Source organism: Carassius gibelio, chromosome B17 (genome assembly GCF_023724105.1).
Source record: "Carassius gibelio isolate Cgi1373 ecotype wild population from Czech Republic chromosome B17, carGib1.2-hapl.c, whole genome shotgun sequence".
NCBI lineage: Eukaryota > Metazoa > Chordata > Actinopteri > Cypriniformes > Cyprinidae > Carassius > Carassius gibelio.
In genome coordinates this window covers 17,932,945-18,077,123 of record NC_068412.1, presented here as the reverse complement: position 1 = coordinate 18,077,123, position 144,179 = coordinate 17,932,945, and the positions used below count along the sequence as shown (strand labels likewise).

General features: G+C 36.2%; 4 protein-coding genes, 3 long non-coding RNA genes and 1 other non-coding gene across 13 annotated transcripts; 7 read left to right on the top strand and 1 right to left on the bottom strand.

Annotated features, from left to right (window-relative positions):
- The first annotated feature begins 73,994 nt into the window (after nucleotides 1-73,994).
- Nucleotides 73,995-74,104, top strand: trnal-caa (transfer RNA leucine (anticodon CAA)). Its single transcript has 2 exons — nucleotides 73,995-74,032; nucleotides 74,059-74,104. It is a non-coding gene; the product is annotated as a tRNA-Leu (tRNA).
- A 367-nt stretch (nucleotides 74,105-74,471) lies between these two features.
- Nucleotides 74,472-77,979, top strand: LOC127976750 (peroxisomal membrane protein PEX13). The gene is made up of 4 exons (XM_052581376.1): nucleotides 74,472-74,646; nucleotides 75,052-75,773; nucleotides 76,512-76,634; nucleotides 76,845-77,979. The coding sequence occupies exons 1-4, from the start codon at nucleotides 74,576-74,578 to the stop codon at nucleotides 77,201-77,203; spliced, it is 1,275 nt and encodes a 424-aa protein (XP_052437336.1). The 5' UTR covers nucleotides 74,472-74,575; the 3' UTR covers nucleotides 77,204-77,979.
- A 783-nt stretch (nucleotides 77,980-78,762) lies between these two features.
- Nucleotides 78,763-88,726, top strand: sanbr (SANT and BTB domain regulator of CSR). Of its 2 annotated transcripts, none has more exons than XM_052579916.1 (21): nucleotides 78,763-79,252; nucleotides 79,607-79,758; nucleotides 80,477-80,666; nucleotides 80,760-80,853; nucleotides 80,932-81,179; nucleotides 81,412-81,470; nucleotides 81,829-81,989; nucleotides 82,100-82,186; nucleotides 82,323-82,433; nucleotides 82,600-82,723; nucleotides 84,098-84,250; nucleotides 84,345-84,478; nucleotides 84,623-84,728; nucleotides 85,546-85,578; nucleotides 85,664-85,763; nucleotides 85,917-86,005; nucleotides 86,171-86,199; nucleotides 86,711-86,784; nucleotides 87,160-87,248; nucleotides 87,369-87,457; nucleotides 88,005-88,726. In XM_052579916.1, the coding sequence occupies exons 1-21, from the start codon at nucleotides 79,201-79,203 to the stop codon at nucleotides 88,039-88,041; spliced, it is 2,211 nt and encodes a 736-aa protein (XP_052435876.1). In that variant the 5' UTR covers nucleotides 78,763-79,200; the 3' UTR covers nucleotides 88,042-88,726. The 2 variants fall into 2 exon arrangements, with proteins under 2 accessions (XP_052435876.1, XP_052435877.1); XM_052579917.1 differs by lacking the exon at nucleotides 78,763-79,252 and adding an exon at nucleotides 79,368-79,533.
- A 2,617-nt stretch (nucleotides 88,727-91,343) lies between these two features.
- On the bottom strand, nucleotides 91,344-92,746 carry LOC127976237 (uncharacterized). The gene is made up of 2 exons (XR_008157754.1): nucleotides 92,607-92,746; nucleotides 91,344-91,885 (listed from the first exon to the last, which is right to left on the bottom strand). It is a non-coding gene; the product is annotated as an uncharacterized LOC127976237 (long non-coding RNA).
- xpo1b (exportin 1 (CRM1 homolog, yeast) b) lies at nucleotides 92,609-108,109 on the top strand. Of its 2 annotated transcripts, none has more exons than XM_052580521.1 (25): nucleotides 92,609-93,570; nucleotides 95,212-95,343; nucleotides 95,699-95,800; nucleotides 98,104-98,176; nucleotides 99,283-99,344; nucleotides 99,434-99,478; nucleotides 99,637-99,818; nucleotides 99,935-99,983; nucleotides 100,238-100,357; nucleotides 100,717-100,845; nucleotides 100,942-101,100; nucleotides 101,197-101,394; nucleotides 101,488-101,626; nucleotides 101,708-101,889; nucleotides 101,972-102,128; nucleotides 102,365-102,528; nucleotides 102,650-102,784; nucleotides 102,868-103,051; nucleotides 103,494-103,600; nucleotides 104,325-104,519; nucleotides 104,723-104,891; nucleotides 104,987-105,121; nucleotides 105,399-105,558; nucleotides 106,126-106,222; nucleotides 106,561-108,109. In XM_052580521.1, exons 2-25 carry the CDS (start codon nucleotides 95,218-95,220, stop codon nucleotides 106,705-106,707), a joined length of 3,216 nt encoding a protein of 1,071 aa, XP_052436481.1. In that variant the 5' UTR covers nucleotides 92,609-93,570; nucleotides 95,212-95,217; the 3' UTR covers nucleotides 106,708-108,109. The 2 variants fall into 2 exon arrangements, with proteins under 2 accessions (XP_052436481.1, XP_052436479.1); XM_052580519.1 differs by lacking the exon at nucleotides 92,609-93,570 and adding an exon at nucleotides 94,009-94,938.
- On the top strand, nucleotides 96,524-97,454 carry LOC127976238 (uncharacterized). The gene is made up of 3 exons (XR_008157755.1): nucleotides 96,524-96,598; nucleotides 96,781-96,847; nucleotides 97,388-97,454. It is a non-coding gene; the product is annotated as an uncharacterized LOC127976238 (long non-coding RNA).
- Nucleotides 108,110-111,373: 3,264 nt separating the features above from the next.
- si:ch211-63b16.4 (uncharacterized) lies at nucleotides 111,374-126,065 on the top strand. 4 transcript variants are annotated; one of them, XM_052580034.1, is made up of 22 exons: nucleotides 111,374-111,610; nucleotides 112,525-112,628; nucleotides 112,753-112,844; nucleotides 112,999-113,082; nucleotides 113,177-113,327; nucleotides 113,534-113,607; nucleotides 115,846-115,984; nucleotides 116,113-116,193; nucleotides 116,621-116,652; nucleotides 116,806-116,829; nucleotides 119,559-119,660; nucleotides 120,161-120,240; nucleotides 120,353-120,509; nucleotides 121,247-121,306; nucleotides 122,223-122,400; nucleotides 122,475-122,875; nucleotides 123,281-123,472; nucleotides 123,562-123,657; nucleotides 123,892-123,939; nucleotides 124,367-124,556; nucleotides 124,661-124,793; nucleotides 124,881-126,065. In XM_052580034.1, exons 2-22 carry the CDS (start codon nucleotides 112,532-112,534, stop codon nucleotides 125,011-125,013), a joined length of 2,544 nt encoding a protein of 847 aa, XP_052435994.1. In that variant the 5' UTR covers nucleotides 111,374-111,610; nucleotides 112,525-112,531; the 3' UTR covers nucleotides 125,014-126,065. The 4 variants fall into 4 exon arrangements, with proteins under 4 accessions (XP_052435994.1, XP_052435995.1, XP_052435993.1 ...); XM_052580035.1 differs by having other exon boundaries at nucleotides 112,522-112,628; nucleotides 121,250-121,306; XM_052580033.1 differs by having other exon boundaries at nucleotides 112,522-112,628.
- Nucleotides 126,066-132,687: 6,622 nt separating this feature from the next.
- LOC127975980 (uncharacterized) lies at nucleotides 132,688-137,600 on the top strand. Its single transcript, XR_008157709.1, has 4 exons — nucleotides 132,688-133,442; nucleotides 133,874-133,990; nucleotides 134,767-134,818; nucleotides 135,026-137,600. It is a non-coding gene; the product is annotated as an uncharacterized LOC127975980 (long non-coding RNA).
- The last annotated feature ends 6,579 nt before the right edge of the window (nucleotides 137,601-144,179 follow it).

Sequence of the window (144,179 nt, the reverse complement as noted above, 5' to 3'; positions counted from 1 at the left end):
CTGGGTATAGGACATCAGCAATCCGGCACAGAGAAAAGAAAACTAAAGAAAGAAAAAAAAAAAACAGGCATAAAGCTGTCTTGACATTGGACATTCGAGAGTCTCAAATTTAGGGACGGTCTCTAAAGTTACATGTGATATTGTTATACACTTTTCTAACGTCAGTAGCATTTGAAGAGAATGACTTTCAAAAACAACTGTAATTGTTCATCTAGGTGACAGCTATAATGCACAATTAATTTGAATGTTTGATATTTATTACAACAAACTGTAAGTCATATGTAAATTATGCTACTATTTCACATGGGCTCAAATGCAAATTTGAAGCTCAATAGCATTTGAGAAGAAAGACTTGCAGTCACAAAACAATTGTAATGTGTTCATATAGGTGATTGCTATAATGCACACCTTATAAATTTTTTATAAATATAAAAATAAAGTGTTACTAAAGTTATATATATATTGTTCTGTGTATGTGATTTCAAAGTCTAGATTGGTCGGATTAACACTTTAACTGCCGCATCCCTTAAAACTTGATTGTCAGAGGGTTACTGTAAATTCTTATGCCCGCTGGGCACAGTTTTCCCGATGCCACCGGGGGTAGCGTTGCATTGATGGCTTGAGCCCGACATCGCTGCTTGCAGCTATATTTAGGGCCCGAGCCAATGGGCACAGGGCCCTATTGTTCCCCTAAGGATTATTCTTCTTATTATTATTTTTATTTTTTATGAACCTTCCGGGGGTTTTTGGGTGCCTTAACATACTCAAAAACTCTTGAAAATTGGCACACACATTGGAACCTGCGGCCATCAGGACGCCACAGAGGCTGGGACCCGGGCGTGGCACAGGGGCTCTACAGCGCCCCCTGGAACACAGTCAGAAACCTTGAACCATAGCTCACACACACTTGCATGTATTTATATGAAACTCAGTACACTTATAGATCTCATTGAGCTGATCAACTTTTGCGCTCTATGTCATAGGCTCCGCCCAACAGGAAGTCAGCTATTCAGGGCTGTTTAAAAAAAGCATGCTCTGGAATTTGAAATACTCCTCTGAGGACTTTCAACCGTTTGCATCGAAACTTGGTGAACATGATCTCAAGACATTGGGGATGAAAAATTGCGAGGGGATTTTTGATATCTCCAACGGTTTGCCCGTGGCGTGGCGTTGAATTTAGGGCAAAAAATTAGAAACAGGAAATGCCTAATAACATCCACATACATTACCTGAGTTTGATCAAACTTCATCGGTTTGTTCGAAGTATGATACCGATCGTATATATGTGACTATTAAGAGTCAACGTTATAGCGCCACCAACTGGCAGCATGAAATTGAGTCATTTTCAAAATGTGTTGAATTCAGCATCTTATTTTTACTCGATTTGCTTCAAACTTCATCAGAATAATGACAAAACATGGCCGATGTAAACCTGTTGTGGGAATATTGATATCTTATATATTGTTGCCATGGCATAGTGTCAAACGTGAATATTCTGTTATGGTCATTTTGAGGCAGATAACAACCTCAGATTTACATGAAACTCAAAACACATATCAGTATTATTGATAGCTAGACAATGGAAAAAGCTTTTACAAGGGCGTGGAAGAGGCACTCTATAGCGCCACCTTTTGTCAAAAGTGGGGGGGTTAGTTTTAGCTACAGACACCAAACTCAGTACATATATTGTTCTTATCAAGACGGACAACTTTCTAGTTCACAGTTATCAGCTACGACCAACAGGAAGTCGGCTATTTTGATTTGAATATGGATTTTTGAAAAAAAATTGAGCTGTGATTTAATCCATACTCCTCAGAGGAAAAGTTCACTATACTCACCAAACTTTATCTAAATGTTGCAAAAACATTGAGGAACTTAAATTGCAAACGGATTTTGGTTAGCTTGAACAGTTTTTTCGTGGTGATCTTTTGAAATGACAGTCAAAAAAGGAATCATTAACTGTCTTGTATTTTTAAATTGCAGCTTCCAAACACTTAAAAGCATTTTCTCATACAGAGATCAAATAATTCTGAGGAAATATGCATAGTTTCAAGACTTTACGACACTGTATGATTAAAAGAAAATAAAAAAACTGTCAGACATCTCATCTCACTCTGTCCCTCTGTTTGAGGAATGTATGTGTGCTGACTGAGTGTGTGTGTGTGAGTGTGAGTGGGGGATGGGCATGAGCTGAGTGGCAGACAGACAGGGAGAGAGAGAGGGACTTAAACATCTCTTTAATCACCAGAAAAAAATATATTATTTTAAATTGTTTTTTTTGTTGTTGTTGTTGTTGCTAATTGTGCTGTTTTCATTACAGCTTAATAAATCTCTTAGGCCTTATCCTTTTCTGACAGTTTCAGTGATTAAAAAATAATTCTAAAAATACTTATTTGTGCTGCAAATAATAATTTCGGTCCCACTTTATATTAGGTGGCCTTAACTACTATGTACTTACATAAAAAAATAATTGTGTTCATATTGTATTTTAAAACACTTTTGCTGCTATTGAGGTGGGATAGGGGTAAGGTTAGGGAGAGGGTTGGTAGTATGGGTAAGTTTAAGGGTGGGTTAAGGTGTAAAGTATGGGTCAACAGTGTATTTATAAATGTAATTACAGAAATTAAATACAGATGTAATTACATGTAGTTTTTTTTAAATATAAGTACAATGTAAAAACATGTATGTACACAATAAGTACATTGTACTAAATTATTAATCAAAATGTAAGTACATAGTAATTAAGGCCACTTAATATAAAGTGGGTCCATAATTTCAAACTCATTTGATACTGACCTCTGACACCCTGTGATTGACATTAATCTGAATTTATATAATCTCATGGATGTAACAGTAAAACTGTTCAGCTCACAGATGACGACCAAGCTGTGATGCAAGCAGAACTATTTCACAAATGCTTATAGGTCAATAAATTTATAACAAAACACTTTTAATTACTTAAGGATTTGGTAACAAATTAAAATAATGTCTCATTTTTTAACATTAGTAAATGCATTGGTAGATACCTACAAAATACCTACCACAAAGTCTCTTGGTAGGAAATCCGAATGCCAACAGGAAGTCGGTTATTTAAAATTTTCTCTGCAAAATTGGCGTTGTTTTTGCCATTTTCAGGGGTTGTACTTTAACGAACTCCTTAACGAACCAAATTTTATGACATCAATGTGTTTTTTGTGGTCAGTCTAATCTAAAGGCCTGTGCAATGTTCAGTTGTGAAGATCTTGAGTTTTCGTTAAAAGGCTTGTTCATGGCGCCGCGACGAAGTTCGATGTCTCGCCATGGGAATAAAAGATGTTATAACTCAGGCATAAAATGTCCGATCTTCCCCAAACTTCACATGTGTGATAAGAGTCCTGGCCTGAACAGATCTGCAGGCCAATATTCCACCGGGTGTGGCAGAATGGCTCTATAGCGCCACCTATACACTTTCAACGGAGTGCGCCTCAAGCTATGTTTCACGTACATGTACAAAAATTGGTACACACATGTAACACTCCAATACCTACAAAAAAGTATTTAGGTACGAAATCCGGATCCCAACAGGAAGTCGGTTATTTTGAATTTTCCCTTCAAAATTGGTGTTGTTTTTGCCATTTTCAGGGGTTGTACTTTAACGAACTCCTCCTAGAGATTTATTCAGATCAACACCAAACTTGGTCAGTGTAATCTAAAGCCCTTTGCGATAATAAATTGCGAAAGACTTGACGTTTCCTTAAAGGGCGGGTCCATGGCGGCCTGACAAATTTCGATGTTTCGCCATGAAAAAGGAAGTTGCTGTAACTCAGACATACAATGTCCAATCTGCCCCAAACTTCACATGTTGATTAAGACTCTAGACCTGAACAGATCTACATGCCAATATTCAGTTATAGTCATAGCGCCACCTATTGGCAACAGGAAGTTACATATTTTACACTGCGACAAAGTACTCCTAGAAATTTTATGACATCAATGTCTTTTTTGTGGTCAGTCTAATCTAAAGACCTGTGTGATGTTGAGTTTTTGTTAAAAGGTGTGTCCATGGCGCCGTGACGAAGTTCGATGTCTCGCCATGGGAATAAAAGATGTTATAAGTCAGGCATAAAATGTCCGATCTTGCCCAAACTTCACTTGTGTGATAAGGGTCCTGGCCTAAACAGATCTAAAGGCCAATATTCCATCGAGTTTGGCAAAATGGCTCGATAGCGCCACCTATACACTTTTAACGGAGTGCGTATTCACTTTAAACGGAGTGCGCCTCGAGCTATGTTTCATGTACATGTACAAAAATCGGTACACACATGTAACACACCAATATCTACGAAAAAGTCTCTTGGTACGAAATCCGAATCCCAACAGGAAGTCAGTTATTTAGAATTTTCTCTGCAAAATTAGTGTTGTTTTGGCCATTTTCAGGGGTTGGACTTTAACAAACTCCTCCTAGAGATTTATTCAGATCAACACCAAACTTGGTCAGTTAAATCTAAAGGTGATTGCGATGTTAAATTGCGAAGATTTTGAGGTTTCGTTAAAGGGCGTGTCCATGGCGGCCTGACAAAATTCGATGATTCGCCATGAAAAAGGAAGTTGCTGTTACTCAGACTCACAATGTCCAATCTGCCCCAAACTTCACATGTTAGATAAGACTTCTGCCCTTAACAGATCTACATGCCCATATTCAGTTATAGTCATAGCGCCACCTGCTGGCAACAGGAAGTGACATGTTGTATGCTGTGACAAACTACTCCAAGAATTTTTTTGAGATTAATGTATTTTTTGTGGTCAGTCTAATCTAAAGGCCTGTGCAATGTTAACTTGTGGAAATCTTGAGTTTTTGTTAAAGGGCATGTCCATGGCGTCATGACAAATTTTGATGTCTCGCCACAGCAAAAGAAGTTGTTGTAACTCAGGCATAATTTGTTCGATCTTCCCCAAACTTCACATGTTCGATAAGAGTCCTGCCCTGAACACATCTGAAGGCCAATAGTCCATTATAATGAGAGCACCACCTGCTGGCAACACAAAGATTGGCACAAATATGGAGTAAACTTTGATATATTCCACTTATATTTATGAGTTTAAATGCATGTTTCTCACCGTTCACCTATTTACTAAAGCCACTCTCTGCCGGTGAGCCCGTGTGCGAGGGCCCGTTCATCGCTGCTTGCAGCTTTAATTAGGGCTCAAGCCCGAAGGGGCGAAGAGCCCTATTGTTCCCCTAAGGATTATTAGGGCTCAAGCCCGAAGGGGCGAAGAGCCCTATTGTTCCCCTAAGGATTATTCTTATTATTATTATTATTATTTTTTTTATTTTTTTTTAAACCTTCCGGGCATTTTTGGGGGCCTTAACATGCTCAAAAACTCTTGAAAATTGGCACACACATTGGAATCTGCGGCCATCAGGACGCCACAGAGACTGGGACCCGGGCGTGGCACATGGACTCTACAGCGCCCCCTGGAACACCTTCAGAAATCTTGAACCATAGCTCACACACACTTGCATGTATTTATATGAAACTCAGTACACTTCTAGATCTCATTGAGCCGAACAACTTTCGCGCTCTATGTCATAGGCTCCGCCCAACAGGAAGTTAGCTATTCAGGGCTGTTTAAAAAAAGCATGCTCTGGAATTTAATATACTTGTCATAGGTTTTTTACTTGATTGCCACGAAACTCGGTCAACATGATCTCAAGACATTGGGGATGAAAAATTGCGAGGGGATTTTTGATATCTCGAACGGTTTGCTCGTGGCGAGGCGTTGAAATTAGAGCAATAAATGAGAAACAGGAAATGCCTAATAACATCCACATACATTGCCTGAGTTTGATCAAACTTCATCGGTTTGTTCGCTGTATGATACCAATCGTATATATGTGACTATTAAGAGTCAACGTTATAGCGCCACCAACTGGCAACAGGAAGTGTGTCATTTTCCAAATGCTTTGAATTCAGCATCTTATTTTTACTCGATTTGCTGCAAACTTCATCAGAATAATGACAAAACACGGCCGATGAAAATCTGTTGTGGGGATATTGATATCTAATATAGTGTTGCCATAGCAACATGTCAAACTTGAATATTCTGTTATGGTGAGTTTGAGGCAGACAACAAGCTCAGATTTACATGAAACTCAAAACACATATCAGTATTAGTGATAGCTAGACAATGGCAAAAGCTTTTAAAAGGGCGTGAAGGAGGCACTCTATAGCGCCACCTTTTGTCAAAAGTGGGGGGGTTAGTTTTAGCTACAGACGCCAAACTTGGTACATAAATTGTTCTTTTCAAGACGGACAACTTTCTAATTCACAGTCATCAGCTACGACCAACAGGAAGTCGGCTATTTTGATTTGAATATTGAAATTGAGCTCTGATTTAATGCATACTCCTCACAGGAAATGTTCACTATACTCACCAAACTTTGTCTACATGTTGAAAAAACATTGAGGAACTTAAATTGCGAACGGATTTTGGTTAGCTTGAACGGTTTTGTCGTGGTGATTTTTTTAAATGACAGTAAAAAGGGAATCATTAATTGTCTTGTATTTTTAAATTGCAGCTTCCAAACACTTAAAAAAAAAAAAATTCATACAGAGATCAGATCATTCTGAGGACATATGCATAGTTTCATGACTTTACAACACTGTATGATTAAAAGAAAATTAAAAAACTGTCAGACATCTCAACTCACTCTGTCCCTCTGTTTGAGGAATGTATGTGTGCTGAATGAGTGTGTGTGTGTGTGTGTGTGTGTGTCTGTGAATGGGGGATGGGCATGAGCTGAGTGGCAGACACAATGAGAGAGAGAAAGCGATAGAGAGAGAGACTTAATCATCTCTTTAATCACCAGAAAAAAAAAAAGTATTTTAAATTATTTTTTGTTGCTGTTGCTAACATTGCTGTTTTCATTACAGCTTAAGAAATCTCTTAGGCCTTATCCTTTTCTGACAGTTTCAGGAATTAAAAACAAAATTCTAAAAATACTTATTTGTGCTGCAAATAATAATTTCAATCTCATTTGATACTGACCTATTCCATCCTGTGACATGACATTTATCTTAATTTACATAATCTCATGGATGTAACAGTAAAACTGTTCAGCTCGCAGATGAAGACTAAGCTGTAATGCAAGCAGAACTTTCACAAATGCTTGTTAATCATTTAAGGGATTTGATAACACTGTAAAATAATGTCTAATTTGTTAACATTAGTAAATGCATTGGTAACACTTTATAATAACTGCACTCATTAGTAAATAGTCAGTTCATGCTTTATAAAGTCTTGTCCCAACTTAAATGGTCATTAATAAGCAGCTTATAAATACAGCTATAAATAGCTTGATCTTGGTTTATAAGCACATTTATTAAAAAGGAGAGTAAAGGGTCAGTTATCTTCCTATGAAAAATAAAAAAATGAAAATAAACAAACAACAACACAGATTGATACAGAACTCAGAAATGTTATTGTGGATTTATGATCAAATCAGCCTGTAAATGAATCATACTCCTCCAAGAAGACACAAGTAGTTCACACCAAACTTTTTCAACATGATGCCAATATACTGAAGATGTTAAATTGCGAATGGGTTTAAGATACCTTAAATGGTGTGGCCATACCGATTTATTAAAGTAACATAAAAAAATACAATAGTTATTTTACTATATCTTTAACATTATTCATTCCAACTCTTCATAATTTTTTATATACGTAGAAGTCATCATTTGAAAGAAGCACAGTAAGTTTCATAGCTTTATCATGTCCAGGAGCCAGCATAAAATTAAAACTATCATAACATATAAATCAAGCTTGCAATTCTTAGTACCAATAATGGCCACCAGATGGAGCTATAGGATTACTTTTAAATAATTATTGTAGAAACGAATATGATTTAAATCATTTATAGAAATCTTTCAAAGAAAAATATGTATTTTACTGATAAAATTACCCTCACTTAATTAGAATAATATGCTGAAGTATTGTGAAATACTGTGTATTAAGAATAATTCTTTATAGGCTTTATGGACAGATAAGTTTCGAGTGACTCTTGAAGGATCAGTACCACATCCTCTTTTACCACTGTTTAAAGAATTTATCTTACAGAACAGGTGCGAATGAATTTTGGATGGTGATTTTTTGAAATAACAGTAAAAAAGGAACCAGTAAATGTCTTTTATTTTTTTAAGTGCAGCTTCTAAACACTTCAACAAAATGTACACATAGAAGACAAGTCATGCTGAGGAAATATGCATAGTTTCATGACTATACAAAACTATATGGATGAGAGAAAATTAAAAAACTACCATACATCTGATGTCACTCTGTCCCTCTGTCACTGTAATGTGTGTGTGTGTGTGTTTGTGTGTTAAGTGTTTGTGTGTTAAGTGTGTGTGTCTTAAGTGTGTGTGCTGAGTTTGTGTGAATGTGTGGGAGAGGGGATGGGCTTGGTGTCAGAGAGAGAGAGAGAGAGAGAGAGAGAGAGAGGGAGGGAGACTTAATCATCTCTTTAATCACCAGCAGAAAAAAAATAAGCAATTTTGTGTTGTTGTTGTTGTTGTTGTTTTTTCATCATTACAGCTTAAGAAATATCTTAGGCCTCAACATCAACTGTTGCTGCTTTATATAGCCTTCTCCCAAAATTAATAGTCATTAGTAAGCATTTTATAAATACAGCTATAATTAAATTGTTCATGGTTTATATGCACATTTATTTTGAGGAGATTAAAGGCTGTAATCTAACTAAAAAAATAATAATAAAATAAATAAATAAATAAACACAGAACTCAGAAACATTTATTTCAAGATGCAATAAAAGAAAACTGTACACTATATATATATATATATATATATATATATATATATATATATATATATATATATATACAATTGCATAAGTTTATATTAATTTTTTTATCAAGTGTACAGCTAATAATAATAATAATAATAATAATAATTATAATAATAATAATAATGCATTTTATTTAAGGAGCCTTTCAAACCACTCAGGGTCACCGTACAGTACAACAAGTAACAACAGTAACAATATTAAAACAAAAAATAACAGCAAATAAAAATGTCAATAAAAAAACGCAATAATATTAGAATAGCACAACATATTGTGGAATACTATATTAAGACTTTATATATAGGCTTTATGAACAGATAGGTTTTGAGAGATTCTTGAAGTACTAGCATCACCTCCTCTTGTACGACGGTTTGAGGAAAATATCTTCCAGATAGTACCGCCGCTCCCTATATGCAGAATACGCAGTCTTCATAGGGCACCAACTCCCAGAGGGGGCACCATCCCAGTAGCTCAAAAAAAAATAAAACATGCGCCATTCTCCCATCCGCGCTCCCGACCGCTCGGACATTTGCGGATGAATGTTTGTAATTGATGGATGGACATCTATGCCCGGGTAAAAGACATCAGCAATCCGGCACAGAGAAAAGAAAAATAAAGTAAAAAACAAAACAAAAACAGGCATAAATTTGGCTTGACATTGGACATTCGAGAGTCTCAATTTTAGGGACCTTCTCTAAAGTTACATGTGATATTGTTATACACTTTTCTAACGTCAGTAGCATTTGAAGAGAATTACTTACAGTCATAAAAACAACTGTAATTGTTCATCTACGTGACAGCTATAATGCACAATTAAATTGAATGTTTGATATTTATTAAACTGTAAGTCATATATAAATTATGCTACTTTTTCACATGGACTCAATAGCATTTGAGGAGAAAGACTTGCAGTCATAAAACAATTTTAATGTGTTAATTTAGGTGTCAGCTACAATGCACACCTTATACATTTATATATATATTAAAATAAAGTGTTACTAAAGTTATATATATTGTTCTGTGTATGTGATTTCAAAGTCTAGATGGGTCGGATTAACCCTTTAACTGCCGTATCCCTTAAAACTTGATTGCCAGAGGGTTACTGTAAATGCTTATGCCCGCTGGGCACAGTTTTCCCGATGCCACCGGGGTGGCGTTGCACTGACGGCTTGAGCCCGCCATCGCTGCTTGCAGCTATATTTATTATTATTATTATTAGGGCCCGAGCACCGATGGTGTGAGGACCCTCTTGGAATTGCTCCGTTTATTATTATTATTATTATTATTATTATTATTATTATTATTATTATTCTTCTTCTCCAAAATGAATCGCATTTTTGAGGGCCTAAACATGCTCGAAAAGTCATGAAACTTTGCACACACCTCAGAACTGGCGAAAATTTACGTCTGATATGGGTTTCAGAAGTGGGTGTGGCAAAATGGCTCAACAGCGCCACCTATACATTTTCAACGGTGTGCGCCTCGAGCTACGTTTCATGTACATGTATGAAAATTGGTATACATATGTAACTCTCCAATACCTACAAAAAAGTCTCTTGGAGCAAAATCCGAAACCCAACACGAAGTCAGTTATTACTAATATTATGAGCAAATTTTGTGTAATTTTTGTCATTTCCATGCGTTGTATTTTAACGAACTCCTCCTAGAGATTCATTCTGATCAACACCAAATTTGGTATGCCTAATCTGAAGGCCTTTGCGATGTTAAATTGCGAAGCTTTTGAGTTTTCGTTAATGGGCGTGTCCGTGGCGGCCTGGCGAATTTCGGTGATTCGCCATGAAACAGGAAGTTGCTATAACTCAGACATACAATGACCAATCTGCCCCAAACTTCACATGTTTGATGAGACTCCTGACCTGAACAGATTGACATGCCCATATTCAGTAATAGTCATAGCGCCACCTACTGGCAACAGGAAGTGACATATTTTACACTGCGATGAACTACTCCTAGAAATTTTATGACATCAATGTATTTTTTGTGGTCAGTCTAATCTAAAGGCCTGTGCGATGTTAAGTTGTGAAGATCTTGAGTTTTCGTTAAAAGGCGTGTCCATGGCGCCGTCACGAAGTTCGATGTCTCGCCATGGGAATAAAAGATGTTATAACTCAGGCATAAAATGTCCGATCTTCCCCAAACTGCATATGTGTGATAAGAGTCCTGGCCTGAACACGTCTGAAGGCCAAAATTCCATCAGGTGTGGCAAAATGGCTCGATAGCGCCACCTATACACTTTCAATAGAGTGCGCCTCGAGCTATGTTTCACGTACATGTACAAAAATCGGTATACACATGTAACACACCAATACCTACAAAAAAGTCTCTTGGTACGAAATCCGAATCCCAACAGGAAGTCGGTTATTTAGAATTTTCTCTGCAAAATTGGCGTTTTTTTTGCCATTTTCAGGGGTTGTACTTTAACGAACTCCTCCTAGAGATTTATTCAGATCAACACCAAACCTGGTCAGTTTAATCTTAAGCCCTTTGCGATGTTAAATTGCGAAGATCTTTAGATTTCGTTAAAGGGCGTGTCCATGGCGGCCTGACAAATTTTGATGTTTCGCCATGAAAAAGGAAGTTGCTGTAACTCAGACATACAATGTCCAATCTGCCCCAAACTTCACATGTTAGATAAAACTTCTGCCCTTAACAGATCTACATGCCCACATTCAGTTATAGTCATAGCGCCACCTATTGGCAACAGGAAGTGACATGTTTTACGCTGCGACAAACTACTCCTATAACTTTTTTGAGATTAACATATATTTTGTGGTCGGTCTAATCTAAAGGCCTGTGCAATGTTAACTTTTGGAGATCTTGAGTTTTTGTTAAAGGGCGTTTCCATGGCGCCATGACAAAGTTTGATGTCTTGCCACAGCAAGAGAAGTTGTTGTAACTCAAGCATAAAATGTTCAATCTTCCCCAAACTTCACATGTTTGATAAGAGTCCTGGCCTGAACACATCTGAAGGCCAATATTCCATTATAATGATAGCGCCACCTGCTGGCAACGGTAAGATTGGCACATATATGGGATATACTTCGATATATTCCACTTATATTTAGGACATTAAATGCATATTTCTCAACGTTCACCTTTTTACTAAAGCCACACGATGGCGGTGAGCCCGGGTGCGAGGGCCCGTTCATCGCTGCTTGCAGCTTTAATTATTATTATTATTCTTCTTCTCTAAGATGAATCGCATTTTTGAGGGCCTAAACATGCTCGAAAAGTCATGAAACTTTGCACACACCTCAGAACTGGCGAAAATTTACGTCTGATATGGGTTTCAGAAGTGGGTGTGGCAAAATGGCTCAACAGCGCCACCTATACACGTTCAACGGTGTGCGCCTCGAGCTACGTTTCATGTACATGTATGAAAATCGGTATACACATGTAACTCTCCAATACCTACAAAAAAGTCTCTTGGAGCAAAATCCGAAACCAGACAGGAAGTCGGTTATTTCTAATATTATGAGCAAATTTTGTGTCATTTTTGTCATTTCCATGCGTTGTATTTTAACGAACTCCTCCTAGAGATTAATTCAGATCAACACCAAATTTGGTATGCCTAATCTAAAGGCCTTTGCGATGTTAAATTGCGAAGCTTTTGAGTTTTCGTTGAAGGGCCTGTGTGTGGCGGCCTGGCGAATTTCGATGATTCGCCATGAAACAGGAAGTTGCTATAACTCAGACATACAATGACCAATCTGCCCCAAACTTCACATGTTTGATGAGACTCCTGTCCTGAACAGTTTGACATGACCATATTCAGTTATAGTCATAGCGCCACCTATTGGCAACAGGAAGTGACATATTTTACGCTGCGACAAACTACTCCTAGAAATTTTTGACATCAATGTCTTTTTTGTCGTCAGTCTAATCTAAAGGCCTGTAAGATGTTAAATTGAGAAGATCTTGAGTTTTCGTTAAAGGGCGTGTCCATGGCGCCATGTCAAAGTTCGATGTCTCGCCATGGGAGTAGAAGTTGTTGTAACTCAGTCATAAAATATCAGATCTTGCCCAAACTTCAAATGTTTGATAAGAGTCCTGACCTGAACACATCTGGAGGCTAATATTCCATTGGGTGTGGCAAAATGGCTCGATAGCGCCACCTATACATTTTCAATGGAGTGCGCCTCGAGCTACATGTCATGTACATGTACGAAAATCGGTTAACATATGTAACACACCAATAGCTACAAAAAAGTCTCCTGGTACGAAATCCGAATCCCAACAGGAAGTCGGTTATTTTTAATTTTCCCTGCAAAATTGGTGTTGTTTTTGTCATTTTCAGGGGTTGTATTTTAACGAACTCCTCCTAGAGATTTATTCAGATCAACACCAAACTTGGTCAGTGTAATCTAAAGCCCTTTGCGATGTTAAATTGCGAAGGAATTGAGGTTTCGTTAAAGGGCGTGTCCATGGCGGCCTGACAAATTTCGATGATTCGCCATGAAAAATGATGGTGCTATAACTCACACATACAATGTCCAATCTGCCCCAAACTTCACATTTTTGATAAGACTCTTCACCTGAACAGATCTACATGCCAATATTCAGTTATAGTCATAGCGCCACCTATTGGCAACTGGAAGTGACATATTTTACACTGAGACAAACTACTCCTAGAAATTTTATGACATCAATGTCTTTTTTGTGGTCAGTCTAATCTAAAGACCTGTGTGATGTTTAGTTGTGAAGATCTTGAGTTTTTGTTAAAAGGCATGTCCATGTCGCCATGACGAAGTTCGATGTCTCGCCATGGGAATAAAAGATGTTATAACTCAGGCATAAAATGTCCGATCTTGCCCAAACTTCACATGTGTGATAAGAGTCCTGGCTTGAACACATCTGAAGGCCAATATTCCATTATAACGATAGCGCCACCTGCTGGCAACAGGAAGATTGGCACACATATGGAATAAACTTTGATATATTGCACTTATATTTATGAGTTTAAATGCATATTTCTCAACGTTCACCTTTTTACTAAAGCCACACGATGGCAGTGAGCCCGGGTGCGAGGGCCCGTTCATCGCTGCTTGCAGCTTTAATTTATTATTATTAGGGCTCAAGCCTGGAGGGCGAGAGCCCTATTGTTTTCCTTAGGATTATTTGTTATTATTATTATTATTATTAGGGCTCAAGCCTGGAGGGCGAGAGCCCTATTGTTTTCCTTAGGATTATTTTTTTTTTTTTTTTTTTTTTTCTTTATTCTTCTAATTTTTTTCCAAGGTTTCGGGGGCTTTTGGGGTCCTTAACATACTCAAAAACTCTTGAAAATTGGCACACACCTTGGAACCTGCGGCCATTAGGGCCGGGCAGAGTATGATACACGGGCGTGGCACAGGGGCTCTACAGCGCCCCCTGTAGTACTGAGGGCCATATATCATGCATACTTGCACGTATACATATGAAACTTGGTACATATATATAACTCATCAAACCAAACAACTTTCACACTGCATGTCATAAGCTCCGCCCAACAGGAAGTTGGCTATTTAGGGTTTCATGAAAAACACATGCTCTGGAATTTGATATACTCCTCTGAGGAACTCCACCCGTTCACCACAAAACTCGGTGAACACAATCTCAAGACATTGGGGATGCTAAATTGCGAAGAGATTTTTGATATCTCGAACGGTTTGCCCGTGGCGAGGCGTTGAAATTATGGCGAGAAATGAGAAACAGGAAATGTCTAATAACATTCACATACATTTCCTGAATTTGATCAAACTTAATTTGTTTGTTCGTTGTATGATACCGATCGTATATATGTGACTATTAGGAGTCAAAGTTATAGCGCCACCAACTGGCAGCAGGAAGTGAATCATTTTCAAAACGCTTTGAATTCAGCATCTTATTTTTACTTGATTTGCTTCAAACTTCATCAGAATAATGACAAAACACGGCCGAAGAAAATCTGTTGTGGGGATATTGATATCTAATATAGTGTTGCCATGGCAACGTGTCAAACTTGAATGTTCTGTTCTGGTGATTTTTAGGCAGACAACAAGCTCAGATTTACATGAAACTCGAAACAGATATCAGTATTAAAGATAGCTAAACCATGGCAAAAGCTTTGAAAAGGGCGTGGAAGAGGCACTCTATAGCGCCACCTTTTGTCAAAAGTGGGGGGGTTCGTTTTAGCTACAGACACCAAACTTGGTACATAAATTGTTCTTATCAAGACGGACAACTTTCTAATTCACAGTCATAAGCTACGATCAACAGGAAGTCGGCTATTTTGATTTGAATGTGTATTTTTGAGATTTTACAGTTGTAAAATTAATGAATACTCCTCACAGGGGAAGTACACTATACACACAAAACTTTGTCTACATGAAGAAAAAACATCGAGGAACTTAAATTGCGAACAGATTTTGGTTAGCTTGAACGGTTTTGTCGTGGTGATTTTTTGAAATGACAGTAAAAAGTGAAACATTAATCGTCTTCTATTTTTAAATTGCAGCTTCCAAACCTTTAAAAAACATTTTTCATTTAGAAAACCAGTGATTCTGAGGAAATATGCATAGTTTCATGACTTTACAGCACTGTATGATTAAAAGAAAATTAAAAAACTGTCAGACATCTGATCTCACTCTGTCACTCTGTTTGAGGAATGTATGAGTGCAGACTGTGTGTGTGTGTGAGTGTGAGTGGGGGAGGGGTGTGAGCTGAGTGGCAGACAGACAGAGAGAGAGAGAGAGAGAGAGAGACTTAAACATCTCTTTAATCACCAGAAAAAAAACTGTATTTTAAATAGTTATTTTTTTGTTGTTGTTGCTAATTGTGCTGTTATCATTACATCTTAAGAAATATCTTAGGCCTTATCCTTTTCTGACAGTTTCAGGGATTAAAAAAAATCCTAAAAAACCTTATTTGTGCTGCAAATAATAATTTCAAACTCATTTGATACTGACCTCTGTCACCCTGTGACATGACATTTATTTGAATTTACATAATCTCAAGGATGTAACAGTAAAACTGTTCAGCTCACAGATGAAGACTAAGCTTTAATGCAAGCAGAACTATTTCACAAATGCTTATAGGTTAATGAAATCATAACAAAACACTTTTAAATTATTTAAGGATTTGGTAACACTTTAAAATAATGTCTCAATTGTTAACATTAGTAAATGCATTGGTAACACTTCATAATAGCTGCAATTCTTAGCTAAGCATTAGTAAATAGTCAGTTCATGCTTTATATAGCCTTCTCCCAAAATTAATATTTTAGTAAGCATTTTATAAATACAGCTATAATTAAATTGTTCATGGTTTATATGCACATTTATTTTGAGGAGATTAAAGGCTGTAATCTCCCTAAATAAAATGTAAAATAAAAAATAAAATAAATAAAATAAACAAACACAGAACTCATAAATATTTATTTCAAGATGCAATAAAAGAAAACTGTACACTTGAATTTATATATATATATATAAATATATTATATATATATATATATATATATATATATATATATATATATTATTTATAAATATAAATAATATATAAATTAGGGCTCAAGCCTGGAGGGCGAGAGCCCTATTGTTTTCTTTAGGATTATTTTTTTTATTAGGGCTCAAGCCCAAAGGGCGAGAGGCCTATTGTTTTCCTTAGGATTATTTTTTATTATTAGGGCTCAAGCCCAAAGGGCGAGAGGCCTATTGTTTTCCTTAGGATTATTTTTTATTATTATTATTATTATTATTATTATTTTTTTCCAACGTCTCGGGGGCTTTTGGGGCCCTTAACGTGCTTAAAAAGTCTTGAAAATTGGCACACAGATTGGAACCTGCGGCCATTAGGGCCGGGCAGAGACTGATACACGGGCGTGGCACAGGGGCTCTACAGCGCCCCCTGGAATATGGAGGGCCATATATCATACATTCTTGCTCGTAGACGTATGAAACTCGGTACACATATAAATCTCATCAATCCAAACAACTTTTGTATTGCATATCATAGGCTCCGCCCAACAGGAAGTTGGCTATTTAGCGTTTAGTATTCAAATTTTTCGTCAAAGTTGTGGGGGCTTTGGGGGTCCTTAACATACTCAAAAACTCTTGAAAATTTGCGCACACTTTGGAATCTGTGGCCTTTAGGAGCCTGCAGAGGCTGGGACCCGGGCGTGGCACAGGGGCTCTACGGCGCCCCCTGGAACACAGTCAGAAATGTTGATGTATAGCTCACACATACTTGCACATATTCATATGAAACTCAGTACACATATAGATCTCATCGTGCCGAACAACTTTCGTATTGCATGTCATAGGCTCCACCCAACAGGAAGTCAGCTATTTAGAGTTATGTAAAAAGCGCATGCTCTGGAATTTGAAATACTTGTCATAGGTTTTTTTCTCGATTGCCGCCAAACTCGGTCAACATGATCTCAAGACACTGGGGATGAAAAATTGCCAGGGGATTTTTGACATCTCGAACGGTTTGCTCGTGGCGAGGCGTTGAAATTATGGCGAGAAATTAGAAACAGGAAGTGTCTAATACCATCCACATACATTTCCTGATTTTAATCAAACTTCATCAGATTATTCGTTGTATGATGTCGATCGCATATATGTGACTATTAGGAGTCAAAGTTATAGCGCCACCAACTGGCAGAAGGAAGTGTGTCATTTTCAAAATGATTTGAATTCAGCATCTTATTATTACTCGATTTGCTTCAAACTTCATCAGAATAATGTTAAAACACAGCTGATATAAATCTGCAAGGGGGATATTGATATCTAAAAAATTGTTGCCGTGGCAACATGTCAAACTGGAATACTTCTCAGGTGATTTTGAGGCATATAACATGCTTAGAATTTCATCAAACTCAGAACACATATCAGTATTAGTGACAGCTAGACACTGGCAAAAGTTCATAAGAGGGCGTGGAATAGGCACTCTATAGCGCCACCTTTTGTCAAAAGTGGGGGGGTTAGTTTTAGCTACAGACACCAAACTCAGTACAAAAATTGTTCTTATCAAGACGGACAACTTTCTAATTCACAGTCATCAGCTACGACCAACAGGAAGTCGGCTATTTTGATTTGAATGTGGATTATTTTTTACATTTAGCCGTGAATTAATGCATACTGCTCAGAGGAGAGTAACACTATACACACCAAACTTGGTCTACATGTTGAAAAAACATTGAGGAACTTAAATTGTGAATGGGTTTTGGATAGCTTGGATGGTTTTGTCGTGGTGATTTTTTTAAATGACAATAAAGATGGAATTATTAATTTTCCTGCATTTTTAAATTCCAAACACTTCAAAACCTTTTTTCATACAGAAAAAAAAGTTATTCTGAGTAAATATGCATAGTTTCATGACTTTACAACACTGTATGGATAACAGAAAATTAAAAAACTGTCAGACATTTCATCTCACTCTGTCCCTCTGTTTGAGTGTGTGTGCTTAGACTTCCATTGTCTGAGAGAAATAGCGCCCCTACAGGTTCAGTTACCGGACTAAAAAAGGGAGGAGACTGTCTTTTGGTTTCGATTTTAAATCGGTTAAAATACAAATAAATACTTGGATTTAATTCACAGTGACAAGCTAAACCAACATATATGATTATTATCAGGTCAGGGCTCATTAATAATTGATGTGTGGTCAGTGATACGTGAGAAACACGAGAGATGAATCACCGCTCTGAGCAGGAGCGTGTGGAATGATGAGCTCAGAAAAAACGAGTTTATTCTTGTTTTATAGCTATTAAAAATAAAGTATTGCAGCGATATCACACAATTCACCAATTAGAGCACACCAAGAGCTAAATTAAGATGTTTTTGAACTGTTTGTGTGAAAATGAAATATTTGCGGCTGCCTATCTGAAATCACTGCCTCCGATCAGCGCGCACAGTGTCTCAGAGCTCAAAACAAACGAATTTATTCTTGTTTAAGAGCTTTTTAAAATAAATTATTGCCATAAATGCACACAATACATCCATTATAACACAACACGAGCTAAATGCAGGTGTTTGTGACCCGTTTAAGTGTGCAAGACTATTTGAAAGCGCGACTGGCAGAATAACATATATCTCTCGAGCTGCAGGATTCTGCCTTTCGTCGTAAGAACGAACACATCACGGACAAGATTATTTCAAAATACATAATAGCTTGGCTAATATAAACGAAAACAGCCACGTGAACATAAACTGTTGAGAATTAAATCTGAAGTGGATCTACTGGATTTGAATATTAAGTGACCGCATATACCAGCTGCTTCTGTCTTCAATTTTAATCTATATAAAAAAATTAAACTCATTCATCTTGGCTGCTTTTTTAATGTGTGTACGTATTTATTTATTATTTTGCTCTAACAAGACTTAATCTATATTTAATTAAATCAATTACATTTTATTTTACATTTGATTTGTCCATTTCTGCATCTAAACGCCTAAAAACCTAAAACATGCTCTATTATACTATTGTTAGCAATTTCTTTATCGTCCAAGTTATCTGGTGTACACGCTTTTATTTTCATAATAAACTCGTTTGTTAGATTATACACAGTTATAGTGGTCTATAATAAATATTGACAGGTTTTATTCAAGATGTTTAGAATGATCGCCGTAGGCTAATTTTTTAAAATGTAAATCCAAAAAAAAAAAAAAAAAAAAAAAAAAAAAAAAAAATTAAATAAATTAAAAACATTTGAAAAGAATAACTTGTACTTTTTTATACATTTTGTATAGTTTCATAGTTTATGCATTATAGTTATAAAAACAAACAAATTTAGCCACTCACATAGAAATCTTAGGCCTTATCCTTTTCTGACAGTTTTAGGGATTTTTAAAAATCCTAAAAAACCTTATTTGTGCTGCAAATAATAATTTCAAAATAATTTGATACTGACCTCTGACATCCTGTGACATGATATTTATTTGAATTTACATAATCTCATGGATGTAACAGTAAATCTGTTCAGCTCACAGATCAAGACTAAGCTCTAATGCAAGCAGAACTTTCACAAATGCTTTTAGGTCAATAAAATCATTACAAAACACTTACAAATCATTTAAGGGATTTGATAACACTGTAAAATAATGTCTAATTTGTTAAGATTAGCAAATGCATTGATAACACTTTATAATAACTGCACTCATTAGTAAATAGTCAGTTCATGCTTCATAAAGCCTTGTCCCAATATTAATAGTCAGTAGTAAGCAGTTTATAAATACAGCTATAAATAGCTTGTTCTTGGTTTATAAGCACATTTATTAAAAAGGAGAGTAAAGGGTCAGTTATCTTCCTATGAAAAAAATAAATAAAAAATAAACAAACAACAACACTGATTGATACAGAACTCATAAATGTTATTGTGGATTTATGATAAACTCAGCCTGTAAATGAATTCATTCTCCTCCAAGAAGACACAAGTAGTTCACACCAAACTGTTTTAACATGAAGCCATATACTGAAGATGTTAAATTGCGAATGGGTTTAGGATACCTTAAATGGTGTGGCCATAGCGATTTATTAAAGTAACATAAAAAAAATACAATAGTAATTTTACTATATCTTTAAAAATTTTAATTCCAACTCTTCATAATTTTTTATATACGTAGAAGTCATCATTTGAAGGAAGCACAGTAAGTTTCATAGCTTTATCATTTTCAAGAGCCAGCATAAATTTAAAACTATCATAACATATAAATCAAGCTTGCAATTCTTAGTACCAATAATGGCCACCAGATGGAGCTATAGGATTACTTTTAAATAATTATTGTAGAAACAAGTATGATTTAAATCATTTATAGAAATCTTTCAAAGAAAAATAATATGAATTTTAGGAATTTTACTGATAAAATGACATTCACTTAATTAGAATAACAAGCTGAAGTATTGTGAACTGTATATTAAGAATAATTCTTTATAGGCTTTATGGACAGATACGTTTCGAGTGACTTGAAGGATCAGCACCACATCCTCTTTTACCAGTTTAAAGAATGTATCTTACAGTACAGGTGCGGATGAATTTTGAATGGCTTGAATGGTTTTGTCGTGGTGATTTTTTAAAATATTAGTAAAAAAGTAACCAGTAAATGTCTTATTTTTTTAAGTGCAGCTTCTAAACACTTTAAAAAAATTTACACATAGAAGACAAGTCATTCTGAGGAAATATGCATAGTTTCATGACTATACAACACTATATGGATGATAGAAAATTAAAAAACTATCATACATCTGATGTCACTCTGTCCCTCTGTCACTGTGGGTAATGTGTGTGTGTGTGTGTGTGTGTGTGTGTGTGTGTGTGTGTGTGTGTGTGTGTGTGTGTGTGTTAAGTGAATTAGTTGTGAAACTATCAGGGAGCATTTAGTCTCCAGTGCCAACATTTTACAGAACCTCCACTTTCCTGGAGTCTCAGAATTACAATGTGTCAGGTTCTGAGAAATCAAAGATTCCAAAAAATGATTTAATTAGAATACCATGAAGTATTGTGAAATACTACATATTAAGACTTTATATATAGGCTTTATGAACAGATTAGAGTGACTCGTGAAGGACCAGCACCACCTCCTCTTGTCCGATGGTTTGAGGAATATATTTTCCTGAATCCGGGGTTAAGATTTAGGAGCTCATTTTTATTCCACCTCCTTTCCTGAAAGTCTGTCTTGCAGAATTTACTAAAAATTAATCTTCACATTAATTCCTAATTATTTTGCAATTATTTTTGTCAGTTCTTCTTGACCTGTTTTTTTTTTCTTCTTCTTCTTTTCTGACCTCATGACCCAGTCAGCATTTTTGTACAATGGTCAAATCTTAACTTATCCATTTCTGTATTGCATTTGTGTTTGATATTTCTCATGGGTATTTCATAATTTTCGACTTTGAGTTAAAAACGTTTGAGTTAAAACTCTTTTTTAGCGCATTTCATCTGTAAAAGAAAACATGCCTAATGATTCTGCACATGAATATAAGGAGTTTTTCTCTTCCAGCTTTCCTGGAATATTGTATAGCACTCATAAATGATTAAATAAAAAATAATGGTAGTTATTAAGATTGATATGGCTTGGAATTGGTAAAATGTGCTTGGAAAAAAAATCACAATAAAACAATGTTTTAATGTTTAAGTTTGGAATATTAAATGACATGAATGAATGCTATATAAATATTGTTCATGTTAACATAATGTTTATAAATGAAATCTTATTGTAAAGTGTTACTAAATATATATATATATATATATATATATATATATATATATATATATATATATATATATATATATATATATATTGTTCTGTGAATGTGATTTTAAAGTCTAGATGATTCGGATTAACCCTTTAACCGCCATACCCTTTAAAACCTCACTGCCAGAGGGATATTGTGAATGCATGTGCCCGCTGGGCACAGTTTACCTGATGCCACCGGGGTGGCGATGGCATTGGTGGCTTGAGCCCGCCATCGCTGCTTGCAGCTATATTTATTATTATTATTAGGGCTCAAGCCCAAAGGGCGAGAGGCCTATTGTTTTCCTTAGGATTATTTTTTATTATTATTATTATTATTATTAGGGCTCAAGCCCAAAGGGCGAGAGGCCTATTGTTTTCCTTAGGATTATTTTTTATTATTATTATTATTATTATTATTATTATTATTATTATTATTTTTTTTTTCCAACGTCTCGGGGGCTTTTGGGGCCCTTAACGTGCTTAAAAAGTCTTGAAAATTGGCACACAGATTGGAACCTGCGGCCATTAGGGCCGGGCAGAGACTGATACACGGGCGTGGCACAGGGGCTCTACAGCGCCCCCTGGAATATGGAGGGCCATATATCATACATTCTTGCTCGTAGACGTATGAAACTCGGTACACATATAAATCTCATCAATCCAAACAACTTTTGTATTGCATATCATAGGCTCCGCCCAACAGGAAGTTGGCTATTTAGGGTTTAGTATTCAAATTTTTCGTCAAAGTTGTGGGGGCTTTTGGGGTCCTTAACATACTCAAAAACTCTTGAAAATTTGCGCACACTTTGGAATCTGTGGCCTTTAGGAGCCTGTAGAGGCTGGGACCCGGGCGTGGCACAGGGGCTCTACGGCGCCCCCTGGAACACAGTCAAAAATTTTGATGTATAGCTCACACATACTTGCACATATTCATATGAAACTCAGTACACATATAGATCTCATCGTGCCGAACAACTTTCGTATTGCATGTCATAGGCTCCACCCAACAGGAAGTCAGCTATTTAGAGTTATGTAAAAAGCGCATGCTCTGGAATTTGAAATACTTGTCATAGGATTTTTTCTCGATTGCCGCCAAACTCGGTCAACATGATCTCAAGACACTGGGGATGAAAAATTGCCAGGGGATTTTTGATATCTCGAAAGGTTTGCTCGTGGCGAGGCGTTGAAATTATGGCGAGAAATTAGAAACAGGAAGTGTCTAATACCATCCACATACATTTCCTGATTTTAATCAAACTTCATCAGATTATTCGTTGTATGATGTCGATCGCATATATGTGACTATTAGGAGTCAAAGTTATAGCGCCACCAACTGGCAGAAGGAAGTGTGTCATTTTCAAAATGATTTGAATTCAGCATCTTATTATTACTCGATTTGCTTCAAACTTCATCAGAATAATGTTAAAACACAGCCGATATAAATCTGCAAGGGGGATATTGATATCTAAAAAATTGTTGCCGTGGCAACATGTCAAACTGGAATACTTCTCAGGTGATTTTGAGGCAAATAACATACTTAGAATTTCACAAAACTCTGAACACACATCAGTATTTCTGATAGGAACTTAAATTGTGAATGGATTTTGGATAGCTTGAATGGTTTTGCCGTGGTGATTTTTTTAAATGACCTTACAAAGGGAATCATTATTGCATTTTTAAATTGCAGCTTCCAAACACGTCAAATAATTTTTTCATACAGATGAAAAAGTCATTCTGAGGAAATATGCATAGTTTCACGACTTTACAACACTGTATGGATAACAGAAAATTAAAAAAAAAACTGTCAGACATCTCATCTCACTCTGTCCCTCTGTTTGAGTGTGTGTGCTTAGACTTCCATTGTCTGAGAGAAATAGCGCCCCTACAGGTTCAATTCCCGGACTTTTACTTTCACTTTTAAATCGGTTAAAAATACAAACAAATACTTAGATTTAATTCACACTGACAAGCTAAACCAACATATATGATTATTACCGGTTCAGGTTCAGGGCTCATGGATAAATTATTTCTGGCCAGAGATACGTGAGAAATAGGAGAGATGAATCACCGCTGTGATCACGAGCGTCTGGAGTAAAGAGCTCAGAGAAAACGAATTTATTCCTGTTTTATAGCTTTTAAAAATAAATTATTACAGCGATATCACACAATCAACCAATTAGAACACACCAAGAGCTAAATTCAGATGTTTTTGAACTGTTTGTGTGAAAATGAAATATTTACAGCTGCCTATCTGAAATCACGCCTCCGATCAGCGCGTACAGTGTCCAGCTCAAAACAAACGAATTTATTCTTGTTTAAGAGCTTTTTTAAATAAAATATTACCACAAATGCACACAATAAACCCATTGTAACACTACAAGAGCTAAATGCAGGTGTTTGTGACCCGTTTAAGTGTGCAAGACTATTTGAAAGCGCGACTGGCAGAATAACATATCTCTCGAGCTGCAGGATTCTGGCTTTCGTCGTACGAACGAACACATAACGGACAAGATTATTTCAAAATACATAATAGCTTGGCGAATATAAACGAAAACAGCCACGTGAACATAAACTGGATCTACTGGATTTGAATATTAAAGTGACCACATTTACCACTTGCTTCTGTCTTCAATTTTAATCTATATAAAAAAGGAAACTCATTCGACTTGGCTGCTTTTTTAATGTGTGCGTATTTATTTATTTATCTTTTTATACATTTTGTATAATTTCATAGTTTGTGTATTACAATTATAAAAACAAAAATAAAATTAGCCACTCACATAGAAATAGCTTAGGCCTTAACCTTTTTCTGACAGTTTTAGGGATTTTTAAAAATCCTAAAAAAACCTTATTTGTGCTGCAAATAATAATTTCAAACTCATTTGATACTGACCTATGACATCCTGTGACATTATATTTATTTTAATTTACATAATCTCATGGATGTAACAGTAAATCTGTTCAGCTCACAGATCAATACTAAGCTGTAATACAAGCAGAACTTTCACAAATGCTTATGAGTCATTTAAGGATTTGATAACACTGTAAAATAATGTCTAATTTGTTAACATTAGCAAATTCATTGATAACACTTTATAATAACTGCACTCATTATTAAATAGTCAGTTCATGCTTTATAAAGCCTTGTCCCAATATTAATAGTCAGTAGTAAGCAGTTTATAAATACAGCTATAAATAGCTTGTCCTTGGTTTATAAGCACATTTATTAAAAAGGAGAGTAAAGGGTCAGTTATCTTCCTATGAAAAATAAAAGATAAAAATAAACAAACAACAACACAGATTGATACAGAACTCAGAAATTTTATTGTGGATTTATGATAAAGCCTGCAAATGAATTCATACTCCTACTCATACTACTCCATACTCCTTTTTCAACATTATGCCTATATACTGAGATGTTAAATTGTGAATGGGTTTAGGATAGCTTAAATGGTGTTGCCATAGAGATTTATTAAAGTAACATAAAAAAATACAATAGTTATTTTACTATATCTTTACAATTTTTCATTCTAAATCTTCATAATTTTTTATATAAGTAGAAGTCCTCATTTGAAGGAAGCACAGTAAGTTTCATAGCTTTATCACTTTCAAGAGCCAGCATAAAATTTAAACTATCATAACTTATAAATCAAGCTTGCAATTCTTAGTACCTATAATGGCCACCAGAGGGAGCTATAGGATTACTTTTAAATAATTATTGTAGAAACGAGTATGATTTAAATCATTTATAGAAATCTTTCAAAAAAAAATGAATTGTATATATTTTACTGATAAAAGGACCCTCACTTAATTAGAATAACAAGCTGAAGTATTTTGAACTGTATATTAAGAATAATTCTTTATAGGCTTTATGGACAGATACGTTTTGAGTGACTCTTGAAGGATCAGCACCACATCCTCTTTTACCACTGTTTAAAGAATTAATCTTACAGAATAGGTGTGAATGAATTTTGGATAGCTTGAATGGTTTTGCCGTGATGTTTTTTGAAATAATAGTAAAAAAGGAACCAGTAAATGTCTTTTTATTTTTTTAAAGTGCAGCTTCAAAACACTTTAAAAAAAAAAAATGTACACATAGAAGATAGTTTCATGACTATACAACACTATATGGATGATAGAAAATTAAAAAAAAACTATCATACATCTGATGTCACTCAGTCCCACTGTCACTGTGGGTAATGTGTGTGTGTGTGTGTGTTAAGTGAATTAGGTGTGAAACTATCAGGGTGCATTTAGTCTCCAGCGCCAACATTTTACAGAACTGCCACTTTCCTGGAGTCTCCAGAATTACTCGGTGTCGGACTCTGAGAGACTTAAGATTCCAAAAAATGATTTAATTAGAATACCATGAAGTATTGTGAAATACTATATATTAAGTCTTTATATATAGGCTTTATGCACAGATTAGAGTGACTCTTGAAGGACCAGCACCACCTCCTCTTGTTCGATGGTTTGAGGAATATATCTTCCAGAATCCAGGATTAAGATTTAGGAGCTCATTTTTATTCCACCTCCTTTCCTGAAAAGTCTGTCTTGCAGAATTGACTAAAAATTAATCTTCACATTAATTACTAATTATTTTGCAATTCTTTTTGTCAGTTCTTCTTGACCTGCTTTTTTCTTCTTCTTTTCTGACCTCATGACCCAGTCAGTATTTTTTGTACAATGGTCAAGTCTTAACTTATCCATTTCTGTATTGCATTTGTGTTTGATATTTCTCATTGGTATTTCATAATTTTTGACCTTACAGTTTGAGTTAAAAGTCTATTTTAGCACATTTCATCTGTAAAAGAAAACATGCCTAATAATTCTGCACACATGAATATAAGGAGTTTTTCTCTTCCAGCTTTCCTGGACTATTGTATAGCACTCATAAATGATTAAATAAAAAATAATGGTAGTTATTAAGATTTATATGGTTTGGAATTGGTTAAATGTACTTGGAAAAAAATCACAATAAAACAATGTTTTCATGTTTAAGTTTGGAATATTAACTGACATGAATGAATGCTATATAAATATTGTTCATGTTAACATAATGTTTATAAATGAAATCTTTTTGTACAGTGTTACTAATATATATATTGTTCTGTGAATGTGATTTTAAAGTCTAGATGATTCGGATTAACCCTTTAACTGCTGTATCCTTTAAAACCTCACTGCCAGAGGGATATTGTGAATGCATGTGCCCGCTGGGCACAGTTTACCTGATGCCACCGGGGTGGCGATGGCATTCGTGGCTTGAGCCCGCCATCGCTGCTTGCAGCTATATTTATTATTATTATTATTATTATTATTATTTTTTTCCAACGTCTCGGGGGCTTTTGGGGCCCTTAACGTGCTTAAAAAGTCTTGAAAATTGGCACACAGATTGGAACCTGCGGCCATTAGGGCCGGGCAGAGACTGATACACGGGCGTGGCACAGGGGCTCTACAGCGCCCCCTGGAATATGGAGGGCCATATATCATACATTCTTGCTCGTAGACGTATGAAACTCGGTACACATATAAATCTCATCAATCCAAACAACTTTTGTATTGCATATCATAGGCTCCGCCCAACAGGAAGTTGGCTATTTAGGGTTTAGTATTCAAATTTTTCGTCAAAGTTGTGGGGGCTTTGGGGGTCCTTAACATACTCAAAAACTCTTGAAAATTTGCGCACACTTTGGAATCTGTGGCCTTTAGGAGCCTGCAGAGGCTGGGACCCGGGCGTGGCACAGGGGCTCTATGGCGCCCCCTGGAACACAGTCATAAATGTTGATGTATAGCTCACACATACTTGCACATATTCATATGAAACTCAGTACACATATAGATCTCATCGTGCCGAACAACTTTCATATTGCATGTCATAGGCTCCACCCAACAGGAAGTCAGCTATTTAGAGTTATGTAAAAAGCGCATGCTCTGGAATTTGAAATACTTGTCATAGGTTTTTTTCTCGATTGCCGCCAAACTCGGTCAACATGATCTCAAGACACTGGGGATGAAAAATTGCCAGGGGATTTTTGATATCTCGAACGGTTTGCTCGTGGCGAGGCGTTGAAATTATGGCGAGAAATGAGAAACAGGAAGTGTCTAATACCATCCACATACAGTTCCTGATTTTAATCAAACTTCATCAGATTATTCGTTGTATGATGTCGATCGCATATATGTGACTATTAGGAGTCAAAGTTATAGCGCCACCAACTGGCAGAAGGAAGTGTGTCATTTTCAAAATGATTTGAATTCAGCATCTTATTATTACTCGATTTGCTTCAAACTTCATCAGAATAATGTTAAAACACAGCCGATATAAATCTGCAAGGGGGATATTGATATCTAAAAAATTGTTGGCGTGGCAACATGTCAAACTGGAATACTTCTCAGGTGATTTTGAGGCAAATACCATACTTAGAATTTCACAAAACTCTGAACACACATCAGTATTTCTGATAGGAACTTAAATTGTGAATGGATTTTGGATAGCTTGAATGGTTTTGCCGTGGTGATTTTTTGAAATTACCTTACAAAGGGAATCATTATTGTATTTTTAAAATGCAGCTTCCAAACACGTCAAAGAATTTTTTCATACAGATGAAAAAGTCATTCTGAGGAAATATGCATAGTTTCAAGACTTTACAACACTGTATGGATAACAGAAAATTAAAAAACTCTCAGACATCTCATCTCACTTTGTCCCTCTGTTTGAGTATGTGTGCTTCAGACTTCCATTGTCTGAGAGAAATTGCGCCCCTACAGGTGCAATTACCGGACTTTTACTTTCACTTTTAAATCGGTTAAAAATACAAATAAATACTTAGATTTAATTCACACTGACAAGCTAAACCAACATATCTGATTATTACCGGTTCAGGGCTCATGGATAAATTATTTCTGGCCAGAGATACGTGAGAAATAGGAGAGATGAATCACCGCTGTGATCACGAGAGTCTGGAGTAAAGAGCTCAGAAAAAACTAATTTATTCCTGTTTTATAGCTTTTAAAAATAAATTATTACAGCGATATCACACAATCAACCAATTAGAACACACCAAGAGCTAAATTCAGATGTTTTTGAACTGTTTGTGTGAAAATGAAATATTTGTGGCTGCCTATCTGAAATCACGCCTCCGATCAGCGCTTACAGTGTCGAGCTCAAAACAAACGAATTTATTCTTGTTTAAGAGCTTTTTTAAATAAAACATTACCACAAATGCACACAATAAACCCATTGTAACACATCAAGAGGTAAATGCAGGTGTTTGTGACCCGTTTAAGTGCGCAAGACTATTTGAAAGCGAGACTGGCAGAATAACATATATCTCTCGAGCTGCAGGATTCTGGCTTTCGTCGTACGAACGAACACATCACGGACAAGATTATTTCAAAACACATAATAGCTTGGCGACTATAAACGAAAACAGCCACGTGAACATAAACTGTTGAGAAATATATCTGAAGTGGATCTACTGGATTTTAATATTAAGTGACCGCATATACCAGCTGCTTCTGTCTTCAATTTTAATCTATATAAAAAATGAAATTCATTCATCTTGGCTGCTTTTTTAATGTGTGTACGTATTTATTTATTTATTTATTATTTTGCTCTAACAAGAATTAATCTATATTTAATTAAATCAATTACATTTTATTTTACATTTGATTTGTCCATATCTGCATCTAAACGCCTAAAAACCTAAAACATGCTCTATTATACTATTGTTAGCAATTTCTTTATCGTCCAATTTATCTGGTGTACACACTTTTATTTTCATAATAAACTTGTTTGTTAGATTATACACAGTTACAGTGGTCTATAATAAATATTAACAGGTTTTATTCAAGCTGTTTAGAATGATTGCAGTAGGCTAATTTTTTTTAATGTAAATCCAAAAAAAGAAAAAAAAAAAAAAAAAAAAAAAAACATTGGAAAACAATGACTGTTGTACTTTTTTATACATTTTGTATAATTTCATAGTTTATGCATTATAGTTATAAAACAAATAAATGTAGCCACTCACATAGAAATCTTAGGCCTTATCCTTTTCTGACAGTTTTAGGGATTTTTAAAAATCCTAAAAAACCCTAATTTGTGCTGCAAATAATAATTTCAAACTCAAAAAGTAAATAGTCAGTTCATGCTTTATAAAGCCTTGTCCCAATATTAATAGTCAGTAGTAAGCAGTTTATAAATACAGCTATAAATAGCTTGTTTTTGGTTTATAAGAACATTTATTAAAAAGGAGAGTAAAGGATCAGTTATCTTCCTATGAAAAATAAAAGATAAAAATAAACAAACAACAACACAGATTGATACAGAACAGAAAAATAAATTTTATTGTGGATTTATGATAAAATCAGCCTGTAAATGAATTCATACTCCTCCTCATACTACTCCATACTCCTTTTTCAACATGATGCCAATATACTGAGATGTTAAATTGTGAATGGGTTTAGGATAGCTTAAATGGTGTTGCCATAGAGATTTATTAATGTAACATAAAAAAATACAATAGTTATTTTACTATATCTTTAAAATTTTTCATTCTAACTCTTCATAATTTTTTATATAAGTAGAAGTCCTCATTTGAAGGAAGCACAGTAAGTTTCATAGCTTTTTCATTTTCAAGAGCCAGCCTAAAATTAAAACTATCATAACTTATAAATCAAGCTTGCAATTCTTAGTACCAATAATGGTCACCAGAGGGAGCTATAGGATTACTTTTAAATAATTATTGTAGAAACGAGTATGATTTAAATAATTTATAGAAATCTTTCAAATAAAATAATATGTATTTTAGGAATTTTACTGATAAAAATGACCCTCACTTAATTAGAATAACAAGCTGAAGTATTGTGAACTGTATATTAAGAATAATTCTTTATAGGCTTTATGGACAGATACGTTTTGAGTGACTCTTGAAGGATCAGCACCACATCCTCTTTTACCACTGTTTAAAGAACTAATCTTACAGAACAGGTGTGAATGAATTTTGGATAGCTTGAATGGTTTTGTCGTGGTGATTTTTTGAAATAATAGTAAAAAAGGAACCAGTAAATGTCTTTTTATTTTTTTTAAAGTGCAGCTTCTAAACACTTAAAAAAAATGTACACATAAAAGACAAGTCATTCTGAGGCATATTTCCTCAGAATGACTGGTCTCATGACAATAGTTTCATGACTATACAACACTATATGGATGATAGAAAATAAAAAAAACTATCATACATCTAATGTCACTCAGTCCCACTGTCACTGTGGGTAGTGTGTGTGTGTGTGTGTGTTTGTGTGTGTGTTAAGTGAATTAGGTGTGAAACTATCAGGGAGCATTTAGTCTCCAGCGCCAACATTTTACAGAACTGCCACTTTCCTGGAGTCTCCAGAATTACTCGGTGTCCGGCTCTGAGAGACTTAAGATCTCAAAAAATGATTTAATTAGAATACCATGAAGTATTGTGAAATACTATATATTAAGGCTTTATATATAGGCTTTATGAACAGATTAGAGTGACTCGTGAAGGACCAGCACCACCTCCTCTTGTTCGATGGTTTGAGGAGTATATCTTCCAGAATCCAGGATTAAAATTTAAGAGCTCATTTTTATTCCACCTCCTTTCCTGAAAGTCTGTCTTGCAGAATTGACTAAAAATTAATCTTCACATTATTTCCTAATTATTTTGCAATTCTTTTTGTCAGTTCTTCTTGACCTGTTTTTCTCTTCCAGCTTTCCTGGACTATTGTATAGCACTCATAAATGATTAAATAAAAAATAATGGTAGTTATTAAGATTGATATGGTTTGGAATTGGTAAAAAATGCTTGGAAAAAAATCACAATAAAACAATGTTTTAATGTTTAAGTTTGGAATATTAACTGACGTGAATGAATGCTATATAAACATTGTTCATGTTAACATAATGTTTATGAATGGAATCTTATTGTAAAGTGTTACTAAAGTTATATATATATATATTGTTCTGTGAATGTGATTTTAAAGTCTAGATGATTCGGATTAACCCTTTAACTGCCATATCCTTTAAAACCTCACTGCCAGAGGGATATTGTGAATGCATGTGCCCGCTGGGCACAGTTTACCTGATGCCACCGGGGTGGCGATGGCACTGGTGGCTTGAGCCCGCCATCGCTGCTTGCAGCTATATTTATTATTATTATTATTTTTTTCCAACGTCTCGGGGGCTTTTGGGGCCCTTAACGTGCTTAAAAAGTCTTGAAAATTGGCACACAGATTGGAACCTGCGGCCATTAGGGCCGGGCAGAGACTGATACACGGGCGTGGCACAGGGGCTCTACAGCGCCCCCTGGAATATGGAGGGCCATATATCATACATTCTTGCTCGTAGACGTATGAAACTCGGTACACATATAAATCTCATCAATCCAAACAACTTTTGTATTGCATATCATAGGCTCCGCCCAACAGGAAGTTGGCTATTTAGGGTTTAGTATTCAAATTTTTCGTCAAAGTTGTGGGGTCTTTTGGGGTCCTTAACATACTCAAAAACTCTTGAAAATTTGCGCACACTTTGGAATCTGTGGCCTTTAGGAGCCTGCAGAGGCTGGGACCCGGGCGTGGCACAGGGGCTCTACGGCGCCCCCTGGAACACAGTCAAAAATTTTGATGTATAGCTCACACATACTTGCACATATTCATATGAAACTCAGTACACATATAGATCTCATCGTGCCGAACAACTTTCATATTGCATGTCATAGGCTCCACCCAACAGGAAGTCAGCTATTTAGAGTTATGTAAAAAGCGCATGCTCTGGAATTTGAAATACTTGTCATAGGATTTTTTCTCGATTGCCGCCAAACTCGGTCAACATGATCTCAAGACACTGGGGATGAAAAATTGCCAGGGGATTTTTGATATCTCGAACGGTTTGCTCGTGGCGAGGCGTTGAAATTATGGCGAGAAATGAGAAACAGGAAGTGTCTAATACCGTCCACATACATTTCCTGATTTTAATCAAACTTCATCAGATTATTCGTTGTATGATGTCGATCGCATATATGTGACTATTAGGAGTCAAAGTTATAGCGCCACCAACTGGCAGAAGGAAGTGTGTCATTTTCAAAATGATTTGAATTCAGCATCTTATTATTACTCGATTTGCTTCAAACTTCATCAGAATAATGTTAAAACACAGCCGATATAAATCTGCAAGGGGGATATTGATATCTAAAAAATTGTTGGCGTGGCAACATGTCAAACTGGAATACTTCTCAGGTGATTTTGAGGCAAATAACATACTTAGAATTTCACAAAACTCTGAACACACATCAGTATTTCTGATAGGAACTTAAATTGTGAATGGATTTTGGATAGCTTGAATGGTTTTGCCGTGGTGATTTTTTTAAATGACCTTACAAAGGGAATCATTATTGTATTTTTAAATTGCAGCTTCCAAACACGTCAAAGAATTTTTTCATACAGATGAAAAAGTCATTCTGAGGAAATATGCATAGTTTAACGACTTTACAACACTGTATGGATAACAGAAAATTAAAAAAAACTGTCAGACATCTCATCTCACTTTGTCCCTCTGTTTGAGTATATGTGCTTCAGACTTCCATTGTCTGAGAGAAATAGCGCCCCTACAGGTTCAATACCCGGACTTTTACTTTCACTTTTAAATCGGTTAAAAATACAAACAAATACTTAGATTTAATTCACACTGACAAGCTAAACCAACATATCTGATTATTACCGGTTCAGGGCTCATGGATAAATTATTTCTGGCCAGAGATACGTGAGAAATAGGAGAGATGAATCACCGCTGTGATCACGAGCGTCTGGAGTAAAGAGCTCAGAGAAAACGAATTTATTCCTGTTTTAAAGCTTTTAAAAATAAATTATTACAGCGATATCACACAATCAACCAATTAGAACACACCAAGAGCTAAATTAAGATGTTTTTGAACTGTTTGTGTGAAAATGAAATATTTGCAGCTGCCTATCTGAAATCACCGCCTCCGATCAGCGCGTACAGTGTCGAGCTCAAAACAAACGAATTTATTCTTGTTTAAGAGCTTTTTTAAATAAAATATTACCACAAATGCACACAATAAACCCACTGTAACACAACAAGAGGTAAATGCAGGTGTTTGTGACCTGTTTAAGTGTGCAAGACTATTTGAAAGCGCGACTGGCAGAATAACATATATCTCTCTAGCTGCAGGATTCTGGCTTTCGTCGTACGAACGAACACATCACGGACAAGATTATTTCAAAACACATAATAGCTTGGCGAATATAAACGAAAACAGCCACGTGAACATAAACTGGATCTACTGGATTTGAAAATTAAAGTGACCACATTTACCACTTGCTTCTGTCTTCAATTTTAATCCATATAAAAAAGGAAACGCATTCGACTTGGCTGCTTTTTTAATGTGTGCGTACTTATTTATTTACCTTTTTATACATTTTGTATAATTTCATAGTATGTGTATTACAATTATAAAAACAAAAATAAATTTAGCCACTCACATAGAAATAGCTTAGGCCTTAACCTTTTTCTGACAGTTTTAGGGATTTTTAAAAATCCTAAAAAAAACTTATTTGTGCTGCAAATAATAATTTCAAACTCATTTGATACTGACCTATGACATCCTGTGACATTATATTTATTTTAACTTACATAATCTCATGGATGTAACAGTAAAACTGTTCAGCTCACAGATCAATACTAAGCTGTAATGCAAGCAGAACTTTCACAAATGCTTATGAGTCATTTAAGGATTTGATAACACTGTAAAATAATGTCTAATTTGTTAACATTAGCAAATGCATTGATAACACTTTATAATAACTGCACTCATTATTAAATAGTCAGTTCATGCTTTATAAAGCCTTGTCCCAATATTAATAGTCAGTAGTAAGCAGTTTATAAATACAGCTATAAATAGCTTGTCCTTGGTTTATAAGCACATTTATTAAAAATGAGAGTAAGTTATCTTCCTATGAAAAATAAAAGATAAAAATAAACAAACAACAACACAGATTGATACAGAACTCAGAAATTTTATTGTGGATTTATGATAAAATCAGCCTGTAAATGAATTCATACTCCTCCTCATACTACTCCATACTCCTTTTTCAACATGATGCCAATATACTGAGATGTTAAATTGTGAATGGGTTTAGGATAGCTTAAATGGTGTTGCCATAGAGATTTATTAAAGTAACATAAAAAATACAATAGTTAATTTACTATATCTTTAAAATTTTTCATTCTAACTCTTCATAATTTTTTATATAAGTAGAAGTCCTCATTTGAAGGAAGCACAGTAAGTTTCATAGCTTTATCATTTTCAAGAGCCAGCATAAAATTAAAACTATCATAACTTATAAATCAAGCTTGCAATTCTTAGTACCTATAATGGCCACCAGAGGGAGCTATAGGATTACTTTTAAATAATTATTGGAGAAACGAGTATGATTTAAATAATTTATAGAAATCTTTCAAATAAAATAATATGTATTTTAGGAATTTTACTGATAAAATGACCCTCACTTAATTAGAATAACAAGCTGAAGTATTGTGAACTGTATATTAAGAATAATTCTTAATAGGCTTTATGGACAGATACGTTTTAAGTGACTCTTGAAGGTTCAGCACCACATCCTCTTTTACCACTGTTTAAAGAATTAATCTTACAGAACAGGTGTGAATGAATTTTGGATAGCTTGAATGGTTTTGTCGTGGTGATTTTTTGAAATAATAGTAAAAAAGGAACCAGTAAAAAAAAGTGCAGCTTCTAAACACTTCAAAAAAATGTACACATAGAAGACAAGTCATTCTGAGGAAATATGCATAGTTTCATGACTATACAACATTATATGGATGACAGAAAATTAAAAAACATACATCTGATGTCACTCTGTCCCTCTGTCACTGTGTGTGTGTGTTTGTGTGTGTTTTAAGTGAATTAGGTGTGAAACTATCAGTGAGCATTTAGTCTCCAGCGCCAACATTTTACAGAACTGCCACTTTCCTGGAGTCTCAGAATTACAATGTGTCAGGTTCTGAGAAATCTAAGATTCCAAAAAATTATTTAATTAGAATACCATGAAGTATTGTGAAATACTATATATTAAGACTTTATATATAGGCTTAATGAACAGATTAGAGTGACTCGTGAAGGACCAGCACCACCTCCTCTTGTTCGATGGTTTGAGGAATATATCTTCCAGAATCTGGGATTAAGATTTAGGAGCTCATTTTTATTCCACCTCCTTTCCTGAAAGTCTGTCTTGCAGAATTGACTAAAAATTAATCTTCACATTAATTCCTAATTCTTTTGCAATTCTTTTGTCAGTTCTTCTTGACCTGTTTTTCTCTTCCAGCTTTCCTGGACTATTGTATAGCACTCATAAATGATTAAATAAAAAATAATGGTAGTTATTAAGATTGATATGGTTTGGAATTGGTAAAATGTGCTTGGAAAAAAATCACAATAAAACAATGTTTTAATGTTTAAGTTTAGAATATTAACTGACATGAATGAATGCTATATAAATATTGTTCATGTTAACATAATGTTTATAAATGAAATCTTATTGTAAAGTGTTACTAAAGTTATATATATATATATATATATATATATATATATATATATATATATATATATATTGTTCTGTGAATGTGATTTTAAAGTCTAGATGATTCGGATTAACTGCCATATCAAGTTCAAGTTCTAGTTCAAGTTCAATTTATTTGTATAGCGCATTTACAACAGCCTCCTGGCTGACCAAAGTGCTTTAACATAAGAGCAAGAATATTACACATACATAAAAATAGACCAGACAAAAAATTTAAAACCACCCATTTCAAAATGTAGCATAACACAGTAGTCAGTACACTAAGGAAAATAAAAAAGTTTTTAGCAAAGATTTAAAAATAGACAAGGAAGGGGCCAGTCTGATCTCTAAAGGCAGGGTATTCCAGAGTCGTGGCCCAGCCACTGCAAATGCACGCTCCCCTCTACGCTCCCCTCTATCCTTTAAAACCTCACTGCCAGAGGGATATTGTGAATGCATGTGCCCGCTGGGCACAGTTTACCTGATGCCACCGGGGTGGTGATGGCATTGGTGGCTTGAGCCCGCCATCGCTGCTTGCAGCTATATTTATTATTATTAGGGCTCAAGCCTGGAGGGCGAGAGCCCTATTGTTTTCCTTAGGATTATTTGTTATTATTATTATTTTTCTTCAAGGTTTCGGGGGCTTTTGGGGCCCTTAACATGCTTAAAAAGTCTTGAAAATTGGCACACACATTGGAACCTGCGGCCATTAGGGCCGGGCAGAGACTGATACACGGGCGTGGCACAGGGGCTCTACAGCGCCCCCTGGAATACTGAGGGCCATATATCATACATACTTGCACGTAGACACACGAAACTCGGTACACATGTAGATCTCATCAAACCAAACAACTTTTGTACTGCATGTCATAGGCTCCGCCCAACAGGAAGTTGGATATTTAGGGTTTAGTATTCATATTTTTCGTCAAAGTTGTGGGGGCTTTTGGGGTCCTTAACATACTCAAAAACTCTTGAAAATTTGCGCACACTTTGGAATCTGTGGCCTTTAGGAGCCTGCAGAGGCTGGGACCCGGGCGTGGCACAGGGGCTCTATGGCGCCCCCTGGAACACAGTCATAAATGTTGATGTATAGCTCACACATACTTGCTCGTATTAATATGAAACTCAGTACACATATAGATCTCATCGTGCTGAACAACTTTCGTACTGCATGTCATTCGGCTCCGCCCAACAGGAAGTCAGCTATTTAGAGTTATGTAAAAAGCGCATGCTCTGGAATTTGAAATACTTGTCATAGGTTTTTTTGCCGATTGCCACCAAATTCTGTCAACATGATCTCAAGACATTGGGGATGAAAAATTGCCAGGGGATTTTTGATATCTCGAACGGTTTGCTCGTGGCGAGGTGTTGAAATTATGGCGAGAAATGAGAAACAGGAAGTGTCTAATACCATCCACATACATTTCCTGATTTTAATCAAACTGCATCAGATTATTCGTTGTATGATGTCGATCGCATATATGTGACTATTAGGAGTCAAAGTTATAGCGCCACCAACTGGCAGCAGGAAGTGTGTCATTTTCAAAATGATTTGAATTCAGCATCTTATTTTTACTCGATTTGCTTCAAACTTCATCAGAATAATGTTAAAACACAGCCGATATAAATCTGCTGGGGGGATATTGATATCTAAAAATATTGTTGCCGTGGCAACATGTTAAACTGGAATACTTCTCAGGTGATTTTGAGGCATATAACATGCTTAGAATTTCATCAAACTCAGAACACATATCAGTATTTATGATAACTAGACACTGGCAAAAGTTCATAAGAGGGCGTGGAAGAGGCACTCTATAGCGCCACCTTTTGTCAAAAGTGGTGGGGTTAGTTTTAGCTACAGACACCAAACTCGGTACAAAAATTTTTCTTATCAAGACGGACAACTTTCTAATTCACAGTCATCAGCTACGATCAACAGGAAGTCAGCTATTTTGATTTGAATGTGGATTTTTTTTTACATTTAGCTGTGAATTAATGCATACTGCTCAGAGGAGAGTAACACTATACACACCAAACTTTGTCTACATGATGCCAAAACATTTTAAACAACTTAAATTGCCAATGGATTTTGGATAGCTTAAACGGTTTTGTCGTGGTGATTTTTTTAAATGACAGTAAAAATGGAATTATTAATTTTCCTGCATTTTTAAATTCCAAACACTTCAAAACCTTTTTTCGTACAGAAAAAAAGTCATTCTGAGTAAATATGGATAGTTTCACGACTTTACAACACTGTATGGATAGCAGAAAATTAAAAAACTGTCAGACATCTCATCTCACTCTGTCCCTCTGTTTGAGTATATGTGCTTCAGACTTCCATTGTCTGAGAGAAATAGCGCCCCTACAGGTTCAATTCCCGGACTTTTACTTTCACTTTTAAATCGGTTAAAAATACAAATAAATACTAAGATTTAATTCACACTGACAAGCTAAACCAACATATCTGATTATTACCGGTTCAGGGCTCATGGATAAATAATTTCTGGCCAGAGATACGTGAGAAATAGGAGAGATGAATCACCGCTGTGATCACGAGCGTCTGGAGTAAAGAGCTCAGAAAAAACGAATTTATTCCTGTTTTAAAGCTTTTAAAAATAAATTATTACAGCGATATCACACAATCAACCAATTAGAACACACCAAGAGCTAAATTCAGATGTTTTTGAACTGTTTGTGTGAAAATGAATTATTTGCGGCTGCCTATCTGAAACCACCGCCTCCGATCAGCGCGTACAGTGTCGAGCTCAAAACAAACGAATTTATTCTTGTTTAAGAGCTTTTTTAAATAAAATATTACCACAAATGCACACAATAAACCCATTGTAACACTACAAGAGCTAAATGCAGGTGTTTGTGACCCGTTTAAGTGTGCAAGACTATTTGAAAGCGCGACTGGCAGAATAACATATATCTCTCGAGCTGCAGGATTCTGCCTTTCGTCGTAAGAACGAACACATCACGGACAAGATTATTTCAAAATACATAATAGCTTGGCTAATATAAACGAAAACAGCCACGTGAACATAAACTGTTGAGAAATAAATCTGAAATGGATCTACTGGATTTTAATATTAAGTGACCGCATATACCAGCTGCTTCTGTCTTCAATTTTGATCCATATAAAAAATGAAACTCATTCATCTTGGCTGCTTTTTTTAATGTGTGTACGTATTTATTTATTTATTTATTTATTTATTTATTTATTTATTTATTTATTTATTATTTTGCTCTAACAAGAATTAATCTATATTTAATTAAATCAATTACATTTTATTTTACATTTGATTTGTCCATTTCTGCATCTAAACGCCTAAAAACCTAAAACATGCTCTATTATACTATTGTTAGCAATTTCTTTATCGTCCAATTTATCTGGTGTACACTTTTATTTTCATAATAAACTTGTTTGTTAGATTATACACAGTTACAGTGGTCTATAATAAATATTGACAGGTTTTATTCAAGCTGTTTAGAATGATTGCAGTAGGCAAATGTTTTGAAATGTAAATAAAATAAAAAAAATTTAAATAAATAAATAAATAAAAAACATTGGAAAAGAATAACTGTTGTACATTTTTATACATTTTGTATAATTTCATAGTTTATGCATTATAGTTATAAAAACAAATAAATGTAGCCACTCACATAGAAATAGGCCTTATCCTTTTCTGACAGTTTTAGGGATTTTTAAAAATCCTAAAAAACCTTATTTGTGCTGCAAATAATAATTTCAAACTCAAACAGTAAATATTCAGTTCATGCTTTATAAAGCCTTGTCCCAATATTAATAGTCAGTAGTAAGCAGTTTATAAATACAGCTATAAAAAGCTTGTTCTTGGGTTATAAGCACATTTATTAAAAAGGAGAGTAAAGGGTCAGTTATCTTCCTATGAAAAATAAAAAAAACAAAAAAAAAACAAACAACAACACAGATTGATACAGAACTCAGAAATTTTATTGTGGATTTATGATAAAATCAGCCTGTAAATGAATTCATACTCCTCCAAGAAGACACAAGTTCACAGCAAACTTTTTAACATGAAGCTAATATACTGAAGATGTTAAATTGCGAATGGGTTTAGGATAGCTTAAATGGTGTGGCCATAGCGATTTATTAAAGTAACATAAAAAAATACAATCGTTATTTTACTATATCTTTAAAAATTTTCATTCCAACTCTTCATAATTTTTTATATACGTAGAAGTCATCTTTTGAAGGAAGCACAGTAAGTTTCATAGCTTTATCATTTTCAAGAGCCAGCATAAAATTAAAACTATCATAACTTATAAATCAAGCTTGCAATTCTTAGTTCCAATAATGACCACCAGATGGAGCTATAGGATTACTTTTAAATAATTATTGTAAAACAAGTATGATTTAAATCATTTATAGAAATCTTTCAAAGAAAAATAATATGTATTTTATGTATTTTACTGATAAAATGACCCTCACTTAATTAGAATAACAAGCTGAAGTATTGTGAACTGTATATTAAGAATAATTCTTTATAAGCTTTATGGACAGATACGTTTTGAGTGACTCTTGAAGGTTCAGCACCACATCCTCTTTTACCACTGTTTAAAGAATTTATCTTACAGAACAGGTGTGAATGAATTTTGGATAGCTTGAATGATTTTGCGTGGTGATTTTTTGAAATAACAGTAAAAAAGTAACCAGTAAATGTCTTTTATTTTTTTAAAGTGCAGCTTCTAAACACTTCAAAAAAATGTACACATAGAAGACAAGTCATTCTGAGGAAATATGCATAGTTCCATGACTATACAACATTATATGGATGATAGAAAATTAAAAAACTATCATACATCTGATGTCACTCTGTCCCTCTGTCACTGTGGGTAATGTGTGTGTGTGTGTGTGTGTGTGTGTGTGTGTTTGTGTGTGTGTTAAGTGAATTAGGTGTGAAACTATCAGGGAGCATTTAGTCTCCAGCGCCAACATTTTACAGAACTGCCACTTTCCTGGAGTCTCAGAATTACAATGTGCCAGGTTCTGAGAGATCTAAGATTCCAAAAAATTATTTAATTAGAATACTATGAAGTATTGTGAAATACTATATATTAAGACTTTATATATAGGCTTAATTAACAGATTAGAGTGACTCGTGAAGGACCAGCACCACCTCCTCTTGTCCGATGGTTTGAGGAATATATCTTCCAGAATCCGGGATTAAGATTTAGGAGCTCATTTTTATTCCACCTCCTTTCCTGAAAAGTCTGTCTTGCAGAATTGACTAAAAATTAATCTTCACATTAATTCCTAATTATTTTGCAATTCTTTTTGTCAGTTCTTCTTGACCTGTTTTTCTCTTCCAGCTTTCCTGGACTATTGTATAGCACTCATAAATGATTAAATAAAAAATAATGGTAGTTATTAAGATTGATATGGTTTGGAATTGGTAAAATGTGCTTGGAAAAAAATCACAATAAAACAATGTTTTAATGTTTAATTTGGAATATTAACTGACATGAATGAATGCTATATAAATATTGTTCATGTTAACATAATGTTTATAAATTAAATCTTATTGTAAAGTGTTACTAAAGTTATATATATATATATATATATATTGTTCTGTGAATGTGATTTTAAAGTCTAGATGATTCGGATTAACCCTTTAACTGCCATATCATTTAAAACCTCACTGCCAGAGGGATATTGTGAATGCATGTGCCCGCTGGGCACAGTTTACCTGATGCCACCGGGGTGGCGATGGCATTGGTGGCTTGAGCCCGCCATCGCTGCTTGCAGCTATATTTATTTATTATTATTATTTTTCTTCAAGGTTTCGGGGGCTTTTGGGGCCCTTAACATGCTTAAAAAGTCTTGAAATTTGGCACACACATTGGAACCTGCGGCCATTAGGGCCGGGCAGAGACTGATACACGGGCGTGGCACAGGGGCTCTACAGCGCCCCCTGGAATATGGAGGGCCATATATCATACATACTTGCACGTAGACGTACGAAACTCGGTACACATATAGAACTCATCAATACAAACAACTTTCGTATTGCATATCATAGGCTGCGCCCAACAGGAAGTTGGCTATTTGGGGTTTATTATTCATATTTGTCGTCAAAGTTGTGGGGGCTTTTGGGGTCCTTAACATACTCAAAAACTCTTGAAAGTTTGCGCACAATTTGGAATCTGTGGCCTTTAGGAGCCTGCAGAGGCTGGGACACGGGCGTGGCACAGGGGCTCTACAGCGCCCCCTGGAACACAGTCATTAATGTTGATGTATAGCTCACACATACTTGCACGTATTAATATGAAACTCAGTACACATATAGATCTCATCGTGCCGAACAACTTGCGTATTGCATGTCATAGGCTCCGCCCAACAGGAAGTCAGCTATTTAGAGTTATGTAAAAAGCGCATGCTCTGGAATTTGAAATACTTGTCATAGGTTTTTTACTCGATTGCCGCCAAACTCGGTCAACATGATCTCAAGACACTGGGGATGAAAAATTGCCAGGGGATTTTTGATATCTCAAACGGTTTGCTCGTGGCGAGGCGTTGAAATTATGGCGAGAAATGAGAAACAGGAAGTGTCTAATACCATCCACATACATTTCCTGATTTTAATCAAACTTCATCAGATTATTCTTTGTATGATGTCGATCGCATATATGTGACTATTAGGAGTCAAAGTTATAGCGCCACCAACTGGCAGCAGGAAGTGTGTCATTTTCAAAATGCTTTGTATTCAGCATCTTATTTTTACTCGATTTGCTTCAAACTTCATCAGAATAATGTTAAAACACAGCCTATATTAATCTGCTAGGGGGATATTGATATCTAAAAATATTGTTGCCGTGGCAACATGTCAAACTTGAATACTTCTCAGGTGATTTTAAGGCATATAACATACTTAGAATTTCATGAAATTCAGAACACATATCAGTATTTATGATAACTAGACACTGGCAAAAGTTCATAAGAGGGCGTGGAAGAGACACTCTATAGCGCCACCTTTTGTCAAAAGTGGGGGGGTTAGTTTTAGCTACAGACACCAAACTCGGTACAAAAATTGTTCTTATCAAGACGGACAACTTTCTAATTCACAGTCATCAGCTACGATCAACAGGAAGTCAGCTATTTTGATTTGAATGTGTATTTTTTTTTACATTTAGCTGTGAATTAATGCATACTGCTCAGAGGAGAGTAACACTATACACACCAAACTTTGTCTACATGATGCCAAAACATTTTAAACAACTTAAATTGCCAAAGGATTTTGGATAGCTTGAACGGTTTTGTCATGGTGATTTTTTTAAATGACAGTAAAAATGGAATTATTAATTGTCCTGCATTTTTAAATTCCAAACACTTCAAAACCTTTTTTCATACAGAAAAAAAGTCATTCTGAGTAAATATGGATAGTTTCACGACTTTACAACACTGTATGGATAACAGAAAATTAAAAAACTGTCAGACATCTCATCTCACTCTGTCCATCTGTTTGAGTATTATGTGCTGAGACTTACATTGTCTGAGAGAAAATGCGCCCCTACAGGTGCAGTTACCGGACTAAAAAAGGGAGGAGACTGTCTTTTGGTTTCGATTTTAAATCGGTTAAAATACAAATAAATACTTGGATTTAATTCACACTGACAAGCTAAACCAACATATATGATTATTATCAGGTCAGGGCTCATTAATAATTGATGTGTGGTCAGTGATACGTGAGAAACACGAGAGATGAATCACCGCTCTGAGCAGGAGCGTGTGGAATGATGAGCTCAGAAAAAACGAGTTTATTCTTGTTTTATAGCTATTAAAAATAAAGTATTGCAGCGATATCACACAATTCACCAATTAGAGCACACCAAGAGCTAAATTAAGATGTTTTTGAACTGTTTGTGTGAAAATGAAATATTTGCGGCTGCCTATCTGAAATCACTGCCTCCGATCAGCGCGCACAGTGTCACAAGTTCAAAACAAACGAATTTATTCTTGTTTAAGAGCTTTTTAAAATAAATTATTGCCATAAATGCACACAATACATCCATTATAACACAACACGAGCTAAATGCAGGTGTTTGTGACCCGTTTAAGTGTGCAAGACTATTTGAAAGCGCGACTGGCAGAATAACATGTATCTCTCGAGCTGCAGGATTCTGCCTTTCGTCGTAAGAACGAACACATCACGGACAAGATTATTTCAAAATACATAATAGCTTGGCTAATATAAACGAAAACAGCCACGTGAACATAAACTGTTGAGAATTAAATCTGAAGTGGATCTACTGGATTTTAATATTAAGTGACCGCATATACCAGCTGCTTCTGTCTTCAATTTTAATCTATATAAAAAATTAAACTCATTCATCTTGGCTGCTTTTTTAATGTGTGTACGTATTTATTTATTATTTTGCTCTAACAAGACTTAATCTATATTTAATTAAATCAATTACATTTTATTTTACATTTGATTTGTCCATTTCTGCATCTAAACGCCTAAAAACCTAAAACATGCTCTATTATACTATTGTTAGCAATTTCTTTATCGTCCAAGTTATATGGTGTACACGCTTTTATTTTCATAATAAACTCGTTTGTTAGATTATACACAGTTATAGTGGTCTATAATAAATATTAACAGGTTTTATTCAAGCTGTTTAGAATGATCGCCGTAGGCTAATTTTTTAAAATGTAAATCCAAAAAAAAAAAAAAAAAAAATGTAAATAAATAAAAAACATTGGAAAAGAATAACTTGTACTTTTTTATACATTTTGTATAGTTTCATAGTTTATGCATTATAGTTATAAAAACAAACAAATTTAGCCACTCACATAGAAATCTTAGGCCTTATCCTTTTCTGACAGTTTTAGGGATTTTTAAAAATCCTAAAAAACCTTATTTGTGCTGCAAATAATAATTTCAAACTAATTTGATACTGACCTCTGACATCCTGTGACATGATATTTATTTGAATTTACATAATCTCATGGATGTAACAGTAAATCTGTTCAGCTCACAGATCAAGACTAAGCTCTAATGCAAGCAGAACTTTCACAAATGCTTTTAGGTCAATAAAATCATTACAAAACACTTACAAATCATTTAAGGGATTTGATAACACTGTAAAATAATGTCTAATTTGTTAACATTAGCAAATGCATTGATAACACTTTATAATAACTGCACTCATTAGTAAATAGTCAGTTCATGCTTCATAAAGCCTTGTCCCAATATTAATAGTCAGTAGTAAGCAGTTTATAAATACAGCTATAAATAGCTCATTTATTAAAAAGGAGAGTAAAGGGTCAGTTATCTTCCTATGAAAAAAAATAAATAAATAAAAAATAAACAAACAACAACACAGATTGATACAGAACTCAGAAATGTTATTGTGGATTTATGATAAAATCAGCCTGTAAATGAATTCATTCTCCTCCAAGAAGACACAAGTAGTTCACACCTAACTGTTTTAACATGAAGCCAATATACTGAAGATGTTAAATTGCGAATGGGTTTAGGATACCTTAAATGGTGTGGCCATAGAGATTTATTAAAGTAACATAAAAAAATACAATAGTTATTTTACTATATCTTTAAAATTTTTAATTCCAACTCTTCATAATTTTTTATATACGTAGAAGTCATCATTTGAAGGAAGCACAGTAAGTTTCATAGCTTTATCATTTTCAAGAGCCAGCATAAAATTAAAACTATCATAACATATAAATCAAGCTTGCAATTCTTAGTACCAATAATGGCCACCAGATGGAGCTATAGGATCACTTTTAAATAATTATTGTAGAAACAAGTATGATTTAAATCATTTATAGAAATCTTTCAAAGAAAAATAATATGAATTTTATGTATTTTACTGATAAAATGACCCTCACTTTATTAGAATAACAAGCTGAAGTATTGTGAACTGTATATTAATAATAATTCTTTATAGGCTTTATGGACAGATACGTTTTGAGTGACTCTTGAAGGTTCAGCACCACATCCTCTTTTACCACTGTTTAAAGAATGTATCTTACAGTACAGGTGCGAATGAATTTTGAATGGCTTGAATGGTTTTGTCGTGGTGATTTTTTGAAATAACAGTAAAAAAGTAACCAGTAAATGTCTTTTATTTTTTTAAGTGCAGCTTCTAAACACTTCAAAAAAATGTACACATAGAAGACAAGTCATTCTGAGGAAATATGCATAGTTTCATGACTATACAACACTATATGGATGATAGAAAATTTAAAAACTATCATACATCTGATGTCACTCTGTCCCTCTGTCACTGTGGGTAATGTGTGTGTGTGTGTGTGTGTGTGTGTGTGTGTGTGTGTGTGTGTGTGTGTGTGTGTGTGTGTGTGTGTGTGTGTGTTAAGTGAATTAGGTGTGAAACTATCAGGGAGCATTTAGTCTCCAGTGCCAACATTTTACAGAACTGCCACTTTCCTGGAGTCTCAGAATTACAATGTGTCAGGTTCTGAGAAATCAAAGATTCCAAAAAATTATTTAATTAGAATACCATGAAGTATTGTGAAATACTATATATTAAGACTTTATATATAGGCTTTATGAACAGATTAGAGTGACTCGTGAAGGACCAGCACCACCTACTCTTGTCCGATGGTTTGAGGAGTATATCTTCCATAATCCGGGATTAAGATTTAGGAGCTCATTTTTATTCCACCTCCTTTCCTGAAAGTTTGTCTTGCAGAATTGACTAAAAATTAATCTTCACATTAATTCCTAATTATTTTGCAATTATTTTTGTCAGTTCTTCTTGACCTGTTTTTTTTTCTTCTTCTTTTCTGACCTCATGACCCAGTCAGCATTTTTGTACAATGGTCAAGTCTTAACTTATCCATTTCTGTATTGCATTTGTGTTTGATATTTCTCATGGGTATTTCATAATTTTCGACTTTGAGTTAAAACAGTTTGAGTTAAAACTCTTTTTTAGCGCATTTCATCTGTAAAAGAAAACATGCCTAATATTTCTGCACATGAATATAAGGAGTTTTTCTCTTCCAGCTTTCCTGGACTATTGTATAGCACTCATAAATGATAAAAAAAAAATAATGGTAGTTATTAAGATTGATATGGTTTGAAATTGGTAAAATGTGCTTGGAAAAAAATCACAATAAAACAATGTTTTAATGTTTAAGTTTGGAATATTAACTGACATGAATGAATGCTACATAAATATTGTTCATGTTAACATAATGTTTATAAATGAAATCTTATTGTAAAGTGTTACTATATATATATATATATATATATATATATATATATATATATATATATATATATATTGTTCTGTGAATGCGATTTTAAAGTCTAGATGATTCGGATTAACCCTTTAACTGCCATATCCTTTAAAACTTCACTGCCAGAGGGATATTGTGAATGCATGCACAGTTTACCTGATGCCACCGGGGTGGCGATGGCATTGGTGGCTTGAGCCCGCCATCGCTGCTTGCAGCTATATTTATTATTATTTTTATTTTTTATTAAACCTTCCGGGGTGTTTTGGGGGCCTTAACATGCTCAAAAACTCTTGAAAATTGGCACACACATTGGAATCTGCGGCCATCAGGACGCCGCAGAGGCTGGGACCCGGGCGTGGCACAGGGGCTCTACAGCGCCCCCTGGAAGACAGTCAGAATTCTTGAACCATAGCTCACACACACTTGCATGTATTTATATCAAACTCGGTACACTTATAGATCTCATTGAGCCGAACAACTTTCACACTTTATGTCATTGGCTCCGCCCAACAGGAAGTCAGCTGTTCAGGGCTGTTTAAAAAAAGCATGCTCTGGAATTTGAAATACTCCTCTGAGGTTTTCAACCCGTTCGCCACGAAACTCGGTGAACATGATCTCAAGACATTGAGGATGAAAAATTGCGAGGGGATTTTTGATATCTCGAACAGTTTGCCCGTGGCGAGGCATGGAACTTATGGCGAGAAATGAGAAACAGGAAATGTCTAATAACATCCACATACATTTCCTGAATTTGATCAAACTTCATGGGTTTGTTCGTTGTATGATACCGATTGTATATATGTGGCTATTAAGAGTCAACGTTATAGCGCCACCAACTGGCAGCAGGAAGTGTGTCATTTTCCAAATGCTTTGAATTCAGCATCTTATTTTTACTCGATTTACTTAAAACTTCATCAGAATAATGACAAAACACGGCCGATGTAAATCTGTTGTGGGGATATTGATATCTGATATAGTGTTGCCATGGCAACGTGTCAAACTTGAATGTTCTGTTATGGTGAGTTTGAGGCAGACAACAAGCTCAGATTTACATGAAACTCAAAACACATATCAGTATTAGTGATAGCTAGACAATGGCAAAAGCTTTTAAAAGGGCGTGAAGGAGGCACTCTATAGCGCCACCTTTTGTCAAAAGTGGGGGGGTTAGTTTTAGCTACAGACACCAAACTTGGTACATAAATTGTTCTTTTCAAGACGGACAACTTTCTAATTCACAGTCATCAGCTACGATCAACAGGAAGTCGGCTATTTTGATTTGAATGTGTATTTTTGAGATTTTACAGTTGTGAATTAATGAATACTCCTCACAGGGGAAGTACACTATACACACCAAACGTTGTCTACATGAAGAAAAAACATCGAGGAACTTAAATTGCGAACAGATTTTGGTTAGCTTGAACGGTTTTGTCGTGGTGATTTTTTGAAATGACAGTAAAAAGTGAAACATTAATCGTCTTGTATTTTTAAATTGCAGCTTCCAAACCTTTAAAAAACATTTTTAATTTAGAAAACCAGTGATTCTGAGGAAATATGCATAGTTTCATGACTTTACAGCACTGTATGATTAAAAGAAAATTAAAAAACTGTCAGACATCTGATCTCACTCTGTCACTCTGTGTGCTGACTCTGTGTGTGTGTGTGTGAGTGTGAGTGGGGGAGGGGTGTGAGCTGAGTGGCAGACAGACAGAGAGAGAGAGAGAGAGAGAGACTTAAACATCTCTTTAATCACCAGAAAAAAAACTGTATTTTAAATAGTTATTTTTTTGTTGTTGTTGCTAATTGTGCTGTTATCATTACATCTTAAGAAATATCTTAGGCCGTATCCTTTTCTGACAGTTTCAGGGATTAAAAAAAATCCTAAAAAACCTTATTTGTGCTGCAAATAATAATTTCAAACTCATTTGATACTGACCTCTGTCACCCTGTGACATGACATTTATTTGAATTTACATAATCTCAAGGATGTAACAGTAAAACTGTTCAGCTCACAGATGAAGACTAAGCTTTAATGCAAGCAGAACTATTTCACAAATGCTTATAGGTTAATGAAATCATAACAAAACACTTTTAAATTATTTAAGGATTTGGTAACACTTTAAAATAATGTCTCAATTGTTAACATTGGTAAATGCATTGGTAACACTTCATAATAGCTGCAATTCTTAGCTAAGCATTAGTAAATAGTCAGTTCATGCTTTATATAGCCTTCTCCCAAAATTAATATTTTAGTAAGCATTTTATAAATACAGCTATAATTAAATTGTTCATGGTTTATATGCACATTTATTTTGAGGAGATTAAAGGCTGTAATCTCCCTAAAAAAAAATGTAAAATAAAAAATAAAATAAATAAAATAAACAAACACAGAACTCATAAATATTTATTTCAAGATGCAATAAAAGAAAACTGTACACTTGAATTTATATATATATATATATATATATATATATATATATATATATATATATATATATATATATATATATATATATATATATATACACACACACAATTGCATAAGTTTATATTTAAAAATGTTTAGCAAGTGTACAGCTAATAATAATAATAATGCATTTTATTTAGTTTTAGCTACAGACACCAAACTCGGTACTTAAATTGTTCTTATCAAGACGGACAACTTTCTAATTCACAGTCATAAGCTACGATCAACAGGAAGTCAGCTATTTTGATTTGAATGTGTATTTTTGAGATTTTACAGTTGTGAATTAATGCATACTCCTCACATGGGAAGTACACTATACACACCAAACTTTGACTACATGAAGAAACAACATCGAGGAACTTAAATTGCGAACGGATTTTGGTTAGCTTGAACGGTTTTGACGTGGTGATTTTTTGAAATGACAGTAAGAAGGGAAACATTAATTGTATTGTATGTCTAAATTGCAGCTTCCAAACACTTCAAGGCATGTTTTCATACAGAGATCAAATCTTTATGAGGAAATATGCATAGTTTCATGACTTTACAACACTGTATGGATAAAAGAAAAGAAAAAACTGTCAGACTTCTCAACTGACATGATCTCACTCTGGCCACTCCGTCTGTGTGAGGAAAGGGAGGGGGAGAGGGAGGGGGAGTGTGGGTGTGAGGGGGTTGGTGACTGTGAATCTTTGGTGACTGACAGTGTGTGTGGATTGTAGGGAGGGGCTGTCTGGCAGAGAGAGAGAGAGAGAGAGAGAGAGAGAGAGAGACCTAATCATTCCTTTAATAATCAGGAAAAAAAAAAAATCTATATTTTAAATTGTTATTGTTTTTGTTGTTGCTAATGGTGGTGTTTTTTTCCTTTCATTACAGGTTAAGAAATCTCTTAGGCCTTATCCTTTTCTGACAGTTTTTGGGATTTAAAAACATCCTAAGAAGCCTTATTTGTGCTGCAAATTATAATTTCAAACTCATTTGATACTGACCTATGACAACCTGTGACGTGACATGACATTTATTAATCTCATGGATGTAACAGTAAAACTCTTCAACTGACAGATTAAGCTGCAATGCAAGCAAAACTATTTCACAAATGCTTATAGGTCATTAAAATCATTACAAAACACTAATAAATTATTAAAGGGTTTGGTAACACTGTATAATAATGTCTAATTTGTTAACATTAGTAAATGCATTGGTAACACTTTATAATAACTGCACTCATTAGCTAAGCATTAGTAAATAGTTCATGATTATAAAGCCTTTTCCCTTAATAATAGTCATTATTAAGCAGGAATACATCTCTAATTACATTGTTCTTGGTTTAAAAGCACATATATTACAAAGGAGATTAAAGTTTCAGTTGTCTTATAAAATAAATCAATAAACACAACCCAGTTTGATTCAGAATTCAAAAATATTTATTTCAAGATGCAATAAAAGGCAACTGTACACTTGAAAAGGTTTTGAGCGATTCTTGAAGGACTAGCATCACCTTCACTTGTACGATGGTTTGAGGAATATATCTTCCAGATAGTACCGCCGCTCCCTATATGCAGAGTATGCAGTCTTCGTAGAGCACCAACTCCCAGAGGGGGCACCAGTTGCTCAAAAAAAACAAAACAAATATGCGCCATTCTCCCATCCGCGTTCGCGACCACTCAATAGCATTTGAGAAGAAAGACTTGTAGTCACAAAACAATTGTAATGTGTTCATATAGGTGTCAGCTACAATGCACACCTTATACATTTTTTATACATTTTAAAATAAAGTGTTACTAAAGTTATATATATTGTTCTGTGTATGTGATTTCAAAGTCTAGATTGGTCGGATTAACCCTTTAACTGCCACATCCCTTAAAACTTGATTGTCAGAGGGTTACTGTAAATGCTTATGCCCGCTGGGCACAGTTTTCCCGATGCCACCAGGGTGGCGTTGCACTGATGGCTTGAGCCCGACATCGCTGCTTGCAGCTATATTTAGGGCTCAAGCCTGGAGGGCGAGAGCCCTATTGTTTTCCTTAGGATTATTTTTTATTATTATTATTATTATTATTATTATTTTTTTCCAACGTCTCGGGGGCTTTTGGGGCCCTTAACGTGCTTAAAAAGTCTTGAAAATTGGCACACAGATTGGAACCTGCGGCCATTAGGGCCGGGCAGAGACTGATACACGGGCGTGGCACAGGGGCTCTACAGCGCCCCCTGGAATATGGAGGGCCATATATCATACATTCTTGCTCGTAGACGAATGAAACTCGGTACACATATAAATCTCATCAATCCAAACAACTTTTGTATTGCATATCATAGGCTCCGCCCAACAGGAAGTTGGCTATTTAGGGTTTAGTATTCAAATTTTTCGTCAAAGTTGTGGGGGCTTTTGGGGTCCTTAACATACTCAAAAACTCTTGAAAATTTGCGCACACTTTGGAATCTGTGGCCTTTAGGAGCCTGCAGAGGCTGGGACCCGGGCGTGGCACAGGGGCTCTACGGCGCCCCCTGGAACACAGTCAGAAATGTTGATGTATAGCTCACACATACTTGCACATATTCATATGAAACTCAGTACACATATAGATCTCATCGTGCCGAACAACTTTCGTATTGCATGTCATAGGCTCCACCCAACAGGAAGTCAGCTATTTAGAGTTATGTAAAAAGCGCATGCTCTGGAATTTGAAATACTTGTCATAGGTTTTTTTCTCGATTGCCGCCAAACTTGGTCAACATGATCTCAAGACACTGGGGATGAAAAATTGCCAGGGGATTTTTGATATCTCGAACGGTTTGCTCGTGGCGAGGCGTTGAAATTATGGCGAGAAATGAGAAACAGGAAGTGTCTAATACCGTCCACATACATTTCCTGATTTTAATCAAACTTCATCAGATTATTCGTTGTATGATGTCGATCGCATATATGTGACTATTAGGAGTCAAAGTTATAGCGCCACCAACTGGCAGGAGGAAGTGTGTCATTTTCAAAATGATTTGAATTCAGCATCTTATTATTACTCGATTTGCTTCAAACTTCATCAGAATAATGTTAAAACACAGCCGATATAAATCTGCAAGGGGGATATTGATATCTAAAAAATTGTTGGCGTGGCAACATGTCAAACTGGAATACTTCTCAGGTGATTTTGAGGCAAATAACATACTTAGAATTTCACAAAACTCTGAACACACATCAGTATTTCTGATAGGAACTTAAATTGTGAATGGATTTTGGATAGCTTGAATGGTTTTGCCGTGGTGATTTTTTTAAATGACCTTACAAAGGGAATCATTATTGTATTTTTAAATTGCAGCTTCCAAACACGTCAAAGAATTTTTTCATACAGATGAAAAAGTCATTCTGAGGAAATATGCATAGTTTCACGACTTTACAACACTGTATGGATAACAGAAAATAAAAAAACTGTCAGACATCTCATCTCACGCTGTCCCTCTGTTTGAGTATATGTGCTTCAGACTTCCATTGTCTGAGAGAAATTGCGCCCCTACAGGTTCAATTCCCGAACTTTTACTTTCACTTTTAAATCGGTTAAAAATACAAATAAATACTTAGATTTAATTCACACTGACAAGCTAAACCAACATATCTGATTATTACCGGTTCAGGGCTCATGGATAAATTATTTCTGGCCTGAGATACGTGAGAAATAGGAGAGATGAATCACCGCTGTGATCACGAGTGTCTGGAGTAAAGAGCTCAGAAAAAACGAATTTATTCCTGTTTTAAAGCTTTTAAAAATAAATTATTACAGCGATATCACACAATCAACCAATTAGAACACACCAAGAGCTAAATTCAGATGTTTTTGAACTGTTTGTGTGAAAATGAATTATTTGCGGCTGCCTATCTGAAATCACCGCCTCCGATCAGCGCGTACAGTGTCGAGCTCAAAACAAACGAATTTATTCTTGTTTAAGAGCTTTTTTAAATAAAATATTACCACAAATGCACACAATAAACCCATTGTAACACTACAAGAGCTAAATGCAGGTGTTTGTGACCTGTTTAAGTGTGCAAGACTATTTGAAAGCGCGACTGGCAGAATAACATATATCTCTGGAGCTGCAGGATTCTGCCTTTCGTCGTACGAACGAACACATAACGGACAAGATTATTTCAAAACACATAATAGCTTGGCGAATATAAACGAAAACAGCCACGTGAACATAAACTGGATCTACTGGATTTGAATATTAAAGTGACCACATTTACCACTTGCTTCTGTCTTCAATTTTAATCTATATAAGAAAGGAAACTCATTCGACTTGGCTGCTTTTTTAATGTGTGCGTATTTATTTATTTACCTTTTTATACATTTTGTATAATTTCATAGTTTGTGTATTACAATTATGAAAACAAAAATAAATTTAGCCACTCACATAGAAATAGCTTAGGCCTTAACCTTTTTCTGTAAGTTTTAGGTATTTTTAAAAATCCTAAAAAAAACTTATTTGTGCTGCAAATAATAATTTCAAACTCATTTGATACTGACCTATGACATCCTGTGACATTATATTTATTTGAATTTACATAATCTCATAGATGCAACAGTAAATCTGTTCAGCTCACAGATCAATACTAAGCTGTAATGCAAGCAGAACTTTCACAAATGCTTATGAGTCATTTAAGGATTTGATAACACTGTAAAATAATGTCTAATTTGTTAACATTAGCAAATTCATTGATAACACTTTATAATAACTGCACTCATTAGTAAATAGTCAGTTCATGCTTTATAAAGCCTTGTCCCAATATTAATAGTCAGTAGTAAGCAGTTTATAAATACAGCTATAAATAGCTTGTCCTTGGTTTATAAGCACATTTATTAAAAAGGAGAGTAAAGGGTCAGTTATCTTCCTATGAAAAATAAAAGATAAAAATAAACAAACAACAACACAGATTGATACAGAACTCAGAAATTTTATTGTGGATTTATGATAAAATCAGCCTGTAAATGAATTCATACTCCTCCTCATACTACTCCATACTCCTTTTTCAACATGATGCCAATATACTGAGATGTTAAATTGTGAATGGGTTTAGGATAGCTTAAATGGTGTTGCCATAGAGATTTATTAAAGTAACATAAAAAATACAATAGTTATTTTACTATATCTTTAAAATTTTTCATCCTAACTCTTCATAATTTTTTATATAAGTAGAAGTCCTCATTTGAAGGAAGCACAGTAAGTTTCATAGCTTTATCCTTTTCAAGAGCCAGCATAAAATTAAAACTATCATAACTTATAAATCAAGCTTGCAATTCTTAGTACCTATAATGGCCACCAGAGGGAGCTATAGGATTACTTTTAAATAATTATTGTAGAAACGAGTATGATTTAAATAATTTATAGAAATCTTTCAAATAAAATAATATGTATTTTAGGAATTTTACTGATAAAATGATCCTCACTTAATTAGAATAACAAGCTGAAGTATTGTGAACTGTATATTAAGAATAATTCTTTATAGGCTTTATGGACAGATACGTTTTGAGTGACTCTTGAAGGTTCAGCACCACATCCTCTTTTACCACTGTTTAAAGAATTAATCTTACAGAACAGGTGTGAATGAATTTGGGATAGCTTGAATGGTTTTGTCGTGGTGATTTTTTGAAATAATAGTAAAAAAGGAACCAGTAAATGTCTTTTTATTTTTTTAAAGTGCAGCTTCTAAACACTTCAAAAAAAATGTACACATAGAAGACCAGTCATTCTGAGGCATATTTCCTCAGAATGACTGGTCTCATGACAATAGTTTCATGACTATACAACACTATATGGATGATAGAAAATTAAAAAAACTATCATACATCTGATGTCACTCTGTCCCTCTGTCACTGTAGGTAATGTGTGTGTGTGTGTTAAGTGAATTAGGTGTGAAACTATCAGGGAGCATTTAGTCTCCAGCGCCAACATTTTACAGAACTGCCACTTTCCTGGAGTCTCCAGAATTACTCGGTGTCAGGCTCTGAGAGACTTAAGATTCCAAAAAATGATTTAATTAGAATACCATGAAGTATTGTGAAATACTATATATTAAGGCTTTATATATAGGCTTTATGAACAGATTAAAGAGACTCGTGAAGGACCAGCACCACCTCCTCTTGTTCGATGGTTTGAGGATTAAGATTTAGGAGCTCATTTTTATTTCACCTCCTTTCCTGAAAGTCTGTCTTGCAGAATTGACTAAAAATTAATCTTCACATTATTTCCTAATTATTTTGCAATTCTTTTTGTTAGTTCTTCTTGACCTGTTTTTCTCTTCCAGCTTTCCTGGACTATTGTATAGCACTCATAAATGATTAAATAAAAAATAATGGTAGTTATTAAGATTGATATGGTTTGGAATTGGTAAAATGTGCTTGGAAAAAAATCACAATAAAACAATGTTTTAATGTTTAAGTTTGGAATATTAACTGACATGAATGAATGCTATATAAATATTGTTCATGTTAACATAATGTTTATGAATGGAATCTTATTGTAAAGTGTTACTAAAGTTATATATATATATATTGTTCTGTGAATGTGATTTTAAAGTCTAGATGATTCGGATTAACCCTTTAACTGCCATATCCTTTAAAACCTCACTGCCAGAGGGATATTGTGAATGCATGTGCCCGCTGGGCACAGTTTACCTGATCCCACCGGGGTGGCGATGGCACTGGTGGCTTGAGCCCGCCATCGCTGCTTGCAGCTATATTTAGGGCTCAAGCCCGAAGGGGCGAAGAGCCCTATTGTTCTTCTAAGGATTATTCTTCTTCTTATTAGGGCTCAAGCCTGGAGGGCGAGAGCCCTATTGTTTTCCTTAGGATTATTTTTTTTTTTTTTTTTCTTTATTCTTCTAATTTTTTTCCAAGGTTTCGGGGGCTTTTGGGGTCCTTAACATACTCAAAAACTCTTGAAAATTGGCACACACCTTGGAACCTGCGGCCATTAGGGCCGGGCAGAGACTGATACACGGGCGTGGCACAGGGGCTCTACAGCGCCCCCTGTAGTACTGAGGGCCATATATCATGCATACTTGCACGTATACATATGAAACTTGGTACATATATATAACTCATCAAACCAAACAACTTTCACACTGCATGTCATAAGCTCCGCCCAACAGGAAGTTGGCTATTTAGGGTTTTATGAAAAACACATGCTCTGGAATTTGATATACTCCTCTGAGGAACTCCACCCGTTCACCACAAAACTCGGTGAACACGATCTCAAGACATTGGGGATGCTAAATTGCGAAGAGATTTTTGATATCTCGAACGGTTTGCCCGTAGCGAGGTGTTGAAATTATGGCGAGAAATGAGAAACAGGAAATGTCTAATAACATCCACATACATTTCCTGAATTTGATCAAACTTAATTTGTTTGTTCGTTGTATAATACCGATCGTATATATGTGACTATTAGGAGTCAAAGTTATAGCGCCACCAACTGGCAGCAGGAAGTGAATCATTTTCAAAACTCTTTGAATTCAGCATCTTATTTTTACTCTATTTGCTTCAAACTTCATCAGAATAATGACAAAACACGGCCGAAGAAAATCTGTTGTGGGGATATTGATATCTAATATAGTGTTGCCATGGCAACCTGTCAAACTTGAATGTTCTGTTCTGATGATTTTTAGGCAGACAACAAGCTCAGATTTACATGAAACTCGAAACAGATATCAGTATTAAAGATAGCTAAACCATGGCAAAAGCTTTGAAAAGGGCGTGGAAGAGGCACTCTATAGCGCCACCTTTTGTCAAAAGTGGGGGGGTTAGTTTTAGCTACAGACACCAAACTTGGTACATAAATTGTTCTTATCAAGACGGACAACTTTCTAATTCACAGTCATAAGCTACGATCAACAGGAAATCGGCTATTTTGATTTGAATGTGTATTTTTGAGATTTTACAGTTGTAAAATTAATGAATACTCCTCACAGGGGAAGTACACTATACACACAAAACTTTGTCTACATGAAGAAAAAACATCGAGGAACTTAAATTGCGAACAGATTTTGGTTAGCTTGAACGGTTTTGTCGTGGTGATTTTTTGAAATGACAGTAAAAAGTGAAACATTAATCGTCTTCTATTTTTAAATTGCAGCTTCCAAACCTTTAAAAAACATTTTTCATTTAGAAAACCAGTGATTCTGAGGAAATATGCATAGTTTCATGACTTTACAGCGCTGTATGATTAAAAGAAAATTAAAAAACTGTCAGACATCTGATCTCACTCTGTCACTCTGTTTGAGGAATGTATGAGTGCTGACTGTGTGTGTGTGTGAGTGTGAGTGGGGGAGGGGTGTGAGCTGAGTGGCAGACAGACAGAGAGAGAGAGAGAGAGAGAGAGAGAGAGAGAGACTTAAACATCTCTTTAATCACCAGAAAAAAAAAACTGTTTTTTTAAATTGTTATTTTTTTGTTGTTGTTGCTAATTGTGCTGTTTTCATTACAGCTTAAGAAATATCTTAGGCCTTATCCTTTTCTGACAGTTTCAGGGATTAAAAAAAATCCTAAAAAACCTTATTTGTGCTGCAAATAATAATTTCAAACTCATTTGATACTGACCTCTGACACCCTGTGACATTACATTTATTTGAATTTACATAATCTCAAGGATGTAACAGTAAAACTGTTCAGCTCACAGATGAAGACTAAGCTTTAATGCAAGCAGAACTATTTCACAAATGCTTATAGGTTAATGAAATCATAACAAAACACTTTTAAATTATTTAAGGATTTGGTAACACTTTAAAATAATGTCTCAATTGTTAACATTAGTAAATGCATTGGTAACACTTCATAATAGCTGCAATTCTTAGCTAAGCATTAGTAAATAGTCAGTTCATGCTTTATATAGCCTTCTCCCAAAATTCATATTTTAGTAAGCATTTTATAACTACAGCTATAATTAAATTGTTCATGGTTTATATGCACATTTATTTTGAGGAGATTAAAGGCTGTAATCTCCCTAAAAAAAATGTAAAATAAAAAATAAAATAAATAAAATAAACAAACACAGAACTCATAAATATTTATTTCAAGATGCAATAAAAGAAAACTGTACACTTGAATTTATATATATATATATATATATATATATATATATATATATATATATATATATATATATATACACACACAATTGCATAAGTTTATATTTAAAAATGTTTAGCAAGTGTACAGCTAATAATAATAATAATGCATTTTATTTAGTTTTAGCTACAGACACCAAACTCGGTACTTAAATTGTTCTTATCAAGACGGACAACTTTCTAATTCACAGTCATAAGCTACGATCAACAGGAAGTCAGCTATTTTGATTTGAATGTGTATTTTTGAGATTTTACAGTTGTGAATTAATGCATACTCCTCACATGGGAAGTACACTATACACACCAAACTTTGACTACATGAAGAAACAACATCGAGGAACTTAAATTGCGAACGGATTTTGGTTAGCTTGAACGGTTTTGACGTGGTGATTTTTTGAAATGACAGTAAGAAGGGAAACATTAATTGTATTGTATGTCTAAATTGCAGCTTCCAAACACTTCAAGGCATGTTTTCATACAGAGATCAAATCATTATGAGGAAATATGCATAGTTTCATGACTTTACAACACTGTATGGATAAAAGAAAAGAAAAAACTGTCAGACTTCTCAACTGACATGATCTCACTCTGGCCACTCCGTCTGTGTGAGGAAAGGGAGGGGGAGAGGGAGGGGGAGTGTGAGTGTGAGGGGGTTGGTGACTGTGAATCTTTGGTGACTGACAGTGTGTGTGGATTGTAGGGAGGGGCTGTCTGGCAGAGAGAGAGAGAGAGAGAGAGAGAGACCTAATCATTCATTTAATAATCAGGAAAAAAAATCTATATTTTAAATTGTTATTGTTTTTGTTGTTGCTAATGGTGGTGTTTTTTTCCTTTCATTACAGGTTAAGAAATCTCTTAGGCCTTATCCTTTTCTGACAGTTTTTGGGATTTAAAAACATCCTAAGAAGCCTTATTTGTGCTGCAAATTATAATTTCAAACTCATTTGATACTGACCTATGACAACCTGTGACGTGACATGACATTTATTAATCTCATGGATGTAACAGTAAAACTCTTCAACTGACAGATTAAGCTGCAATGCAAGCAAAACTATTTCACAAATGCTTATAGGTCATTAAAATCATTACAAAACACTAATAAATGATTAAAGGGTTTGGTAACACTGTATAATAATGTCTAATTTGTTAACATTAGTAAATGCATTGGTAACACTTTATAATAACTGCACTCATTAGCTAAGCATTAGTAAATAGTTCATGATTATAAAGCCTTTTCCCTTAATAATAGTCATTATTAAGCAGGAATACATCTCTAATTACATTGTTCTTGGTTTAAAAGCACATATATTACAAAGGAGATTAAAGTTTCAGTTGTCTTATAAAATAAATCAATAAACACAACCCAGTTTGATTCAGAATTCAGAAATATTTATTTCAAGATGCAATAAAAGGAAACTGTACACTTGAAAAGGTTTTGAGCGATTCTTGAAGGACTAGCATCACCTTCACTTGTACGATGGTTTGAGGAATATATCTTCCAGATAGTACCGCCGCTCCCTATATGCAGAGTATGCAGTCTTCGTAGAGCACCAACTCCCAGAGGGGGCACCAGTTGCTCAAAAAAAACAAAACAAATATGCGCCATTCTCCCATCCGCGTTCGCGACCACTCAATAGCATTTGGGAAGAAAGACTTGTAGTCACAAAACAATTGTAATGTGTTCATATAGGTGTCAGCTACAATGCACACCTTATACATTTTTTATACATTTTAAAATAAAGTGTTACTAAAGTTATATATATTGTTCTGTGTATGTGATTTCAAAGTCTAGATTGGTCGGATTAACCCTTTAACTGCCACATCCCTTAAAACTTGATTGTCAGAGGGTTACTGTAAATGCTTATGCCCGCTGGGCACAGTTTTCCCGATGCCACCAGGGTGGCGTTGCACTGATGGCTTGAGCCCGACATCGCTGCTTGCAGCTATATTTATTATTATTTTTTTTATTTTTTATTAAACCTTCCGGGGGTTTTTGGAGGCCTTAACATGCTCAAAAACTCTTGAAAATTGGCACACACATTGGAATCTGCGGCCATCAGGACGCCACAGAGACTGGGCCCCGGGCGTGGCACAGGGACTCTACAGCGCCCCCTGGAACACAGTCAGAAATCTTGAACCATAGCTCACACACACTTTCATGTATTTATATGAAACTCAGTACACTTATAGATCTCATTGAGCCGAGCAACTTTCGCACTCTATGTCATAGGCTCCGCCCAACAGGAAGTCAGCTATTTAGGGCTGTTTATAAAAAGCATGCTCTGGAATTTGATATACTTGTCATAGGTCTTTTACTTGATTGCCACCAAACTCGGTCAACATGATCTCAAGACATTGGGGATGGAAAATTGCGAGGGGATTTTTGATATCTCGAACGGTTTGCCCGTGGCGAGGCGTTGAAATTATGGCGAGATATGAGAAACAGGAAATGTCTAATAACATCCACATACATTTCCTGAATTTGATCAAACTTCATTGGTTTGTTCGTTGTATGATACTGATCGTATATATGTGACTATTAAGAGTCAACATTATAGCGCCACCAACTGGCAGCAGGAAGTGTGCCATTTTCCAAATGCTTTGAATTCAGCATCTTATTTTTACTCTATTTACTTAAAACTTCATCAGAATAATGACAAAACACGGCCGATGTAAATCTGTTGTGGGGATATTGATATCTGATATAGTGTTGCCATGGCAACGTGTCAAACTTGAATGTTCTGTTATGGTGAGTTTGAGGCAGACAACAAGCTCAGATTTACATAAAACTCAAAACACATATCAGTATTAGTGATAGCTAGACAATGGCAAAAGCTTTTAAAAGGGCGTGAAGGAGGCACTCTATAGCGCCACCTTTTGTCAAAAGTGGGGGGGTTAGTTTTAGCTACAGACACCAAACTTGGTACATAAATTGTTCTTTTCAAGACGGACAACTTTCTAATTCACAGTCATCAGCTACGACCAACAGGAAGTCGGCTATTTTGATTTGAATATTTAAATTGAGCTCTGATTTAATGCATACTCCTCACAGGGGAAGTACACTATACACACCAAACTTTGTCTACATGAAGAAAAACCATTGAGGAACTTAAATTGCGAACGGATTTTGGTTAGCTTGAACGGTTTTGTCGTGGTGAATTTTTGAAATGACAGTAAAAAGGGAAACATTAATTGCCTTGTATGTTTAAATTGCAGCTTCCAAACACTTCAAAGCATTTTTTTATACAAAGATCAAATCATTTTGAGGAAATATGCATAGTTTCACGACTTTACAACACTGTATGGATAAAAGAAAATTAAAAAACTGTCAGACTTCTCAACTGACATGATCTCACTCTGGCCACCCTGTCTGTGTGAGGGAAGGGAGGGGGAGAGGGAGGGGGAGTGTGAGGGGGTTGGTGACTGTGACAGTGTGTGTGGACTGTAGGGAGGGGCTGTCTGGCAGAGAGAGAGACAGAGAGACCTAATCATCCCTTTAATAATCAGGAAAAAAAAAATCTGTATTTTAAATTGTTATTGTTTTTGTTGTTGCTAATGGTGGTGTTTTTTCCTTTCATTACAGGTTAAGAAATCTCTTAGGCCTTATCCTTTTCTGACAGTTTTAGGGATTTAAAAACATCCTAAGAACCCTAATTTGTGCTGCAAATAATAATTTCAAACTCATTTGATACTGACCTATGACAACCTGTGACGTGACATGACATTTATTAATCTCATGGATGTAACAGTAAAACTCTTCAACTGACAGATAAAGCTGTAATGCAAGCAAAACTATTTCACAAATGCTTATAGGTCATTAAAATCATTACAAAACACTAATACATTATTTAAGGATTTGGTAACACTGTAAAATAATGTCTAATTTGTTAACATTATGCAGTATAACATAGTATGCAGTCTTCGTAGGGCACCAACTCCCAGAGGGGGCACCATCCCAGTTGCTCAAAAAAAAAAAAAAAAAAAAAAAAACATGCGTCATTCTCCCATCCGCGCTCGCGACCGCTCACACCTCATGTTTGCGGCTGAATGTTCGTAATTGATGGATGGACATCTATGCCTGGGTATAGGACATCAGCAATCCGGCACAGAGAAAAGAAAACTAAAGAAAATAAAACAGGCATAAAGTTGTCTTGACATTGGACTTTCTAGAGTCTCAAATTTAGGGAAGGTCTCTAAAGTTACATGTGATATTGTTATACACTTTTCTAACGTCAGTAGCATTTGAAGAGAATGACTTACAGTCATAAAAACAACTGTAATTGTTCATCTAGGTGACAGCTATAATGCACAATTAAATTGAATGTTTGATATTTATTACAACAAACTGTAAGTCATATGTAAATTATGCAACTTTTTCACATGGGCTCAAATGCAAATTTGAAGCTCAATAGCATTTGAGAAGAAAGACTTGCAGTCACAAAGCAATTGTAATGTGTTCATATAGGTGTCAGCTACAATGCACACCTTATACATTTTTTATAAATATTAAAATAAAGTGTTACTAAAGTTATATATATTGTTCTGTGTATGTGATTTCAAAGTCTAGATTGGTCGGATTAACCCTTTAACTGCCGCATCCCTTAAAACTGATTGTCAGAGGGTTACTGTAAATGCTTATGCCCGCTGGGCACAGTTATCCTGATGCCACCGGGGTGGCGTTGCACTGATGGCTTGAGCCCGACATCGCTGCTTGCAGCTATATTTAGGGCTCAAGCCCAAAGGGCGAGAGGCCTATTGTTTTCCTTAGGATTATTTTTTATTATTATTATTATTATTATTATTATTATTATTATTATTATTATTATTTTTTTCCAACGTCTCGGGGGCTTTTGGGGCCCTTAACATGCTTAAAAAGTCTTGAAAATTGGCACACAGATTGGAACCTGCGGCCATTAGGGCCGGGCAGAGACTGATACACGGGCGTGGCACAGGGGCTCTACAGCGCCCCCTGGAATATGGAGGGCCATATATCATACATTCTTGCTCGTAGACGAATGAAACTCGGTACACATATAAATCTCATCAATCCAAACAACTTTTGTATTGCATATCATAGGCTCCGCCCAACAGGAAGTTGGCTATTTAGGGTTTAGTATTCAAATTTTTCGTCAAAGTTGTGGGGGCTTTTGGGGTCCTTAACATACTCAAAAACTCTTGAAAATTTGCGCACACTTTGGAATCTGTGGCCTTTAGGAGCCTGCAGAGGCTGGGACCCGGGCGTGGCACAGGGGCTCTACGGCGCCCCCTGGAACACAGTCATAAATGTTGATGTATAGCTCACACATACTTGCACATATTCATATGAAACTCAGTACACATATAGATCTCATCGTGCCGAACAACTTTCGTATTGCATGTCATAGGCTCCACCCAACAGGAAGTCAGCTATTTAGAGTTATGTAAAAAGCGCATGCTCTGGAATTTGAAATACTTGTCATAGGTTTTTTTCTCGATTGCCGCCAAACTTGGTCAACATGATCTCAAGACACTGGGGATGAAAAATTGCCAGGGGATTTTTGATATCTCGAACGGTTTGCTCGTGGCGAGGCGTTGAAATTATGGCGAGAAATGAGAAACAGGAAGTGTCTAATACCGTCCACATACATTTCCTGATTTTAATCAAACTTCATCAGATTATTCGTTGTATGATGTCGATCGCATATATGTGACTATTAGGAGTCAAAGTTATAGCGCCACCAACTGGCAGAAGGAAGTGTGTCATTTTCAAAATGATTTGAATTCAGCATCTTATTATTACTCGATTTGCTTCAAACTTCATCAGAATAATGTTATAACACAGCCGATATAAATCTGCAAGGGGGATATTGATATCTAAAAAATTGTTGGCGTGGCAACATGTCAAACTGGAATACTTCTCAGGTGATTTTGAGGCAAATAACATACTTAGAATTTCACAAAACTCTGAACACACATCAGTATTTCTGATAGGAACTTAAATTGTGAATGGATTTTGGATAGCTTGAATGGTTTTGCCGTGGTGATTTTTTTAAATGACCTTACAAAGGGAATCATTATTGTATTTTTAAATTGCAGCTTCCAAACACGTCAAAGAATTTTTTCATACAGATGAAAAAGTCATTCTGAGGAAATATGCATAGTTTAACGACTTTACAACACTGTATGGATAACAGAAAATTAAAAAACTGTCAGACATCTCATCTCACTCTGTCCCTCTGTTTGAGTATATGTGCTTCAGACTTCCATTGTCTGAGAGAAATAGCGCCCCTACAGGTTCAATTCCCGAACTTTTACTTTCACTTTTAAATCGGTTAAAAATACAAATAAATACTTAGATTTAATTCACACTGACAAGCTAAACCAACATATCTGATTATTACCGGTTCAGGGCTCATGGATAAATTATTTCTGGCCAGAGATACGTGAGAAATAGGAGAGATGAATCACCGCTGTGATCACGAGCGTCTGGAGTAAAGAGCTCAGAGAAAACGAATTTATTCCTGTTTTAAAGCTTTTAAAAATAAATTATTACAGCGATATCACACAATCAACCAATTAGAACACACCAAGAGCTAAATTCAGATGTTTTTGAACTGTTTGTGTGAAAATGAAATATTTGAGGCTGCCTATATGAAATCACGCCTCCGATCAGCGCGTACAGTGTCGAGCTCAAAACAAACGAATTTATTCTTGTTTAAGAGCTTTTTTAAATAAAATATTACCACAAATGCACACAATAAACCCACTGTAACACAACAAGAGCTAAATGCAGGTGTTTGTGACCCGTTTAAGTGTGCAAGACTATTTGAAAGCGCGACTGGCAGAATAACATATCTCTTGAGCTGCAGGTTTCTTTCTTTCGTCGTACGAACGAACACATCACGGACAAGATTATTTCAAAATACATAATAGCTTGGCGAATATAAACGAAAACAGCCACGTGAACATAAACTGGATCTACTGGATTTGAATATTAAAGTGACCACATTTACCACTTGCTTCTGTCTTCAATTTTAATCTATATAAAAAGGAAACTCATTCGACTTGGCTGCTTTTTTAATGTGTGCGTATTTATTTATTTACCTTTTTATACATTTTGTATAATTTCATAGTTTGTGTATTACAATTATAAAAACAAAAATAAATTTAGCCACTCACATAGAAATAGCTTAGGCCTTAACCTTTTTCTGTCAGTTTTAGGGATTTTTAAAAATCCTAAAAAAAACTTATTTGTGCTGCAAATAATAATTTCAAACTCATTTGATACTGACCTATGACATCCTGTGACATTATATTTATTTGAATTTACATAATCTCATAGATGTAACAGTAAATCTGTTCAGCTCACAGATCAAGACTAAGCTGTAATGCAAGCAGAACTTTCACAAATGCTTATGAGTCATTTAAGGATTTGATAACACTGTAAAATAATGTCTAATTTGTTAACATTAGCAAATTCATTGATAACACTTTATAATAACTGCACTCATTAGTAAATAGTCAGTTCATGCTTTATAAAGCCTTGTCCCAATATTAATAGTCAGTAGTAAGCAGTTTATAAATACAGCTATAAATAGCTTGTCCTTGGTTTATAAGCACATTTATTAAAAAGAAGAGTAAAGGGTCAGTTATCTTCCTATGAAAAATAAAAGATAAAAATAAACAAACAACAACACAGATTGATACAGAACTCAGAAATTTTATTGTGGATTTATGATAAAATCAGCCTGTAAATGAATTCATACTCCTCCTCATACTACTCCATACTCCTTTTTCAACATGATGCCAATATACTGAGATGTTAAATTGTGAATGGGTTTAGGATAGCTTAAATGGTGTTGCAATAGAGATTTATTAAAGTAACATAAAAAATACAATAGTTATTTTACTATATCTTTAAAATTTTTCATTCTAACTCTTCATAATTTTTTATATAAGTAGAAGTCCTCATTTGAAGGAAGCACAGTAAGTTTCATAGCTTTATCATTTTCAAGAGCCAGCATAAAATTAAAACTATCATAACTTATAAATCAAGCTTGCAATTCTTAGTACCAATAATGGCCACCAGAGGGAGCTATAGGATTACTTTTAAATAATTATTGGAGAAACGAGTATGATTTAAATAATTTATAGAAATCTTTCAAATAAAATAATATGTATTTTAGGAATTTTACTGATAAAATGACCCTCACTTAATTAGAATAACAAGCTGAAGTATTGTGAACTGTATATTAAGAATAATTCTTTATAGGCTTTATGGACAGATACGTTTTGAGTGACTCTTGAAGGTTCAGCCCCACATCCTCTTTTACCACTGTTTAAAGAATTAATCTTACAGAACAGGTGTGAATGAATTTTGGATAGCTTGAATGGTTTTGTCGTGGTGATTTTTTGAAATAATAGTAAAAAAGGAACCAGTAAAAAAAAGTGCAGCTTCTAAACACTTCAAAAAAATGTACACATAGAAGACAAGTCATTCTGAGGAAATATGCATAGTTTCATGACTATACAACATTATATGGATGACAGAAAATTAAAAAACATACATCTGATGTCACTCTGTCCCTCTGTCACTGTGTGTGTGTGTTTGTGTGTGTTTTAAGTGAATTAGGTGTGAAACTATCAGTGAGCATTTAGTCTCCAGCGCCAACATTTTACAGAACTGCCACTTTCCTGGAGTCTCAGAATTACAATGTGTCAGGTTCTGAGAGATCTAAGATTCCAAAAAAATATTTAATTAGAATACCATGAAGTATTGTGAAATACTATATATTAAGGCTTTATATATAGGCTTTATGAACAGATTAAAGAGACTCGTGAAGGACCAGCACCACCTTCTCTTGTCCGATGGTTTGAGGAATATATCTTCCAGAATCTGGGATTAAGATTTAGGAGCTCATTTTTATTCCACCTCCTTTCCTGAAAGTCTGTCTTGCAGAATTGACTAAAAATTAATCTTCACATTAATTCCTAATTCTTTTGCAATTCTTTTGTCAGTTCTTCTTGACCTGTTTTTCTCTTCCAGCTTTCCTGGACTATTGTATAGCACTCATAAATGATTAAATAAAAAATAATGGTAGTTATTAAGATTGATATGGTTTGGAATTGGTAAAATGTGCTTGGAAAAAAATCACAATAAAACAATGTTTTAATGTTTAAGTTTGGAATATTAACTGACATGAATGAATGCTATATAAATATTGTTCATGTTAACATAATGTTTATAAATGAAATCTTATTGTAAAGTGTTACTAAAGTTATATATATATATATATATATATATATATATATATATATATATATATATATATATATATATATATATATATATATATATATTGTTCTGTGAATGTGATTTTAAAGTCTAGATGATTCGGATTAACCCTTTAACTGCCATATCAAGTTCAAGTTCTAGTTCAAGTTCAATTTATTTGTATAGCGCATTTACAACAGCCTCCTGGCTGACCAAAGTGCTTTAACATAAGAGCAAGAATATTAGGCTACACATACATAAAAATAGACCAGACAAAAATTTAAAACCACCCATTTCAAAATGTAGCATAACACAGTAGTCAGTACACTAAGGAAAATAAAAAAGTTTTTAGCAAAGATTTAAAAATAGACAAGGAAGGGGCCAGTCTGATCTCTAAAGGCAGGGTATTCCAGAGTCGTGGCCCAGCCACTGCAAATGCACGCTCCCCTCTACGCTCCCCTCTATCCTTTAAAACCTCACTGCCAGAGGGATATTGTGAATGCATGTGCCCGCTGGGCACAGTTTACCTGATGCCACCGGGGTGGTGATGGCATTGGTGGCTTGAGCCCGCCATCGCTGCTTGCAGCTATATTTAGGGCCCGAGCACCGATGGTGTGAGGACCCTCTTGGAATTGCTCCGTTTATTATTATTATTATTATTATTATTATTATTATTATTCTTCTTCTCCAAAATGAATCGCATTTTTGAGGGCCTAAACATGCTCGAAAAGTCATGAAACTTTGCACACACCTCAGAACTGGCGAAAATTTACATCTGATATGGGTTTCAGAAGTGGGTGTGGCAAAATGGCTCAACAGCGCCACCTATACACGTTCAACGGTGTGCGCCTCGAGCTACGTTTCATGTACATGTATGAAAATCGGTATACACATGTAACTCTCCAATATCTACAAAAAAGTCTCTTGGAGCAAAATCCGAAACCCAACAGGAAGTCGGTTATTACTAATATTATGAACAAATTTTGTGTCATTTTTGTCATTTCCATGCGTTGTATTTTAACGAACTCCTCCTAGAGATTCATTCAGATCAACACCAAATTTGGTATGCCTAATCTGAAGGCCTTTGCGATGTTAAATTGCGAAGCTTTTGAGTTTTCGTTAATGGGCGTGTCCGTGGCGGCCTGGCGAATTTCGATGATTCGCCATGAAAAAGGAAGTTGCTATAACTCAGACATACAATGACCAATCTGCCCCAAACTTCACATGTTTGATGAGACTCCTGACCTGAACAGATTGACATGCCCATATTCAGTTATAGTCATAGCGCCACCTATTGGCAACAGGAAGTGACATATTTTACACTGCGATGAACTACTCCTAGAAATTTTATGACATCAATGTATTTTTTGTGGTCAGTCTAATCTAAAGCCCTGTGCGATGTTAAGTTGTGAAGATCTTGAGTTTTCGTTAAAAGGCGTGTCCATGGCGCCGTCACGAAGTTCGATGTCTCGCCATGGGAATAAAAGATGTTATAACTCAGGCATAAAATGTCCGATCTTCCCCAAACTTCACATGTGTGATAAGAGTCCTGGCCTGAACACATCTGAAGGCCAAAATTCCATCAGGTGTGGCAAAATGGCTCGATAGCGCCACCTATACACTTTCAACAGAGTGCACCTCGAGCTATGTTTCACGTACATGTACAAAAATCGGTATACACATGTAACACACCAATACCTACAAAAAAGTCTCTTGGTACGAAATCCGAATCCCAACAGGAAGTCGGTTATTTAGAATTTTCTCTGCAATATTGGCGTTGTTTTTGCCATTTTCAGGGGTTGTACTTTAACGAACTCCTCCTAGAGATTTATTCAGATCAACACCAAACCTGGTCAGTGTAATCTTAAGCCCTTTGCGATGTTAAATTGCGAAGATCTTTAGATTTCGTTAAAGGGCGTGTCCATGGTGGCCTGACAAATTTCGATGTTTCGCCATGAAAAAGGAAGTTGCTGTAACTCAGACATACAATGTCCAATCTGCCCCAAACTTCACATGTTAGATAAAACTTCTGCCCTTAACAGATCTACATGCCCACATTCAGTTATAGTCATAGCGCCACCTATTGGCAACAGGAAGTGACATGTTTTACGCTGCGACAAACTACTCCTATAATTTTTTTGAGATTAACATATATTTTGTGGTCAGTCTAATCTAAAGGCCTGTGCAATGTTAACTTTTGGAGATATTGAGTTTTTGTTAAAGGGCGTTTCCATGGCGCCATGACAAAATTTGATGTCTTGCCACAGCAAGAGAAGTTGTTGTAACTCAAGCATAAAATGTTCAATCTTCCCCAAACTTCACATGTTCGATAAGAGTCCTGGCCTGAACACATCTGAAGGCCAATATTCCATTATAATGATAGCGCCACCTGCTGGCAACGGTAAGATTGGCACATATATGGGATATACTTTGATATATTCCACTTATATTTAGGACATTAAATGCATATTTCTCAACGTTCACCTTTTTACTAAAGCAACACGATGGCGGTGAGCCCGGGTGCGAGGGCCCGTTCATCGCTGCTTGCAGCTTTAATTATTATTATTATTCTTCTTCTTCTTCTTCTCCCGAATGAATCGCATTTTTGAGGGCTTTAACATGCTCAAAAAGTCATGAAACTTTGCACACGCGTCAAACCTGGTGAAAATTTTCGTGTGATATAGGATTCAGAAGAGGGTGTGGCAAAATGGCTCGACAGCGCCACCTATACCAAGAAAATCAACAGCCTTCAAGCTATGTTTCACGTACATGCACGAAAATTGGCACACATATGTAACACACCAATACCTACAAAAAAGACTCTTGGAGCGAAATTCTAAACCCAACAGGAAGTCGGTTATTTTTAATATTATGAGCATTTTTTGTGTAATTTTGGTCATTTCCATGTGTTGTATTTTAACGAACTCCTCCTAGAGATTTCTTCAAATCAACACCAAATTTGGTATGCCTAATCTAAAGGCCTTAGCGATGTTAAATTGCGAAGATCTTGAGTTTTCGTTGAAGGGCGTGTCCGTGGCGGCCTGGCGAATTTCGATGATTCGCCATGAAAAATGAAGTTGCTATAACTCACACATACAATGTCCAATCTGCCCCAAACATCACATGTTTGATGAGACTCCGAACCTGAACAGATTGACATGCCCATATTCAGTTATAGTCATAGCGCCACCTATTGGCAACAGGAAGTGACATATTTTACGCTGCGACGAACTACTCCTACAAATTTTATGACATCAATGTCTTTTTTGTGGTCAGTCTAATCTAAAGGCCTGTGCCATGTTCAGTTGTGAAGATCTTGAATTTTCGTTAAAAGGCTTGTTCATGGCGCCGCAACGAAGTTCGATGTCTCGCCATGGGAATAAAAGATGTTATAACTCAGGCATAAAATGTCCGATATTCCCCAAACTTCACATGTGTGATAAGAGTCCTGGCCTGAACAGATCTGCAGGCCAATATTCCACTGGGTGTGGCAGAATGGCTCGATAGCGCCACCTATACACTTTAAACGGAGTGCGCCTCGAGCTATGTTTCACGTACATGTACAAAAATTGGTACACACATGTAACACTCCAATACCTACAAAAAAGTCTCTTGGTACGAAATCCGGATCCCAACAGGAAGTCGGTTATTTAGAATTTTCCCTTCAAAATTGGTGTTGTTTTTGCCATTTTCAGGAGTTGTACTTTAACGAACTCCTCCTAGAGATTTATTCAGATCAACACCAAACTTCTTCAATGTAATCTAAAGGCCTTTGTGATGTTAAATTGCGAAGATCTTGAGGTTTCGTTAAAGGGCGTGTCCATGGCGGCCTGCCAAATTTCGATGTTTCGCCATGAAAAAGGACGTTGCTGTAACTCAGACATACAATGTCCAATCTGCCCCAAACTTCACATGTTAGATAAGACTTCTTCCCTTAACAGATCTACATGCCCATTTTCAGTTATAGTCATAGCGCCACCTGCTGGCAACAGGAAGTGACATGTTTTACGCTGCAGCAAACTACTCCTAGAATTTTTTTGAGATTAAAGTATTTTTTTTATTCAGTCTAATCTAAAGGCCTGTGCAATGTTAACTTGTGGAGATCTTGAGTTTTTGTTAAAGGGCGTGTACATGGAGCCATGACAAATTTTGATGTCTCGCCACAGCAAGAGAAGTTGTTGTAACTCAGGCATAAAATGTCCAATCCTCCCCAAACCTCACATGTTCGATAAAAGTCCTGCCCTGAACACATCTGAAGGCCAATATTCCATTACAATGATAGCGCCACCTGCTGGCAACAGGAAGATTGGCACATATATGGAATAAACATTCATATATTCTACTTATATTTATGAGTTTAAACGCATATTTCTCACCGTTCACCTATTAACTAAAGCCACTCGCTGCCGGTGAGCCCGGGTGCGAGGGCCCGTTCATCGCTGCTTGCAGCTTTAATTTATTATTATTACTGCAAATATCTATTCATTAATATTGTCTTTGAAAAAATAAAAACCGTCTGCTGAGAAATGTAATCTTGCCCAGACATATTTCATATTTCATGCAATGCACATGCTGTATTTAGGCCTACATTTGCAAATATAATTTTGAACAGAAATCGACAGAGGCATTTACGTGAGCTAAACAGCTTTATCAAAACTTTGCCAAGCTCTGTTCAAAAAATCATTTTCTAATACTGAAACAGGGTTTCAGATGACTATACTTATCAGCCTATATCAATGAGTATGTCTAAAGTGCCCCTATTATGGGTAATGAAAGGTTCATATTTTGGTTTTGGGGTCCCCAAAAACCGGCTGATGTGCACGCAAGGTCAAAAAACACTTGCATTGTCTTAAAATATTCACTTATTTTTAATTTGCATGCTAAATTAAGTAAATATTGCAACAATATGTAAAAAAAAAAATTGTACTGCTGCTATACAGCAGGGTTAACAAAGGTAGGACTGCTGCGGTTCAAATCCCACCTCTGACTGTGGTCTTTTACAGTCACCAAACTAGAAATAAAAATACCTTTCAAGCTTATTTTTTTTATATTACTTAAGCAGTATATGTGTTGTCTAAAAAGAGACGTTGTCAGTTTTTAATATAGTATGCATACAAATTATTTCAAAATAAATATTTTAAAATTCCTACATAGTATTTAAATGAAACATTTTGGAGTCCCAAACTAAATCTATCAATATACGTTCATGTTTCAACGTACTGTCAGGATGGCCGAGCGGTCTAAGGCGCCAGACTCAAGGTTCCGACCTTCTCAGGGAATGAGGTTTCTGGTCTCCGAATGGAGGCGTGGGTTCAAATCCCACTTCTGACAAGTGTGTTTTATTGTGACAGAACGTGAAGTACAAATGAGTTTTATTCACACAGAACATCGTTTGCTAGAGCAATGTCAGTCCTACAACAGCTCAAAAGCAGTCACGTCTCACTGTCACGATTTTCAAGTGAAAAAAAGTCCGATTAGTGATTTGCTTTATGTGCAGACAAGTAGGAGTCCAGTTTCAATCGTTAGAGTGGCAGATCACCTTAAATACATATGGGATTTATTCACCTCGTACGTATTCGTGTAGTTATTTATTATTTGTTATAGATTACAACAACATGGCAAAACAGAAAGAAGAACATTTCAATCGATCAGTGATAGATTGCTTTAGTCTCGCGTCGCAAGGCAAGTCAGAAGAACGATGTGAAGGAGCGATTGCTTTGTCTGGCGAATGGGACAGTTTATGTTAGTTCTGGTTACGTTTGTTGCTCACTGCATCTAAACTTTGGTCTGAAATATAAAACAATGGCTCTGCCTCCACCAAAACCATGGGAAAGGCGAATCCCTGGAACCATGGCTGCACCACTAAACTATCGGTTCGTAAAAATCCGTCTTATTTTGGTCAGAAAGTAGGAACGCTAGCAAGCCTGTTAGCTGTCGAGTATTTGTATATGCAAAATATATTTTCTTCACAAATAGGTATGTGGTTATAAAATTAATAAGTATGTTCATAAGTTTGGTGTTATCGCGAAACTGATTTAAAAAAACACTGTCTAGTTATGTTGACACTTTTACTTGCTAACGAGTTAAGCAAACTTAATGCTTGGCTCGTGCTGGAGCACGTCAAATGTTTGTATGTGAGTGTCAAAGTTCACTCCAACAATCTTTTACTGTTAAATATACATTTATTTGAATTTTCAACTGTGTTTTTATTATTATTATTATTATTATTGATTTTATTTATTTACTGTTTCATTCCACTCTGTTTTATATATATCTAGCTCATTTGACTTTGGATCCGTGTCACAGAGTGGACCATCAGTGTCTAGTTCTCCCGTTCTAACACGTGTGGCACCACCCATCCCTCCAAGACCAGTTCAACAGGCATACCGCCCTACATACAGCTCATTTCCCTCCTCATACAGCCCTTTTGGGAGCTCCATTTATGGGGGCTACAGCCCCTACAGCTACAGTGGTTATGGAGTTGGAGGGGGCCTGGGTTATAACCGCTATAACCTAACAGACGACATCCCACCCAGCCGCTTTGTCCAGCAGGCAGAGGAGAGCAGCCGTGGAGCATTTCAGTCCATTGAAAGCATTGTCCACGCCTTTTCGTCGGTCAGCATGATGATGGATGCTACTTTCTCTGCCGTCTATAACAGCTTCCGTGCTGTTCTGGATGTGGCCAATCACTTCTCCCGCTTGCGCATACATTTCACAAAAGTGCTGTCTGCTTTCGCCTTGGTTAGGACCCTTAGGTACCTATATCGCAGGCTCCAGAGGCTGCTTGGGTTGCGTCAGGATTCAGAGGTGGATGACTTGTGGGCGGACAGCACGGCTTCCTCCATTGTGTCTTCTTCAGGAACCAGAGGAGCAGGGATAGATGACCCCAGAACAAATCCTGTCAAATCATGGCCCATTTTCTTGTTCCTTGCTGTAGTTTTTGGAGGGCCGTATTTGATCTGGAAGCTTTTGCGGTCTGCTGAGGGTACTGAGGACAATGGTGAGACATTCCCTGCCATATTCCCCTTCCTGTTCTGTCTGTTCTCATCTTAACTGCACAGACTCTTTTCACCATTTTTGGTCTGACATGAGACTAATTAAAGAAAACTAAGGATACCTTTGCTTTATTGTTCTCCATTTATTATTTAATTGTTTTTGGCTGTGGTGAAAGTTTTAGATGCCACTATTATGCCGAATATATGTTTGCTATTTATCTTTTTTATTAATGTGGGACTATAGGAACAGTTTTGAGAACACTACCATTCAAAAGATTGGTGTTCAGTAAGATTTTTAAAATATAAATTACAGCTTTTATTCAGCAAGGATGCATTTATCATGAAAGTTAAGACATTTATATTGTTACAAAAGATTTATCTTTTAAATCATTAGGATAAATAAATGAAATGAATTAGTTAAATAAAAATAGCTTTCTATTTATCAGAGAATACTTTAAAAAAATGTATAACAGTTTCCACAATTATATCAAATTAATCATTTTGCAGTATTACTGTATATTTTATTAAATACATGCAAAATATTATAATCAATTACAAAAACTAATTTTTACATTTTGTCATTCAGAAATGCACATCTTTAGCAGCAGCCTACAGAAAACATTGTGTGACCTAAATGTGTTTGTATGTAGTTTTTTTTTTTCATGTGCCTGAATATGTAGCTGCGTTTGTACGTTTGTGCTAGATGGAAGTTTTGAAGCATGTGTCTGTGTTGTATTTCATAGCCACCAACTGGGCAACTGGGGAGGATGACCATGTGGTAGCACGAGCCGAGTATGACTTCACAGCTGCATCCGAAGAAGAGATATCTCTGCAGGCTGGAGACATGCTTAATCTTGCCCCTAAAGGTAAAAGAACAAGAAAATTTCAGAACAAAAGTGTACTTAAACACTTTGACGTGCATAAAAACTCTAGCTAGTGTGGCGACCTCTCATATTAAACAATGTAATATTTTAAATTTGACTGATGTCAGGCATATTCATACCCATGTACCTTTTGTCCTAGGTATTATAAACACAGACTTACAGCTTGTACTTGTATTTCACTTTTATTTTCAGAACAACAGCCCAGGGTGCGTGGCTGGCTCTTAGCCAGCGTGGATGGGCAGATTACTGGCCTCGTACCTGCCAACTACGTCAAAGTGTTGGGCCGGAGGAGAGGCAGAAAGCATGCAGAATTAGAGAGGATGGCACAGGCCCAGCAGGCTGCACAAAACCTTCCTGCATCTCAAACTGCTGTGGCTACAGCTTCTGTTCCCAACTCCAGGCTGGCGGTCCCTGCCACATCAGTTCCAGATGAGCTGCTGGAGTCTGTTTATGATGAAACACATGGCCTTCATGCTGCCCTGGAGGTGCAGCCTTCCACAAACAACAACGGTGATACTACAGTGATAACCTCAGAAAAGATGGACTTATGAATAATTTTTATGTGCGGGAAGGTGTGTGTCTTGGTGGGACAAAAAAGTGCATCCTTCATTAGAATGTATCACCGTCTTTATAACTTAGTGCAACTTCTAAAAAAAGGCGAAAACGGAGGTGTTGTGGAGGGGAGGTCATTTTCCTTTGCAATGTATGAATTGCATAATTCCACAAATTTGAGTAGATTGTTAGGCTCAAAGCCATTACCGATATTTGTTCATATTTTCTTTCTTCAACAAAAATTTTGGGTATTTCAACATGATAGTTTGAATGATTGTTAATAAGAGCCATTCATTTATTTTGAATAATTATTAGGAAAAATTGATTCAATTTGATTTGATATGCTCGCATCAAGCATAAAATGATACAAATATGTTGTAATTCAAGCATACACAGTTAATGCATCTGAATAGTTTAAATTGTGTTCTCACATAGCAATCTAAATTTATAATGCGGTGTTTATTACAAATTTCTCTTAATGTAGGAGTTTTAGATTACTTTTCATCTTTCTGCAATGTGAATATTTAATATTTTAAGTTGTGTTGTATCAAGGATTAGTTTGTGCATGTTTTTTCATGCTTGTTTGTTTTTTCATACCAGTAACACAATGTGCAATTATGTAAATACGAGCAATTATTTTGCCAGTAAATGCTTAATTTATCTCCTGTCATTTATAAAGTTCCTGCATTTTCAGCATTACATAAAATCGCTGATTGACATTTAGCTCAGTAAGAAATTGGTGTATTTGTAAATAAAATAAAGAAATTACTCTTCAGTTTACATTTACTCATTTAGCAGAGGTTTTTATCCAAAGCGACTTACAAATGAGGACAATGGAAGCAATCAAAAACAACAAAAGAGCAATGATGTATGTGTTATAACAAGTCTCAGCTTAAATGCAGTACACTTAGCAAGGGCTTTTAAATAATATAATAAATAAAAAGAAAATGGATAGAATAGAAAAAGAATAGAGCAAGCTAGTGCTGGAGGTCTTTTTTTTTTTACAGTTTTTTGCAGTTCTACTAACAATTACTCAGTTGTCAAAAGCATGGGGTCAGTAAGATTTTTTTAAATATTTTTGAAAAATGTCTCATGCTCTTTAATAAGGCTGCATTTATTTATTTAAAATGTAGAACAAAAAAAATTAAGTCAGCAGTCATATCTGATGAAGAGAACTCAAAACCCTTTTTTAGAGTGTTTATATTTTTAGAGCCGTGGTGTGCCAAAGTTATCTTTTTTTTTTCTTTTTCAGGTTATTTTTTTCTGAGCACCCTCTTTGAGCTATTTGCAAGTGATGTGTGTGCTTTTGTTTTGTGTTTGAAAAAAAAAAAAAAAATCCTACTAACCTCAAACTTTTAAATGGCATATACACCAGTCTAAAAATAAGTGTTTAGTCTGTCAGCATGTCTACAGTGCTATTTGTCTTTCGGCAGTTTAATTGAATTGATTATAGGGACTAAATGCGTTTGGATTTGTCTGGGCCCCATATTAAAAACAGAACCCCATCAATCAAATGGAATGTTTAGGATGTCGCCTAGCAACGGGGACGCCGGCGCGCACCTGCTGCACTGCGGCACCGGAAATAGACAGCAGAGCACAGAGGCTGAGCAGAAGATGTGGAGGTAATCCTCTGCCACGCGTCGCCTTCAATCGTTTTTGTCAGTTTAATCATTCAGGCTCGGGTCGGCAAGCTTTGGCATCCCGTCACATCGCAGCAGACAGCGGAGAGAGGAGGGACACAGCAGCGCGAGTATTATCATGATGGCACACGCGCTCCGAGCTCCGTGCGTGTCATCTCTGGCGTTTTAAAACGAGGATAGAGACGGATGTGGGTAGTCATGCCCACCGAACCTGCGAATTTCACGCGTAGTATTAGTTTGTATTATTATTTGTATATGATGTGTGGATGTGAGCTTTGATTTAAAATCAAAGTAAGCCACAGCATCTCTGTTGATGTTACTCAAATCCAGCCCTTCATCAGCACCGCTCAGCTGGAATGAAAGAAGAGCATTGTTACCAGAGGAAACAGCGCATAAATCTGGAACAGGGTAAACTGATTGTGTGTGTATTAGCTTAGCATTTCACAGGGTGATTCGACACAAAATGTGGGGAGTGCCACGATCTGTTATTTATTATGCTAGCTAAGCATTTTTACAGCTGCGCATAACGACGGTATATCGTCTTGGCACTGTTAGTTTTTGTTGTATCTGAGCTCATATCATCACTTTACCAGATCAAATGCGACAGCTGTCATTCTCTATTTGTCCCTTGATTCGCTGAAATGCCGTAAAAAGGGACTGTGGAGAGCTAGTCGATGCTAATTGTCAAGGTTATTATTAAAATACAACCTGTTTATTTTTATTTTTTTTACAATAGATGATAGTTTTCTTCCTTTTTCTCAGAAATGAATCGTCTGTGCTCTGTTAATAATAACTTTCCATATGATAACAACCTCCTGGTGCTGGACATGGTCCTGAGCTCACTATGGGCTTCATCTCAGCCAATCAACTGGGAGAATGTTGCCAAGTTGGTCCCAGGGTTCACCCCTAAAGAGGTAAGAGAAATAAGGACCTTTAATATATAAACCAAATATATTTGCTGCTATAAAAAAATATATATATTATTGGTTTTAAAAAAGCAAATATTCATATTTTACTACAGACTATGATATAAACGAAGGATGAGAAAGAAAAACTATTTCTATTGTTGTGTGAAAATGTTTTATATAGATATTTGTAGATATTAGCCTATAGTGATAGATATAGACATTTCTATAGTCGTGTGGTCATTTCTATCACAGCCAATATTGTTTTATCTAAAGTTAGTATACTTGGTTACCAAATTAACAAAACCATCAGTAAATCAGTGAGCATGCTTGAAATGAAATGAAACATGAAATATTATTAATGTCCAGTCAAGGTTTTATTTATTTATTTATTAAATGCTAAAGTGTGAAAAAATATATAATTCTGTTTATGTAGAATGGCTGTGAATTTAACCTTAGTGAGAAAACATTGTAATTTGTGCTATTTTATTTTACAACTATTTAATACAAATATTTAATATAATAATCCAAAATATATTTAGAAATATAATAAATACACTGTAATAAAATATTTAATATTATAACAATAATATTGTACATCACATAATGCTGTCAAACGCGGTGCATACATTTGACATTTTAACACTCCCACTTTTTTCATACAAAGATCCAGAATTTTCTCAGCAAATGTTTAACTTGTTCAGCTTCTCCCCATATATTTTTATAGTGTGCGCAAAGGTTTGAAGAGTTAAAGACTACAGGCAGTTTCCCTCACGTTGATGACCAGTGTAACCCACTGACCGGTGCAGTGAGCTCTCCATCGGAACCCTTTTCCACCTACATCAAATCGAATTTATTGGACATTACAGTAGATAAAGAGGAACCACCGTCCAATCAGGCCACTCTCTCAGAGTCAGGTGAGTCAGTGGGTGGGGTCTGGATAAAAATGTCCAATCTCTCATTTAATGCTGGATTACACTTTGATATACTGAATCAGCGTATATATTTAGGCCTCACTGTGATCTCTACTGGTCATGGAGCCTCTGCAGAAATTGAGATTGCAGATCCTGCCAAGAAGATTGAGAAAACAGAAGGGAATAAAATGTGAGGCACATTCACACCAATCAGGCCAACAATGAATCATCTTCTGCTAATAATGACCGTCTATTTTTCATTACATAGCCCCAACATGGTAATCCACGTTTGTGATGAGGCAAAGAACCTGAAGCAGGACTTTGTGTGTCCAAGGAACCTTCTGGTAAAAGAGATGCGTTACTTTGAAGAGTATCTTTCTGTGGACCCACAGCGCTGGGACGAGGTGGACATTTCTGTCCACTGTGATGTCCAGATCTTCGACTGGCTCATGAACTACGTCAAGAGTCACAACACTGAACATTCACGTGGAAAACACATGGACAAACCCAAACTGGGTAACTGTCTTTTGGTAACCATTTAAGATGTTCTGTGTGCGTTTGCTGTTGTGTTTTTAATTTCTATGATCAAAGATACCATCAGAGGTGTTGTTTAATGTGTGTTCTCTGACCTGGCTGAATGGTGTTTGTAAGTGGTGGATGGTGTTTCATGTGTTTGTAAACGGTTATGCGTTGGCTGTTTTCGCTGTTTGTGATGTTGTCGGTTATGTTATGTGGTGTTTGGTTGCAGAGCACAGCAATGTCATCTCAATCCTGATCTCCTCCGAGTTCTTGAAGATGGAAACTTTAGTAAGTGTTGTGAGGGGTGACAATGTTTTGGGTAATGTAGTAAGTGTGCTCTGAGCTGGGTGAACTTTAGGTTATAGTGCATGATGCATGATGGCTGTTTCATCATTTGTGTTTGTCTATACACTGCCCAGACAAGCACTAATGCGACACACATTTCTAATTTTGAGTAAAGACCTCGTAAATTTGATGTCTTTTTGTGCTTGGAGAAAATGATCAATAATCAGATCGTTATTATTATCCAAAAACTTCCCTGAGCAGTGTGTAGAAAGCATGTTGGTTTATCTCATCAGAAGTTATTCATTCAGTTGTTAAATGGTCTTAAGGGGTTTGATTGTCATTGTGTTTTGTGGATCTGAAGGTTGAGGAGTGTATCCAATTTTGTCACCAACATATGAGTGCCATCATAGCAACACCATGCAATATGAACTGCATCAACAACATCCTGGCTGGACGCATCGCTGATCTGTTCAGCCACAACGAGGCAGATGAACTCAAGGACAAAAAAGACAAATTCAAAAGGTGAGAGCAGCACACACATGAAACTGAAACATAATTATGTAAAGGTGGGTGGTGGATATTTACTGGCTATTTCACTGTTTTATTTGTGATGACTTGTACTTTCTCACCAGTAAACTGTTTCAGAAGAAGATCGAACGATTATTTGATCATGGTTATCAGAATCGCGATTCCCCTGGGAACGCATCTACTCTGTACAGGTGAGAGACTTTTGCATTGCAGTGTAAGCTATAATACTATTTTAGCATGATGACAGTGGAAGTATTATAAATGATTCTTCTGATGCAATAAAGGGGATTTCAGTGTAGTAATTTAATGTTGTGGTTCTTTCTCCAGATGTGGACTTTGCCTTAAGCTTTTAACCAAAGAAACAGAGAGAAAAATCCCTTGTGTTCCAAACAAAATCAACGTAGATGTCCGAGGAAACATTGTATTCACTCACACCAGGTTATAGAAGACACTGTATTTTAATCACATACACATGAATCGTTTAAAACATCGTTGAAGATTTATGTTCTAAATAGCTACTATATATTCCAGCCTTATATACTCTCACACACACAAACACGTACACGTATGCCATGACATGTTGATAATTGTGGTGTGTCTGTAGACATAAGGCCTGGGAGGTTCATGGGTTTGTGAATGGGCTTTATGAAGAGTTGAAGTCCTGGGATCTGGTCTACTGGAGGATCTGGGGCACAGTCAATTTCCTTACCTGTTCACGCTGCAAGCAGGTAAACAAATGTGTACTTCACAAATCATAATTTAAGACTTTAGTAAAAGGCAGGAAGATTTCAAGGGATTATTTGCACAAAAATAAACATTTGCTGAAAATGTACTCGCCCTCAGACCATCCAAGATGCGGATGAGTTCATCTGGAACAGATTTGTAAAAATTTAGCATTGCATCACTTACTTAACACTTGATCCTCTAAAGTGAATGGGTAACGTCAGACCGTGTTCAAACTGGATAAAAACATCACAATAATCCGTCCAAATAATTCACAGTCATCTACATGACACCAAACCATTAATAAAATGTCTTGTGAAATGAAAATCTATCTGTTCATAGGAAACCAATACATTATTAATGCATTTTAAATTAAAACTGTCCGAAATTCCAGTCCATAGTCCATAACGTTTCCACCAGTGAAAAATCCACCGTCCATTCTCCATTGTCCTATCATATCAAAGTCCATCAACATGTGTTTGAAACTGTTTTGAGTTGTAAAAGGAGCTTGATTTGTGCATTTTTCTCTCCTGATTCAGATGAGACAACATTTTCACTGGAGAAAGCAATATTATGGAGAGGACTATCCATAATAGCTGGAATCAACAACCAAAAAAAAAATAGATGAATTCATTTGTTTCAAACACACAACCTTTTGCTTCATATGTTAATTGATGGATTGGAGTCATGTGGATTATTAAGATGTTTTCTCATTCTGACGGCACCCATTCACTGCCGAAGATACATTAGTGAGCAAGTGATGTAATTTCTCCAAATCTGTTCTAATAAAGAAGCAAACTCATATTTATATACCGTATTTTTCGGAATATAAGTCGCACCTGAGTATATGTCGCATCAGTCCAAAAATACGTCATGATGAGGAAAAAAAAAACATATATAAGTCGGACTGGACTATAAGTCGCATTTATTTAGACCCAAGAAAAAAAGAGAAAACATTACCGTCTACAGCCGCGAGAGGGCGCTCTTTGTCTTCAGTGTAGACTACAGGAGCACAGAGCAGCATAGAGCGCCCTCTCCCGGCTTAATGTTTTAATGTTAATGTAATGTTTTCTATTGGTTCATTTCTCTTTCTCTTGGTTCATTTCTCTCAGTTCATGTCAAATTAATTTTGATAAGTCGCACCTGACTATAAGTCACAGGACAAGCCAAACTATGAAAAAAGGTGTGACTTATAGTCCAGAAAATACGCCATATGTTAAATGGCATGAGGTTAGTACACTTCCAGCTAATTTTTACTTTGGGGTGAACTATTTCTTTGATTATGGACATCGAGTATGTAAAGATATTGACTGGTTGGCTGCCACCTTGAGTAATAATAAAAAAAAGGGAAATATGTGCATGTGTTATCGTCTTGGCAGGCATTCCTGTGTACAGATTTGGGCCAGTGTAAGTACCACCCAGAGGCGGTTGTGTATCCTGGAATTGGGGCAGATCATAGATGGCATGGCATTGGTCTTTACCCCTGCTGCAACCAGAAAGTCCTAAGATTCGATCCCTCCTCCATGTCCAAGGTTTGTGTTGGTGCTTTAGAATGTTCTCTTAAACTCAGATGACCTTTGAACCTGTCTGCCTTTTCACCATGAATGACTGCGTATGTGTGTGTAGGGCTGTAAAATAAGAGACCACATTGTGAGAGCAGCAGATGGTGGTGACTGCGGCGATCACAATGTAAACTCTGCCCAGACCAGAATACTCAATGACCTGCTGCTACACAGAGAGGCTGTGTGTGTGCCAGAGAGGTCAGACTATAGCAACTTCCTTTAGGAAAAATTATTGGTTCATGGTTGCATGCCATGTTTGAGTCATTTGATGCTTTGCCTAGTGTTGTGTTTGGGTCTTTTGACAACGTTTTGTGTTCTAATCTTTTTTTTTTTTTTTTTTAGCTGTAGCTCTGAGGACCCTTCTGCAGGCAGTGAACGTGTGCCAGGATGTGATGTAATGCTGGAGCCAGGGGTGCTTACAGCTCACAGACCCAAGGAAACCACAGCTGTGAGACATTTATTTTTATTTTATTTTATTATTTTTTGTGTGTGATTTTATATAGATGAACATTTTCCTTTTTTATGCAACCATCAACAAAATACATTACTGGTTTGCCACTTAAATGGGTAAACAGTGTTTGATTTTAATTTTTTTTTTTTTTTATTACTCCAGTCTTCAGTGTCATATGACCATATGTTGTTGTTTTTTTTTTTATTTGATTTGGATTTGATGCTGTATTTTTTCTTAAATAAATGCAGCCTTGGTAAGCATAAGAGACTTCTTTCAAACATTAAAAAAATCCTAATTCAAATCGGTAATGTACAATCACAAATTAAACCAAGACAATTAAAAAACAAAAACAAAAAACACAACATCTATTGTGTGCATAAAAAACAAATCATAAGCAAAATTATCTTTCCAAGATCTTTCCTGCTTTATTGTATGAAAACCAATTATTATCTCAGACTGAAAAATATTGTTAAAAAGTGACAATTGTGAGATAACATTTCAAAATTATTTCACATTGTGAGATATAAAGATGCAATTGCAAAAAATGCATTGATATTCACATTGTGAGATATTAAGTCTCAAATAATAAATTTTCCATTGTGAGATAAATCTGTATTATTATATTATAAAATCACATTCTAATATATTAAGTCATAATTGTGAGACATAAAGTGAGATTTTCTTTTTTTAAATATTTGTCCTCCGTGGTGGAATCCGGATTTAATTTATTTTGATGGATGCATCTGTATTTTTTTTAATCTAAACTTGTTTGTACATGCTCAAATTATAAGCACTTGTTTTTCTTTTGTTGCAGTTTTCACTGTTAAAAAACTGGAGTCTTCAGCTGGTAAGAAGCAAGTTCTTCAAATATTAAATTTCCTATTTACCTACACTGACAAACACCTCTGAAATTTTGCTTTGACCTTTTGCAGCGGCAGCAGTCTCTGCTGTCTGAAGATGAGGAGTACACTACCGGGTCAGAGGTCACAGAGGATGAGGTCGGGGATGAAGAAGATACATCGAAAAAACAAGGTGGTTTAATATTTTACACATTAGTGAAAAAGTAAAAATAAATCGCTAGATAATCTTTAATAGACAGTTCCTCATTATGTCAAAAGGTGGCAGTCATGTACCATTTCACGAGACTGACCTTAAAGCTTGGTTTGTGACTTTTTATGTGCATAGCTGCAAAGAAGGCAAGAAAATCTGGAAAACCTTTGAAAAAACAAGTGTCCTCCCCCAGTTTCCAGCGTAAGGAGAAAACTGGAGAAAAGGTGAGTGCAGCAAATTCATTTGGGCTTGATTTACGTTTAATTTTTTTCAAGCAAAGGGACTTTTACATTGGAAAACATGTTCTTTAGAAAACTCTGGTCTGGTTTAGTTGTTTTTGCTGTATCTTTCTTTTCCCTTTTCATTAATTCTGTTCTTTTGTTTTAAAGGCACCATCTCGAGACTCCACCCCATTCATGTAAGTGATTCCGAAGACATGCCGTTTTAAGTTAAATTAAATTAAATTAAATTAAATTTAAATTAAAAACTCTCATGTTGTTCTTTCTTTTTTGGAAAATAATTTGGTCCATATAGTGAAAGTCATTGTGGTCCAATGTTGATTTGGACCTCATTTACTTTAATTTAAGAAAAGAAAGAAAGTTATACAAATTTGGAATGACATTAGGGTGAGTAAATAATGAGAGAATTTAAATTTTGGTATGAACTATCACTTTAAAATGCAACAAATTTTAGTCCACTGTTAATGTACTGTAGTATTGCTTTATTATTATTTTTGTATTTAGTGTGCTTGTTTGCAGCTTTAATTTACTTATAAAGACATACTGTTTTCTGTATGTTATCTCAGTTTTATTTATTTTTTAAACACTGTATTGTAATGGTTTCTCATGCCATGTGATTGAGAAGGGATACGCTTCTGAATGAGACACTTGGCACATTTTTCTCTTTCTTTGTCCTTCTTTCGCTCTTAGCGTCAGCATCCAGAAGAATAAGTGGGATAGCAATCGCTCTATGAGGTACAATCAGGACCTACAAAGGGAGGAGGGTAGGTACCTTTTTCAGATCCTCTGACTGGAACAAAGATTCTTACATTTGCACAGCGGTAGAGCGATTCTTATAATAAAAAGAGGCGTGATTTAAAACCACTCGAAAACCTTAGAAAATCTCACCAGAGAAAGTTAAATCCAGCCGTCAGCAAGCACATCTGCCAACTCTTTAGAAGACTTTTTGTTTTATAAACACTTTTGTATTCAAAATAGGCTTAAAGCTATAGCTTCGCCGTTATTAAATGATTTGTGATGGTGATTAATCAATGTTATTAAATCATTTAGATGCATGTTTGGCTGTTTCTGACATGGAAGCTTTCATGTAGATTTGCAGTGATCTTGATAGATGTCTATATGTTCAAAACTCGCTCTAGATCAGAGGAGAATGGAGGAGATTATAGCAAATCTCACTAAAATGCGCTTTGGTGATCAAGAGCAGACGAAGTTTAAAGACACAAAAGAGGTACAAAACATCTTTACTCTTTTAGATAAACCTGCTAAAGCACCATTAAGACTACAGCTGTATTCCAACATTGTACTCTAGTATTTTGCACCCATGTGTGTTTGTGTGTATGTGTTCCAGCCTGCAGGGGGGCTCTACTCGAGGCTGGAGGCCCAGTTTAAGTCCTCCCCTCAGTCCAGCGGAAGACACAACAGCTCAGAGAAAACTCGGTAAGGTACCACAGTCACCTCCAGCACCGAGGACACTGCACAAATGAGTGGAAGTGTTTCAAATTATGATTCACGATTTTAATCATGAGATTTGGAAGGATTAGGAACATGTTTGTCTTAGCGCACTTACTAAAATGGCTTGTCTGCTCTTGTCAGGCTAATTTAAAGGGATAGTTCACCCATAAATCTTTCTTCTTTGTAAATGAAACGATATTTTAGTCCATTTAGTGAAAGTCATTGGGGTCTTGTGCTGTTTTGGACCTCAGTGACTTTTTATGTAAATTCTTCAAAATATTGTCTTATGTGTTTCAGAATTTAAAAAAAATAATAATAATAATTTAGGTGATAAATGATGACAGAATTAAAATTCTTAGGTGAACGATCCTTTTAAAATACAAGAACTTTTAATGGAAGACCCAAAACCCACTGCGTATATAATATTGCTTTACTTCTAATTGACTCGCAGCTTTAATTTGACCTTTTTACTTACTCTCTTTCTCCTATTCTCTCAGTTCCATTTTTAACCAGCACTTTTGTCTTTTTTTAGAGCGAAGACACGCTCGGGGCCGTCGAGACCGACTTAGAGAAAATGTGGAGATAAGTGAATGTTTTTTTTTTAAAGGAGGAGTAAAAGAGCTTGCTGCTGTTTGACGAGGCAGAATAAGCCATCGCTCTCTTCGTCCATCCTTTGCTCCACTCCTCACCTCCTCCTTCTCCCAAACTCCGTCCAGACACAACAGGAATGGCATTAGAGTATTTTCCATTACAGTCCCGGGAGAAGAATGGATTGCTGGTGTGGTCACTGATGTCATAACTGTAGCTATAGAACATAAACAATGGACCTAATAAAACCATTAGTTGCACTGTAAACAAACAAGCTTTTGGCGGCTAGTGAATTGGTTGCACCCACTAATCTGTGTTACACTAGTACGGTTTATTTTGCACCTTTTGCTTTATCTCATCTCATGTCTAGCTCAGGATTCATCCCAGCTGCAGTGTTTGTAACGTCCCTGTTTCATTCTAGCCGACTCAGGTGACCAGAGAAAGCTCATCTCCGTGGTACTGACCCTGCACTTTAAGCCGTCTTAATGCAATGACTAAATCCTGTATAATACGCAAAGAAGCCACTAGGTAAAGAGCGACATTGACGAATAATACCTGTGAGGTCCATGATTATGTTGCACTGAAACCATCACAACTGTGCCGTTTGGACCAATATGACATGAGGAAGAATACAGAAGCAGTAGAATAAAAATCATTTAAAATAAACCTGTGTCTTTTTTTTTTTACTGCTAAGTTCTCATGAAATTAGATATTGCCTAGCCTTTGAGTTGGACAAATTCTGCATGTAAATACACGGTCCTCTTACACTGTTGCTTCATGTGTTTGAAAAAGGAAGGTATTAGTGGTTTATCTCATGATCTGTCAGTCATATCATTGAAGAGGATTTTCAGCACAGCTGTCACCATGACAACAGGAAAGGGAAGTAGAATGTTCTGCTTGTGTGGGGGGAGGCGGGGAGCTTCCATGAGCTGCTCTGCCTTTTTTGGTGACAGTCGGTGTTTGATTGAGCTCAGGCAGGTTGGGTTACAGTGCTGGGCCACCTGCCAGCCAAGAACACAAATGATCATGTGTTAATTCCCTCTGCTGGTGGGAACCAGATCCAACACAACCCCCACCATTAAATGCGAAAGATATCTCTCTCTTTCCAAGAGTTGTCTCTCTCTTACTCTGAAAAGTTGACAGTTCTGAGGCAGCAGACCATTTGGTTCTAAATAGCACTCTGATTCAAAACAATTATTATTGGATTTCCTTTACTTACCATTTAATTATTAAATTACCAGTTAATTTCCATCTGTTTTTAACTCTATAAAAATTATAGTTATATTTACACTGCCATTCAAATGTTTGGGGCTTTTTTATGTTAAGGAGACTTTAATGCTTAAGTCTGCATTTATTTTAGCACAAATGCAGAAAAATTTGAATACTATGAAATATTACAATAAAAAAAAAAAAAAACAGTTTTCTATTTTAATGTATTTATTCAGCAGCCATTACTCCGGACTTCAGTGTTACATGATTTTTCATGCTGATTTGGTGCTCAAGAAAAAAAAAATTTAATCAGTGTTAAAGTTGTGCTGCCTACTAGTTTTGTGGAAACTGATTAGTTTTTATTATTGATGAATAGAAAGCTCAGAAGAATAGCAGGTTTTCAATGTGTCATGCAGATTCTTAATTAACGTGTAAAGATGTAAAATATCAAGCTGTAATAAAAAATTATACAGTAAGGTGACAAAAATCTGAGCCAATCAGATTCGTTATATAAGGAACAGAACGAGCAGCTAAAGGTGGATGGACACTAGCTGCCCTCATTCACTCAGTACTTGGTCAAAGGTCATATCCTCATCATTCAATGCTCTTTTGTCTATTGTTATTTGTAACAATGCTTTGTTAGCAGTACTGTTGTGTAGTTGTTTAGAATGGCACCAATTTGTTTTCTTTAGAGAATGAAAGTACGACGCTAACCATTTTGGATCAAGGTGTTATATAATCTTCCTGTTGCTAAAAAATACCATAAAATATTAATTTTTTTAAAGCTAAATATATCACTTTGTCACTATAAACTATTTGCTGAAATTATAAACATTGCTACACCGGTTAGCTATCAGTCACACGAATAGGGAGAATCCAAATGTCATTTCTAGATCAATATAGGCAATATAATTTATCACTTGTGTTTTGGTTTGTACTATCGTCGCTAGAGGGAGCTGTCTGTATCTAATCATTATCCTCTTGAAGCCAAACTTTCCTCCCTCATTGTCTGTGCTGTTGTCATGAAGTTCACCTCTATCAAAAAGGACAGAGCTATTTATAGTGACCGCCATTAGGAAGACAATCATGCGAATAGCCCAAGCTACAACAAATAGCTTGTAATTCTTTATTATACGATGCAGTTTAAATAACCAATCAGATAATTAAATATAATAGTCAAGTAAATAAGTTTTATATTTTAATGTGAATATGCAACGAATTACATCAGTGCTGCTTCATGATGGTATGCTTGTTGATTTTATAAAACAGTAATTGTTTGCGCTCAAAAAAAAAAAAAAAAAGGTTCTCAGGTGCATACATGGGACAAAAGGGAGAGTTTTAGTCCAACAAGTCGCTGAATTTGTCTGCACACTTAAATATTTGCTTTCTTCAGTGCTCATGAGGCAAAATTTGTTAACAATTTGGAATCGTGTTGCTGCTTTTTTAGCTTCATGAGCAGTGAAGAAAGCATGGACTGATACATTTGCGCTTTGGTCTGTTTTTTTGTACTTTGCACTTTTTCAAATGGAAAATAAAAACTACATTTTAGAGATAATAATAAAGGACTTAAATATAGCCTGGTCTTTATGTGACTACTTTACTTACAAAATCATTCACTATATAAATAAAAACAAAAAATGTAATATGGCAGAAATCCCAGGTTATGAGAAAGTACGTAACACACCCTAAACAAGACGACTGTCAAACTTGTTTGAGTGACTGAGAGGAGGAGGTGATAAAGGCAGGACCAGACAGAACGGGCTTAAGCCAGCCGAATCCTGAACAGAGCAGCCCACCTCATTTCACATGTGTGTGCCACAATGCACGTGCATGGCTTCTCTCCTCCACCCCTCCTACTGCTCACTTCAGTAAGATGACCTCTTTCGGTCATCCCCGTGACCCTGTTGATTTTCAGACACTCTGTACATGTTGATTAATGACATGCTTTAATATAGGAAACATGCAAGGTTTTTTACATCAGTGAAAAAAAAAAAAAAAAAAAAAAAAACGCATTCTGTCCTTTCATACATATGCATGTTCTGGAACCTGCAATAAGCAAAAACAGACGTCCGGAGAAGTTTCAATGGTTTATTGTATTTCTCAAAATAATTCAAAACAGCTGAGACAACAAAGAAAGGAAGCATGGCAAGTTTTCTGTTACACAGAGTGAAGTCATAGCCTGAGGAACATCAGTTCTAAAATAAGAGAACATTTGCTGATTGCTGTTTTAAAGCAGTTACCATGCTTAATTTGGGGATTTCAATTCGCACAAATATGTCTCTGAAATTATGATCTGTGCAAAAACATTTTAACAAAACAAAAGCAATGACATACAAATGGACAACATTATTCAGCTCATACTAGTCAGGTGACAATTTCTGAAGGATTATCTAAAAGAGTTTAAGATGCACCCACTCTTTGTTCATTTATTAAAAAAAAAAAAAAAAACCTGGAACATCAACCTTCTTGGGGTTCAGAGAATTTCACCTGTGATTCCTGGAAAGCAGGATGGCCTGTGTTGTGGCACTGACTTTACTCTCAGGCAGGTAGATATGACAACTACAATTCATTTACACCACATCTCACTTATCGCCAAAGATTACAGCAGCGTGGGACCTACACATAATAAAAGGATAAAAATTAGTAAATATGGATCTGATTCATACAACAACAGCTGATTATCAAATTATGCCTGGACCCACTAAATGCAGAAAAACACAGTGCTATGTCGGTTCAAGAATAAACCTGCTGCATTTGGATTAAAGGTTCACCGTCACTGGAAGTGAGATCAGTTTGTTGGTTAAGTCTGAGCATATCATTTACCAAATTACTAGTCCTAAACTGCTGTAACACTGCTTATTTAGTTAAACATTTTAAAAAGGTGTGCATGATGGGACACATGCTGATCTAAAGGGAAATACTGTATCAGATACTCAACATGTATAAAATGCACACCATGACCTTGTGAAATGTAAGTTTTATTTAAAAAAAAAATGCATGAGCATTAATGACTTCTTGACTGCAGGACAATGTATTCTTTTTCTCATTCTTTGTTCAGTACAGACACTAGCAGTTTGCACACACAAAATCCAGTATTTTTCCATCAACTGACGTTTAAGTGGCGTTGCGTCACGTGATTTGCAATGGGGGAGGGGGCATGCAAGCTTTTGACGTCTCTATGAAGTGCCACACGGACAGTTTATTAATGTTTTCGAGTTATTCGACGGGTTTATAATACATCACTGTCACACTGGAGTTAACTTCGCGGTAGTTAAGTTTATGAAGACTATCACAAGCCAATTGTATCAGGCTCTGACCCATGCCATGCGTATCATACCCTGACTCTGAACAACCACTCCCCTTCGTGGCTCGTGGAAAATTACCAGCTTACAATCAGAACAAGTACAAGCTCCAACATCCGTCTCACGGACTCGATGCCCTCGATCTCCTTCGGTCCACAGTGAACTTCATTTTTCCGAACCTGTATACAATTAAGCGTGTTACTAAGCGATCACTGTTGTTGACGATGAAAAAACGGTTAATATAAAGCTCACGAAATATATAAACGCGGCTGTTTTTCGAAAGAGTAGCGCAATATACGTAACTCAGAATTAGCATTTCCCTGTAAAACCAACAAATAAAGCACGACCATAATATTATAGCAAATTACAAATCCACTCGGCACGCATTTTGCCTTCTTTTTCTGTAGTCTAAACGGGCGGATCGGTCGCGTGGGCGCTCAAAAGAATTGAGATTGATTGACGTGTGCGTCGTCCAATGGATCGCCAGTAAGGACGTGCTTAGCAACGATGCGTCCAATGGCACGCCTCCATGGGCGTGACGTTAATCCAAACTTTTCGCGGCGCCATCGGCTGAAAACTAAACCGAGATGGAATCTCCCAGTCTGAACCGGTTTCAACCGGTTACGAGTTTGTTGCTTGTGAGAAGAAGAGGCACAGGCTCAGTCTCTAATACCGCCCTAGTGCAAAATATACTTCAGTACAGAGCACATTTCTTAATTAAGGTTAACTTTGTTTCGTAAAATGAATCGGAGTGAGAAAATACAGAACTCGCCGTGATTGTTGGTGCGGAATTCACATCCTAGTGGTCCTTATATCAAGCAACTAGCTCGTGTACGTTAGTCTTCACAGAGGAATAGTGTGGCTGGCCAGTCAACGGCTCATCCTAAAGCCAGAAAGCTTGTACAAACCAGGCACCAACGATACTGGATCAAATAAACATAATTTTAGCAACTCTGGCAGACAAGCCCACCTTCTTTCTCTCAAAGGCTTGGACTTTAGGTAGGTAAATATGGGATGAAAACTTGCAGCTTCAGTGCTTGGGTTGGTTTGTGCTCTGTAGATAATGATGATGCTGTGAGATTGTGTAGAAATGCCTAGAAATTGTACGTATGGAGGTTAAGGTCGAGAGAAAGTGAAATGGCTTTGCTGCTGAGGGTTTATGAGGGATGTTGCCTGATGATGGTTAACGTTAGTGTTCAGCACTGTACTAAATAATGTAACGTTATCTGGGTTTTGTCAGTTTGAACTATTGTTATATCTCACGTAACTGCAAAACAAAAACAAATACCGTTAGCTACTAATTGCTAACCGCCAGCGCAGTCCCAGAGTATTTTGTTTCAGCGAGCAAAATGCAATTGTAAAATGCATTTAAGACATTTGTAGTGCTGTAGCATTCATTTGAAGAATTAACGGCATATAAAAATACACGCACTCTATTTCTTACCTGGTTTACTGCTAGTAAAGCCTGCAGAGCTTTCAGGTGAAGGGTGCAGAGCACGCTGTTGGTGGGAGGGGTTGCTCCGGAGTCAGGGAGGGAGATTCTTGCAATGTCACCCCCTTAAAAGTCATCCGAGACGGGTGTAGACCGTCAGAAACATCGGTGTTTGTCATGGACGAGGTGCTCGCTGGACCGTTTTAAACGTCAGTTGCGCACTAAAGCATTTGCCTTGTTGTCCATTTAACCCCATTAGTAAGATAGGGTGGCAACAATTATGCATGCATGCTATGTAAAAAGCAATGCATTTTTACGCATAAACGTGGCTTAACAATCTACAGCGATCGCATCAGTAGTGTAAGTTGTTGCGTTCCTAGGCGTCCAATCCAGTTGTGTTTTGAAGACGTGTGCATGAAATCAGCTGATAAGTAGCCCTTGTGTACAGATCCTATTGTGGACATTTCTTATTGAAAGAAACAAGGTGTGGAAAAGGCGGGTAAATCAACAGGTTGCGCAGTACCGAGGACTAGTTATGGCACCAAAGCTTTATTTAGGCCTGAGAGACTCGTGGTCTCACAAAGCTCGACTGTGTCATGTCCAAGTAAATTCTTGAAATTTCCTCCAATGCCAAACTTTTTTTTTTCTGGGTTCTTGGCCGTAATGCTTACCTCGTTACGCAATAGTTTGGCTCCAGGGTGCAAATTGAATTAGCTTGAGCAGTGGCCTTTAAGTGTCCTTCAAACTGTATGTAAAAACATTATAGAAGTCCCTTGGTGTTATAAAAGCTCGATACGAGTAGATAAGGACTGTTTGTTAGTCGGAGAGCTCGTTACGTCTCTTGTGTTATATGTAAACAGAATGACGTCAGCGAAAGGGCTGCCTAGCACGTGGTCTCATTCAGAGAATAATGGCTCATGTGATCACAAGCTCATGTGAGTGGCCCTTGTTTCTCGCACATATAGGATATTCATTCTGCAAACATGTTACCTTTATCGAGCCACCCACCTATCCCATTGTTATTGAGGATTAAACCCTTTAGCAGGCATTGGTTTGGTGGCAGTCCATGTCATAGAAGGCTTTTTGGATGGACCTGGGTGGAGGGAGGGTGGTAATAGGGGGGATATCAGCTGTTTTGATTTGTTCAATCAAATGTGCATTTCGCTTGACTTTGCCCCTGCCGGATATCTCCTCCCTGTCCCCCACAGAGCTCTATGCCAGCAATTATGACAATGTTAGCCGACCATGCAGCCAGACAGCTGCTGGACTTTAACCAGAAACTGGATATCAACCTGCTGGATAATGTGGTCAACTGTCTGTACCATGGGGTTGGGCCACAGGTAAGTACGATTTTTCCACAAACAGGTGAAGTACATTACCATAAAAATAATAAAAAATAAATCTGTAAATCAGAAAGGTCCGATTACATTGATCAAAAGTGACAAAGACATTTGCAATTTGCAATGAAAAAGATTTCAACTTCATATAAATGCTGTTAAATTGAACTTCAAAAAATAATCCTAAAAAGAAATATCACTGTTTCTACAAAAATATTAAGCAGTAGAACACGCATATACAGTACATATGTATGTGTGTATTTATACACTAGTGTATGCATTTACATACTTAATATTTAGCCGCTTTTTTGTTGTTGTTATTATAGTGTAAGTTATGACAATTGTCTCTCTTTTTTAGCAAAGAATGGCCCAGGAGGTGCTGACTCATTTGAAGGAGCACCCAGATGCTTGGACACGTGTTGACACTATTCTCGAGTTCTCTCAGAATATGAATACCAAAGTAAGCTGAGTCCCAACTTACTCAGGTGGAGGGTCATGGTTTCTATACTTTGAGGAAGATCTGATCTCTTATTACATATTATACAGGAACAAAATTTTGTTTTCTTTCCTTCCAAATCTGCAATACCCATTTCTTAAGTATATTGGGGTTGCTAAGCATCATTCCAAAAACAGAAATTATGCTACAGAATGAATTTCTGTACACATGTGAGATCACATTTTCCTACACCTCTCTGCACAGCCTTGTGCTGGTCAAGCAAAGTCTAAGTTAAAATTGGTGTGTAAGGATCCTCTGTTGACAATGAAATATCTCACTACCTAGACCTGCACTGCAGCCAGAGGTGTATTAATGACTGACTGTTTAGGGTCATAAAACACCTGATCCATTTGATCCAAGTTCCTATCCATGGATTTTTCTCTCTTTTTTCTCTTTTTTCTGTTTTTTTTAATTCAACATGTAGAATTTCTAGTACCCTGAAACAGAATTTCTTAATTGGTGAACTACACACTGCCAGAGTTCATATCAACATAGTGTATTTGTTCACGACTGAATGTAAATCATTTAGTAGTTTGTGAACAGTGTAGTATTTGGGATGAATTGTCTTCCTCAGTGTGTTAATAGACTTCCTCAAAGTACATCTGACCCAGTTTGCCGTCTCCTTGCCTTTTAAGATTGCTCTTAACACTCTGGTCATTACTAATGTTTGAGTTGGTTTATCAACAGTATCTGTAATTTCAAAATGATAATGGCCCAAAAGTGAGGGCTCTAGAAGAACAGACAGGAAAATATACAGAGCAGGTAAATTCTTTGAATTTGTCTAAATTCATCAAGCAAAATACAGAAAGAGCGCATTAAAGTGCTGTTGAACATTTATTTACAGCCTTTTTTGTAGGTGCAAAAGCAAACAAAAGACAATTAATTGAAGTTGTTCATATTTGATATTAATCACAATGTTCCATTATGTTGATTGCTTGTAATAGGACGAAAAGGGGTGTGTCTTCCTGTGCATCTTGACACAGCTAGGCTTTGGCGGCAGGCCTCCACAAGGTCTACCTTTTCATTCCCTTACTCTCAATTCTGCTGTGCCTCCATTCACACTGCACATGTCTCATGTGGAGCTCAGAGACAGCAGGGAGATAGGCAGGCAGTTTACCCCCTTTTTTAACCTCGGTTATGGATAGTAACAGTTATTTCCACTGTAGGGATCATCAGTTTCTCTGTGTGCTGCCCCCCCCCCCCCCCCCAGCATTTCTCCTCTACTATATTTTCTTGTCTTGATCGTACACAAAGAAATATTGTAACATCACAAGTGAGCCATTTGATGCTTGATGCTTTTTGTGATGTTGCATTGTTTTTCTGTCTTGCCTTCGTTTATTATTTTTTTATTATTATTTATCTATGAAAAATTAAAGGTGAAAGGATCCTGGTGATTTTTTTTATTTTATTTACAGGGTTAAGTGTGTCTGTATGCAAGTAACCTACTTCTCCAGGCCTCACCTTTAATATCCTCTCTTTGTATGTGACCTGTATTCCCTGTTTTGCTTTAACACATTAACATTTTTTCTCTTTTCTCATTAATCCCTACAGTTGAAATGATGTTAATCCAAATAACATTAGTGACCATATCAAGAACACTAATGCACCATGAATACCCTTTTAAGAGCAGTATGTAAAACATCTTAAGGCAGTCTATAGACCCAATCCTGTGGCTCGTCTTGCTGTTCCTGAGACCCACACCAGTTACCGGTGAAAACAGTAGTGTCGCATAAAGGGTTTTCTTTATTTGACCAATGGGAAACATATCACTGATGCTCAAAGCCTTGTGAGTGGCTATTGACTCTTAAAAGATTCCTTCGGTTCTCTTTGTTTTGGGACACAGTTGTTATGTTGCTTCCCCAAGCTGATTGCTTTGTAGCTTGGGCACAGAATCAAACCATTTAGCTATTTGCCATTAACGTTTTTTTTTCCTGTCTTTCACATTCTGGTGTGACATGGCCAGAAACAGCAAAACCTCTACAGAATCCCATACATATATTTTTGATGGGGGATTATGGAAATTATTATTATTTTTTGGTTCTCTTTTTTTGAGTATAATCAAATTCTTACTGAAGTCAAATCTGCATGATGGTTTTTTTTTTCAATCTGAATTAATTTGGAATAAACCAAAGAGTGTGTGACAATATATTAGGCAGCCAAAGTAAGGAGTAATTTTTTTGTTTTCCTTGTGTAATGGTACAGCTCTGGCAGATTGGCTGGTTAATGTTTAGATCATTTACTCTTGATTTGTTCTCTTGGCATTACAGTACTATGCACTGCAGATTCTGGAAACAGTTATTAAAACAAGATGGAAGATTCTGCCCAGAAACCAGTGTGAAGGTAAGACTGACTCACAAGAATTCCCCTCACCACAAGTAATTCATAGCTCAGTCTAAATCAATTCTTAAGTCATAAGCAGCTCAAAGGCTGGATTTGAACAAGCGGTGAAGGGATCATTGAAATGTAGAAGTAAACAGTTCACTCTGCGATGGACTTGACTCTACAAGAGGTTTCTAGCAGGCCAACACATTCATTAGAATCAAGTGTGTGATTGCCAAGTTTGGCTGAATTCCCCTTTTAAAAATGCATGGAGGGTTGTCTGCTCAGTTTAGTGTTCATCTGTTTCCAAAAAAAAAACAGAATCTGCAATTTTGTTAAGATCACATGAAATGAAATACATGATGTCACATTTTTAAATTGCTAATGAATCATCACTTAGATACTTTCTAAGCCATACAGCTTAACCAATATTGATGTCTCAACAATATCCAAAACATGTCTCTGTCAGTCTGGACCCAGCCAAATGAAAAAATAGAATTTTACACAAAGAGTTTGGTCAGTTAGACTTACGATACCGCTACCACACTTCAAAAACTTCATAAAGAGATTGGAAAATGAATCCATATGAGTCGAACAGTTGTGTCAAAATTTCTGAAGAGAATCGATTTTTATTTTATTTTATGATGAACCGATTTAATTTAGGCTTTTACTCAAATGAAAACATTGATCAGTGAACTTAAGCTTCCGGAAAAGGTTTGTTCTTGTGTGTTATTCAGGTTAAGTTGAGCTTCTGGTTATGTTCGCTGATCAGTGTTTACATGTGAGTAAAAGCCTAAATTAAATCTGTTCAACCTTTACAAGCAATTGATTGTCTTCAGACAATCTGAATTAAACCGCTCGATTCATATGGATTACTTTAAGCAGTATTAGATATTCAGTCAACAGACATAACATTGCATCATTTACTTTAAATTTTAATTTCAAATAGTGTTGTTGTTTCTTCAAATGTGAGAAAGGTAGCAAATCTTTAATATGCTAATGCAGATCTGCAGATGTACAGATAAGTCCTCTGAGATGAGCTTCTTTCATTCGGATGGGGAGTTAATGGGGTTTTATGCTGCCTTACTGTACGCATTGACGCTCTTCACTGCTCTGCTTTATTTCAGGCATTAAAAAGTATGTTGTGGGCCTCATTATCAAGACATCATCAGATGCAGCCAATGTTGAGGTCAGTGAACTTCCACTTATTTTGTTTTTTCAACTTGCTGTGGTTTCTTCCCCGCTGTCTGTTTAATGTTATGCTCTGCCTTTTTTTAGAAAGAAAAAGTGTACATTGGAAAACTCAACATGATATTGGTACAGGTGAGGTTTGTTTGACTGCTTCGTCTCAGGAAATTAGAGATTCATATCCACAGGTTATAACATAACAATTATGTGTGTGTATATTTGATGACTGAAATGAAAATGTCTGCTACCTTTCTTCCGGTTTGTGTAATGCGTTACTTGATGTTTTTGTTTAGATCCTGAAGCAGGAGTGGCCGAAACACTGGCCCACATTTATCAGTGATATTGTTGGAGCTAGCCGCACCAGTGAGAGCCTTTGCCAGAACAATATGATCATTCTTAAGCTCCTCAGTGAGGAGGTGTTTGACTTCTCCAGTGGCCAGATGACACAAGTGAAAGCCAAACACCTGAAGGACAGGTACGCCGGCATTAAAAGAGAATAACTGTCCTAATTTATGGTTGAAAATGAGGCCATATTCACATTACTTGTTCTTGTTAATTAATCTGTATTGTTTTGTGATCTGGTTTCCACAGCATGTGCAATGAATTCTCCCAGATATTCCAGTTGTGCCAGTTTGTGATGGTATGTGTTGTTTTCATGTTGTTTCTCACAGACAATAACAATGAAATAACAAATGTTCCTATTTGCTAAGGGAAATGCAGACTTTCTCTCTTAATCATATACACACACATACTTGCTTAATACAAATTCCAGCTGTTCTAGTTTGTGATTGCAGGATTAACTTCTAATGCTGATTTGTATACGAAACAAACCATATGTTAACGACCAAGTTTTAGTGGCTTAAAGGTTTTTTCTTCTTCCCATACAATTCTCAGGAAAATTCCCAGAATGCCCCACTTGTGCATGCTACATTAGAGACTCTGCTGAGGTTTCTCAACTGGATTCCCTTGGGCTATATCTTTGAAACCAAACTCATCAGTACTCTGGTGTACAAGGTAACATACCTGCAGATTTTCTTACTCTTACAGACTTTGTGGAAAAACTAGGAACATAGTAGAATTCTTTTGCTGTTGTATGATAGATAATTTCATTTTTACCCCGTACTAACCAACACTGAAATATACTTCTATTAAAAAAACTAAAATATTAGACCGTAACATGCATCAATTAACAAATCAGAGTCAAGCATTCAAGATAATAGTGTAGTAAATTGATTTGTAACATGTATTTATTTATTTTACAGTGAAATAGTATATTTACATAGTGATGCAATAATAACTGCAAATATTATATTTTACAATTACAAAGCAATGACTAATTGTTGGCCTTTCTTCTCTGTTGGATTGAACTGTAGTTTTTAAATGTGCCGATGTTTCGCAACGTGACGCTGAAGTGCTTGACTGAGATAGCAGGAGTGAGTGTCAGCCAGTATGAGGAGCAGTTTGTCAGTCTCTTCACTCTGACCATGATGCAGCTCAAACAGGTAACCTACTCTATAGGGCAACTCAAAGTATGTTCCCATATACCAGTTGCTTTTGGGCCGGATTGATGCTCTCTCTCTCTTATTTGTGTGTTGAAGATGCTTCCTTTGAACACCAACATTCGATTGGCGTATGCAAATGGTAAAGATGATGAGCAAAACTTCATTCAGAACCTCAGCCTGTTCCTCTGCACCTTCCTCAAAGAGCATGGACAGCTGATAGAAAAAAGACTGAACCTCAGAGAGACGCTTATGGAGGTAAATACACTCTGGACTGAACTTCACATAGTTATGAAGAATCCGCTTCAGTCACTGATGCCATTGTGTTAAAGCCTTGTTTGTTTCTCGGTTTAGGCTCTACATTACATGTTGCTGGTGTCAGAGGTGGAAGAGACAGAGATATTTAAGATCTGTTTGGAGTACTGGAACCACCTGGCAGCTGAGCTTTACAGAGAGAGTCCTTTCTCAACATCCACCTCTCCTCTCCTCTCAGGGAGCCAACATTTCGATGTACCACCCCGCAGACAACTCTACCTGCCTGTTCTTTCTAAGGTTGGCTCACCAACCCAATATTCAAGAAGAAATTTCACCTGAGGTGAAGGAGAGAGTGATCATAGCATAATCATTTGCGTTATTGTCCTGCAGGTGCGTTTGTTGATGGTGAGTCGCATGGCCAAGCCAGAGGAAGTTCTGGTTGTGGAGAACGATCAGGGCGAGGTGGTTCGAGAGTTCATGAAGGATACAGACTCCATTAACCTCTACAAGAACATGAGGGAGACGCTTGGTGAGAGATCTACTCCTTTATATTAGAAATCCAGAGGTTTTGGCAACTTAACTGTTTATCATCATATTTCTCTCTCTGCAGTCTATCTTACCCATCTGGACTATGCCGATACAGAGCGGATTATGACAGAAAAGCTTCATAATCAGGTGAATGGTACTGAGTGGTCCTGGAAGAATCTGAACACGTTGTGCTGGGCCATTGGTTCCATCAGTGGAGCCATGCACGAAGAAGATGAGAAACGGTTCCTCGTCACCGTCATTAAGGTGCAGAAATCCTACAATGCAAAGATCCAAAGTCTCATAATGTAAAATTAAAATTATAATAATGTGCCCATGTGATCTACAGGACTTACTGGGTCTATGTGAGCAGAAGAGAGGCAAGGATAACAAGGCCATCATTGCCTCCAACATCATGTACATAGTGGGCCAATATCCACGGTTCCTACGTGCGCACTGGAAATTCCTGAAGACTGTTGTCAACAAATTATTTGAGTTCATGCATGGTAAGTCACAAAGTCTTTGAGTCTTAAAATAGAATCAGGGATTTGCATCTGTATACAGCTGTGATATCTTTGGATTGATCTTTAAATAGAAGCAGATTTGATTACACCTACAAAGCAGTGCCACATTTTAGTCATTTATGGAACAGCTTTATTACATATATTTGAGCTTCTAATTTTAGCTTGATTATGAGGGAATCATGTTCTCCTAGAAATATTTCACTATTCTTTCTTCTTAGAAACCCATGATGGAGTGCAGGACATGGCGTGTGACACATTTATTAAGATTGCTCAGAAGTGCAGGAGACATTTTGTGCAGGTGCAGGTGGGAGAGGTGATGCCCTTCATTGATGAGATCCTCAACAACATCAACACCATCATCTGTGACCTCCAGCCCCAGCAGGTTCCAAATAAACCCTATTCATCTCAGTTAGCCTGCTCTGTGTGTCGTTGTGACACATTGGGCGTTTGGAAATATACAACTTTTGAGGAGATGTTGCAGTGTGACCATTTGCTGTTCTCAGGTGCATACATTTTACGAAGCTGTCGGCTATATGATTGGAGCGCAGACCGACCAGGCTGTACAGGAACACCTGATAGAGAAGTACATGTTGTTGCCTAACCAGGTGTGGGACAGCATCATTCAGCAGGCCACCAAGGTGTGATTTATTGTGATTTTTTTTTTTTTAATTTTGCTCATTTTTACGACTGACCTTAAATGGATGCTGTTGTCCTGCTGTAGAATGTGGACATCCTGAAGGACCCGGAGACAGTGAAGCAGTTGGGCAGCATCCTGAAGACCAATGTCAGAGCATGTAAAGCTGTGGGACACCCTTTTGTTATTCAGTTGGGCCGGATCTACCTGGACATGCTAAATGTATACAAGTGCCTCAGTGAAAACATCTCTGCTGCCATCCAAACTAATGGTGTGTTTTTTAGAGGTTATAATCACAGATGGGCATGTGTTTTAGACAAATAGTGAGTTTAATTTCAGAATTACCGTGTGCATGTGTGTATTTGCATCTCTGTTGGTTATCTCAGAGTGACAGATCCACATTAAACTGAAGTCAGTTTGATTGCACAAACTCACTCAGCTGGAAGACAAAAGGCTGCCGCAGAGCTTAGTGTCATGTGCGTGTGTGGACAGCAGTCCATTACAGGGCTGTCTGGGTAGCTATATATAGCACTACAGCTAGAACAGAATCAGTGAAGTTTAACTAAATAGTTGCCCAAAGAATATTCTTACTAATCAGATTTCTCTGAACTTTTTTTTTTTTGTGTAAACATTATGTAATCAACTGTACGCAAGAACCACAAGTGCTTTGTTTACATCTGTCTATTTGGTTTGTGGTTGTCTGTTTTATATAGGTGAGATGGTGACAAAGCAGCCTCTGATCAGGAGCATGCGCACGGTGAAGAGGGAGACTCTAAAACTGATATCAGGCTGGGTCAGCCGCTCCAACGACCCACAGATGGTGAGACACAAGTCACAGACTTATTAAAGCAAAGGGTCTGTGCTGAAAGAAAAAAAGAATAAAATCAAGCTGTTAAATGTGTAGTTGACAAAATATTTTTGAGAAGTAGACATGTCTTGCAGTATTGCGTTCTCGTAAATTTTAAAATCTCATATTTTTCATTTTAATTTACCTTTTAAATAAAATGTCAAAGTAGCCATGTAACCAGGAGTGTGAAGTAAATTTTATATTTTAACAGCATTTTGTAATTTTTATATATTATTTTGAAATGTATTTTAAAATTACTAAAATATAAAACCTGTGCATTCAAGCATATTTTTACTTTTGAATCTTTGTCACAGCACATTTAAAGTTAACTAGTGACGGCAATAACATTTTTTTTTTTGAAATGGCAAAAGGATCCAAATCATGCTCTTTTACATTTCTCAAACAAAAGTCTAATTTTAAAAACTAAATCTTAATTTTGAGACATTATGCAACAACTACCCACAAGCAGCTCATCACATCTCATCTGGGAAGCAAGTGCATCTCTAGGCTTTCGGGTCTCGTGTCTTTGTGTTGGTTAGATCCAGTATGTGTGTCTCTATGCAGATATTTCTATTATACCTGCTTCAGGTCTGTCAGTCTGGACCTGTTCAGATTAGTGCTGTCCTTTCACAACACACACTTATCCGCTCATCCCTTAAGCCTGTCTGCGCATGTGTGTTTTTTGTCTGTTCTCCAGGTGGGGGAGAATTTTGTTCCTCCGCTGTTGGATGCTGTGCTCATTGATTACCAGCGCAATGTCCCAGCGGCAAGAGAACCTGAAGTGCTTAGTACCATGGCTACAATCGTTAACAAACTGGGTGGACACATTACTGGAGAGATCCCACAGATATTTGATGCAGTCTTTGAGTGCACGTTAAACATGATCAATAAAGTAAGCTGCCCATATTCATCTTTCCACATTCTGTGATAAATATTTAATATTCCATTGTCATTTATTATTAAAAACCAGTTTATGTTTGTTTATTCTGTTGAAGAGTCTTTTGAAATGTGTCTTTTTTTTATCTGGAAGTGCATTATATTCTTTGTTTTTACATGTTTTTTTTGTCTTTTTTTGTTTTTGTTTTGTTTCTTCAGGATTTTGAAGAGTACCCAGAACACCGGACTCATTTCTTCTACCTGCTGCAGGCGGTGAACTCTCACTGCTTCCCAGCATTCCTGGCCATCCCACCAGCCCAGTTTAAGCTTGTGCTTGACTCTATTATATGGGCTTTTAAACACACTATGAGAAATGTGGCAGACACTGGTGAGAACACAAATATCACTTATCAAAGCAATATTTACCCTAATCATTTATCATAACATGCATACAACAACTGTACCATGAAAAATATCATGCAGGCCTTCAGATTCTCTACACACTGCTGCAGAACGTGGCCCAGGAGGAAGCAGCAGCTCAGAGCTTCTATCAGACATACTTCTGTGACATCCTGCAACACATCTTCTCTGTCGTCACAGATACATCACATACAGCAGGTCAGTTCTGGCTACTCTCGCTCTTGCTTTTTAAAAGACACTTTTATCTAAACACTGTGTAACCACGTAGTAATCATGAGTATTAAGGTTTTGGTTTGATGAATTCATTTAATTATTAACATTTATTTCAAATTGATTTTAATTTTTAAAAAAAATTGTAATTCAAAATATATTTTATATTATTTTTATAACATTTAAAATCCATATTTATAGTGACTTTACTGAACAAGATTAAATCTTTTCCTGTTTGTTCAACCTCTGCATATTTGTTTTGCAGGTTTGACCATGCATGCTTCTATTCTGGCGTACATGTTTAACCTTGTCGAGGAAGGAAAAATCAGTACAGCTCTAAATCCCTCAAACCCAGTCAGCAACCAAGTGTTTATTCAGGAGTATGTGGCCAACTTGCTCAAATCAGCTTTTCCACACTTACAAGAGTGAGTATACCACAGTGCACCTAAGCTTGTGCACTCCAGAAACTGCCTCTGTCCAGTCTTTTAGCTTTGGAGATGCATTCATTTTTGGTAAAACTTTATTTAAAGGTGTCCATGTTACACGTTACATGTACTTACTATAAGAATAACAATAAATGATGTATAATTACATGCCAGTAACCCTAAACCAAACCCAAATCCTAACCCTTACCATATAGTTAGTACATGTAGTTAATTAATATTCCTCATCATTTACACCATAACAAGGACACCTTAAAATAAAGTGTAACCAATTTTTATTATTTTTTTATTTTAAGAACACACAGGTTTGTGTTCTGTCTCTCAAGTGCCTGTAAATAAACCAGTTGCTGTTGTGATGATTATTGCATTTGCTTGAGTATTGCACAACATATCTCTTAGGTATAAACTTGTTGTCTCTCAGTAGACATCTTGCTCTCAGATTAATTAAAAAGGTTTTTGTTTCTCAGCAGCAGGCTTTTTGGACTGTTTTTGTCTGGGTTTATTAGTATGTCCTGTCTTACTTCTTATTTGTTCTCTTTGTCTTTGTAGTGCCCAGGTCAAGGTATTTGTGACTGGCCTGTTCAGTTTAAACCAAGACATACCAGCATTCAAGGAACACTTGAGGGATTTCCTTGTACAGATCAAGGTGAGCTGCAAGGACACTTAAGAGCCATAGCTATAGTTGATAGTATAATAAAGGTTAATAAATCTTATCTTTGCCATGTGCAGATGTTTAGATATCAGTAGGAATAGTGTTTATGCAGTTAAGAGTGTGTGGTAGAGAAAATGGAGATTGTGTGAGAGAGAAAGTGTGCTGTCCGTGAAGCATGGTGTAACTCTATGGGTCATCTGGAGTGCATGGGACAGAAGGTGTGTGTGAGATGGCGAGAAAGAGTGATTATAGCAGAGATCACAGCGTTCTGGCAGAGTGGTCAGTGCAAGCAGAATGCATGAATGCTTAAAGGTTTCTCTGTGTACCTGTAGGAATTTGCGGGTGAGGACACCTCGGATTTGTTTCTGGAGGAGAGGGAGACATCGCTGCGTCAGGCCCAGGAGGAGAAACACAAGCTGCAGATGTCCGTGCCTGGCATCCTCAACCCTCACGAAATACCCGAGGAGATGTGCGACTGAGTTCACAGACAAACGCACAGCACACACACTGCGCTGACTCCTAAACAAACTAAACACACAACTAAAGCAGTGTTGTGACTGCTCTTCTGTGGGCCATCTGTGTGTTTTCTCATAAGTGTGTGTGTGAGTGTGCAAGTACTTTAGGCTCTTCCTGCAAGGAGGCGATTTCCGCACTTGGCGGTCTCTTGACCAAAACAATGCCAATATGTAAAAGATACTGTCACCCAGTGGCCCTATTTGCATAGTACGCGTTTCATACAGACACTTTTACGTATTACCTTTCCATTGTTAACTGCTTCTGTTTGGTCATTGTAATCTGAACGTGCATGAAGTGACACATCTGTACAGTTAACTCGCTTGTGCTCGCTTTTTTTTTTTTTTTCGCTGCCCCTCTTCCCTTCTCTTTCCTCCTCTCCTTACACACATCATGTATTTGTTCATGTATATTATATATAAAGACCAGAGTGCAGTTTGTTGTGTTTGCAAAGAGCTGGCTGTATGTGTTCTGGCAGCGGGTGGATGGTACCTAGGGTCAGTGTGTGGGCCAATGAGCGACACACCTGGTCTAGCCAATGAGAATGTCAACAGATGACTGTGATTGGTAAGATAGCAGAGGTGCAGTGCGCTTATTGCCCTGAGATTCATGTGTGTTGAGTGAGCAGCCAGTAGTGGTTCGGGACTAAAGTATAAAGTAGCTCTCAGCAGAATGTGAAGCGGGTCGCTGAGTTGAACGGTCTGATCGATGCTGCTGTGGTTGTGAGTGGCGTTTCAAAACGACGCTCCGTTTTCTTTCTTTTTTCTACACCGGAGTGTTGAGCAGCCCCTCTACATGTTCATATCAGCATCACTGTACAGCATCTTTACTACCATGGGAACACGCAGATGTTTCGTCCTGTTTTGTTGTGGGTGTGTGAGCGTGTGTGTGTTGTCGCTAAGCCGACATAAGGTTTTTTGTTTTCCTCAATGAGGACAGTTGCTCCTTTTGTGAGCTTTCATTAAATTGAAGTTTAAAAAAAGTGGTTGAAATATTTATGGGTTCTTGTAGGCTACACCTTTATAACTGCTCATGTTAACTCACTCAGAGACTGCTTTGGAGTTTTTCAAATTGTACTAATTTACATTGTTTACCATGCTGTAGTGCTGCAGGACACTATTTAGAGCAAAATAAATCTCAGTTTACATTTAATTTTTTATTTTTGCAGTTTTCATTTTTACCTTTTAGGTCCTGTCCAAATAAAATGCAGTGGTTTATTTGGGAGAAAACAACATGAATGCCAACATTCTCATTAGGAAGAAGAATGTACCAATCCAAATACTGATTATCAATGGTGAATTTTCCCCTTTACTATTTGTTGCATTTGTTGTGAAACTTTTTGAACTGATTAAAGTTGAAAGAATTTTACAGTTTTGTCTGATTCTTGGGGTTTCTTTCTTTCATTTGTGTAAATTCATAAATTCAAATTAATGGAAGCTTAGTAGTACAGGTATAGTTCACCCAAAAATTAAAACTGTAATTTTATAACCCCTAATGTGTACTTTCTTCTGCAGAACGTACACACACACACACACACACACACACATTATATATATATATTTGTCTGTACACTTAAAGTCGATTGGGATCTTGTTCGGACTATGGCACTATTCATAATATCTACTAGCATTATTTTTAATATACTGTTACATAATAATGTTTTAAATTAACTTATTTTTTACATTTTAATTTCAATATAGATTGTAACAGTATTTTTTCAATATTTTTAGTTAATATTTCACACAAGAAAGAAAGTCATGCCTGTTTGTAATGACAAGGCTGGCTGAGTAAATGATGACCGCATTTTAACGTTTAAGGGGGCTACTGCTTTAAGTCCAGCACCACGTTAGGTTGGTAAAGAGGATGTTGTATACTACACCAACTCAGAAACGAGCAGCTGGACTCAAACCAGCTGATCTTTACGAATTCTACCCTCCACCTGCTCGATCTTAGCAGCTGAGATCCATTTCCACACTAATGCTCCTCCAAGGCCTTGGTTAAAACGAAACCCGCCGTCCAGCTCTTAACAGTATCCTGTTGAATGGATCTCGAGAGCGATGTGACTGGCACGGAAGAGCAAGTGTTGAGTTTCTCTTCTGATGCATTTTCCTTGAAGAGTTCTACTCTAATATGCACATCCCAAGAAACGCATCTCTTTTTGTGTCTCAAGAGGGATCCATATGCAGACGCAGGCATCATTTGACATGCCGTGACAGTTGTTTAAATGCATCGCTGCTGTTTGTTTTTGCCAGTGCCACATCCAACACAGGTCTGGAGATATGATTCAACAAAGTCTTTGGAATTCCCAGGGAAAGTGTTTGACTCTAGAACTTTTCAGAAAACACCCAAGTGACAATCTGAAGCCCTCCGGATTCCACCGAAGTTCAAGGACTGACAATTCTTGGGGTTTGAAACTGGCCCTGTGTTGTAATTGATAGTAATATATTTCCTGTGAGCTTCTGTGACAAGTAAAATTCACTCCCATGGAAAGATGAGCTCTCTCTCCCCATGACCCACTTTACAACTGGAATGTCCATCACATGGGAGTGAATGTCCATCACGTTCCAGTAGAACCTCTTCCAGAAACGCTGTTCAAGGGTCAGTCAAGTCCACCCTGCTCATTTAAACAGGTGGTTTAGTGTTAAACAAACCTAATTATCAATTTAATTATGAAAGTATGCATTTTTAGAATTTAAAATATGTGGAGTAGCCTACTTTTTTGTAAACCTTAAAAAGTTTGACGTCTGTTAAAAGTACTAAAAAAAGTAAAATATTTATAACATCTGCAGCAATATATTATTCGAGTGAGATTTTATTTAATAGTCCAGAAAAAGGGCATGTTTTACATAATAACATTTACATTCATGTTATAGAATCCTACAAACAGTAAGAAATAAATAATCTTTCCTTCGAAACGTGTGTCAAAACCTATTTTTATACAGTCAATGGTCACAACCTATACTGTCTCGTGTTCAGTGTCGTAAAGCCTATACTGCCATCTATTGGTGTGATCTGCAGGCTCGCGTGCATGGTTTCAACCTTTTTGATTCCAGTGCCCAAATCGACAACACAATAATTGCATTTCAAAAAAAAAATTCAAAGTTTTATGAGTCGAATGTACTTTAGGGTTCCCATTCTTGTTAAACCAATGAATTTAAAATTTTCCAGTCTTGTGTGGTTTAATGAGTAATGAAAAAGGATTAAGACTTTTTATTTATTTATTTAACTGGCTTATTATACCTGATTTAACATTTTTGATCTTGGGAGTTTATTTTAGCTTGCATGAATTTAGCTTATTTTGTCTATTTTAGTATAGCAAAATTATTACTTATAGTTTATTTTAATGCTTTTTTTGTCTCATTATAAAATATATTAAGAATCACTTAATAAAGAATATGAATCTTAATGATTTTCTAAAGTTGAAGTAAATTGGATTATATTTATATCCAACAATAATAATAATTATACAGAGGGGCACCGCTATGGTTTCCGGGCCCCCGTGATCAGCGTTGCAGGTCTTTTGCGTTTGTCCTAACCTCTCCCCCACCCTGTTACAGTACCCCTGCATATACAGTACCTTTATGAAATTGTAACAGATGAAATTGTACCAATTGTAGCTAGTTCTAGAGAAAGGATAAATGTCAGGTCAAGTGACACAGTTAAACTGGACTGAAAGACACCGAGATACAGAGCATCAGGAATCTGTGCCCTTTGACACTGACACAGCTGGCAATGGCAGCACTAAGCTGTGTCCCATCATTCCTCTCTCTCCCTCTTTGTTTCACTCACAATCCCTGGTACAGTATGAGATAAGCTACAATGCTATACAATGAGAAGTCGTTATTTTATGTCATTGTGCTTATAGTGCATATTAATTATTCAATTATGTAGGCTCAAATTGTGCAATATTCCTGACAGCGTATTGACATAATATATGTATTTTGGGGTTATATCAAAAAGTCCATCCCTTGCCCCCATCCCCCCTTGGATATGTGCGACTCCTATGTTTCATTTAGCATCAGAAACTTAAACATCCTATTTTATGATGCACATTCCTCCTCCAAGCCCCTTGTAAAGGAGTAAAGGACACTGCTGGAGAAGGGGTACAGGGGGTCAAGAGGAACAGCCATAAGTTGTCGCACACAAGCATTCCAGACTGGTGCTCGGGCAACGTCTGTGTGTAAAAGAGTGTGGCATGGTTGGAAATGCAATCCGGTATCAATATACAAATATGACCATGCTGGTTAGCTTATTTAAAAGTTACAGGACACGTCATTCCTAACATCTTAAACTACCTTAAAATTATTTTCTAAATGTTGGCTCGTTATTTTGCTTGTTTAATAAGGGTTCTTAGACAGTTTTCAGATGATCTTGCTCGGAAAATTGTTTGTGAGACCATTTTAAACCATCAAGAAAAACATCTTACAATGGTTTAAGATGTGTTTTAGTAATATATAGTTTATTGCTTAAGTTTGAATGTAATAAAAAGTCCAAATCTGAAGATTATTTACAGGTGTTTTTTTTCTGGTGGTTGAATTATTGATTAAAAAATGCTGACATTTTCAGCACACAGTCACAGTTCGGGTGAAGCGTTCACTCGCCTCACTGCGCGCGCGTGGATAAGTTAAACAGTGCGCGAGACAACGCGCTCATCCGCGCGACCTGAGGTGAGGAGTGATGAACAACAGGAGCTTTCAAAATAGAAAAACAAAAACATGTCAGCAACACTCCAAGTGTGATATTTGCAGCTCTACAGAGACAGGCTGGTTATCTGGGACTGGATTCCAAGGCTGTTATTCTAGGAGTAATGTGCTCTGGAGAGACTGTTGCTTGATTCCATAAAGAAACGGCGGAAGCAGTTGAACAGAGGTACGTCTCTGCACAAATGATCTTATCTCACATTGTGTTTTTCATTGGACGATTTGAAGAGCATCAACTATAGAATCAACTTTAAAAGGGAACTAAATTTATATTTATGTCATTTTAATATCTTAATAATATTTATTTTTGTTTGTTTGTAAATTTCACTAAATAATGTTAGATACCGGTTGCCTATAGTATGCATAGGCCAACTCTAGTTTAATGTACGTTTATTTATATATATATATATATATATATATATATATATATATATATATATATATATATATATATATATATATATAGTTTTGTCTGTTTTTTTTAAGGGTACATTGTGTTGTTGTTTATTGATCACTTTATAATGTTGAGTTAACGTTAAATGTTTATTGTATTATTTTAAAGTTATAGGCCTAGGTGTTCCCGTGATGGTGTGTTGTATTTGTATATAGGCTATGACAGTGCATCGTCTTATGTATTGGCTACTATTACAGCCGATACATATATATGAATAAATAGGCCTATTTTATTAAACGGATTAGTGCTTATTTACCAAAATCGTTGTCTCAGTCTTTTATGGTAATTTCAGACAATCAAAGTTTTACTGCCTTTAAAATGACTTTATACAAGCAAAAAAAAAAAAAAAAAAAAAATTGTAACATTTATTCCTGTGAAACTACATGTAAATTTTATTTTAAAATGTTTTTTGGATTTTTTACTGTATTTTCTATAAAACTGCTGTTCCACTTTTTGATGAGCTGTCTCTGCCTTTCTGAAAAACAGGTATTATTTATTAATCTAATCATATTTGGCTAAAAAGCAAGCTACATAATGCTTTAATAAAAAAAAATGTAAGTCTTGTTTATGATTAATCATGCATCTTTATCTCTGTCTTTGTCTTCAACACTTATTCACTGGGCAAGAAGCCAAATTATGAAGAGGATGTCTGCAGCAAAACGCCTAAATACAGAGAGGAGTTTCAGAGTGGTCGTCCGTCTGTGTGCCCGTGAAAACACGCACTCACACACAGGTCTTTTACTTTTACTGAAATTTGCATGATTATTTTATTGCATTGTATTACCTTGCTCCATTGTTCTTATCTTGATTCCTGCAAACATCCTGAAGCTATTTACCCAAACTTTTCAATTCCTCAGCGAACAGACCAGAACAGTCTGTCTCTCTAGATGTACCCAGAGCCTCTATCAAAGTGACACATCTCAACAGAGTAGTTGTTGACACTGGAAGGGTGAGTGTTGATTCGAATGAGATCAAAGATATCACTTTATTAGATTCATCATGCTCTTTTGCAAAAAAACAGAAAGAAATGATTCAAGTGAAACCAAAGTATGCAATAAAGTCAAGTTGAAGGTGTTTTCAAAATATTTTTTGTCCTTCTCCAGAGTCACAAGCCTCATATTATAGACCTCGATGGAGTCTTAAATGAGGAGGCATCACAGAGAGATGTTTATGAGTCTACAACAAAGGTTCAAAGAATGTTCTTAGCAACAGTTGTCATATTTAATACTAGTCCTTATTTGTAAATTAAAATACTAATCTATCTTTGTCTTTGTGTGCCAGTCTCTGGTCGAGTATCTAATGCAGGGTTATAATGGCTGTGTTATTGTCTATGGATCTCCGGGCAGCGGTAAAACTCATACCCTGCAGGGATGCAGCGTGTCAGCCAAACACAGAGGCATCATCAACCGCGCTGCTGAGGACATCTTCGCCTGTATCAAACCTTCACACTGTTGGTTTTAGAAAGTCATACCTTAAGATTTAATGTTCTATTGTAGATAAGAGTGACTTACTGTATAACACATACTGTATAGAGCAGTTACATTCCACTCCTCATTCATTGCATTATGCTTACCAGACTGCACATAATAGGACCTGTACATAAGCATCCTAGAACAATCCTTAATTTAAATAATCCAGCCCCCAAGGCATCTCACTGCAAAATCAGAGTCTCGTTCTACCACATTTTCAATGAAAAGATTTATGACCTATTGGTAAGTATTTGAAGTGTAATTAAATCACTGCATCAGTGAAATCAATTTATTATACATTAATACATTTGGCAGATGATTTTTTTTAGAGAAACATTTTATTTATTTGTTAGTTGTTGTTTTTTTTTAGGTTGTTTAAATTTATCAGTTCATGGTAATATTCACATGGCTGTGGTATTTCTGGCACCACGCAATACTCTTTGGGTTATAGGAAAACTATTTTAAGCTTCATTGCCGTTATAAAGCATTTTCCTTATTTACACTTTTTAATGTTTTTGGAAGAAGTCTTAGTAAAAAATAAAAACAGTAATATTGTGAAATAATTTTGCTATTTAAAATAATAAGTGTTTTCCATTTGAATATATTTAAACATTTATTTCTGTGATGGCAAAGCAGCCATTACTTCAGACTTCAATGTCGCATGATCCTTCTGAAATCATTCTAATATGCAGCTGAAGTCTGCTAATGAGCAAAGCTTGTTAATATTTTTGTAGAAACTGTGTTAAAAAAAGATAATAAAGATTAAAGATTCTTTGATATTTTTAAATAAAATATGTTTATTTAAAATAGTTTTTTTTTATAATAATTGAAAAGTATTAAGTATTAACTTTTAGGGTACCAGTGAATTGCTGCATTGAAAAAAAGCTTGGAATATACAGTGGGGAAAATATTTGATAAACCTGCTGATTTTGTAAGCTTGCCCACTTATAAAGATATAAAGGTCTGTAATTTGTATGCTAGGTTTATTTTAACGGATAGAGACAGAATACCAACCAAAAAAAAAAAAATCCAGAAAAAAACACATTAAATAAAGGTTAGAAATTGATTTGCATTTCAGTGATTGATATAAGCATTTCATCCCCTACCATCCAGCAAGAATTCTGTCTCCCACAGATTGGTTATGTGCCCATGTGGAAAACAGATTAGTCCTGCCACTTTAAGAAGTTACTCCTAATGTCAGCTCATCCACACAATCTGTATCTTCCATTCCAATCTCTCCCAGCGTCATGCGCAAGACCAAAGAGCTGTCAAAGGATGTCAGAGATTGTAGATTATAAATCTGCACGGCTGGAATGGGTTACAAGAATATCAGCAAGAAGCTTGGAGAGAAGGAGCCACTGTTGGTATGATTATTCGGAAATGGAAGAAACACAAAATAACCATCAGCCTGGGTCTGTAGCTCTGTGCAAGTTCTTTCCTCATGGGGTAAGGATGATCATGAGAAAGATGAGGGATCAGCCCTGAATCACACTGGAGGCAGTTGGGACCACAGTCATCAAGCAAAACATTGGTAACACAATATACGACAATGGACTGAAATCTTGCAGCACCCGCAAGGTTCCCCTGCTCAATAAAGCACATGTATAGACCCATTTAAAGTTTGCCAATGAACCTATAAATGATTCAGAAAAGGCTTGGGAGAAATTGTTGTGGTCAGATGAGATCAAAATTGAGCTCTTTTGCATTAATTTGAGAAATGCTGATTATGACACCAATAACACCATCCCTACAGTCAAGCACGGAGGTGGAAACATTATGCTTTGTGGCTGTTTTTCTGCTAAGGGTACAGGACGACTTCACCACATTGAGGGGCAAATGTACTGTGAAATCTTGGATGAGAACCTCCTTCCCTCAGCCGGAACACTGAAGATGGGTCATGGATGGGTCTTCCACCATGACAGTGACCCAAAATATACCACCAAGGCAACAAAGTAGTGGCTCAAGAAGAAGCACATTAAGGACATGGAGTGGCCTAGCCAGTCTCCAGACCTCAGTCCTATAGCAAATCTGTGGAGGGAGCTGAAACTTCGAGTTTCCAAATGACAGCCAAGAAACCTTAGGATTTAGAGAGGATCTGTAAAGAGGAGTGGATCAAAATCCCTCCTGAGAAGTGTGCAAAACTTGTGACCAACTACAAAAAACAGCTTGCCAACAAGGGTTTCTGCACCAAGTACTAAGTCGTGTTTTGCTTGGGGATCAAATACTTATTTCACTCACTGAATGCAAATACATTTCTAACCTTTATATAATGTGTTCTTTTTCTGGAGTTTGTGGTTGGTATTCTGTGTCTATACATTTAAATAAATCTACCGTAAAAATTACAGACCCTTCATTTTTTTTGTAAGTGGGCAAACTTACAATATCATCAGGGGATCAAATAAAAATTTTCCCCACTGTATGAAGTCCAACATTAAGGAAAATGTTCAGATGTTCTTTTGTCTCTCTCCCTGATCTGTTCAGGATCCAAAAGGGAGTGAGGTGGTCTGGCTGCGTGACTGTGAGGAGGTGGTGCGTCTCGATGGGTTGACGGAGGTGGAAGTGAACTCTGTCCAGGATCTGCTGCAGGTGCATCGCCGGGGCTCTGCCCTCAGGCACACAGGTAAGAGCCAGTAACTCAACCTGATGTGATGAGCAAACACTATTTCATCTGAAGTATGATGATCAGAGTGATCTCAGCTTGCTCTATTAAATCAGATTCATTTCTCATACCTTTCTAACATTCTTCAGGGATTTCAAAGGGAGATTTTCCAAGCCGATCCCACATGGTATTCAACATTGTGGTCATTAACACAATGCTCCAGTGCCCTGGTAGGCGTTTTGTGTTTCCTAAACTTATAAGTCTTTCTAAAGTTTTCCTGAATTGTGAATATTGCCATGTTTTTTGTTGTCTTATTAGATTCATAAAATTTATTCTTCATACTACAGATGTTTTAGGAGAGTTACACTTACATTCAGTAAAATTTTTACTTGTTTTTAATGAGTAACTCAGTCCATTTGTCGGTCAATAGCTTGCCTCAGTCAACCCCCTACGCATTAGTCAGCTCTATGAACCTCTGCCTGCGGTCTGATTGTTATTGTAGGGAGATATGAACATACCAGAGCCTCCCACAGGGTCTCCCTGTACCCCCCGCAGTGGTGTGTTGCAAACTCACAATGTCGCAGTGTAATTATGTTCTATTAATACAAATCTGATTAACTACCTCCCTTTGTGTGTGTTTGTACTTAATGGTTGCAGAGGGAGTTTTGACAGCCAGCAAACTCACTCTGGTAAGAGGATAGCATCGGAGACTCCTTTTGGCATAACTAAAATATTAGGTTTTCTCTGTGTGAAGTACACATTCTTGGCATAGATGCAGTGAGCACCATATTTGTGAATTAAGAAAGATTTATGAAACTCACATGATTTTTGCTTTTTGTTAGGTGGATCTGGCAAGCTCAGGAAAAGTAAGTTCATGTTACTCTGAAATGTTTCTGTGTCAGATCATGATATTTTAGTTATAAATTGATTGAACACCATTGACTGACCTATTATAATAGTAAAATGTTATGGTTATTCTAAAATACTAACCACTATATTAACCATGGGACATGTTTCCAAGTTTTTAAATTTGTTTTAATGCTACTTAAAGAAAAAGCATCAATGCGCCAGTCTGTGTGGTGACGAGTGATCGTCTTTTTTAATGAGTCTTTATGAATGATTCATCGTATTGCCACACGCTGATTCAAATGACTGCCTTAAAGGGGGGGTGAAATGCTATTTCATGCATACTGAGTTTTTTTCACTGTTAAAGAGTTGGATTCCCATGCTAAACATGGACAAAGTTTCAAAAATTAATTTGTACATTTGAAGGAGTATTTTTCTTCCCAAAATACTCCTTCCAGTTTGTCACAAGTTTCGGAAAGTTTTTTTCGAGTATGGCTCTGTGTGACGTTAGATGGAGCGGAATTTCCTTATATGGGTCCTGAGGCACTTCTGCCCGAAGAGCGCGCGCTCCCGTATAGCAAGGCTGAGCAGCACAGACATTTCACTGATCAGAGCGAGAGCGTCGCGAAAAGTCACAAAAGAAGTGTGTTTTTGGTTGCCAGGGCAAGACAACCCTGCACAGATTACCAAAAAAAAACAGCATTAAGGGACCAGTGGATGGAGTTTATTCTTACAGAGCATCAACGGAGTTGTGTAAGTGTTTTTGTTTGTTCCCTGCATTTCGAAGATGCTTGTTCACAAGGCCCAGTTTGACGACGGATTTGCGTATCGTTTATTTCTTAAGGATGATTCAATCCCAAGGAAAAAGGGTCACGATCGTGTGTTGGAACCGCATGCGGTGAGTAAAACTGCTTCAAATATCTCTGCCTCCTTGTTAGTGCGTCCGCCTCCCATGCTGGAGACCCGGGTTCGAGCCCCGCTCGGAGCGAGTCGTTGCTGCTGCTGCTTTCGTTCAGTTTCAGCCTCTGGATCTGATTCTGGATCATAAATAAACGGCTGAATCTGTCTTTAAGCCATGGTTTGTTTTGGATGATGGGTTTTCCCTCACGGTAATGTCACAGCTTCCACATGCTCTCAACGCAAAAGCCTATTCGCGCTCGTGATTCTTTAGCTCCGCCCACACGTCACGCCTCCAGCCGGTTGTGTTTTTCCGGCAAAAATCGGTACAGACTATCTTTCTCTTATGAATATAATAAAACTAAAGACTTTTTGGATTTATGAAGGATGCAGTACTACTCTATAGGTACTCAAGATTAACAGGATATTGAGTGAAAACGAGCATTTCACCCCCCCTTTAACGATAAAGTCTTTGAATTATCGACTCAACTATTTTTTCACCCAGGAAGGAAACAGGTGATTTGCCTTTAGGATAAAATCTTTATATTTCATTCATTCAAATGATTCATTCAAAACGGTTGATTCAGTTGTAGTGTAATACCACGTGTTGCTCATAGATGCATAATAAACAAAGCACAAATAAACTGACAAAGTTACTGTATCTATCTAAAATGTAAGTTTGTTTCGTACTGACTTAAATAAATCATGTGTCATAACTGAATATCTGTGCTGTTGATTACCTGCAACAAATGGTCAAGGCATTCCACCCTTACGAAAAAGTAGTATACTTCAATTTTATTTTACTAAATATACTTAAGTAAAGTTCAGGTATTTTTAAGTATACTTTATGTAGCAAGTATACAAATATCAGTGTTCTAGCAGTATACTTTTAAGTGTACTGTTTCAATACTCCTTGGGACTAAATTGGCCCACTTTCTAGTATATAAAAGTATACGTTTAAGAATACTTTTAAGTATAACAGTAGCAAACTTTTAGCACACAACTAGTTTACCTCTATGTTTGTAGTTTATACTGCAATTATATTAAAAGTGAACTTATAGGTTTACTGATAGTTTACTAATTAAATACTTGGTACACTTTGAAGTATAGTCTCACTAAACTACTAGTCCAGTAGATTTATACTACAAGCATAGATTTATACCCTATTTATAAATTTTGTTATATGAATATCTGAATTCTGAACATACAAAACATCTGAAGATAGAACAGGGTATCTGCTTGTAAACAAAAACATTTTATTCTAGTTTCATGCGTAATCTTTTTAAACACTTTAATGTGGGTAAGTTTCATAAAAAATAAAGAAATAACATTTTGAACAAAAAGCTGAAAAAAGAATATGAATTGGATTAAGAATGATAATAAAAACGTAGATGGAGTCGATCAACACCTGAAAGCTTGACTGTAATTATTACCTCTTCATCGGTCGACATTTTATTCCATAACGTTACTGTTTTGGTGCTGTTTCATGTCAGATGATCGTGTTACATGTGCTAGTATGTGTTGTTTTTTCTTCTAACTTGAGTTTTTTTGGAAATTCATTACAGAAGATGTGTACTAGCGCCCTCTACCTTGTAATAATGGAAACACGGGTTCTAGGAGTATAGCTCAAATACAGTATATTTATAATTTTTTGTAATTATAAGTCAAGTATACTTAAATGTCATTTTAAGTATATTTCTGAGGAGTACATAAAGCCCATTTCTGAGAAGTACATAAAATGTAAACTAAAAGCATAAACTTTTTTTTCATAAGGGCAGTGTTGTTATATACTTTAATACAAAGCTTTGGGGGAGTTTCAGTTTTAATGTTCACTTTCTTTCTCTACCCCCAGTGTCGTAGTTTTGTGGTTCCTGACAAGAGAACTTTCAATGCCACAAATGAAAACCCACAAGAGACCAAGATGCTGAAACGCTCCCTCACCATATTCGGAAATGTTAGTAATACCTCAAACATGTCCGCAAAAAAAGAGCATGCTTTATCTATTATCACTGTTGTCCCGGTCAGACTAAAGGCATTTTTGAAGAGCAGAGTTTGTTTTGAGTATCTCCAGTGATTATTTATCAGTCAAAGAGCCCTATCTTAATCATATCAATGTGTTGGCTGCATATTCAGTAAATTACACAGGAAATTATCTGTAGGATTACATAGCTTTCCATTTAGGGAAGGGAAGATGTCATGTCACATTAATACAGAGAAAAAGATTCTTTTTAGAATATTGATTATTTACATTTAGATAATATGGAGGCCCCTTCTTCCCAGTTCTGAGTTTTCTCACTGTGTTTGAAGAAAAAATTCCATAATATTAGAGTCATTTTGGACATAAATTACAAATAAAAATGTTTTGATACCTGTCCTGGTATTATGTATATAATACTCTAAAAAGTATTAAAATGCAAAGTACAGAAAATCTCAATCCTTTCTTTTCTTTTTTAGGTGATTTTTGCCCTCAGCTCAGCGGGGTCCCAGCATGTCCCATACAGAGAATCCAAACTAACCCGAGCACTTAGGGACTGGTGAGTATCATCAACATCGGCATCATGAACATTATTTCTCCACTTTCTTCAACTTTTGTGTAAGTTTGTTGACTGTTTCTGAGTTTGATGTTTATTTTGTTATCTGGTTTAGTTTGGGAGGGAACTGCCGGACGTGTTTAGTGGTCACGGTCTCATCTCAATCATCTTTAATATCTGAAACTCTCAGCTCTCTACAGTTTGCCTCCAGAGCCATGGCTGTTCCATCACGACCCATATACACCTCTCAGTTACATTACACACCTGAACAGGTATACACACTTTTCCCAAAACACATACTTTCAGAATATTCATCACATTTCAACAAATGTGCATGCAGCCGTCCCAGATGCATCTCATTCTTACATATACGTAACTCACCTTAATAGAAAAACACCACAATAAATAATTGTCCTATAATAATTTTCTTTGTATAAAATGTTTGCAAACAGTTTTAATCTTTTTTTTTTTTCACTTTAGTTTGCTGAAATTTTACTCACACTCAGGCCATTCAAGATGTAAATGAGCTAGTTTCTTCGTCTGTGCAGATTTCGAGAAATTTATTTTTTTGAATGGGTGCCGTCAGAGTCAGAGTTCAAACAACTGATAATCTTTGTTGTTGGAGTCATGTGGATTAATATAATGTTTTTATCAGCTGTTTGGACTCTCATTCTGACGGCACCCATTCACTGCAGTGGATCAATTGGTGAACAAGTGACATAATGCAAAATTTCCCCAAATCTGTTCCAAAGAATGAAACTCATCTACACCTTGGATGGCGTGAGGGTGAGGAAATTTTCAACAAATTAAAATTTTTAGGTGAAGTATTTCTATTTTCCAATGATTACACTTACAGATCATACCCAGGTGCACAAAACTGGTGAAGTCTTACACACAACGCAATCTTACACACAACACTCTTATCTAATATGTTTTATAAAATCAGCTCATTCATAAATTATGTAATCTTACAAAAATATTCTATTCATGTGCATATCTGATTTGGAAGAAGGACCTTAATCATCTGACCAGACAGCAGATTTTACCACCGGTCGGATCTGACAGAAAGGTAAGACTCAAACTCACACACATTTACAGCACATATTCACATAGACATAATTTATAGCTTCACTTTAAACCCTGAATGTGTTTGTGTCAAGTGCCCTTTTGCAGCTGAGTGAGTCGTAAAGATGAAAGGGGCAACTTTTATTGTGCTCATCAGTTTGACTCTTCATTTGAATAGTTTTGCCTCTAGTGGCCTGTTTCTAAAGTTACAGTATAGTGAGAGAGAACATCATCAAGACACTCTGATGAGCCAGAGGAGGACAGTTTTAATCTAAATATACAATATACAATGTTTTATTGGGACATTCAGTTTTTGTGTTTATTTTAACTGTGATACGAATACCATAAAATGCCCATAGAACATGCCTGCGGTCAGATAGCTGAAAAATTCCTTTATAAACAGCATATAATGCATGTCAAACCCTTTAAAGTTATATATCAGAGTCACATATTGCAAGTAAAACAGTTGCAAATATGAGAAAAGATCAAATGTGTGAGAATATTTTATTTAAAATTTAGTTGGTAAAGCTGTTTTGTGCATAAACAACAAAAGTTATGATCATTTATTGAAATTTGTAAACAATGTCTTTCTAACTATAGACATTTTTAGTTAAATGTCTGATGATATACTTGCATGCAAAGTAATAGGTTTGGTAGAAAGATGGTGCACTAGACCTTTAAGGCTTTGTTTTAAAAATGGGAACACATAACACTGTCTAAAAATTGATAGATTGAATTCACTGTAAGTCGCTTTGGATAAAAGCGTCTGCTAAATGCATACATTTAATTTAATTTTAATTTAAAAATGTCTTGCTTTTGTCATTTTAAGTAACTAATTTTTTATCATTGACAGCATTTTTCTTATGAGACATTATGATCTGTGATCTTGATATTTGGTGTTCCATTTGTTGTATTTTCAGTCGCAGACATGCTTGCTTCCCAATCTTTTGAGTTCAGTCAGTCCCTCTGAACCTAAACTCAGCTCAGGCCACTGTGGAGATGGGCTGGAGCTCAGAACTTTTCTCCCCCAGCTGGAAAAACCAGGCCAAACCGAACCACCTGGGCATTACAGCCACGGATCTCGACCTGGAGCTGATGGTAACAAGCTGCATTTTTAAATAAAACCCGTAATCACTTTAAACACTACAGAAGAATTTTTAACTGCTTTGCAGGTAGGACCCGCTCCCTGCCCCGTTCCCTTTCTGGGGCAGTTTTCCATGATGCTGGAGGGAGAGAAAGAACTGGAAAAGGATCAGAGTTTTCATCCTCACAGCGCCGTTCCGTAGAGCGGCTCTCTACATCCTCTCTTGAAGCTTTTTCAGCTCCCTCGGCAGCTGTGGAATGTCCTAACTGTTCCCGGGAACAAAAGCTCCGAGAGGAATATGACAAGATTATTGTTCAGGCTAGGAGAGACAAGGATTCTCTCAGTCAGAAAGTAGCAGAACTGGAAAATGAGTTGAAAACAAGAGCAACACAGGAGAAACAAGAGGGACTGAGCTGGGAAAAGTCAAGAGGAAATCAAGATTCTGCAAGCAGCACATCTGCAGATATGGGAATATTAAAGACTGCAGAGGTACCAGTAATGCGCTGGATTATATCACAGTATCTACAGTCACTTTGTTCCTATAGATAGAGGAAAACATATCTGGAGTTATTATATTTATATGTCACTGTATATTTAAATGTCGCTGTTAATCAATTTATTGTATCCCTATTAAACACATTTAGAAACTATAGTCTATAATAATAAAAAAAATAATAAAAATCATATAAATTGAGCAAATTGTTTTGAAGTTATTCTGTTATCTAAAGTGGAACCAAATATACAGGTAAACATACATTAATATATTAATTTACATTAATAATTTGGAATTATGGTCAAAAACGTGCATTTGACCTATTATGACATGCCATTTCCATTTGCCATTGTGTGCCAACAATAAAGATGAGTGCAGAAATGTCTCTGCCTGTTCTTCAGGTGTGTTTGCAAACAGAAGCAGAGGAGCTGAGATCAGACCTGAGCACATGTCGTGAGAGAGAGAAAATGCTGACACAAACGCTGCACTCTGAGAGAGAAAGACTGACCCAGGACATCCAGAATCTGCTCACACAACTCAACAGCACCAGAGAGAGAAACAGCCAGCTTGTGTCAACCCATAACAACCAGCGGGTACAAATCACACACAGCCTACCAATGTGGAGTTTTAAAGTATCTGTTTGAATATATGAACGTTATTATTGTGCTGTGTTTTATGGTAGGAGAGCTTGTTGGCAGAACTACAGACCAGCAGAGAAGAGCTCAAAAGATTTCGAGAGAGTGTCTCTCTTACCCTCAGCCAGCTCGAGACTGAAAAGGTATCATGTTTTATTCTGTCCTTATTATTTTAAAGTATTATTCAATTATTTTTGTTATTATGTTTTAGACTTTTTCAACCTACAAATTGCTTCTAGTTGTCTCTGGATATTAAGGCATAGCATAAAGTAATTCAATGTTGAAAAAACACCACACCTTAACTGGAGAATGAAATTAGATGTGTGTTGCCCTTTACTGGCAGATTATGTGAACTGCAGTTTAATTTTGTTTTACAGGCTGAACTGATGTCACACTTGGAGGACATAAAAAGTTCCTATGAAAAGGTAACCTAAGACATATACTAGCATTCAAAAGTTTGGAGTTGGTAGGATTTGTTTATGTTTTTGAAAGAAATCTCTTATACTCACCAGGGGCCTGTTTCATAAAACAGTTAAGCCAGGCTTATTTGAGTTAGTCTGACTTATTTTGAACCAAATCAACTGACAGAAAGTCAGACTAACTGACCTCAATATAGAGTACATATTAGTAGGTAAAGTGTAGAGATTAGTAACCTTTGAAAGGGTACTGCCCCAATGAATATTTTTTTAATGAATGGGTAAAGAAGCATTCAAGGTTTGAAAGGTTTTCTGACCCCAAACTTTTGAATGGTAGTGTATGTAATAATTCATCAAATTTATTTTAGTTAAAAAAGCAATAATAACGCAAATAAAAGATGAATGTTCTCCATGTGCATGCATGCTGCTTCTGCAGGTGTGCTTGGAAAATGCTGGTTTGAGACAGAAACTCAAGTCATTTTTGAGGGAGATCAACTCTGCACCCTTTACAGAATCCAGCAGTCCAGACACAAACTCTTCACACACACACACAGTCACAACGAACGCCGAGATGATTGTCGTCTCACACCAAGTGTCTCAGCAGTGTCCTGCAGGTGTCACACAAGGCAAGAGATCCATATAATAAAAAAAACAGCCTTGTTCATTATTCTGTGTTAAGGCTGTAGGTAACCTTTTCATGTAAATGCTGTTGTTTTTGGCATGCCACCAGGAAGTGAATGCTGCTTTAGTCAGTGTGAAGAGTTTCAGCATCCTGAGGTGGAGTTTACAGAGAAGTCTGAAACCACAAACAACGGCAACTGTGAACAGCCGCTCTATAAACCTCAAACCCTCTACAAGCAGTTGTGAGCATCAGTTGATCAAAAACATATGTACAGGAGTTCTATTTGACTGTCAGAGCTTATGCAGTTGATTCTGTGTTGTTTCTGCAGGAGGAGGGAGCACAGTCTGTTACTGGACGTGATGCTGGTTTTGTACAGGAGAGAGTGGTTTCTGCAGGACGCTATTCCATATGTCAGACGTACACTCAGGAAGTGTGGACTGAGGCCTGAGGATATAGACTAAAGACTGTACTTATGTATGAGTGAATGAGGGATGTGGAGAGTAAATGTTGTCATGTATGAATCATTGTTAAGGCATAGTTCACCTAAAATCGCAAAAAGCTGCCACATCCTAAAGGAACAAAAGCTAAAAGATACATCTTTATACCTTATTTACCCTTGAAAGGTACATTTGAATATCTTAGAGGTACATATTAGTACTTTTAAGGAAATTTTTGTAGATAAAGTGTTTTTTTTTTTTTTTAGATTAAAGGCTCCAATTGCAGTTGCATTCATTAGAATGACCAGCACGGTGCTGTATGTCCATGTTCAATAGAAGAAATGTAGTCATCACAGGTTAGAAACAACATAACAGTTAGGAAATGATGAAATAAATGCATTTTAGGGTGAACTATTCCTCTAAGTGGCATGATAATATATTTAACTTAAATAAGGGAAAAATAAAGAAAAAGCACCCCTAACAAAGTCCAGCGTGTTGCATCAGTGCTCTGTGATCTTGAAAATTCATCATCATATACATTTTTGGCCTCCTCTACCTCCTGCAGTGTGTCATCCAGATTTCTAGGAGGCAGTGCTGAGCCTCTGTGATTCAGGTTGTTTAGTTCATCCGCAAGTTTTTTTAATCTCTCTTCTTTCGCTCTTTTTAAATGAAGCTAAATGGCTGTTGAGGAAGAGGTGGGGATTGGCGTTGGGTGACTTGTTTGTGGTGGTTTCCATGGGGATCAATTTGGTTGATTAGATTTATTTATTTTTTTCGCTGGAGCTTATTTGTGCACTTGTCATAAAAGAGCAAATAAGTGGAGGCTGGGTTTGGTTTTGCGCAAAACTTCTTGCTACATTCTTTTAGTATTTTCAAGTTCTGCCAAGCCTGTTTTGGAAGAAAATCTAATTAAATGTTAGATATTTGTGCTGTTCACTCCAACTGCACTGTTTTCAGTAATGTGCAATGCATAAATGTCTAAAAAAATGGTTTAGTGTTTCATGGATTTCAAGGGTTAGTTCACCCAAAAATTAAAATTCTGTCATTTATTACTCACCCTGATGTCATTCCAAACATGTGAGACCTTCATTCATCTTTGGATCACAAATTAAGATATCTTTGATGAAATCCAAGAGCTCTCTGACCCTGCATAACAGTAACACAACTGACATGTTCAAAGCCCAGAAAGATATTGTTCAATGTAGTTTTTTTTCTTTCTTTACACTCAAAAAGTAATTTCATAGCTTCCTAAAATTATGGTTGAACCACTGATGTCACATGAACTATATTATCAATGTCTTTACTACCTTTCTGGGCCTTGAATGTGGTAGTTACGCGTTGTCTATACAGGGCCAGAAAGCTCTCGAACTTCATCTAAAATATCTTGATTTGTGTTATGTAGATGAACGAAGGTCTTACAGGTTTAAAATGACATGTGGCTAAGTAATTCATGACAGAATTTTCATTTTTGGGTTAAACTAACCCTTTAAGAATAATAATTTAGAGAAGTGGTTCTCAACTAAGGAACCTCAGATAATGTCCAGGGCCAAGCATTAATCATTAAAATATTTAGCTATGTTAATAAAATATTTTTTTTAAATAAAAATGTAACTTAATTGACATATTTATATGTTTATTTTAGGGCTGGGCAATTTAATGCATTATTATCATGTTAAGACAATAATTGATTAACGCAGACAATTATTTTATCATGCGTTAACACAGTTTTTTATTATTATGAAAGTCCATTGCTCACTGGCTCTGAATACATATACAAACAAATGGGTCACAGGAGGGGATGCTTCCATTCAAATTATTTAGGCTAAGCAACAACATTCACAAACCACTGTTCACTGTTATTTATAACAGAAAGGAATGCAACAAGCTCGTAATCATTACTTGGAAGTTGGAAAGAGTTTATGAAAGCACGTGAAGACAGCAGAGAAGCACTTTGCGCAACACAGTGGTTACACATGTCCCTCTCACAATATATTGCTTTATAGATCTATTGCTTTTGCTGCTCAGAAATATTCATGCAATCATGCAGCACATATCAGTAGTGTTGCTTTCGTCAACAAAAATTATGGTAAAATAAATTTTGTAAATTCAAACCAGAGCTTCTTACGTGTCTGTAATGGATGTATTCTTGAGTCTATAAGGTAACCATAATATAATAAGATAACCTTGTTTGAAATGGGTTTGGCTAAAAGAAAATTTTGGTTTTGTCTATACTAATAGGTACATATACTATATAGGTTGGGTTAAATAGAATTGCATTACTAAAAGGAGACTAAAATACAATTTTCATTGACTAAAATGACTAAATGTCATCAGTTTTCGTTGAATAAACTAGACGAAAATAGTCATGGATAATGCTGACTAAAAATAAGACTAAAATGCTCAGACGTTTAGTTGACTGAAACTTAACTAGATTAAAAAGAGAATGAATGTGACTAAAACTAATAAAAACTAAAATGACAGTTTCACACAAGGCTGCCAAAAACAACACTACATATTAGAAGATCGATGCTCTGGACTGCTGCATAACCACAAAGCATCTGAAAGTAACCGTATGCTGACTCATAATGGTATTTTCAGTGGAAACTGACTCCGTTCTTCTTATAGAACAGTTACTAGAAAAGGCGGATGAATGTTTCTGAATAAATTTAGACTGGTGACTTATTTGAGGGGTTTTGTAATGCACATATTTATAATGTATCCAAATCTACATATAGTTTTAAAGTACTTGTTCAGCTTGTTCAGTTTAATTGTTCAACTTAATTTATATCTGTTTTCTGAGAGTTGTAAAATATCTGATGAACAAATCCTTGAGTAAGTTCAGCTCAGCTCTCCAGGTTCACTCACTGACCTTTAACTTCAGATGAGAAACACCATTCTTCAGACAGCCCACTGAAGCCTGGATGATCTCCACCTGTTCACTATTTCAAGAGGTCAAAGGTCAGGGATAAACCACCATGTGAAATATGAGGTTTTAGATACAATTTAGTAACGAGAACATGTTACTTTGAATATAAACCATCAGTTTTCTAGTTGAATGTTTGAAAATACAATTTTTTATAGTCATTTATTTCAATTTAGCCACAAAAAAAGTATTTCTCTGCTTCCTTTCGCCTCTTGATTTTGTTAGCTGCACTCATAGGTCAGAGGGACTGACACACTACAGTAGGTTAGGATTTCTCACCACACATTCACACATTTAGATGTGCCAATCACAGTTTATCCCTGTGGATAAGCTCCAAAGAGTCACGATTTAGAAGCCCATGCAGTGCACCATATGTCCCATATATTTTTTTAAACTCTTATTTACACTTTCAAATGTAATTTAAAGTAAACTGTCCCATTCTAAACCTAAATTTATATTTAGAGCTTAATAACAATGTCAAATACAGCATGAGTCCAGGAATGTGAAAGGGTTCAGTTAAATAACAGTTACATATATTAAACCTGATAGCAGTATTGAGAACACTACAGAATCTCATTTCCTCCTCAGTGGAAATTATGACCCTGGACCACAAAACCAGTCATAAGTCACATGGGTATATTTGTAGCAGTAACACAATTTACATCGAATAGGTCAAAAATGTTCTTGTATGCCAAAAATCATTAGGATATTAGAGTAAAGATATGTTCCATGAAGATAATTTGTAAATTTCCTAACGTAAATATATGAAAACTAATTTTTTTATTAATAATATGCATTGCTAAGTACTTCAGTTAGATAACTTTAAAGGTGATTTTCTCAATATTTAGATTTTTTATTTTTTTTTGCTCCCTCAGATTCCAGACTTTCAAATAGTTGAATCTCAGCCAAATATTGTCCTATCCTCACAAACCATACAGTACATCAATGGAAAGCTTATTTATTCAGATTTGAGATGATGTATAAATCTCAATTAAAAAAAAAACCTTTTAATACTGGATTTGTTGTCAATTAAATAGTAAATAAGGAATACATATAATGTTACTTACAATATTATTTTTCATAATCACACGAATCAAATGAATCAAACACTTGTTGGTCTCCACTGACTTCCATAGTGATGTGAGAAACTATGAAAGTCATTGGGGACTATTTGATTACCAGCATTCATCAAAATATCTTTTTTGTGTTCAACATAAGAAAGAAACTCATTTAGGTTTGGAACGACATTTGACTATTTAAATGACTGTTTATATAAAATTTTGAAAACATTTTTATTTTTGGGTGAACTATCCCTTTAATTTCTCATACTTGCAATTTTATATTTTATAATTGCATATTTTTTCATAATTGAGGCTTTGCATTTCTATAATGTGACATTATGGATTATAATTATGTCTTGATTTCTCACAGTGTGGATATTTCTTTTTTTTAAACCTTAACTTACACTAAAGTTTTACACTGTGGCTTGCATCTAAAACTATCTGCCTAGTGAATGCATGTTTTTTGTTTGTGCTGTAAAAATCTATGTGTATGTGTTCAGGGTTAATCAGTTCACTGTAGAAACCTGTGTTCACTAACATACACCTGACACTTCAATCTGCCAACCCATCTGCTACCACAAACACCATGCATCTTAGACCTCTATATAACAACAGGGTTTTCAACTCTCACGCATCTGGCGTGACACTCAAGCTTGGACTTCAGCGTGAGATTGATGCTGAAAGTGTGAGTGTCACGCCAGATGCGTGAGAGTTGGCAACCCTGTAACAGTAAAGGGAACAGAAAAGAGTATCTTATGTTAATATGTATGTATGTATGTTAATAGATGTTGACATATTAGTTCATTAAAATAAATAAAAACTGCTAATGCAAGTTTCCATATTTTTGAACTTCAAACATATGAATAAACATCAGCAACATAACTTGCCATCAAAATTTGGTTTTATAGATGATAAGCTATATATTGTGTTTTAGAGGAAACGGCACCAGTATTTAATTAAAAATGAATTGGAAAAGGAAAAGGGTTGTAAAACAACAAGTTAACACCACTGGAAGTGGCTAAAAAAACAGTCATACTGAAAGTGAAACAGCAGCTCCTCTTTTCAAAAAGCCTGTCTTTCATTCTTCATTCAGTTGTATTCCCCTTGCCATGTCCATTTGAAGAACATTTACACAGTAAGTTTTGTCTGCTGTTTTGGTCTGGATCCGACTCTGTTATACTTGAATATTTATTAACATGAACTATCTATAAGCAACGGTTTTGTAAACATAAACATACCACTTAGAATAAAAGACAGTTGCACATTAATGGGAAGTGAAACATTATTTCTCTCTGATGCTTATTTGTCGTGAACAGTGGCTCTTAACATATTTGGTATACAGTGCTGGCCAAAAGTTTGTGACAAATTTTGTGTTTTGCTAAATTTTCAGTTTAAGTGGTTGTGGTGTTCATTCACATTGTTTCTAGATTATTGTGTAGAGTGATCAGATGCATTTTAAATAATTGCTAAAAGCTTCATTGGCCAAAAAATTTACTTTTCACAAAAAAACAAAAAACAAAAAAAAGACACAAAATTACCAACAAACATTAATTGACTAATCATATCAGCAGCACATGTGAAAGTGTGAATGAGTACTAGTCAGGTGAAATCACTAGCATACTAATTAGATTGTAAGAGCAGACTGATAATGCTATTAAAGAAGGGAAGAAATGCTTCCAATCATTGTGTTCTTGTTAGCAATGGTTACGCCAAAGAAACATGTATAGCCGTTATCGATTTGCATCAAAATGACCTCACATGCAAGGAAATTGCTGCAAAGAATATTAAACCTGAAAGAACCATTTACCAGATCATCAAGAACTTCAAGGAAAGAGGTTCAACAGCATTGAAGAAGTCTTCAGCATGTCCCAGAGGGTCCAGCAAGCGCCAGGACCTTCTCCTCCTGAGAAGTCAGCTACAGAATCCTGTCACCACCAGAGCACAGCTTGCTCAGGAACCGCAGCAGGTCCGTTTGAGAGCATCTGTGTACACGGGGAGGCCAAGGCTTTTGGACAACGGCCTGGTGTCAAGAAAGGCAGCAAAGAAGCCACTTCTCTCCAAGAAAAATGTCAAGGACCGACACATTTCAACACAATGAGAAGAAACCATTAAATGAGCCGGAGACCATCAGTGCGGTGGTGCAAAAGGTGGAGACCGAATCACACAGTTCTTACCTGGAGCTATATAATTGAGTATAACCTGTAGGCTAGCTATTTAAATAATATGTAGCCTATTTATGTATTTTTAAATAAGGTATTTGTGTTAGACTTGCGTTTTAATTAGCATTGTTCCCTGTTTCGTTTTATTAATTAGATGCTTCAACACGGGAGGCGTTATTCAATAAAATAGAAAATATTTTGTCCAAATTCCATAACGAAAGGCAGTATCAGAACTGGAGCTTCTAGGGATCACTTTTCAAAGTATCAAATATCAACGTAATTTCAGCAGCTGTATGTAGTTTTGTATGTTTTTGTGACTTTGGTGCCCAATGCAGTTAAAGTGAGTGGAAGTCACTGTCATAACTACAGTGTATAGCTTTACACGGGCATTTGTTTCTGCTGTAAAGCAATCTGCCCTTTTGCATTTCATATTCACTCACCAATTTATTATTTTTTTCATAGGCCTAACCCAGAGCAGACATTTGAAAATATAAAAACTAGGCATGTAAAAAGTCTGTTCAAACTTGTGAGATTTATCAAAACGTATTCAGTTTGAGATGTTTAGATAGGAAACAACAGGGAGGCATAGGAAATTCAAGGATTTAAATATGGGTGACCTGCCCACTGCCTGACTAGGCTGTAGCTTAAATACTGTAGTTAAATTATGATTTACTATCAAGAAATCACATGGAAGCAGCTCATATTTTGTCTGTATTCTTTGACATAAATTGATTCACAGCTGTAGAGGATGTGGGGAAAAACGTCTCTGCACTCTGTAAGTCGCAGCTAACCACGGCTCAGATCTAAACTGAGTGTAAACTTTCATCTTTCAGGACTTAATGCATGAAAGCATTATGCAAAAGAGCCAAACGCAGCAGTCTGTTGCTGTGGATGTCCATTATTTTATCTAGGAAGAGCGTATCTTTGATTATCTCAGCAGCTAACTTTAATGAGTACTGGTTTTTGAGGCAACTGAGGGTGATGAGGCAACAATTTTTTTTTATTCCACGCTTTATGAAAGTTTTCGTAAAGAAATCATAAATCATGAATATGATGAAATTATTATATTTTAATTATATATCATAGTTTTGTGTCAAATGGATGAGGCAGTAATGTAACGTAATGTTTTATTTCGTTCTTACCCCGAGAAGTGTAACAAAATAAAGCCTACCGTTTTTACTTAAAACCAATTCATTTTTAATCCCTGATTACTGATTGACAGTGACCATGTTTATCAGTGACCATGGTTACAAGCACATTTTCTGATCAAGAACCATATTCTGTTTTTTTATTTAAATATCGTTGTACATCTTACTTCTTGAAATCCAGTCCAAACTTTAGGAATTTACAGATATAGGGTTCGATCTCAACCAGTACAAACCAGCAACAATTTTTTTTTTTTTTTTTTATTAAGTCTCTTTTTGATTTTTCCTTTCAGTGTAACATGTCTTCAGTGAAGATTATGCTTGTGGTTTCTCTGTTCATCCCTGCTATGACGTCCGGTAAAGGTACATGCTTTAATACACAGATTGATTGCATTTGCTGTTTAAAATTAATTTATAGGGTTTAAGGGAAGTAGCCAGATTATTAGAGATTATCAGCTAAAAGTATTTTATGTTCCAGGGTCAGTACATTAAGTGCAATATACCGTAAATTATTTCCTGTGGTTAATCAACAGCATGTCACGGTTTCTGTCTTGTATAAAACCATGACCATTCCTTTAATTACAAATATGTAAACTGCATGAAATGTATTCTTCTTCTGATGTACCACAATCCAAATTGTATGTTTGTAATTCTGTGTTCATCAGATTTATTTAAATTGGAATGCCTGCCTGCAGTTGGAATTCTTGCTCAGACCACAATTATCAGATGCTATTTCAAAGACATTCTAGATATTCACATAGTTGCAGTTTATTTAACAAAAGTTGGACAGGATGAGCCATTATTTGTTCAAGAAGAATCAAAAAGATTAGGAGATCAACGCTTTAGTCTCGAAAACTCAACAGTGGGTCCTTCTCTGCAAATCTCTGACACAATGTTTACTGATGAGGGTGAATATCTGTACCGTGTTATAACCGACAGTGGAGATAAAGATGTAGAACTTAGCATCATTGTCATAGGTGAGTTTTTTTAGATTCATGACTAAAAATACATACACACTGCCCTGCTTACAAGAGTCTTGGTGCTTATCATTGTTTTATTCTTTCCCAATAAAATGAAAATGTAATGGATGGAGGACATGTCAGCCTTTACTGCAGTGTTACTGAAGAACACACTGAAAACACACTGAAGATCACATCTGCTATACGTAAATAAGCTTAATTTTCTTATCTCTATGAGTGCTTATTCTACATAGCAAGAAGGCTGTGCAACAGAAATGATCTTCCGAAAAAATATGCTATTATGTTTAGACATATTTCAGCTCAAGAGTTGACCGTAGAACCATTTAAGGAGTGTTCACATTATCATATTTCATTGTGTGAAAATATAATATAATAATTGAGATTTGAATTGTGTTATATTGTTTTACTGGTAATATTACAGTATATTTTTCTTAGCAATAATGGACTGACACTGCCACACAATAGTCTATCTGAGCTATTTAAGGTTACTGTGAGTCTGCAAATTTGTAAAACTTCCAATTGTATTGAAGATAATCTTTTAGTTCATTATATATTTTTACAACACTCTCATGGAGAATCTGTGCTTGTGTGAATTGTATGTATTTTGTTTCTCCAGATTATAAGGATTCTTCAGGATCTAATACAGCAAACAATGTTGCTGGTGTGATGGTCATTGGATCACTTACTGTTGGCCTGTTGTTTGCTCTCTGTTTCAAAAAAAGAAATGCTCTGCGTAAGTATGCCTTTAATATTCATTCTAATTATAACAAATTAACTAATGTGTACTCTTATTTTATATTATATATACATTTCAGTGATTATGTCTGCAGGTAGGATTTATGTGAAACACAGGCTTTTCACTTATTTGGGATTTAAAGGAGAAATGTGCCAATGCTTAAAGTTAGAAAGAACGTGCCTCAGCAGATCAGTAGTAGCAGTATCAGGGAATTCTTGTGTTACTGAAAAACTTCAGATAGCAAAAACTTACTTCCTTATCATGATTTGCTAAATGTTTTTAGACCTAACATGACTAGACATTAACAACTGGGTTTTTTGAATCAACATCATCTCTAAGACTTATTTGTTTCTGTTTCAACTGGGCCTATTAGTTGAACATTGGAATAGTTTCTCCATGGAGATCATTTGTTTACCTTTCCCACTTCTTTTTTTAAATTTTTTTTTATCTGAATTCAAATCTGCTTTGATATATATGAAAGCATGTTGGTGGGAAAGTACAGAAGCTCTGGCTCATTCTGATACGCATCTCTCATCTCTCTCGGCTACTCCCATGAGCAAATGTCACAGTGTATCATCTGCACAGTTTATTTGGCACAGGTTTTAATTGTCCTTTCTGCCCAACCCTCTCATTTATTTTGGGTTAGGGATTGGCACCTAAAGTTCTGTAAACTTGTGCAATCCCAGTGACTGCACACAGATAAAGCTGTATAGACTGCATTAATACAAAATTCCCTATCAGTAAGTAATGCATGAAATGTTGTTTTTAAAAAGGTTATGAATCAGGAAAGGCTGTTGAAGATAATATGGAAATTTGTGACATCAGGTAGGCCCAGAGATCATATTTGCATTTAGGCAAAGATCAGAACAATACTACAAATTATTTAATACTTATTAATTACGTTTTTTTTATTTGTTATAGCCTGTAAGTTTAGTTATATGACTGAAATTTTAATTCTCTCTCTCTCTCTCTCTCTCTCTCTCTCTCTCTCTATATATATATATATGTATGTATGTGTGTGTTTTGTTTTAGTCCTGAGCATTGAAGCTTCTAATATCAGGAGATTAGGTTTTTGGAGCATTTTGCAAATGCTTTCTTAAGCCTGGTCAGACCATTATTCACAAATATTTTACAAATTTAATCAAATTAATGTTGTAGTTTTTGTAAATAGTTAATAACATCCAAATCTAAATATAGTTCTGTAAAAATTATTTTTACATCTATCTAGGGAGTTCTTCATCACTACTGTCACTTTTGGCTTAACTAACTGACGGTTTTATGTAATATTGTTCTGTAAAGTACCTGTAAAGTAACAATATTCATGCTTATTAGGTAAGCGTTATACAAATGAACTTGAATTAAACTGAAAAGAAATGTATGCATTAAATATTAATAGCATTAATGCAAAACATTTTTTATTGTTTATATTGTGCCATTGTATCACTGGTAACTTACGTTTTACCTCATTGATAGTAACTGTCAAATAAATCACATTCAACTCAAGTCAAGTCACCTTTATTTATACAGTATAGCACTTTTAACAATACAGATTGTGATGGAGCAACTGAACAAATAGTGTGTCAATAATACAAAAAGGCTATTCATCATTGAATTCAGTGATGTCATCATCCAGCTCAGTTCAGTTTAAATATTATCTGTGCAATCAATTCGACAATATCTTTGGAATTTAAGTGTCCCCACTAAGAAAGCCAGAGGTGACAGAGGCAAGGAACCAAAACTCCATCGGTGACAGAATGGAGAAAAAACATTGGGAAAAACCAGGCTCACTTGGGGGGCCAGTTCTCCTCTGGCCAGATGAAACCAGCAGTTCAATTGCATGCTGCAGCACATTGTGCAGAAGAATTATCTGTTTCCTGTGGTATTGTCCCGGTGGCCGTCTAGGAGACAAGGTCTTGACTGTGGATCTGTCTCTGGGGATCATTTAGCTGTCCTGGTTTGCCTAATTAATGCAGCCTAGAAATCCTTTAATGGATTTGAATATTAGAAATGTGTTGGTGTGTTATGTGTAAGACAGGTTAAAGAGATGGGTTTTTTAATCTAGATTTAAACTGATAAAATGTGTCTACCTCCTGAACAATGTTAGGTAGGTCATTCCAGAGTTTGGGCGCTAAATAAAAAGGATCTGCCGCCCGCAGTTGATTTTGATATTCTAGGTGTTATCAAATTGCCAGAGTTTTTAGAATGCAGTGGACATGGAGGACTATACTGCAATGGGAGCTCATTCAAATAGTGAGGTGCTAAACCTGCAGGGCTTTATAAGTAATAAGCAAGATTTTAAAATTTATACGATGTTTCATAGGGAGCCAGTGCAGTGTCAATAGAACTGGGCTAATATGGTCATACTTCCTGGTTCTTGCTGGAATTTGTTTATTAAGCGTGCAGAACAACTACCCAATAAAGCATTACCAATAATCTAACTTTGAGGTCATGAATGTATGAATTAATGTTTCTGTATTTGACATTAAGAGCATAGGTTGTAATTTAGATATATTTTTGAGATGGAAAAAAGTCTTATACAGAGTTCTAAGTTATTATATGGTCCTATAATTAGCACCTTTTTTAATATAATTTAACAGTAAGAAATTACTCAGAAAATCCAGGTTTTTATATTGACTATACATTCAATTCATTCTTCAAATTGGTATGTTTCTCCGTGCCTTGAAGAAATATAGAGCTGAGTATCATCAGCATAACAGTGAAAGCTAACACCATGTTTCCTGATGATATCTCTCAAGGTTAACATAAGGCGTGAAGAGTAGCGGCCCTAGTACTGGGCCTTGAGGTACTCCATACTGCACTTGTGATTGATATGATACCTCTTCATTCACTGCAACGAATTGGTTGCGGTCAGATAAGTATGATTTGAACCATGCTAATGCACTTCCATTAATGCCAGCAAAGTTTTCTAGTCTATTCAAGAAAATGTTGTGGTCAGTTGTGTCGAACGCAGCAGTAAGATCCAATAGCACTAATAGAGACATACAACCCCGATCAGATGATAAGAGCAAGTTATTTGTAACTCACAACCTTGGCCCCCTTCTGTGTCCAAAATTGCGCAAAAACATCGTGGGACAGTGAGCGGCTACATTTGTTTGTCCGAGGGAGCAACAGTAACTATGGGGGCGGGGCTTACCGATGTACCCACAACCGGCGCAGCATCAGAGAATGTTTATGAAAGGATTGATGCCCACTTTTAGGGGAAAACAAACCGCAGTATTGGAAAGTGTGTCTAGAAAGTGTGGACTAATCTTACAACATGCCAAAGAGTTGTTGTGTGGTTGGGTGCACCAAATTTGAAATTCATGGCTACCTGCCATCATCATCCATATATTGCTGTTACGAAAATATCATGAATTATGTGTGATGCTAATCGAAAGCTAAGCCAGGCTAGTTGTATGGCTGGACAGAACAGTGCACTCAGAACTCTAAATATAAAGGTTTAATATATACATTTAAAGATGTTTACTTTCAAATACGAAGTAAAATCATTCTCCTTTCCCTTTCACACTGCCATTCCGGCAAATACAGGGGTAAAGTGTTCCTGCAATTGTTCCCGGGTCACTAGATTTTGCACTTTCACACTGCCAGTGATTTCGTCGTGAACGTTGATCTTCCTTCAAAACAGCCAGTAAAAGAGTCGCGCGATAATGTGCGTCATCACTTCGACACGGAATTAGATCTGGCTTTTCTTCACACAGCGCTCGTCCCGGGTCGAACCCCGCAATGTTACTAGGTCCCCGACCCGGGTTCAATTCGGTAATCAATCCCAGGACGTGGTTGCTTTCACACAGAAGGCGACCCGGCAATGTTTCGGTAATATTGCGTGTCTGACGTGCAGTGTGAAAGGGGCTCTGGTGAATCGATGAGGTACAAGTAAATGTCCGTGTAAGACTTTGGCCACTGTACACCAATTTGACGCTGGGAAAATGAAGGGACGTGTTTTTAAATTGACCAGATTAAATTTGTGGATGTATCTTTCACGCTCTGTGGCAGGCAGGGTGGACATATAATTACTTAACGTGTTTAGTCTTAACGATTTCTTAAGTTATTCACGCCTGCCGGCTGTGTATGGACGTTTCTTTTTGCCGGTAATTTGTATGGAAGTCTATGGGAAATCTAGTTTATTTTTCCACAAAAAGGGGCGGTGACAAAATTGACAGTTACGTTCCCGGATGTGCCGGTTGTGCGTATGTAAATTCTGACACCCTAACATTTACTGGATAGACTTTCTTCAAGGATTTCTAAGTCAGGTGTCTTTTCGCTGTGATTCTCTCTAAATTGAGATTTCCAGACTGTCAGGCAGTTCTTAGATGCGAAAAACCTGACTACACAGCTGATCACGTATTTCATATTGTCCACAGGGGGGCGTAGTTGCTCTTAAATAGTCACATTGATGTTGTGATTTGTCAGGTAGAAGGAGTAGAAGTGAGACAAAGAACACTGAACCAGAAAAAAAAATTGTAGGTACTGTAAGGTTTAGGGTTGAAATAGACCTTGTGAAATGTTGAGCTTTTTTATCTGTCAGTTATTAAATTAGACATGAGAGGAAGTTTAGCTCACTCTATTCTGTCTCATTTGGTCACTGCTGATGATTGAGCAGTCTATTTATTGCAGCATTATTCTTAAACACACGTGCAATTCTCATGAAGTAAAACATATGATTATGAGCATTGTAAGGCTTCAAATTCAGTTGTTTCGTTCATCTTCCTTCCTCTTTTGCACTTCCCTAAATGTCAAATTCACACTTTGCGACAGTGTGACCTACTGTATATTAACAAGTTCCTCACACCAGTGCTCTTTTACAAATGCGTGAGAGTTTTCCTTTGAAGGTCATGTAATCCAGAGTACATTAGTCAATTATTTGCTAGATGCCTTACTCGAGGTCAGCTATGAATAACGGAAAGTTCTGGAATGTGTAGATAGGCTTGTGTGGCTAAAAATGTACAGACCCAGAGGAGCACTTAGCAGACAAACAGTGATTCTGAAGTCCGCTATCCTAAGGAGTGACTCCTCCTCCTTCTTAAACATTGCCTGGGTGGAGCGTGACAGTTAAGTCATGGGTGCTCTTGGACAAAACTGTTAACTTTTTTTGTTCTGATCTATGTTCTGTAAAAGGACAGTTTGTGTTTACAAGTCTTGCTCCCACTGTAGCCAAAAATGTATGAATGCGTATGTTTAACTTGGAAGTCTGAGTGTGTCAGTGGAGAGTCAAATTTTTGCATGTGTGGGGTCAGAAAGCACTGAAAAAAACACCTTCTTAATCAGCATTTCTGTGTTGTATGCCAGTTAAAATATCTAAAAGTTCTTAAAACGTACTTGATATCTAAAAAATTTCATAATATAATATAACATGTTTTTTTAAGGATTATTTTAATCAAGATATTTTAATTTTAATTTAGACAACTAGATTTATTTATATAAACAAATGTTTTTAATGTATTTATTTTTTTATTGTTTTAAGAAAAACCTTATTAAGCATTGTAATTTATACTTAAAACAGAGAAGTTTTTATTGTAGATTTTACATTTCCATTGGAATCGTAGTTTTAGTAGTTATTGTACTTTGTCATTTTATTATATTTAAGTACTTCAGATTAAACTAATTTCATTTCAGTTCGTTGGATAAGGTAACATTTAAAATGTGTATGTTTTTAAAGTGCCCCTATCATGCCGTTTCCAATATTGCCTTTGAATGCAGTGTGTTATGTTGCTGTATGTGGAATGTTAACGATCTGCAAAGTTGTAAAGCTGAAAGTGCACAATAGTTATTGTTTTGGGCCTCATTTATCAATCTAAAGTTGAAACGAGTGCAGATCCGTGCACAGAAAAATCAATTTACGACGTGATTCATGAAACATTCATATGCTGCCAATCTCATCGAATGAATGATCGATTAGGACTAGGGGTACGGTTGGGATTATGCAATCAAGTAGCGACTTCAGTGAGGGGGTGCATAATCTGGCAGCGGTGCAGGATTCAGCACAACACCGGTTTTACCATTGGGCTTTAGTGGGCTGCAGCCCATGGGCCCTGCCTTTGCCCGTTTACGTTTGTTTGATTTGTTCATTATATGCCAGTCATATTTCAGAAATTATCAGCTGCATTTCCACTGTGAACACAAGATCTAAACGGGCCAGCCGGGGCTCTAGCTCACAACTACGACCTATCAGCGACCTCATCAAAAGGACTATAAAACACTCACCTCAGCCCCAGTTCACGGTCAAGCCTCCAACAGGAACAGACCTCATGTTTCCATCCCCGGCTTGCCTCGCATCCCAAGAGCTCAACGACATAACGTATACATACTTTTGAAAATCTAATCTCTGTGTCCTTGTTCTGCTTTCTCCAGGATTCTCGATCTATCCCAGTTACCTGATTTCACAACGATCTCTTGTATCTCCTGTGTTCCCGTCAAGCTCGCTGGACATTTCCCTCTCCTGTAAAAGAAAAAGGGACAAGCATTAGTAATCCGTGATTGTGTGGCATTGACCTCTCATCTATGGACGTACTCCCCTGCATTCTGCCTCTCACTGAGTGATCTGCACAGAATCCGCACCTGAAGTCACCTTCTGCTCACCGTGCACTTATTCTTGAGGAAAATAAACATTGTGTTGAATTCACTTACCTCTGCCTCCAGTGACTATCCTGACACTCGCACACTTTCTTTTAAGTTGTATTTTTATCTTTCTTTTCTCACTCTTATCCTGTTCCTCTCTCGCATACATGGTCATGTCTTCCTTCAGATTACCATCTAAATGTGGTCTTTCTCTTAGCCTTGTTTTCTACACAAGTGTTTCAATGTATTTGCACTTTATATTTTCAAGAGAATCTCTTCTCATGGTTTGACTTCTGCTGTTGGCTATGACTTCACATAATTGTGTAATTGTGTTCTGCAGTAATTTTGTCCAGTTACGCTAAGAACACAAGGTTCCTTTATTTTCAGCATTTAATCAGCGCTCTTAGATCTCAAAAAGGCCTTCTCTTTTCTTCTCTCCTTGATAATTTCAACAATGCTTTATTTTCTGAGGTGCATACGGAGAAACAAAAACCAAACTTCTGTGTAATTCTTGTCCATTCCTCTGTAGTTCCAGAGGAGACCCTGAAGGGAGTTTGCTCTCTGACCTTCAGGTGTGTGTAGTTTAGGCACTGTTGGTTCCATAAATAGTGGCTTCCTGGATATCTTGTGTAGCAAGCATTTGAGAACAAGTCAAGCCTGGTCAAGAGCCTGTGAAGAGCTTTCAGCTGGCTGAGAGTGAGTTCAAGGCCTGAAGACATTTGCCTTTTATAGCTGGAGAGAGGACGCTGGACAGGGTAAACAGTCAGTGTACTACTGCACTCCTTCCTTTTCCTCACTCTCTTTGACTATGGAACATTGCAAATCTTCAGGCTTGTGTTTACATGACTGCTGGAAGTTAAAAGGGCTTATATTTATGTTTTCCAGTATAGAGATCCTGTCACACAGGAGATGAGTTGGAAGACACAAAGCAGAAAGGGAGGTGCTGTGTAAAGTTCATTGTTCACCTATAAAATGAGCTAACCTATCAGAAATCATTTTGTTGTCTTATATTCTTTAGGGATTTGGTGCAGAAAATCCCTTTGTGTATAGAGTAGACTTGGGATGTTAGGATTCTGGGATGTTCTGTTTATTTATAGGGCAGTCATCAGATCACTTTCCTTGATAAAACATGTGATCTGAATCTTGCAGGCGTGCTCATTATGAAATATTTGAATAGACTTTTTTTTTTTTTTTTTTTTTGAATGACCCAATTTAAAACCTCATGAGACTTAATGCCTTTCTTAGGACTGTTTAATATGTCAACTTGGTCTATGATGTTTCTAATAAATCCTTAAAATCTAGATAGATTACACGATTATTTACAAATAATAGCACTAGGATATATTAATATGGATGCATTCGAGTTACATTTTCTATATGGCAAGTATGCATTACACAAAATGAATGTTGTCTTTAAGATTTATTTTTGGTGTTTTGCTTTTTTACTAGGATAGGAAAGTATATGACGTAGGAAGCAAAAAGGGAGTAATTATAAATATTTTGATCCGCTGTAAGTATTTACTTGACCTCTCAGTGTCAACTGTCTGTCAATTCTAAGAACGTTAATTTCCTGGTTAAGGAAAATAACTTTACTAAGAGCATTTAGCAAAAATCTGGATGATTGGGGACTTCAGTTATGAGCAAACAATGAACTACCTCAAGTGTAATACAAACAAGACTTTATTAACTACATAAACACTTAAACTAGTCTAGCATACACACACACACACACACACACACATGCACACAGTTGGCATAGGAAAAAGGGGTTAAAGCTTAAGCAGTAAAGAGATGAGAAAAAAAGACATGAAGCTATGGTACAATTTGATATTAAGTAGATCTACAGCCTGAATAAAACATCAGTTTCTTAGTTCAAACACACCTTTGTAAAAAAGTGCATATGATACTTAATGTATCAATTAATAAGACTAAGTTTGATACTTGCAAGTCTCGCCTGTTTGATAAAGAGTCCCGATGCACTTTGGGGCTCTAGTTGGTCCCTGCTGAAGTGAATTGATGAGACCAGTTAGAATCAGAGGATCTTGATGAATGAATAGTCAAGGCCGAAGCCTGGCACAAGCTTGGCATGGTTTTGAAGGACCATAGCTCAGCATCTTCTCCTGGAATTCCTCAATCCAGAAGAACCACCCTAATCTGGTGATCAGTGATCTATATTGGGGGATGATGTCACACCCTCAGGATTTGAGTGATCTAATGAGGAATGGTACCTTTTGAAGGGAAGTTTTACAACTTTTTGTCCATAGTATGATGTCTTGCATATGAAATTAGATTTGGGGGTTCAAGAGAAGAATCTTTAAGATTCTTATAAAACGAATGTGTTGCATCAACATATTATATACACTCTCATTTAGATCATGAAAATACGAACTCATATAGATGAGGTTATATTAACTAGTCATCCATCATAAGCATGTATAAAACTTATATAATACACAAAACACAATATACAAGAACAGTAACAGCATTCACAATGGCCTAAGTATATGTGAATTAATTCAAAGAAAGGTTTTTCTATGAATTCATTAGAGAAGAGTCCCTTTTCATGTGCATTATGTGTCTGTTTTTGAGGGACTTGAGTTCAGAGTTGTTTGGCCACATTCCTGGGCGTCGTAAACCTAGTGTTAGTTTCTATGATTGCTATGGAACCAGAGGCCTTTTCTGCCTTTTTTGAGGGGGAAGGGTCCATAGACCCTTTGGTTAGATGAAGTGATGTTAGATATTATTTGTTAAATGTAACAAATAGTTGTGTGTCTGGTCCAAATGATACACTTGTATTGCGTTCCTTGCATGTATCTCTGTCTTTCTGCACATGTGCACAATACCTGATAGAACAAGATGAGCTACAACTGACCATTCACAAAAACCCACCCTCCTTAACTGCTGTTGCTATGTCCGACAAGCCAAGCCGCTTTCACACTACACATCATGTTCTGTGCAGTAAAAAAATACATCATGAAGCAAAGAGGAAACTGACAGCACGTTGATAGACAAGACATAGCAGGTTTCTTCTGGTAAGAAACAAAGTCTTAGCTTTCAAATTTTGTCATATTTTAAAGAAATTCAAACAATAAATGCTGTTTTGTGGCTCTTTAATGTGTCGTGACAGATCACTGTAGAGCTTTAGTATAAGCGCCACATGAACCATTCGTCTTTTCATATTTAGTTAATGAACATCTTAAGGTATTTTATTTCAACTGGATTTTCAAGTCCACCGAAGTTAATCTACTCTCCTGTCTGATTATCTTATCAGACAAAAAAGCAGATTTGGAGTTATGATTGGTCATATCACCTGTCAATCAAGCTTTTTGCCAAGGGTCTCTCTCTCTTTTCCACCACCTACTTCACCGGGGTGTGTAACATCAGGTCTACTTGCAAAGGGTAAATTGCTTCCAATAGTTAAAAATCGGCCTGCAGTGATTTCAGTCAGTCTAGTTTATATATGGAAATGATTGATTAATTAATGGTTTAATTCAAGTAATAAAGAAACATTATGTATATAAGCACACTTTAATGTTGAGATATCTTCTGTAATTCTAGGGAAAACACAAGTGAGCTTATTGTGAGAAACAAGAAGTAAAAGTTTCTTCTG

What these genes read in the sequence shown, in the direction of transcription:
- LOC127976750 (XM_052581376.1), top strand. Translation starts at nt 74,576, where the DNA reads ATGGCTCTGCCTCCACCAAAACCATGGGAAAGGCGAATCCCTGGAACC. An exon ending in GCTGCACCACTAAACTATCG is followed by an intron (nt 74,647 to 75,051) that starts GTTCGTAAAAAT and finishes ATATATATCTAG; the next exon opens with CTCATTTGACTTTGGATCCG. An exon ending in TGAGGGTACTGAGGACAATG is followed by an intron (nt 75,774 to 76,511) that starts GTGAGACATTCC and finishes TGTATTTCATAG; the next exon opens with CCACCAACTGGGCAACTGGG.
- xpo1b (XM_052580521.1), top strand. Translation starts at nt 95,218, where the DNA reads ATGCCAGCAATTATGACAATGTTAGCCGACCATGCAGCCAGACAGCTG. An exon ending in TCAGTACTCTGGTGTACAAG is followed by an intron (nt 100,358 to 100,716) that starts GTAACATACCTG and finishes ATTGAACTGTAG; the next exon opens with TTTTTAAATGTGCCGATGTT. An exon ending in GCTCCAACGACCCACAGATG is followed by an intron (nt 103,601 to 104,324) that starts GTGAGACACAAG and finishes TCTGTTCTCCAG; the next exon opens with GTGGGGGAGAATTTTGTTCC.
- sanbr (XM_052579916.1), top strand. Translation starts at nt 79,201, where the DNA reads ATGAAAGAAGAGCATTGTTACCAGAGGAAACAGCGCATAAATCTGGAA. An exon ending in AAAAAAGACAAATTCAAAAG is followed by an intron (nt 81,990 to 82,099) that starts GTGAGAGCAGCA and finishes CTTTCTCACCAG; the next exon opens with TAAACTGTTTCAGAAGAAGA. An exon ending in AGATACATCGAAAAAACAAG is followed by an intron (nt 85,764 to 85,916) that starts GTGGTTTAATAT and finishes TTATGTGCATAG; the next exon opens with CTGCAAAGAAGGCAAGAAAA.
- si:ch211-63b16.4 (XM_052580034.1), top strand. Translation starts at nt 112,532, where the DNA reads ATGAAGAGGATGTCTGCAGCAAAACGCCTAAATACAGAGAGGAGTTTC. An exon ending in GCCAGCTCGAGACTGAAAAG is followed by an intron (nt 123,658 to 123,891) that starts GTATCATGTTTT and finishes TTTGTTTTACAG; the next exon opens with GCTGAACTGATGTCACACTT. An exon ending in TAAAAAGTTCCTATGAAAAG is followed by an intron (nt 123,940 to 124,366) that starts GTAACCTAAGAC and finishes CTGCTTCTGCAG; the next exon opens with GTGTGCTTGGAAAATGCTGG.